This window comes from Ixodes scapularis, unplaced genomic scaffold (assembly GCF_016920785.2).
Source record: "Ixodes scapularis isolate PalLabHiFi unplaced genomic scaffold, ASM1692078v2 PGA_scaffold4__175_contigs__length_147842914, whole genome shotgun sequence".
Taxonomy (NCBI): domain Eukaryota; kingdom Metazoa; phylum Arthropoda; class Arachnida; order Ixodida; family Ixodidae; genus Ixodes; species Ixodes scapularis.
Genome location: NW_024609879.1, coordinates 37048475 through 37192653, shown reverse-complemented (window position 1 = coordinate 37192653; position 144179 = coordinate 37048475). Strand labels below are relative to the sequence as shown.

The following is a 144179-nucleotide window of genomic DNA, read 5'->3' as shown; positions in this document are numbered from 1 at the left end:
TAGCGCGGCCATTGAATCTGCTGCTCCGGAAAGGCTCAAGGTGGGTCTGGGGTCCAGAGCAGGGTGCTGACTTCTCTTCTCTCGCGAGGGTAATAGCAAGCACCGCTAGCCTTCGGTTACCAGATCTTAATCGGCATTTTGTTGTGCAGACAGATGCGAGAAACTACGGTGTCGGAGCACTATTGCTACAGGAGCACGATGGACAGTTGCGCCCTGTGGCATTCGCTAGTCGAACGCTCGCACCGTCGGAACGCAACTACAGCATGACGGAAAAGGAGGGGTTGGCCGTCATGTTTGCTGTGAAGAAGTTCGACCTCTATTTAGACGGTACAACTTTCGTTATTCAGACTGATCACGCAGCACTTACCTGGATTCAGAGGCTAAAAGAGCCCGCGAGAAGTCTGGCCCGCTAGGTACTAACCTTGCAGCGCTACTCGTACGCGGTTGAGTACCTAAAGGGATCGACCAACAAGGTCGCGGATGCGCTCTCTCGGGCGCCCCAGGATGGTGGTTGGAAGGAGGTGACGCAACCAGAGTGTAACGAGAAGCGGGGTAAGAATTGGAGAATGTCTCCTAATGCAGGGGTGAGGTCCCTCACGGACGGTTGGGAGGAGGCGAAGCAGCCGGCACTCGTAGCAGCCTTAGCGCGCGGCACGAAGGAGCAAAGGATCGTCGCTTGGGGTGAAGTGGTCAGCAAGGAAGAGCTTGTCGAGGCCCAGAAAGCAGATGGTTTTCGCCAGCGGGTGTTGGGCAAGCTGGCTGAAATTGCGTTTGACACCGGGAAGGCTGGCGGTCGAGTTAATGATCAATTTGATTCATATCTACTGGGCGAAGACGGCTTATTGCTTCGCTACATCCCAACGATCGATGAAGGGGAGGGTAATGAGTCTCCCTTCAGGTGGTGATTCCCAGGAAGCTACGAAAGAGGTTTATCGGGTACCCCCACGACTCGGCTCTGGCAGGTCATGGCAGCGGCAGCAAGACATTTCATAAGTTATGCCGCGCCGCGACTTGGCCCGGGGATGAGGCAAGACGCACTCCGATACGCCCGCAGGTGTCCAGCCTGCCAGAAAGCGAAGCCCAGAGGGGGAAGCCTCAGGGCTTGATGCAGTCGGTGGAGAGTCACTACCCGTGGGAGATCGTCGCTTGCGACATCATCGGCCCACTGCCGAAAAGTCCGCTGGGAAACCAGTACCTCTTGGTTTTACCGACCATTTCTCAAAGCGGGCAGAGCTGTACTCACTGAGGAAGCTGGTGTCAGAGCGGATCTGGGAAAAGTTACTAGATACTTTCCTGCGCTTCGGCACACCCAGGTGTCTCATTAGTGATAACGCTAGTTATTTTACGAGTAAAGTGTTCGTGGACTCCTGCTTGGCGCTGAACACAAAGCACAAGAGGACAACACCGTACTATCCCCAAGCCAATATCACTGAGCGTGTGAATCGGGATATCAAAAGCATGCTGATCGCGCTAATGGGGAGACACCGAGACTGGGATGAGCGCATCGCTGAGATGGGTTTTGCCATTCAGAATACCGTGAACAAATCAACTGGTTTCACGCCAGCGTTTCTGAACCTGGGTAAAGAAATCCCGTCTCCACTGGAGAACGAGTTACGGAGCAAGCAAGGAACACCAGGACACCCACTCTCTATGTACGCGGAACAGCTAACGAACCGCTTGTCTGGGGCGCTGCACATTGCTAGAGATAATCTTGATGCCGCAAGGATCGAGCAAGCGGCGCAGTATGACAGGAGCCATAGCCACTTGGAATTCAAGGTTGGTGTCTTGGTCCTGAGAAGAACCCACCCTCTAAGTAACGCAGCTAGCGGTTTCGCCGCATCCCTTGCTCATAGATGGGAAGTGCCCTATGAGGTAAAGACGCGAATGTCACGACTTACTTATAAACTCACTCGGTGTTATAGAAATGAGGAGTCGGGTCCAGTGCACATCGCGGACTTGAAGGGGTATTACCATCGCTATGGGGAACATAGTGAATGAAAAATACCGCCACCACAACCTACGCCGCTTTCGGACGCTGCAAAGTGGCCACTCCGGCAACAGCAACAGCAGCCGCCCATGAAACCCAGCGGCTCCATGAGGCCCAGGAAGTTCCCCGAAGTCTGGGCCTTGAGGGGGGGGGGGGGGGAGGGGGGGGGGAGCCGAGGGTGAAGGACAAGGCAGAGGGCACGTGACAGGCGGTCAGCCGAGAAGACACGAGCTGGCGCGAGACAGTGCGTGCTGAGCGGGGCTGGTAGCTGGAAAAGGAACGTTGAAGCCAAGCTGGCCTGGCCTGGCCCATGACCAACCCCAAAGCGGTCCAACAGCGAGGTCTGGAGCAAGACCGGTGGAAACGGCGAGCCCTGGCCATCTGGCCTAGGCCACGACGATCCCGGGGTGGTTCCGCAGCGAGACACACAACTGGCCCTACGTTGGGCGCCAGTTCTGTGGGTCGCTCTACTAAACTGCTGCCCAATCGGTCCCTGCCTGGTCCGAATGAATTCAGAACGTTTTACTGTTTCGGCTGGTCGCTGTGGCCTTGCCGTTGCAGTCCTCGTCCGGGTGTCTTGCCCGTGCCTGGCGGAATCCCTCGTGCACTCTTGCACGCGCACCGGGCCGCCGGCCACCGCTCCTGCCCCCTCGCGTGCCGTTGTCCTCCTCGGCTCCCCACAAGCTTAACTTGCAGATACACGGAACGCGTATACCTTGGATTCTGCTACAAAACTTAAAGGAGAATCCCTGTGTGGATCCATAGAGCATCCGTTAGCATGACTCTTGTGACACACCGCACACATCTCTTTCTGGGTAAAGCAGCACTGACACCGTAGCGAAGCCAAAATGAAGCGGCACAAAATCGGGAGAGCAAAAGAGAAAGCCTAAAGAGAAAAGGGAAAGGGCCAGTGTTAACGTTTTCCAAAGGGGGATGTGTGCGGCGTTTTCCAATGATCATGCTGACGGATACCCTAACGGATCCTCAAAGAGGTCCTCTTTCAATTTTTTTTCAGAATCTAGTTCTTTTTCTTCATCCCGCTCAGCTAGGTTTTCGCAAATCATATTCATGTGAAACACACTTGTTTTATTCAACCCTAATTTGCATACAATGCTTGATGATAGAAAATTATCACTCCATATTGTTTAGATTTTGCAAAGGTGTTCGTTAAAGTCTCGCATCCTGTCCTACATTTTATAGTAAAATATATGTATTAAAAACAGCTTACTATCGTGGATTGAAGGCATCTTAACTAATCGTCAGCCATCTGCTCCCGCTAACAACGTAGACACTTGGGACTCGGTCATCTGGTACGTAACCCAAGGAACAGTCTTGGGCTTCTGCCACCTCTTGTTTATATTAACGATTTACCTAACCCTGAATTATCTTCGATCCATTTGTTCGCCGATGATTGCTCTCGTTTTTGTTGAATAAGCACTGATAATGACTTGCGTGCGAACCAGTCAGATAATAATGCTATATCTGCTTTAGTGTAACACGTCTGGGATGACCCTAAATGTTCGCTCGCGTAAATTTGCATGTTACTGCCGTAATTCGACTGACTAGCCTTTTTATTCGCTCAATGGTGTTCCCCTAAAATCTTCCTTATTATGCATGTCTCTAGGCGTACATCCTACATTTGATTGTAGCCGGATATTTCATACTGTCTTTATTACTAGCAAAGCTAATTGCGTGCTCGGCTACTTAAAGCAAATTTTATTCAGCCTCTACTTCCTCTAAATTATTTTTTTTTGCGAATATATCGTTTGTTCAAAACTAGTTTTCTTCGTCAATATGTGATCTTAACATCAACATTTGTGAAGATCAATTATATATGATACGAAAGAACTCGGCTTCTTTTGTTTATTCCAAAAATCAACGTACCGCGAATACACATTCAATGAAAGCCAGCATGGGTCTGTGAGTATTGACATCACGGGGTGGAATTGAATGAATTTAGCGTTTTCACAAAATATTGCATGAGGCATTTTTGGGCAGTACGCTACTCACCTCTCCTGCGTATATGTCGTCGGGGTTAGATTACCATTATAAAGTAGGCGGTACGTCATGCAACGCTTGTCCTTTTTGAAAATTTCATTCGACAAACCTCTAATGACTGGAATCACACTTCATGTGAAGTTGCAACAAATCCATATTTCGATTTATTTCAGACCGCCGTTCGTAATATCATTGACTACCCAGGCAGCACCGAGTTCTGGGCCAAAACTTGGCTTGCGTCTGGCAGTTTAGGCCATTAAAAAGCCCGAAGAAGCCAAAGTAGTGCCAAACCTGACCTCCCTTGGCAACAGTCTGGGTATCTTGGCCCTAATTAGCCAAACAAGTGCCAAACTTAGGCTTCGCTGCCGGGTAGTTCGGCTGTCGTCTGGCATCTTCGGGCCTAAATCGCCTAAAAAATGCCAGATTTAGGTTTACTGCCCGGTAGTTCGGCAGATCTTTGGCATTTTTAGGCCAAAATCGCCAAACTAATGCCAAAGTTAGGCTTCACTTTTTGATAGTTCGGCTATCACCTGGCACATTCGGGGCAAAATCGCCACAGATGTGCCAGAGTTAGGCTTACTACCTTGTAGTTCGGCAGAGCTTTGGCATTTTTGGGCCAAAATCGCCGAACTAATGCCAAAGTTAGGCCTCACTTTTTGACAGTTCGGCTGTCACCTGGCACATTCGGGCCAAAATCGCCAGAGATGTGCCAGAGTTAGGCTTACTACCTTGTAGTTCGGCAGAGCTTTGGCATTTTCGGGCCAAAATCGCCAAACTTATGCCAAAGTTAGGCTTCACTTTTTGACAGCTCGGCTCTCACCTGGCACATTCGGGCCAAAATCGCCACAAATGTGCCGGAGTTAGGCTTACTACCTTGTAGTTCGGTCGAGATCTGGCATCTTTGGGCCCAAGTCGCCAAACGAGAGCCCAAGTTAGGCTTCGCTTTCCGATAGTTTGGCTGTGATCTGGCAGCTGCGTGCCAAAGTTGCCAAACAAGTGCCAGAACTAGGCTTACTGCCTTGGAGTTCGGCTGATGAAATATTTGATGTACGCGGGTGGTCTTCATCTTAATTAAATAGAAATCAAGCTTTATTCGGCTGGCAACTTTATCCTATTTTGGGTGTCTCCTCTTGATTTCTGCAGTTCAAAGGTTGGCTGAATGTTTTGACGCGGCTGGAGCAGGCTTTGCAAACGCAAATAAATTGTGCCAGAGGTTGCACTCGCGCGTAGGTACACAAGCCAATATCGGGGCGCGCCGTGAGACTGGTTCGACATTATGGCGCGTTCACACCGGCGATGCGATCTAGTCGCGCCATAACTTCCATCGCAAAAGTGACCATCGCGGGCAAAAAGTGACGGGTTTTGAGCAGTCGCTTGCTGACCCGACTTTTTACGATGCACTCTAGTCGCGGAAAGGCCGAGCCAACCAAGGCGTTCGGAGCGAGAGTTTTTGAGAAGCGACTCGCCAACGAAGGCGTTGGACTCGCTCATCGCGCACGCAAAATTGACCAACCAATTAATTTTATTTGTTTTTATTTTTTTTTTGCAATGCGATTTAGTTGGATTGCGCGACTGCTTACATCCCCGGTGTGAATTTGCCTTTACAGAAAGTGCTGCCATTGAGCTAACACTGCGCAAGACGGATGTATGCACGTTTCCACAAGAGATATCATTATTAGGCGGCGCATTGCAAAAGCGAGCGTGGCTCTGTGCGTGTCTTGCATTGTGATTGAGCACTGTCAAATCCTAGCGATAACAAAGAGCGGAAACGACCGGGGCTCCGTGGCGCGGCTCCCGCATCACACTTGGGGAATGAAAATGAAATCCCGGAAATTGTACTATTTTAGCGTGTTGATACTTTTTCAACATTAAAAAATGGAGACACAAAAGGGACGATACAGACAGGACAATCTGAACTTTAAAGGCCGCTGTACAAACGGGACGTTCTACAGAGAAGAACCTTCTCTCCCGAAGCTAGGGGACGGGGAGGGAAAGGGCCATCGTTGGGTGGAAAGAGCTTCTAGAGAATGGGATTAGCCTCGGGGCGAGCCATCCTCTCGAGAAGGAGTGGGGACGGAACAAAGCTGCCGTGGGGATTCCGGCTAAAAGGTGGAAGAAAGTTAAGCTTGTCAAACGGCGACCTCAGATCCGAGGACGGGCACGTTAGAGAATTTGAAAAAAGCTGCTTGATTAGCCGGACGACCCAGTGCGGTCTACTGGTTCTAGAAGGTGACTCGGATGAAGAAAACTCGTTTTGCTCGAAAACTCTAAAAGCATTCTGGACGTGAACTCTTGCCACAAATACAAAATAACACATGCATGAAAAACTGCGAAGGCAACTAAGCTTTCTCCTATGATGGGAGAATGCGTGAGCATTACAGGCAGAGTTAAGTTGGCGCAACTTGCAATAAAGAAAGAAAAAAAAAAAGTTATGTTGGCGCAACGGACAGCGCGCTAGTTTCACGATCAAGCGGGCCTAGCTTCGAAACCGGGATGGCTTTTTGCTCGTGTTCTTTTTTTTATTTCGTTTACTATTTTTTTTTTTTTTGTTTGGTCACGTAACAAGAAAAATCACGAGAACAGAATTTTTTTTGGCCACGTCACCAGATTTTTTTCTTATTTCTCCTTTGCTTCAGTCTTTCTTTTTTTTTCCTTTTTTTCGGTTCACGCTTCCTATCGCAAAACTCTTTGCACCTATTTCGCGTTGAATTGGCGTTAGCCAAATCATTTTATTTATGGCAGGGAATTCTGCCGTACGTACCTTATGTTACTATTACCAACCCTGGCTTGCAATTTCTGCTATCCAAAGGACTGGACTATGCCCTTGCTCCACGGTACGTTCCAAAACCTGACTTCATAATTGAAATTGAAGAGAAACTCAGACATGTGCACGATGTCAGAGGGGTAAATTTCGCGAGAAGCCGCGTTGTCAGTGTTTCGAACAATGTGAAACCGGCCGGGTCAAATTTAGATCAACAAGAACGCATTGCTCTTAATGAGTTGAAGTCAGACAGCTCCATCATGATTTTAAAGGCCGACAAAGGAAAAGGAACCGTTGTGCTTGGTAGGGATGACTACATGAAGAAGATGTATGAAGTTATAAATGACAGTCGCTATTTCGTGAGGCTATCAAGAGATCCCGCTGCTAAGTCCGGAAGAGAGTTAGCTGACCACCTTCGGGAGCTGAAAAAGAAAGGACGCATCAGTGACGACCTATACCGTCGTCTCTTCTCCTTTAACGCCGCGACACCCAAGATGTATGGACTCCCCAAAATTCACAAACCGGGTTGCCCCCTACGCCCGATTGTATATGTTTTTGGTTCATCCACTTACAGCCTTTCCAAATATCTGGTTATGATTCTGAGCCCTCTTACGGGAAACAATGAGTTTAGCGTCCGGTATTCCCATGACTTTGCTGAACTTATACCCGCTCAGACCCTGCTACCGCACGAGGCTATGGTATCCCTTGATGTGATTTCATTATTTACGAATGTCCCCAACGCCCTGGCGGTTGATGTGGCCCGTGACCGGTTGTTGGCAGACCAGTCGTTGTCCACTCGCACAACCCTCCTTGTTGATGACGTTATACTCCTTTTGCGTTTTTGTCTCAACCAGTGTAATTTTAGTTTTAATGGGGACATATATCATCAGGTCAGCGGATGCCCTATGGGGAGTCCAGTTTCCGTAACCGTCTCGAATCTCGTCATGGAATATGTTGAGGAAAAGGTAATGTCTGGCATTGATTTCCCCGTGAATTTCTACCGTCGCTATGTCGATGACACTTTTGTAATAGTTAACAGAGAGAACGTAACCGATTTTCGCCGCAATTTAAATAGTGTCCACCCCTCAATTCAGTTCACCTGCGAACATGAAACCGATAGTACCTTGCCGTTTTTATATGTACGTGTCCATAGAACTAGTGAATCTTTCTTTAAGATGGAGACATCCGTATATGGTAAACCATGTGACAGACAAAACTTTCTTGACCACCACTCTCATCACCCTACTCAACACAAAAGCTCAGTTGTAGGATCGTTGCCTTCATCGTTCAGAAACAGTCCCATCTAACTCAACACTTAGCGATCAAGAACTTAGCCATGTGCGGGAGGCTTTGAAGAAACGTAACTACCCCGACCGGTTTATCAATCGCGTTAAGAAACAAATGTCCCGTCGGCGCCCGGATCGAGCCGAACGAACACGTGACGTCGTGTGCATCCCGTACGCTAAGGGGGTTTCGGAGGCATTGGGACGCGCCCTTAGGCCGTTGGGGGTACGAACTGTATACAAACCCTACAGAACAATTGCCAATGTTATCTCCAAGCCAAAAGACCCGACCCCGCCAGACGCAGAAAGGGTCGTCATCTACCAGGTGCAGTGCAAGGAATGTGACGCTTCCTACATTGGAGAGACGGAACGAAAAAGAAAAACAAGACTAAAAGAACACGCACAGGATGTCGCCAATTCCACGAACGCCACCCGCTTCAAGTCCGAACTCGTCGACCATGCATGGACGTCGGGACACCAATTTGACTTTGAAAAGGCGAGGGATAAAAGGTTAGGACCGAGGAAGCTGCTGGAATCTTGGTTCATCCAGAACGACAAACGCGGAAGTGATTCATCGCTGGTAAACAAGAACCGTGGCCCCCTGTCGGACGTGTACACAAACTTTATGCCTAAATAGCCGAACTTTTTTGTGCGACTCTCGCTCTGCGCTCTACTGAAGATGCCTCCCGCATGGGAGGCGAAGCGTTTAATTAAATTGTTATTTTTGTGATGTCAAGCCGTTTTTGGTATTATATTTATCATGTCTTCGCCCGGCTTCTCGAGTATTTTTGCGCTCCTAATTTCACCGGTACGACAGCCATGGGAGGCCACTGCGAGCGAGTGGGGACAGAAATCAGACTTGGACGTAGTTCAACTACTCTACTCAAACTACATTAGTTTAACTACCTTTTCGAGTAACTTGGTAACTTTCAATTACAACTTGATTTGGGTAATTAGTAGTTTAATTTAACTACTTTTTTCAGGTAACTTCTACTCAAATTACTAACTACTTTCGAAATTATATAATGCTAATTTTGCCCATCACGAAAGTTTGAGCGCAGAAATGAATAAGACGCCGGCAGATGAAGTGGCATTCTCGAACAAGGGGCCCCCTTGTTCGGGAAGGCGTCCTTGGGCCAAGGTGGCGACGAGCAGCCAAAACATAACACCGGCACGCACGAACGCAGGAAGAGATGCTTGCTGAACAAGCCTTGGTCGGGTATTCCTAATCCGGTAATGCACGCAAGCGCTGCGTTTCCAGCTGCAACCGTGAAAGACGGGGACACTCTGAGAGTTGTTGTTTTCGTGCTGTCTGTCTTTAGTGAGTTCTGACTCAAGCGGTAGGTTCCACGGGAGGCGCCACTGGAATAACCTCGCAGCTGGGCGCCTTGTCGTCAGCGCATACGCCTTTGCAAAGCCGGACTCTCCCGCGCACAAACCCTGGTACGGATAATCCGTTCATGGGAGCACGTTCCCGCTTACAGCTGCAACTGTATACGAGCGACGATGCTTGTTCACGTAATCCTTCGCGTCCTTCCGACCACCCATGCCTGGGAGACCTCCTCTTTGTTAAAAATGATTCAGGCGAGTCAGAATGTTGTAGTCGCCGGCGAGGATTGCGAGTTACCCTTGGGAGATCCTTTTGTTGGACCCAATTTTTTTTCAGTAGCGTAGCACTAGCACTACGACGTGACGCGCAGTCGTCCGGATGATCTCATCGTCGTGGCGCGAGACTTGAACCCTTGACGGTCTGGTGCACTCGCCCAGCGTACTTTCAGAACGACGTCGGAATGAAGAGGGGCCAGTCATAACAATCTCAACTTGACGAAGAAAAAAAAAAAAAAGAGGAAAGTTTGTTACTAAAGACCCTCTACCCGAGGCAAACCTCACAAGTTTCGTCATAGACTCCTAAGATGCCGACACTCGCTTACCCGACCCCGCACGGCCTGTTTCACAAATTCAACGCTGCCGTTTCATCCAGCCCGTCGGTGGAACGTCTATTTAGCTGGGCTTGGGACGTCTTGAGAAGGAAAAGGGGAAAACTCTCCTATCAAGAACTTTGAAAGTCAATTGCTTCTGCGAGCGAGTAAACTATTTTGGCGAAAACGCAAGCCATAAATAGACTGCATTTATTTTAGGCTCGCAGGGTTTTTCATTGATCAAAACTGCTGTTCATTTTGCTACCACAAATTTATAAAAAAGTAACTTCGAAAGTTACCTTAAAAACTCGCTACGTTTTACAATAGTTAGTAGTTTACTCAATTACTATTACGAATGCGTAATTTCTACTCTACTCCAATTACTTTTGGCGCCGATACTCACTAACTTAACTTAACTACCTTTTTTGAGTAATTTGTACATGTCTGACAGAAATGATGAGGCTTATCGGATGGCGACAAGCCCGAAAAACATAACCACCTCGTCCATTTCGCTCTCAAGAAAGGAGATTGTCTTTCTGAGGCCCTCAATGGAAGTCGAACGCTGACAGACTAGGCAAGGCGACAAGGTCACCGGCAGAAGCGGCCTTTCCTTTTATGCGTTGTTGATTCCCCTTCGACCTCGCCTTTTGCAAATCCTCCCCACCTCCTTTTGTGTCTTCGTGTGGCTGTCAGCGAGCGCGACAGCCGCTTTAAGCAAATCAAAAGGGGGAAGCGAAACGCGTGACCCAGCGTGACCTCTCTACGTAGGACGCGTAGGACAAAAACGTTTGGACGAAAATTTTTCACGTGACTTTCTCTGTCACGCTGATGGGATCTCTGGGGCTGTCGTTTTCGCCGTTTGCCTAGTTATAGAAATAAGCGGGCCACGTAGGTCCGGTTTTCGAACTGCTCCTCAGTGTTCTGTTGCTTTCGTGCGCTGAAGACGCGACTGTGTTGTTTCGTCGTAAACGGTCGGAATACGTCCATGCCAATTTTTCGGTAACAGCCATTTTTTGCACCGGAGTTCGTGGAATACTTGTGATGTGTTTGTTGGACACGGTTCGACAAAAACTGCACTTCGCCGACGACGAGACGTCAGTCCTCGAATCTTCGAATGTGTTTGTGGGGTGGCTGAGTTGGATTATGCATCTATCAAGGATTACATGATATTGCTCTTTTATTAGTAAGTGCACTGCAAGCATGATTCTGATAATCGTCCTGCTTTCCTCTCAATCTCCGCGGTTTTTGTGTGATGAGTTTTGCTTGGCATGAGGACAGTGTTAATTGTATTTTATAATTTGCTTTTCGTTTTACAGAGAAGTGTGACCTTTGTAAATATGTTGAGAATACACTGTGTGCAATGATAGTTGTTTAATAAACTTCTGGGAGCGATCGAAAAAAATTTGTTTGTCCGTATAAGTGATTCGGATATGCAACAAATGACATGCAACGTACATAAACTTGCACGACGTTCGGCCAATACGAAGCAGACGCATCGTAGAGTTTTCGCACAATATTTCGTGAACACTAGGTCGGGGCGAAACAGCTGTACGGCAACACCCGCCGGGTATCAAACGGTGGTACAAAACTGGACAGTTGAGCGATATTGGAACCGACTTTTGGCCGGCACTGGCACGATACTGCAAAATATTGCCGTGCTGCTTGGGAACGGAGGTGATGACATCTTACCATCGTGTTTCCAACGCTTGTTTAATTTATTTCTCTTCTGGGACGCGTGAAAGAGCACTTCTGTGACACACAAGAGATATTCGAAACTTGGGCTGGCCTCTCGGCTTTCTTTGCCAGGCACTTATTTGGCACTTCAGTGGGTAGCCAGAGAAAAGCCAAACTTCGGCATGCCCCGAATCGACAAATTAAGATTTACTGCGGCAGTTATGGCTCAAGTCTGGCACTTACTTTGGCGCTCCTCTGGCGGACCAGAGAAACGCCAAACCTTGGCACGTCCCAAATAGCGAAATTAGGCGTTGCTCTGGCAGCTATGGCTGAAGTATGGCACCAACTTTGGCGCTCCTCTGGCGGACCCGAGAAAAGCCAAACTTTGGCACGTCCCAAATACCTAAATTAGGCGTTACCCTGGCAGCTATGGCTGAAGTATGGCACCAACTTTGGCGCTCCTCTGGCGGACCAGAGAAACGCCAAACCTTGGCACGTCCCAAATACCAAAGTTAGGCGTTGCTCTGACAGTTATGGCTCAAGTCTGGCACCAACTTTGGCGCTCCTCTGGTGGACTCGAGAAAAGCCAAACTTTGGCACGTCCCAAATACCGAAATTAGGCGTTACTCTGGCAGCTATGGCTGAAGTATGGCACCAACTTTGGCGCTCCTCTGGCGGACTAGAGAAACGCCAAACCTTGTCACGTCCCAAATACCGAAATTAGGCGTTGCTCTGGCAGTTATGGCTGAAGTATGGCACCAACTTTGGCGCTCCTCTGGTGGACCAGAGAAACGTCAAACCTTGGCATGCCTCGCATTACCAGTATAGGATTTACTATGGCAGTTATGGCTCAAGTATGGCACCAACTTTGGCACTCCTCTGGCGTACCAGAGAAGAGCCAAACTTTGGCATGCCCTAGGATCGCCCAACTTAGGCTATAGTTAGGCACCGTACTTTGGCACTGATGAGTGCCATGGTGCAAAAACCTAACTGCGCCAAAGTTGGGCCCTTATGTTTGCCAGACCTTTGCCCAAGTTGGGCATTCCTCTGGCGTGCTACCTGGGTAAGCACTTGATAGGAGCTCTGCCTTACTGTGTAATATTTTGGGTCATCGTTTTCCTTTCGAGTTTTTGCGTTATTTTGTTGTGTACTGCTGTCCTCTCCAATTGCCTAAAGGCGCTGAAGGTAAGTATAATTAATAGTATTCATTTATTTACAATGGCTACCGACAATTCCTTTGTGGGACTAGGATTATGAATGTATTTTTTATTGAAATCACAATATTGCATTAAGACTGATTTCTTTATTTGCTTTAATGACCTAGCTACAATAAAAAAATTCTTTGCTGCACTTCAATGCGTAATGCTTAAAAATAAGCAAGAAAGATTTAAGATACAACTAAAACAGATAGCAAAAAGCATATTGTTGCGTCTGTGTTTATACAGCCGTAAGTTAGTCTACCTCAGTGGGCGTCTGCTGTCTCAGCTGTAGATGAGCAATTTATTCAGTGCAGTATAACCTGCAGTACAACTGCTAACCTGGGGTCTTTAACGTGCACCACGCAGTAGTGATACATAAGAGATACCTTATGATTCGAATTTGCAGCTTTTACTGAAACCAGGTTTTCAAATGACTATCATATTGTTCACATCGCGGGATACAAATGTATATTAGTATTCCGAAATAATATTACATGTAAATGTGTAGCGCTCTACGATACAGAACACTAACATGTCAACGTTAAATGAGCAGATATCATGATTAGTCCGCCTTACAAATCTCTCACGATGAAATTCGCAGGTACCATGCTTGCCGTTGTATACTAGTCTGCTTTCGGTAAGTAACAATTTATCATTTTTTTTAAGATGCTGGAATGGGTCGTTCAAATAGGTGTACATGCTATTAGGTGTGGGGACGTTAATATAAACTTTTTTTTCAACAGATTCAACACAAAATGTTTTTTTGGTATTTCCAATTATGGTGTCCATAAAAATATAATTAACGTTCCGAGCAGAGTAACTGATATGTCTTAAACGTTAAAAGTAAGCATGCTCGACAGAAGTTCTGTTTGGTTTGGACACGATTATGAGAAAGAAACAATACTTACCCAGCTATCCCTAAATGTTAAGGGGCCCTAAGTGTGGAAACGAACTTGGATCGTTCATCAGGGGTGACTGCGTTCGTTGAGATGTAGCTTATTCGTCTAAAAGTGGGTATGAACGTTGACTCGCAGCAGTTCCTTCCCCTTCAAAGATATTGTGTATTTTTTTATTTTTTATTTGTAACGTGGCGCAGTCTGTTGGTGTATACCGCAGGAAAGCTTCGAAGGCAGCTGTTGATATTCCTTGGTAGGTTCTGAATATTCCGTGATTCTACAAGAAGCCTGTGCCGAGGGTTAGTCTCAATTACGAAGATGGATATTTTGTCGAAGGCAATACTGTGATCTTTGCCATCGTAGGACTCAAACCGTGCAGGGATTGTGCTTTACAATCTATCGAATGAATGAGTAGGAATCGACTGTACTAATATCGAATCTTAACGGCCACTCACCAATATTCTTTTCACACATTATTTTACACGTAATTAACGACCCTCAATATATACACCAATTATGTATAGGATCATTCATTGAAAAAATATTAGGTTGTTTTAGAGTTTAGTCACTGAAAGCAACTGGAGTTATGTCTCAATTGGATGATCCAATTGAAGCATATGACCTCCTTTCATGAGCTCTTCACCCTACTTTTATTAAAAGGAAGTAGACAGATTACTTGGCTTAATTTAAGAATAAAATTATTAAATAAGAGGTTCATGTGAAGCGAGCATGGTATGCTTAATATAAAACCAGGTTTCCAAAAGCATACATTAACACAAGGAAAGTCTAAAAATGTGTAAACAATATCCCGTAAAAAAAGAAAAAAAACAGAAGAGATATATTTCTAACATGTAATTGAAGGCTTGAATTGTATTGCGGCAATGCTTCCTGATAAATTTAATGCAAACGTGTTGATGTATCGTGCTTCCAATAATAATGTAATCGTCAGTTATGATTGCGGACACCGGACATTGATGTATTTTTTTTTTCTTTCCTGCTACATAATCAGAAATAGACAGCATAATAAAAAAAATGAAAGCCGTTTACAACTCCCTGTAACGCCGAATTAGAGCGCAGCTCTTGAGGAGGAGGAGGGAAGGGTACTGGGGGGTGGGTCAAGTGACCTCGGGGGGGCGGGGGGTCACGTGACCTTGGGGGTCACGTGACCTTGTGGGTCACGTGACCTTGTGGGAGTCACGTGACCTTGGGGTGTCACGTGACGTCGGGGGGTCACGTGACCTGGGGCCACGTGACGATACCGATGACGTCATCAGTAGCGTCACTGATGACGCCATCAGTGATGATGATGACGATGCGGATGCCGGTGACGTCATCAGTGACGTCACTAATGACGTCATCAGTGATGATGACGATGACGATGCGGATGCCGGTGACGTCATCAGTGACGTCACTGACGACGTCATCAGTGCCTATGACGTCAACGGGGGGGTCAGGTGACCTGGGGGGGTATCCCCAGGTCACGTGACCCCAGGGGGGGTCACGACCTGGGTAACCATCGTGACCCTCGTGAGGGTAACCCTAGTAACCCTTGTGAGGGCAACTCTCGTGACCCTCGTGAGGGTAACTCTCGTGACCCTCGTAAGGGTAACTCTCATAACCCTCGTGACCCTCGTGAGGGTAACTAACCCTCGTAACCCTCGTGAGGGTTACGAGGGTGAGTAACCCTCGTGAGGGTAACTCTCATAACCCTCGTGACCCTCGTGAGGGTTATGAGAGTTACCCTCACGAGGGTTACTCACCCTCGTAACCCTCACGAGGGTTACGAGGGTTAGTTACCCTCACGAGGGTCACGAGGGTTATCAGAGTTACCCTTACGAGGGTTATGAGAGTTACCCTCACGAGGGTTACTCACCCTCGTTACCCTCGTGAGGGTTACAAGGGTAAGTAACCCTCGTGAGGGTAACCCTCGTGAAGGTAACCCTTTTGAGGGTAACTAACCCTCGTAACCCTCGTGAGGGTTACGAGGGTAAGTAACCCTCGTGGCCCTCGTGATCCTCGTGAGGGTAACCCTCATGAGATTAACCCTCGTAACCCTCACGAGGGTTACAAGGGTTACTAGCCCTCGTAACCCTCGTGAGGGTTACAAGGGTAAGTAACCCTCGTGAGGGTAACCCTCGTGAAGGTAACCCTTTTGAGGGTAACTAACCCTCGTAACCCTCGTGAGGGTTACGAGGGTAAGTAACCCTCGTGGCCCTCGTGAGGGTAACCCTCATGAGATTAACCCTCGTAACCCTCGTAACCCTCACGAGGGTTACGAGGGTTGCGGTTACGCCGACGCCGACGGCGACGCCGACGGCGACGGCGACGGCGACGCCGCTCAAGCCGGGAACGGGCCCCTAAGAGCTGCGCTCTAAAAAGTTAGGAATAGTAGTGCTTCCGTTGAAGCTATAGTATAAAATGCCGCCTGGAAATTAACTTTTCAACGTCATACGTAAGACACACATCTATGTAAGCTGAATTTCAGTACCGGAATATTTCCTAATAACTTCTAGATTGCAAGGGTGTCGGTGATTCACAAATGATGTGAGAAAATCCGCGTAAACAATTGCAGGACTATCTAGATTATAATAAATTTTTTCAACTCTTATAAGTTATTAACTCTCGACTCTTACATTTTTTCCAGCAAAATATTCTAATAGTGGAGCAACAGTACGACATTCACAAGCACTGATCGTCTGAATTGGCGTTATTAAACATCATAAATCAAATAATTGCCCATTTCGAGGAGACACTGTTTACAATAGGAGTGTTTGTTGACTTAAAGGAAAAGAACACTTTGGATTCAATCAAACAAAATGTTCTTTACGGAAAAATCTGCAAACATCAAATATAAGAAAATCAACCAGTTTAATAAAAAGCTATTTACAAAATGCATACTATAGACAGAGTAATCACGGAAAGTCAAATATGGGTTAAAAAAGTTGATGTCTCGCAGGGGTTTACTTTCGAATCACTTTCATATCTAATTTACGTAGAAGACAATATGAAGATACCTCGAACACAAGATATAATTTTGTGCGAATTAAAAAAAAAAATCTGGATTAAACTTTAAACGCACTATTACGCCAAACCAATACGTAATTTGAAAATTATTGTTCTTGCTCAGAGCGGACAAACCTAACATAAACGCATAAAACCAAGTATATTATCTTTCGACCCAAAAATAAATGTATTCAACGGGAAATTCAAAGTCAATTTGAAAGCGAAATCATCGAACGAGTAATATTTTATAAGTTTTTGGCATTGTGTTTCATGAACATTTACGTTGGTCCTTCTACGTAGTGTGGGTCGCTCTATAGAACTGCTGCCCAATCGGTCCCTGCCTGGTCCACCCTCCCATGAAGTCACACGTTACAGGAGATGTTTGCAAACGTTTTACCGTTCTCTGGCGGTGAATTGTCTGTGGGCCTCGCAGTCGTCAGTCGTTCTCGCCCGTGCCTTGCTCGAACTGCTCGTGGCCGCGTCGCGGGCGCCGGTCTGCCGGCCACGTCACGTCACGTCACGAGCGCCGGTCTGCCGGCCACCGCTTCTGCCCCCTCACGCGCCGTTTTCCTCCTTGGCTTCCCACAGTAGACAATGTGAGAGAGGATATTTCGCGATGGGTCTTTGTGTTATCTTTAGATTGATATTTATTTGCCTATTGGTTAAACAAAAAGTGTTCTATGATACATTCGTTTTTTTCAGGCGTTCACTACAGTTTTACTCGTATTGGGAACAACTACAAACTCATATACAAAATCGCTTCTCATACTCAAAGAAGGGTAGTGCGATTAGTAAAAAATGAACCGCACCATAGTCACTCTTTTTCACTTTTTAGATAGAACCGTGTACCAGAAAGTCCAAAATGTTCGTAGAAATAAATCAGCGTTAGTCGTTTCTATTTAAATCGAATTCGAACCGACTGCTTTTTCCAATGGCTCTCTTTGGAAATGTCACGCATACAATTTTCGGCTCACGAGCTACACAAAGGAGAAATACAGTAAGTATTCCTTTGTGAAGATGATTTTCCGAAAATCGTATCGCGTAATTTGTAAGTAAAGTCTTCTGAAAAATATATTTTATATTCGGGACCTTTTTAATAACCTACCTTATGTCATGTATATTAAATACATATATAAATGCGCACCTGTTGTCGGTTCAAGAGTAACAAATTAGGTTCTTTTGTGCGTGTGCACTGGTGCCCTGTTGTTTTTTACTGATGGTATAGAGATGTTTGTGTAAATGGCGTGTGCTGGAGTCATTCTTGTGCGAATGCATTGCCTAGTGCCGCCTTCTATTGTGCGATCACGCAGTTTCATAAGGATGTATGTTTTTCTTCGGTTCATGGGTAACTGTCTAGATTTTATTCTCTTAGTTTCGTGCTTTTTATGCAGGGTTTTTGTTTAGTGTTTGCGTGTATCTTTTGCGGTCGGTCTTTCTCCGTCTTGTATATTTTTTTTTCTCTTTTAAACCTTCTCAATGCCCGGGATTGCTGAATGATGTCACCGGAGAGGGGAGAGGAGGATGGGGTTATCGCCTCCTCAGGCATGCACATGCCACCTCTGACACCCCCCCCCCTCCCCCTCTCCTTCCACCAGACAAACTGTACTACCTGTCCATTGTCAGAAAAAAAATCGATTCTTATATTAAATTTTAAGTAAGGATAAACGTTGGCTTTTTCGGACTTTCATGTGCCTCAAATGTTTATACGGGAAACCCTTTTTTTCGGCAAAAATTGTGATGATTTGTCATGGTGCTGGACGTTAAGCAAGCTATATTGTGCGTTAAAAATACCTTCACAAGGCTTCTAAATATTGAAGACCCAGAAAGCGTGGCCAGTCGTGCTAATAATTTATTGACATTCATAACTAATCATTACAAGAAAAGAAGTACCTGCCTAATTTTATTCATTTGATGTCTACCGACTTTATCTTATAGATTGCGATATATATATATATATATATATATGTATATATATATATATATATATAGAGAGAGAGAGAGAGAGAGAGAGTGACTAGCAGTTATTGATTAATCTTGAGTATTGAAAATCACAAATTTGGCATTTGTTATTCGATTCTACATTCGATTTTTGTGAACTATTCGTCAGACAAGCAAACGCGCAGCCCTTTTTACTCGTAAACAAGAATCCAACATCTGGCCATCGCAGAGTACAGCGACATGGCGCGCAGCTGGTTTACGATCGGAGTATCCGGAGACAAAGGGTGCTCATGCGTACCGCTTGCCGGCTGCCGGTGATGCGAAGGCTCTCTCTAGAGACTCGTGTGATGTCGGGTCAAAAGCCGCCCGCAATTCCACAATGCAACAATGCAATAGATGCATTGCAGTTGCGGATGAAAACGAATGACGAGGTGTAACTTTTGGAGGGTCAATTTGCCACTAGATACATGGGCCCTCGTCGTGGCATCTGATGTCTCCAAGAAAGATACATAAAACGAAATTTTAAGAGAGTCGAACAACCTCGCTTCCAAAACGCCATGGCGAGTTCGGCAAACCAAGTCGATAGAAGCATCTAAAGGAAGATCAAATACCAGAAAATGAGTCGCCTTTAAATTGCTATTATTGCTCTTTCTCTGACACTTAGTAAAATGAATTAAACTTCATTGCTCCATAAGTGCTAGGAAGTCGAAGGCAAACAGCTTAGTTAACCTCTTTCTAATTGTTAGAAAACTTGACAAAACATACACTAAGAGCATAGCGAAAAATGAACGCGCGCCCCCTGCACTTGATAAGATGAGGAGGTGGATGAGCACGCAGAGAGAAACGGCGAGCGCAGTGACGTTTCGCGTTTTAATGTAACTCGTGTGACTTCAGCGCCCCTTAGCTTGGACTGCGGACGGATGTAAGGTGAAGCAAAGTATAACCCTGTTATCTCAATACGACGACGTCCAATAAATAGCGATAGATTGCGCGACGTCGTGATGGATCCGCGGAGTCGTTCCTAAGCATTCTGCTGGGGCCTCTACGCCATTTTCGTTTTGTGACCTAACACATGCGCCCTGACAAATCTGAGAACATAAAATAAAAATCTCGAGAAGCCATTTTCAAATTTCAAGTGATGAGGTTCTGAGTAAAGGATGTATCAGTTGTCGTCAAAAGATAGCCAGGCTGTCTTAATGAGGCCGCAGTCTTTCCCTGACATGTGCCGGATGCCCTTTGTTTGTCTGGTACCTAAATCAACAAAATGTAGATTACAAAAAAAAAAAAAAACTGCTGCTTCTGTGCATCCTAAATTGGCTAGGTAACTTTAAAGCAGAAGCATGCTAAGGATAACACACAGGCGGTTATTTTACACTATTTGAGTAGCCAATTTTCGTTTAAGTTTGGAATAACGTATGTGAACATGGAACGATTGATGACTTAGTACTGGCTTAGTACTATGTGGTATTCTATATTTTTTGATTCAACGAAAGTCCTGATACTTCACGGTCTGTAAATATCTATGAACCAGTCAGTACACTGCGAACGCATCTTATCATACGCTACACCGGGGCGGTGAAATGTTCCACTTTGGCCTAACATGTTTAATCATGCGCAACCTGTGACCGACCCCCCCCCCCCCCCCCCCCAATGTCATACTTTTAAATTTCTTTAGTGCAGATGGCTGAAGCGCAAAGAGCATTTGCTCCGAACGAAGTGTTATAAGGCTGTCGGAAAACCGTACCAATTTGTATTCTTGGTATAAAATGCCCGTATTGCCTTGTTTCTACAAAGTCCCAAAAAATTCTTTCGAAGTATGTAAAAAAAAAAAAAAAAGTTTCCAAAAACAAGCCTAATGAGAATTCAATTTGTCCTTTTTAATCTGGCTATTGATAAAAAGTTATATTCAACAACTATGACGTCGTACTGCCGTGGTTGTGGTCCTGACAGCAGTGCTCATGCGCAGAAGCTTTCTCCTAATACGGTTTCTGCGGGTGCGCAGGGCGGGCAAACGTGGGCGTCTTTGTGAAAAGCATCTTGGTGTACATGTAATCGCTTCAGCTCGGTCTCTCGAAGAAGTTGGCTCCGTCGCTCCTTTGGAAGGGCGGATTCGGTGGTACAATGCAATGACCCAAGGAGTGGGCATGGAGGAGCGGCAGCCATGCGGATGCGCCAAATTCCTTTCTGCTTTCTGGTGCAGGTTAGTGGAAGCATTTTACATTTTAAATGCACAAAGTTTGTCAATTTCCTGCTATTTCTACGCTCAAACGCTCTTGTTCACATTTCCTCAGAGTGTTTCTGTATCTTGAAACTGCTACTTCCGCGAGGGAATACAGGGCTAAGTCCTGCCTCCACCCCCACAAAGGAAGACTCCACTAAGGGTTCTAACGATGCAGCTGCTCTGCAAAAATCGTTGAACCAAAATTGACAAAAATCATGCCGAGGTTCTTTCTCAGCTGAACGAACTCAGGAAATTTCAGGTGAACCTAGACCAGCGAATGACCGACGTTAATGACAGTCTTACAGCAGTATAGAGAAAGATGGCTGAGGTTTAAATTTCAACAAAGCTTATCATTGCAAACAGTTTCTGACGCTGTGCGCAGTGAAGCTTCTGCTCTCACCCGTCGCTTAGGTGAATTCGAGGAGAGTTCGCGCCGAGAAAAATGTACTGTTCCACGGTTTCTTTAGGTAAGCCCTCCGAGTCATACAAGATTTTGAAGAAAAGCCTACGTGATGTTGTTTGGTACGAGTTAAACATGCGGCTACCTGAAGAAGCTATTGCTCGTGCGTATAAATTGGGAAAATGCATGCAAAATAGGTGTCGTCCATTTATCGTCAATTCCTCTCATTTTAAAGTTTAAGATGTCATTTTTTCTTAACAACCGAGAGCGAAAGCTGCGCAAATCAGTGTTGGAAAGGAGGTCTGCATTTCTACTCGAACTTCACACAAGAAATTAGCTGAAAATGAAAAGGATAATGGACACTAGTTCAATATTCGGTATAACAAACTGTTTATCAATAGAGCATAGTATATCTACTGCCCTTGAAGTAACAGTGTGTGTGAAATCGATTCCCATAGCAACTCTTCTGCAAGCTCAAGCCAAGGACTGAATAAGGCTGTGCGGGCCACACTTCCTATTTTGTGGTCTAAGAATGCTCATATCTTGTTCCGGATGTTGGTTTTTTTTTAAAGAACGTTCGCAGTGTCATAAATAAACGTCACTAATTGGCCTGTCTTTGAAACGTGTAATGCCGATGCGAATATACTAACTTAAATCTAGTTATCCGCTAAGACTTCTAACAATAAAATTCTTCTGTGTGCAAAGAACGTTCAGTACCAACCGATGTGATCATAGTACTAGATCGGTACAAGGTGTCTTATTCACCATTTCAGAGCACCTTAACTGTTTCACAATGAAGTCGTTTCTTGCCTGGAAAGTGTTCCCGGAGCGGCAGGCGTCAACCACCGTGACGTTATATTATGTGCGTCTTATCGGCCCCCTAATGCTTCTTCAACGTTTTTCACTAACATTTATGACTCAATAAACCATATTGTATTAAGGTATCTGCATTCGCTAATTAGTTTATTGGAAGATTATAATTACCTCAAAAATATGGACTGCAAACAGCCCGCTTAACTCCAGTTTATTTAGTGTAGGCGCATTGTTCGTAATCATTTGCACCGATTTTAATTTCTTTCAACTTATAACTCAGCCCACTCGAACTGCAGCATCATGCGCCAGTATACTTGATCTTATCCTGACTACGTCTCCTGATCTAGCCCACTCGTTAACCTTATTACAGAGTTTAAGTGGTCATTCACCCATTCATTTCGAACTCAAAGGTTCCGTTAACTGTTGAATAAAACCTATATATATTAGGGTCTACAACAAAGCCAACTTTGATTGCATCAATAGAGAGCTCGAAATATTTGTAGATGAGTACGTGCCCGACTTTTTTAATCGCATCGTAAAAAGAACTGGTCTATTTTTAAAGATGGGTTAACTATTTAGTTAATAAATACATGCCATTATGCATCAATCTGCCAAAGCATCGATCCGCTTGGTTCACTGTATCGGTAAATTGCCTCTTAAATAGAAAAAGCGGCTATTCCGGAGAGCCAAACTGTGATAAGCAAGGACACTGAACTGCTTGTCATCATTAAAAGGTGCTGTTTTTTATGTTCTCAAAAATGCAATGCACATATTTTTTATATCACGCTTCCTTCCTTACTGATCAAAATACCAAAAAATTCTGGAATGCAATTGGTTGTTCAAAGCAGAGCTGAATATCTCTAAATGATTCAACGGTTATAACCTTTCCTTTAGCTGAATGTTGCTCAGGATTGAATCAACTACTCTACAAGTACTCCTTGCAAGTTTTCTCTGTTTGTCTTCCTGAGGTTGCTGTTATAATTTTCCTGCCTGTGGAACATGCCTCTGTCAAATGGGTTTGTGGAATGCATCTAATCAAATATTTAAAGCTTTCTTCATCATCAAGATCTCATGGTATTAACTCAAAATTCTTGAAAAAAGTCTGAAGTGTAGTAATTCATTCAATTGTCAAATCTTTTTCCCAAGTCACTAGTGTCTTGCTTGGCTCCGAATGATTGAAAGGTGGGCAAGGTGGTTGCTTTATTTAAATCCGGTGACGTATACTAAAAACTTAACTACAGGCCCATCTCATTTACTAGCGATCCCTGAGAAATTTCGGAACATATAATTTATCCCAGAATGGTTAAATTTCGTGGAACTAATTAATTTTTATGTCATGCCAGCACGGGTTCTGTAAGCCTTTTATGTAACTAATATAATATAAAAAATACGTATTTAGTGCTCTAGACAGTTTATTTTATGTTGACTGCGGATTCCTAAATTTTCCTCAGGCTTTTGATTTTATTTCTCACCAACTTGTTTTTTTTTTAAGTAAAGCAAGCTAAACATTGATGGGAACATTATTGGTTGGATCCAACAGTTTTTATCTAACAGAACCCAGTTCGTAACCGCTAACGGTTTGGTTCTTCCTTTTCCTAGGTGGGCTCTGGTGTGCTTCAATGCTCGCCTTCGGCCCCTGCATTTCCTTTTGTACATAAATGATTTAACTAAGCCTATCACCTCATTCATTATTTGTTTCCTGACGACGCAGTAACTTATCGAGTTATATCCTCTAGTGCCGAAGAATTCATACTTCAAGTGACCTTAACAAAATTTCTACTTGGCGCGACACGTGGAAAATGAGTCTAAGTTCTTACATAATAAACGCAAAGTAATGCAAATCTTCGGCCATGCTAAAAGTCAAAACTATTTCAACTATAGCATTGTAGCGTCTGTGCTGCGACACGTCCTACAAGTACCTAAGTGTCCATATCACCCTTAACCTTTCCTGGCAGGCGCAAATCGACTATATTGTAAAAATGCTACTCAAATACTCAGGTTTTTACGCCAAAAAGTGTCCAAGGTGCTTTTATATTTAAAGGTTTTACTCGAAAAAACATTAGACCGTTCAAAACGAGTACGCTCCTGCGGTATGGAGTCCAAGCGTAAATGTTCTTAGTAATAACCTAGAATTAGCTAAAAAATGCCGTCCACGTTTTTTTTTTGTCTAACTACTATTGTGGATCAAGTGTTTCGTTAATGAGAGCGACTTTAAATCTTTCTCTTCTCGCTCTGCGAACAAAAGTGTCTAAAGTAGCCCTTTTTGTGAGATGCATCATAAAAATCATTCACTGTAGGCGAGTTGCTTTTGAACAGTCATATTTGTCTTCCCGTGCCGACCATAGTCATAAAGTGGCTGTAACTCATAGTCCCACTAACATCAACTCTTAATAAAAAAACAGGGCGCAGGCAAGCTGGTGTAAGTTTACCATTTTTAAGACCGCCTGAGACTGGGTGGAGAAACATGAGGACGTATCAGACACAGCTAACCACTTTATTGAGTGCTCTTTTTTTAATAAACACTCCAAAGAATGGCACCAAGGCGACACGCCTTGACTTCGCAGCCACGCTAATCATAAAAAATAAAAAATAAACGAATCACTTTGAACTAACAAAACGTACGCACTAATCAAAACATCGTCCGAAGAAACACTCTTTGACCTCGCAGCCAGTCTTATTTTTGCAAAAAACGAACAAGCGAACCCCACGGAACCGACTGCTATGCGCAGTCGGTTCATGGCAACATGGGGACTTACTGGGCTGGAACGACATCAGGAGGGCCCACTTCAACCGGACCTGGTGCGTAAAGCGAAAACATGTTTTGGAAAGTGTTAAGATATTAAGTGCGTGCGGGAGAATGGATGCAAGACTAGTGGAAAGAAATCTTGCTAGACAGATGTATCAAGGAGTTTCCCATGAAAACAGCTATTTTGATGTACAGCACATGTCCCTTGTAAACCCATGTAGAGAAGCGGTATCCCGGAAGACTGAGGAATTTTTAAGTAGAGGGTCGAAGTTTTGTTTAAATTTAGAACCGTCGAGATTGGACGTGTTCTCGTCGATACAGACAGTCGCGAAAGCTGTCACTCAGGATGAGAAGGCAGCTTTTGTTGATCAAGCAATTGGCCGAATGGAAAATGTTATGGGCAGGAATTACCCAACAGAAAGACGCAACTTTAGTGAAGTAAAAGCGGTAAAAGACGAGTTAGAATATAAATCGCTAGAGGTGTTGCAGACGGACAAAACTGCGAAGTTTACAATATTACCCAAGTCGGTTTTCCAGAAGAAGGCAAATGAGGCGTTGGATTTCCTGTTTGTGGAATGGACCGGGAATATTGGAACGATGAGAAAATGGATCTGTGGGGCTCTTAGAAAAAGAGAAATTTGAAGGGACGGCAAAGGGGATATTGAGCTCAAGACACTCAACATTGAGCCTGAAGTTTTTTTCTAAAAGATCATAAACCTGAGGTTCCTTTCTGCACAGCCATAAATGAGAACAGGACTTGGCAGAAGGTGGTGTCTAAATTCCTGCAGCAAGGATTAGAGTATGTAAGGTTTGAAGATTCGCTCTCACTGAGAAACTCAAACGAAGGGATTGACATTCTGGAGGTCCATCATGGCAGGAAGTACTCGATATTTTCTATGGAAATAAAAAAAAAAAAAACTTTATTATTCGTTGGAGAAGAGCAGACTGATGAAGCGAGTAAAAGGGGCCCTGGAGCTTCATCTCGTAAAATTTCAGCCAGGTTCGGGCATTTCGGTAGATTGTTTCCTGACCGTGTTGGATTTGTATCTTCGTTCAACGGTGAATGAATACGATGGGCGAAAAATTGTGCAGAAAGATGGAGTGTGTATAGGTTCATCGGTCGCACCAGCTATGGCGGAGATATACCTGAACTCTTTTGATTCTGTCGTGGTGGAAGGGCTAGGGAAAATGCCGTCGGGTAGCTATATAGACCTTTGCAGAAATCGCCCCCTGCGCGCTGCCATCTTTTCTGCTGGGCTGTGGAACGCCTTCCAAGCATGCGCTGTTGATCTGCTGTGCGGTATACCGGACGCTGCGCATGCGTCCACAGCTCAGTGACTCAGCATTTTTCGCCCGCTCACTTCGTTCGAGACTGCCGCTGGAAAGGTCCATAGTTAGGAGATATGCCGACGACATTGTAGTATGCACCTTTTAGGGTGGAATTGCGGAGAAGCTAGAGTCACTAATAGTGTCATCAGCTCCTGAACTGAAGTTCACTGTGGAAAAACCAAATAATGATGTGTTACAGTTTTTGGACCTAAAACTTCATGTGGGTGAAACCCTATGCTGGGAGTACGGAAAAGATGCCCCGAAACCAGGACTCCCAAAGAAGAGCTGCCACTCTGAGACGGTAAAGGCGAGTGTCGTTAGATCGCTGTTCACCGATGCCCTGAACAGGTCATGTGTTCATTTCATGGCTAAGGCAATGAGGGGGCAGTGGCAACGATTGATTAATGCAGGCTACGAGGGAGATTTTATCGGGAGGCAAATGACCTGAATGAACCGGGAAAAGGAAAAGGCACAGGAAAAGTCGAGGAACAGGATCGCAGTGAGGCCGTATTTTCACACCGTGTCACACAATGTAAAAGCGTACGCAAAAAAAGTTGGCGTTAATGTGGTTTTCAGCTTAGTCTTTAAGTCGGGCATCCTGACCCCCTTCGAAAGAGAGAAAAAAGGGTGCCCAAAGGGCCACCGGGAAAACTCTGTGCTTTATGAAACTGCTGTCGTTTACGACATACCGATGACTTGCTGTTTTATGTATATAGGGCAGACCTCAAGATGCTTGAACGATCGTCTGACTGAGCAGAAAAGAAACGTAAAGATAAAAGCGACTAATTCCGAAATTGCGACACATCTACAAGAATGCAAAAACTTCTCAGCCGAGTGGTTTGGTACAACCGTAGTATGCAAAGAGGTCAATGACGTCAAAAGGGTTGTAAAAGAGACAGTAAAAATTAAGTCGATCGGCAATTGCATGCGCCAGGCCTCTATGCTTCTTAGTGACAGGGCGAAAGCTTTTCTGTGAGTATGAATTGAAGAGGTCTTGTGTTTTTCGCGAGAGGTAAATAATTTGTCATGATCTTGTTCCGTCTGTATGCGTACGTTAAAAAAAAAAGGTGGAACAGGTTGATGGGTTCGAACTGCAGTCGGGTCCGTGTGGTTCGCTTGTTTGTTGTTTTGCAAATATAAGGGTGGCTGCGAGGTAAAAGAATGTTTCTTCGGCCGATGTTTTGATGCGTGTGTACGTTTTGCTAGTTCAAAGCAATTCGTTACTTTTTTTAAGATTAGCGTGGCTGCGAAGTGAAAGCCTGTCCTCTTGGAGCCATTGTTTGGAGTGTTTTTTTATGGTGAAGATTTTGGGTTGAGGATGTATAAAAGGAGGAAGAACTGAATAAAAAGGTTGGCTGTGTTTGAGACGTCGTCGTGTTTCTTCCATCCAGTCTCAGGTGGTCTGAAAATGCACTCTTTTCATTTATTCCTAAAACAATGAACGAATGGAACCACCTGACCACATCGATCGCCACCATAACAGATCTACTCTAGCTTAAATCTGCTATTCAAACACAGTTTTAACATATGAATCCGCCTTCTTTTTTGTATTGCCTCTGTGTCGATTTCATATTTTTTTATTACCACTCCCTTCTGTAACGTCTTCGGGTCTTGAAGATATTCAAATAAAATTGAATAAATGAATAAATGTAGCGTAAAGGTTTGTTGTCAAGATATGAAATAAACCAAACTTCATGCAATCAATGTTGTAGATCGAGCGGAAGGGGTATATATATATATATATAAATATAAAAAAACAGGCAAGTTGAATTTTTTTTATCAAAGACGGAATAAATTACAGCTGCAGTGAAAGCATTCCGTCCCTTGCACCCTGCGCTATGTATCGTGTCATAGGTTCACGTGACACGCGCATGCCTCGTTTTTGAGCACTATATATCCCGGCATTGTAGATGAATCAGACCTCTCCTTGCTTGTAAAGCTTGCAGTCAAGATGCTCTCGATTCGCGCTAGGGCCGTGGTCAATCCTCTACGCTGTACGACCAGAATAACCAGCAAGAAACATAATTGTGAACGGTAAGTCCGACAACTTGTGAAAATTGATGCAACAAAGTTTCAATTTCAGTCTCAGAAAAAACAAAAATTTCGATTTTTTTTTTGTGACCTGATTTTTTGCAATTTCTCTAAACGCTCAATGTAATAAACAAACCGCTGCATTGTTTGAGAAGCGCCTGTGAATATAATCTTTGGAAATATATTGATTAAAGTAGACAATGTCACAATTTCAATTTAATATTTAAAAAAATGCTTAGATATTGATGAAGCAAACGAATGTTGAGTGGCTCATGTTCGCAGCATGAAAGGGTCGTTGGATTAAAATTACATGGATTAGGGGATATCAGTGCGGTACAATAATGCTGATAAGGTTCTTTGCTGCAGTTACACGGAAGCCCGTAACCGCACTTAAGTGCGACTTCGGTTGGACTCCACTGTGGCGATGGTGGCCAGATATCTAGTGTATACTTGCATTGAACTGCTAACAATGCTTTCGCATACCCGTGGTTAAAGGGTAACCGTTGAGGTAGGGTAATAGTCTACTAATTTTTATTGTCTATTATTTTTTAGCTGCGAGGACATTTATCGTCCATTCCAGCTACTACCAGGTCGCATTGTAGCAGACTACTAATACGCTCCAAGTAGTGGAATTAGATGTAATCCTATATATTCATAAGTAATTGTGCACGCAAACAACTACATACGTTATTAGGTAACTTTGTAGTCAGTCATATATTAATATCTTGAGAAATGCTCCACCCCACAGGCGTTATGCTACCGTTCCAAGCGCTGCACTGTCGAAAAGTAACGCATCGTCGGCTCCGCCACGTAGCGACATCGGCATCGTCGGTTTTAGGCACGAGCGGAGAGAACGAAGCAACCTTTTGATCAAGCGACACGAAATCGTCGTGAGGTGGCAGATCTACCATCCTGAGCAGTTGAAAAGAGAACCCGGGAGACGCGTGGAACATAGCCTCGAACCGCGCTTGATGCGATACACGTTGTGGGCTTTTTGAAAACAAGATGGCAGAAGTGGTGTGGAGCCGCCTGCTGCCGGCAACTCCCACCACGGGTGGGGGCCTTCAAACGCAGCACCTGAGAGTGTCGTGGGCATTTGCGGCCTCGCAGAGTCCCAAATGACGTTTGATGGATGCGCGCGGAAACAAATATAAAAAATAAAAGGTGCGCACAGTAGGTCTTACGCTGTAGAACCAGCCTGAAAAATCGGCTCTTGCTTATAGAAAGTTCCACCATTAACCGAGCGTGCATTTATATAGTGAATTTTAACTTGTAAAAAGGCCAAGCCACATTCGATTCCCCAAAAAAGTGAGACCGACAAACTTCTCGAAATAAAAGGCGCATGTCCTGGACCGAACTAGCGAAATGTAACTTCTGACACAATCTCCCGATAGCTGTAGCAGCAAGCAGTCAACCCAGTGCGTCCTCTGCTCGCTGCTTATATCGGGAAACAACGGCACCAGTTTCATCGATCGCTTCTTTGGTCATCTGACAACACGTCCTCTGTTGGCTTCGGCAAGTTTGGTGATCTCGTTTTTTGAAAGAAGGGAAGTAGGTAGTAAAATGTTCTTATGTATTTTGTGGGCCCGAATATAAAGTAAATTACTTCCCTGAATTTGTTGACGAGAAATATAATGGACCTCTTCAGCGAAAACAGAGATATAATAGCGTTTTGAGTACCTGCAGTAAAAAAAAAGAAAAAGCAAAACAAAAGTTGAAAGTATTGATTTTAAAACTGATTGTATGTTCTTTGCTTTGCGTGCACTTCTGTCATTAAATTTTTTTTCTTCGTCTGGGCACAGGGATCTCTCCAAGCTCAGCTACTTTCACAATCCCGGAAAAGAGCCGCTGCTAACCTGGACTGTGGGAGATCTGATTGACAGAGCGGCAGACGCCTTCGGGGACACCACAGCCATCGTGTACCCTCATCAGAACATCAGCAAAACATACGCGGTGTACAAAAAAGACGTGAGTGAATACTCAGAATATCTATTCATTTTCAGGCACATCTATGGGGTTTCAATATTTAGTACGGATCCCTTGACAGGGACACCGAAGATTCCTAATAGTATTTTTAAGTACAGCAAACTTTATGCAAGATAAGCCGATTGAGAGCCACCATTACTAGCCTTCTCTAGCCTCGCCACCAAAATGCCGACTCATCATAGTTGGCAACAAATCTGTGCCGAGCCTTCATTGGTGCACGCTGTGACGTCCCATTACGACACGAGGTCATATGACACCACAAATTTACGCAACACCATGACGTCACGTGGCATTGACTTAAAAGGTAACTCGGGTAATCTTTTTTTAGGGTTACGTCGGTTTTTAGTGAATGTAGTTTCTCTGAAGTACGAGGTGCCATTTTTTTTCTCGACGCAGTCTTTATTTCTGTAGATATGCTATCCCACAATTTTGTTTCGGGCGAATGCGGCGAGACCGAAACTACCGGCTCGAGCGTGATGCCAACCCTTGTGACCAGCTACACGGATATCGTGTGACTCAAAGTTCGTATTGCGGTACCGCCAAGCGCACGTTTGGCTTTGTCTTGACAGCGGTTGCAATCAGTTAGGGAAGATGCTACTTGTGGTTTACAGCTTTGCTTTGTAGATATAAATTATCTTCAGATAATAATAACCCACATTTATAAAGTTTCGGGCCGAAAAGAGAGTGTGCCATGACGAAGGCTGGCTCAAAATGAGCTCCCATTTGTCTTCTGAGAAGGACAACAATGTTTGACGTGTGAAATGCCCGTTACAAGAGCGTTGGGTAAGCTAATCTTAAGCTCGCGCTGATGGGGAACGTGGGAAACTATGGCCGCCAGTGAATGCCACCTTCGGCACCCACGGCGCGCTTCAGGGAGCGGGGACTCAATCATCTTCGTGCACGATCGCCAAAGAACACTTAAGAGCTAGGGCCTCTAAATCAAAACTGAGCAAGCAGAAATCGTCCGCTTGGATGGCAAAAAAGAAAACAAAAAATCACGGTGAACGATGTAGTCTTATGCACGAAAAACCGCCTTGGAAACAAAAAAGACATTAGTTTGCTTGACAAAAAGCCAACCCTCTAAATGCCTGCTGAGAAAGTGGCGGTAATCGTTTTTAAATATCGTTTTTCGGTTGGATCGGGGTTTCTCATTAGTGTGATATTTTTGTGAGTGCTCTTACGTAGTCCCGCAACTTGATATTATTGATTTACTTGGTTGGACGTTTGACCGGAGTCACCCTTTATTGTGACACCATTTTGTGGCAGAGTGACTTCACGTTACCTAACGTTTGATGACACAGTGACGTTAGGTGACACCATGGCGTGACATCGTACCGTCACGTTACATGGCGCAAGAGCGGGACGTTACACTGTGACGTCATGGCAGCCTGACTACACCCGACCTGAGTTCACGTCAGGAGGTCGGATGCTTTCCCGCTGCTACGTCTCGTTGCATCATAAGGACACGTGCAATCTGAAATCGTGGTATCACAGAAACATCAGATCACGGCATGATGTCACCGAGGACTGATAAATGATATTCATATACCAAAGAGACTGCCCTCTTGTTAAAACGCCTGAGACTGGCTGAGAAAAAACCTTGAAAAAACCAAAAGTAGAAGAAACAGGGAAACAAGACAGCCTGACGACGTCTGGCTGACTTCTTTTCAACCAAACGTAGAATTGATAGACAGTCTTTTTCTATCATTTTGGCCAACTACTGAACTAAAATTGCCTTGCTTGATAGTGTTGAGGAATACAAGTACTGAGAACTATAGTTCTCGTGCCAATAAAAATTAAAGAACAAAAAGTGTAAGACTACGTCAAGTTTAGTAACATGTTGCAAGCTTTGTACTTTATTCCGACGAATCATTAAATACTTTGTGCGGCATTAATAAACACTGTAATTTTCGGTTGTGAAACCGAATTTAGAGCATTTGCTTTCTATGCGACCCGCCTGATAGCTTTTTGCAAATAGGTCCGAGACGATTAAACATTTGACACTAAAGTTTCAAGCAAACAACTACACTGAGCTTAACAAAAATTATGAAAAGAAATTTGGTTGACTCATTTAAACACCAAATAAAGTGCTTGAGGTTTCGCGTTACGAATCCCGGACGCGCATGAACTGAAACAAGCGTGTTTATAGTGGAATCACGAAGGAGAGTCTTGTGATTATATGCTTACTGTTTTTTTATTTCTGTTGACACCGATCCCGAGTGTAATTTACTTTTGAAAAATCCAAACCCTGTCACTGATTGTCGTTTCTTTCGGCTTTAGGCTGCAATGTCCTATTGTATCATGAAATTTAGGGAGTGCCTGTTGGAATCGAATTGCACTGCGCCATTCTTAACTTTCACGGTGGAACGGAAAGCTACGACAACCAGCTTTCTCAACAGCGTTAAAGCTACGTATGACACTTCGTTATTCGATTCATCCCGGTATTACAACACCTCTAATGAAATATATTTGTGACGTTTTTTGTTTTTTTTTTTGTCAGAATTTGTTTTGAAGTGTTTCTTTTACGCAATGTTTCATGCACGCCTGGCCTATTGGTTCCAAAGTAATTCGCCTACTTAAATAGTGAAGATTGTATATTACATTGCTAGGAAATTGCGTTGAATACAAGAAACGTTCTAGGAACACATGACATGTCACGTGACGTCAATTTCCTCGCTAAATTTAGCGAAAAAAGGGACTGGTGTGGAAGTAACGCAACGTTTATATTCCTACTAAATCTAGAAGATAAATTAAATTGCCGTATGGGTCACGTGACATCAGATCACGTAACGTAACTTTGCCCAATAAAATTCGCCAGAAAGTTGAATTGGAGTATAGCTCAGGGTACGTTAATTTTGTCGGTAAATTTAGCGTGGAAATTCTCGTCACGTGACCTGATGTCATGCAACAAATTTTTTCGTGAAATGTACCGGAGAAACGAAATTGGTGTGTAGGTCTGTGACGTCCCATAATGCAACACTGCTCGCGTCGCTATATAGCACATCACTGGTGACAGCTTCGCAAAATATGGTTCCACGAAATTCGGCTCCACAAAACGCAGCCTCATGAAATCCGGAGCAGCTAGCCAAAGGACTTTTCAGGTTATGAAAACATAACCAGGGTACGTTTAATTGAAGCCCGTTCCTTTTAATTTTAAGGCGAGTTCTCGTTAAACTATTCTCTTCGTACATTTTTGCGAACGCGTAACAGCTGACATCAAAAATACGTTATAATTCTAGACCTCGACATGGCTTTTGATAAGACGCCACAGCAAAAGGTTATTGCCGACTTTGTTCACTACTAGCACGCGATAAAATATTACCATGGCTTCAAGATTACTTTTCTAACCGAAGAAAATATGTTTAAACAACCTGGTGTAAATCATTTCAGATTAATATGCCCTAAGAGTTTCTTCAACAATTTGTCCTCAGTTGGCTGTGTTTTTAATCTCAGGTAATTGATAGAGCGCGGGATATTACACGTAAATTAGGTCTTTTTTTGGATAATAATATTAAATACTCTGCAGTAGCAGCCACCTTCAGACCGGCAATGAATATTCTCCTGACCTAAAACAAATGTTGCTGTATTTAATCCTTACTTTTATTCTGTTTTCGCTAACTGTGACGAGTTTAATATCAGTGAAAACATGGAAACCTTCTTACATAAAAACTTAATATTTTTATGGTCTAGAGGTTAAAGCTTCATATGGTCCCGTTAGCATTCCCAATCAGTTCGTGCATCGGTATGCATAACTGTCGGCAACTATTGTAACAATACTTTGATGGTAATTCCCAATCCTCAGTAACCTTGCCTATGACTGAATTATGGCGCGATGGCTGTGCCTGTCATTAAATAATGTCATCAACAGCATTGGACACCTTTCAGTCCAACTCCTACACACGAACTTTGTGTAAGGAGATGGAACTTAATATTGCCAACCACATTACCGTATTCACCAACGCGAACAATGGACCCACAACATCTTAGCACCCCGCTGGAGAATGGCCTTCTACAGTTCAAAGATTTGGATATGTACTTGACAAAGCGATGTAATTTCTCTAAAATTTAATAAGGCATCTTATTGGTACCCTGTGGAAAATTTACAGGTATATAAGCATATATCCGTCTTCATCACCTTATCGTTATATGACTATTTTACTATTTCGTGTTGGGTGCTCAGCAATATTGAATGTCTCGTCTGGCGTACCAAATGGAAGTGTTCCAGGGTCGTTGCTGTTTGTAATTTAAATTAACGACATTGTCGCACGTATTACCCAATTTCGAAATGCTAGTGTCTTTGCAGACGATTGTGTTTTATTTCAAAGGTATCCGCTCGTGACGAATAACACTTGAAAACTCGCTTAGTTACCTAAACCTTTGGTGTGATACCTTGGACATTGAAGGCATTGTTGAAAACAATAATTTATATTTAATGAACCAACAAAACCCTTTGTTTTAGCACTAATAAATAATCTGTCTTACCACAAGTAAATACTGTATCTTAGCACAAAAATATATTAATAAATATTGAATTGGCTCAGCCATATACGCAAGGAATCCTTGCCGGGCTTCAGAAAGAGGTATTTCGTAGGAAGTAAATTGAAGCCTTCTCCTACATGGGAACACTACTAGTATATAATTACTTTATTGGACAAAACTAGATAATGATAGTTGATTCTGAAACCCGGATACACAAACAATTCTGAAGAATACAGAAATAAGGACACCTACAGCAAGAAAGTAAATCAGGCTCTCCCTCTTTAATAGTGGATGTGAGCAAACTACCGGCTCTGGAGCGCCGCCGTGAAATAAATAAACGTTTAAATTATATTGTAACCAAAGGTTACTTATCGATACAAAAAAGGCATTTGCTACCTCGTTTCTCAAGTGGGGTACTGCAAGTTATCACAAGCATTTTTGAAAAGCTTTTCTGCAGTGATTAGTTACTAGTCCTTTTTCTTTTGCACAATTAAAAACAAATATTTTTCCTGTGAATGTATTTAACCTTCTGATGTTTCCTCATTACAGGATAACGTAGTCAAACTACTTTACGGTAATCCTTTTTTTGCTGAGCCATTCCTTGGGCTTGCCCAAATATTTGCCTATCATTGTAAATGCTTGCCTATCATAATCACATTACTGCACATTTTTCGACTTTTTTTCTATTTTTTTACTATCTTTTTTGTGTTTTTCTTGTTTATTAGCCTAGTGCTTCATTTACGTGCTTTTTGTTCTCTGTTTTTGCCCAGTGTTCGTGTCTCCATAAGTTCGTTCGGATTTGCTTTTTGTGCTAATTTGTCCAGTGAGGGTGTGCATTCATACAGAATTTCGTGACTTCCTAACAATGATCTATTATTTTTTATAATGCTTTCATATTAATAGCAATATTATATTATTCAGAAATATACATCAAGGTAAAACATCCACTTCACAAAACGTCTCGACCACATGTGCACATGAATTGCCTGCTCGTTATCTGAACTTCCCTATGGAAAATAACACTTCAGGCCTGATATGTTACGCGACCGTCTCAGCTTTTAATCTCCTTCAGCCCATCAGTCCCCTTAGCACTTCAAATCCATTCAGTCCGTGAAGCCCCTTTAGCCTGACAAACCCTTCAGCCCTTCGGATCCTTCAGCGCTTCAACTCTTAGACATCCAAATGACTGTGAACTCTAGAACGAAATTGCTGTTTACAACGTTATTGTATGTCTATTTCGTACATTGATTTGTTCATCCATTCTGTGACACAAAAAGACGATAAAAAGCAACCTGTGTTGCAGCTAAGATACGTGGACGCACCACTCCTAACGTGATATCTCCCTCCTCCTTCTCCGCCCCGCGCATTATAGCTACAATTACTTTTAATAGCGAAGTGCGCTTCATCAGATGCGCGCTCGCTGTCCTGACCTCGGCGCATAGGAGAACGGCATTGCGGCAAGCGCGCATCTTACGCGCGCTCTTTCATGCACGTGACAGACGAGGAGGGAAATACCGCGCGCTGGGGGTGTGTCCACGAGTCTGAGCACCGACGCTGCCGCTCCGCCGCTTGGCTCGCTGCCCTTTAGACTGCGCGGGCTACACTGCTTGGTGGTTGCTCGCGAATACCAAAAAATATCGCTATCCACTGTACTTGAACCCTGGGGCAAGCAGCTGAAGACCAAAGGGATCACGTCAAATGGGGAGAAGAGAGTCCTTTGTCGCAGAAAAATATCTTTCGAAATTCTCGCAATGTCACGGGCTGAACTCCTCATATGTACAGTAGTTCATTAACAAAACCAAGCAGGTGCACGAAAAGCAGAAATGCAGTTTGTCTGTAGCACGTTTAGCGAATACCACGAACGCGAAACCATCTTCCGCCGCCCTTGAGATATTTTGGGCACTGTCACGGTGTCGTGCCTGCCGCCGTCGCTGTAGCGTCTCCGGTGTTTTTTCCGCTAGCTGCGTGCGCATCTGAAGAGGGACGCGCAAAGAGGTGCAACAGACGGCACTGAGAGTTCTTCTTGTTTATACGTACACTGAGCTCCTCTAGAAGATAAGTCCCACGCAAGGGGACGGGAAGCAGGCACTGAGCGTCCTCTCATCGCGGCTGTCCGATACAAAATTAGCAAGCTGCTTTTCCGACGCATATATCCTGAAGGGTTACGTGCTATCTCACACAGATCCGTTAAAAGGGTCCTTATGAGTGCCGTACTTTTACAGAAAAAAAAGAAACAGAATGCACAGGCACAACAAATAACTATGACGGATATCTTAAGCCCTTTAGAAATAATTGAAGTGTACGCAGACTTTTTAGAAAACTTCTAAGAAGATCTAAAACCTTTTCAAGCGTTTTAAAGGATACGTCAAAGCGGTTTAGAAATCGTGGTGTGCCCCATTGACGGTTTTCAAAAGATGCTCTGTTTAATCTACGTTGTGAGTACCATGCCGTCGTTGATCTAGGAAATCGCCTCCTTTGTCGCACAGTATCTACCACACTCCACATTGATACCTGACTCGAGCCACCCGCTAATCAGGAACCTTACCGCGCATCCCCGTCCGAAATCTGGGTTATAGAACAAGAAGTAAAGAACATGCTTTCAGAAGGCATTGTGCAACACTCATCTAGCCCCTGGTCATTGCCTGTTGCATTAGTGCGGAAGAAGGATGTGAAATAGAGGATTTGCGTCGACTATTGACGCCTAAACAAATTCACAAACGGGCGCCTACTTATTTTCATGCATTGATGCAATCCCAGACTGTTTGCATGGAGACGAATATTTTTCTACCATTGACCTTTGCCCAGTGTAGTGGCAAATTAATGTCGCCGAATCAGTCAGGGAAAAAAGCTTTCTTTAACTCTAGATGGCCTCTACGAATTCAAAGTTATGCCGTTTGGTCTTAACAACGCCCCCGTTATCTTCAAAATAATGACGGACTGTATTTTGAAAGGCTTAAAATGATCCACCTGTCTTGGTTATCTCGACTACGCAATTAGGTTTTCAAGCACATTTTTATCCCGTCTGACCCGCTTGGCAGAAGAACTGGGTAACTTTCTCTAATGCTGGTCTGATATTCGAACCCTTCAAATTGCCGCTTCGGCAGTTGTCACATAAAAATTTTGGGTCATCTAATAGATAAAAATGGTTTCCAACCACACCCCGATAAGGTTAAAGCTGTCTACGAATTCCCAAAACCACGCTCATCTAAAGACCTTCGAAGCTTTAAAGCACTGTGTTAGTATTTCGAGCCTATTATATAAAATTTTGCATACATTTCACGGTTAATTTAAAGGGCTACTAAAAATATGTGCGACTTTTATTTAGCAGCCGCGCCAAGCTGACGCGTTCAAACACATGAAAATCGCTCTAACGTCCAGCCCCATTTTAGGCCATTGTGATGACTTTACCACCGCCAAGTTACGGTCTTACGGACTGATGCCAGTGGCCACAGAATAGGCGCTATTCTGTCTCAAAATCACGCAAAACACAACCAAATGATTGCTTACGCTAGTCGCGCGCTTTACTCAGCTGAAAAATATTACAGAATCACTGACCGAGAGTGTCTGGCTGTCGTCTGGGCAGTCACAAAATGTCGCTCTTACCTGTTCGGTCGCCCGTCCTCCGTCATTACTAACCAACATGCCTTGTTGGTCGACTTGGAGGTTTGGCCCTTAGACTCCAAGGGTACAATTTCATCGTCACTTACAAATCCGGACAGCTCCACCAGGACGCAGAGTGCCTCTACCGTCACCCTGTGGACCCGGTTGACCCCATCAACTCTGACCATGACATTCATGTTCTTTCTGTATCAACCGTCCTCAACATTGGCCACGAACAGCGCAAAGATAGAGGTCTGTGGGTCATTTTTGAAGATGTGACCACGGGCAAAACTAAATCCTCTTGTGGCCTGTACTTCATCATACACGGCGTTCTCCGCAGACAAAAATTCCCAATCGGCCAAGCTTCCTTCGCTTCTAGGAATACTTAAACACAAACAAATTATCTTTCTCGCTGACTTCCATGATGCTTCACCATCCGCCTACTTAGGTGTTAGAACATAAGCTTGAGTTAAGCGACGATTTTACTAGCCGGACCTGTACAGATTTGAGAAGCGCTATGTCTCTTCATGTGGTTCCTGCCAGCGCCGAAAGACGCCATCTTCACGTCCCAATGGACTTCTCCAACCACCAGAACACCCGTTCCACTGCGTAGGAGTTGATCTTCTTGGGCCATTCCTCACTTCCTGAGATGGTCACCCCTGGATCGCAGTCGCTGCCGATTACACCACACACTCCGCGACCACAAAGCCTCTTCTGACCGGTAGAGCTGTTGATTTTGCCAAGTTTTTTTCTAGAAGACATCATTCTTAAGAACAGAGCGCCTGGAGAACTTCCTTCTGACCGGGGACGGCCCTTTGTATCTCGCGTTTTGAGCGAAATTTTGCGCTTCTACTGTTTAAAAGGAAACTACTGCTTACCACCAGCAAAAAAAAGGGGGCGGTAGAACACCTTATAGGAGTGCAAGGAGGGAAAGTACACAGGCGAGCTGGTTAGGAACATCACTAAAAGGTAACCTGAGACTGGGACACACACACAAAAAAAAAACGAACAGCACGACCCAGAATCTCAAACGCAGCTGAGTTTAATCACAGGACAGTACCATTAAATATCCGTCCACACGAAAGAAGGAAAAAAAGGATATAGGAAAGAGACAACCCCCACGGAGCTAGAGACAACCTCCAAGGAGCCCCCGATTGAAAGATATTTTTTTACCGAAAGGTAGTTCCAGTAAAAATCTATTTTACTGGATTATGGGACGCCTTTCACTTCCAGTAAAGCCAGAATTTACCAGAAGATCGCCAGATTGACCGGAATTTACCGTGTTTTTTCTTTCTTTTTTTGGACGCTACCGGAAGTCACTTTGGAGGAAGCCTGTGAAACGTGGTTGGTTATGTTTACCAGATGCTGGACGATTCGGTAACAATTAAAGTGGTTAGTTCATATAGACCTGAAGGTTCTATGTATTTATTTAACAGGGTCGATACCAGAGAAACGATTTGCACAGCTGTAGACAAAAGCAATCAGACCAAATAGGAACAACCAAGTTCTTTGCCGCAAAAGATATCTTTCAAGGTACTCGCAATGCCGCTGGGTAAATTCCTAGACGCACGGTAGTTCTAATAAAACTGCGCAGGTGCACCACACGGACACACACAGGTATACTGTCAGCAGCATGTTTAGCTAAAACCACGGACGCGCGGAGCGAACATCCGCCACCGTTGAGAAATCCCGGGTACACTCACGATGTCGTCCCTAATGCCGTCGCCGCGGGTGCACCAGGCGTCAGTAGCACGCTTAGCGAAAGCCACGAACGCGCGAAACGAACATCCGTCGACGTTGAGAAATCTTGGCCACAGTCTTTTTCGCTTGCCGGATGCTTCTGAAGACGGACGGACAAAGAGGCGTAAGAAACAGGTCACTGAAAAATATATTATTTTCATCTGCACACCCAGCTGCTTCGGAAGATACAGGTCGCACACATGGAACGAGAAGCCGAGGCTGAGCGTTCGCTCCTGGCCGGCCGCTGCTCGTTGACGGACAAAGAAACCGGTTTTCTTAAAAACAAATAAGTCAACAAGACGACCCTCTAGTATTTTCCCTACGAACCGAATGCGAGGGAGAGAGGGTGCGTGGGGACTCGTTTTTGGTGCCAGGCACCATAATTACACGCCCAGTCCCCGGCACGTCTCGGCTTCCCCCTCCCCTCGCGTCGGCTTCGAGTGAAGGTCGGTAAACAGGGAAGCGAGTCACCCGTTTCGGGTAAGATTTCTACGAAAACCGGGTCGTCTGCGTGGTATACGAAAGGGGCTGCCGGAGACATTCCAGTGAAATCTGTTTGCCGGCAAACAATCTACTAACGACATGGTAAACTGGTTTGGGATGAAAACGGGTGAAAGTGCCCTCCTTTTTGGATCGTCAAAGCAGTTCGCTGCACGCACTTCTTGAAGAATCGCAACGTCGTTTCGAGCTTAAACACCCACTCACGAGAATGCCGCTGCATTGGCGGCCACCATTACAAACACAATCCCCCCGCTCGTCTTGGCTTCCTTGACTTTAGCCGTTCGCCCTGCGTCGGCTTCCAGTGATGTTCGGTGTTCGGCAAACGAGAGTGGTTTCCGGTAGCATTCTAGCGGCGGGTAATCGAAAGTGGCTCTGGTATAACTTCCAGCGAAAGTGGCTACGCTGGTTTCTGGTTAAAACGAGTGGAAATTAACCCATTTTCACCGAGTCTAACTGGAAGTTTTTCCCGGAATTTAACCGTAAGTGGCTCCGGTAAAAGGTCCAGCGAAATCTGGTTACTGGAGGTGGCGGCCGGTAATATTTCCACCAAAGAACTGGTAAACTACGCTGGTTTCTGGTGAAAATGAGTGGAAATTAACCCGTCTCCACCAAATGTCACTGGAAGTTTTCACCGGATTTTTCAATAGGGCCCCCTATCCTTCCAGCCCAGCGAGCCCGCGAGCCGGCCCACACATAAACTATGTGTGGGCTGGCTCGGCGGGCAGGGCGGCGGAGCTTATTTTATGTGTGGGCTAGCTCTCATGGCCTCGAGGAAGCTTATCGCTCAGGTCCTTGCGAACCGGTCTTGTTTCAGGGCGGTGTTTCTGTCTATGTGGGGATGGTGTCTCTCTGTCTACGTCCCTGGGGTTGTCTCTTTTCCTCTTTCTTTCTTTGTTCGTGTTTTCGTGAGGAGGGGTATCTATTGACGTTCTCGTGTGGATAAATTAAGCTGCGTTCGAGATTCTGTGTCGAGCTCTTGGTTTGTTTTTTTTTGTCCCAGTCCCAGGGTTTCTTTCAATGATGTTATTCGGACACTAGCCGACATGCTTGCTATGTTCATCTGCTGTGACCACTGAAAATAGGACTGAGCACTAGCTTACGTAACTTTCGCTTATAATTCGTCACGCCATGACACCACCAGCGACTCTAACTTCTATCTTATTTTGGCCGTGAGCCCACCCTCATGTTCGACACTTTTTCCACTACAGCCCCAAAGCTACGCTTACAGAGCACGCATCGGACACAATACGACGTTCTGAAGAGGCCAGACAATTGTTACGGCTCCCTGCTCTGGACTCCCAAGAACAGCAATGTTCCCATTACGACAGCACGCACGGCAAAGTGTTATATTCCCCATGTGACATATTTTTTATCTTGACACCAGAACGTCGAGCTGAACGTGCTGAGATATCCCTACCCCGCTGTTGTGGTTCTTATCGCTTTTTCACTCGAACATGTGACGTCAATTACGTCGTGGAATCTGTCCTGCATTCTAAGGATAGGTGGCACGCGCGAGCACACGCTGTGCACGTCCTCCGACTGAAACCTTACTTAGCCTATCAAACTGCGAGTCTCCGTTTTGTCCCGGGGGGCGTAATGTTAGTAAGAAGCTCCTTTCTTTACGGACGACGGGCAACAGAAGAGGAAGCGGCAGAGCCTGGATCAACACAACTGCCATTATTTAGTGTCTTCTCACCTAGTGTAAAGTAAATCATTGTAAATATATCATTGTAACAGAAGAGTCTCGACCTTCAAGCATTTTCAAAGTGTAGTTACGCGCCTTAACCCCAATCTCGCCTTTCTCTCCCGTCCCGACCCTCACCGTTCTGCTACGGCCCGCAGGTGACCCCTTGTTCTCGCGTCGTTCGTCTGCTTCTGCGACCACGTGCTAGGTCATGTGCGAGAACCGTTAAGACGGTAACTCGTAGGGAATATCTTTAGTTCACATTTTAAATGTCTGTCATGACACTAAGGAATGCTGTAGCGGACGCTACGCAAGAAAGCATTTTGAACAGGGTGGCCAGTTCCGCTTATTATACGCGCATTTGGGCTTCTTTTTTCAATGAGTCGCTGGTAGATTTTTCCAGCCGCTTGTCGAGTTTTTTGGGCTTATTCCCGTTTATCCTGCAAATATTGTTATTTTAGTGCTCGTCGTGCTCGCTGACAGCGCGTTTGTCGTCAAAAACGCCAAAAACTGCATGACCGTTTGGCGCAGCGGTTAGGTGGCGCAAGCTACAGTCTGTCACAAAGTACAAAAATATTACTATCCATTCACAAATATTTTGGCAACTTGTCCATCTTGCCAGTCGGCAGTAGCGGTCATGGTGTCTAGTTGCCATTGTATTTTGCGCAAAATGGCTTCGAAGTGGTCGAAGTATGGCAAAAGATATTGTAAAGAGTGGGAAAAGGAAACACAGCTTCAGGTGAAAAGACGGTGAGTGTGCAGACGAGCTGGTGGTACCTAATCATGTCGTATTACACCTGAGACTGCCGTGGAAGAAATCGGAAGAACTTTCAGTGGAAGGAACAGACACAGAGAACGTCTCAAACACAGCTCTGTTTGCTGTGTGTGAGCTGTGTTTGAGACGTTCTTTGTGTCTGTTCCTTCCACTGAAAGTTCTTCCGATTTCTTCCACCGCAGTCTCAGGTGTAATGCGACATGGACAGCTTCAGGACTGGCTGTGACCAGACACCGGAGACGACAAAAAAGCACTGCGCAAGTGCGAGTTCCGCGCTCATCATGCCGACCTCGTTCAGCACATAGCAACAGAAAAACACCTGAGAAACTCTCGGCTACTTTCCAGTGCACGTTTGACTACCATGGGCTTCACCAAGTCGTTGCCTTCAAGAACGATACCAGAACTGGAGCTCAAGCTGGCATGCAACTCAGCGTGCCATGCCACTATCAGATCTGTGGATGGTGGCATGGCACGCTGAGTATTTGCCTTCGCACTTGAGCAAGTTCTCTTTCTCATTTCCTTATTAATAAACTATTTTTAAGAATATGTAAATTTATTGAACTTCCGATTGTTTGGGGATTTTTAACGAAGGTCACGCCGCTTTTTGGGGAGCTTGGTTGGGGTCGACTATCTGCTTGTTCCCTCGGCCGCATCTGGCCACCCTGATTTTGAACAAAAAAAAAAAAATAAAAGGTCTGCAGTATTATTTTTTTAAAATAACTCTTTGTCTCTTCGTACCATTTTAGTGGACGTCGACAGGCGCCGAAAGACGCTCGTAGTGAATTGCAGCTTGGCACGATGGATAGATAGAAAGCCACTTTCATGGTCTCGTCTTGATGGCGTTGCAGACGGTGGTGCAATAGCACAAGATGCAGGAAGCTGCCGTGCGTCTGCTCGCACGACTATCCAGACGACAGACTAGATGCACCGGATGCAGTGACAGGGAGAGAATAGGCTCCTGTACACGAGGCCTCTGATCCGTGAGTGGGTCATAGAGCGGGCCGTGAACTTCGAATTAATTGTGCCTTCTGGCGTAAATATTGCGCACAAAATGGATGACCTTTTGTCAAATTATTTTTTGCAGTATACGTGCTTTATTTAGGCACATTATTTTTTTTTTCATTCAGTGTCTCTTCAAAAGGCTCTTTTTCACATCTGTTATCAAAATTGTGTTTAAAAAAGACTTGCACAAAAGTTTAAGCGCGAAATATCCATAAGAAATGTGTCATCTGGACGCTTAAGAAATTTCTGACTTGTCAGAGTACTAAAGAAGAGTACATATGGGAGAATTGTTAATGCAGAGCGAGATACAAGTGGTAAGAAGTGGAAGTCGTACAGCTGTACAGCGCTGTACAGTGCTCAAGCTTACTACAAACGGTAGGGCTGTTATTTTGGGTTGTACAATCTCACTTGACTGGGCCTCGCACTACATATGAGAACTACGCATTCCTCTTATCTTTCTTAGCAGTGCTGAAGGACGTAAAAACACATTTCGACGTCCTAAATTAGCTAGACTGAACGCGGAGAGACAATTCAAAGTGCAAAATTCATACAGCCCCTGCTAGGGTATGCGTATTTTATCTCTAAGTGGTGACGTCAAAACATCTGGCTTCCCGGCGTTTTTTTTTAAATATAATTTCAATTATAATGCAAATAAATGCAAATGTGCAAGCGAGCTGGACAAGAAATGATGAAAATAATCCCTGGTAGAGCGCTCCACCTGGTAGAGCGCTCCACCTGTAATGGAGAGGACCCGGACCAGGCGGATTTTTTCGGTCGCTCACCAGTCACCTAGCTGTGTTTGGAGATTTATGTTTGTCCTTTGTCCCTCTTGTTCCCCTTCTCCAGAGATTATTTTCATAATAATTTCAACCCTGGAAATCGCTGACAATCAGGACAGCACAACGAAAATCTGTGCTGTCCTCCTTGTCCCCAGTCACCACAGCAAAAATAATGCCTATACTCAACCAGCTCACCTACACCCTTGCTTTATATTTGTTTCCCTTCTTCTTTTGGAAACGCGTTAAGCGGCGTCTTTTGTCTCAAGCTCGTAGCTCTTTAGCTTTGACCTTAGCTTTGACCTGTGGTTCGACGGCATTCGCATTTTGATTGATTCTTTGTATTATTTTCTTGATCTTGCGTTCCGCACCAGACCTGGCAGGCTTCTTCACATATGACAGTTTGGTACGCTAACGTGTGTACTACCCGAAGCAAGTTCAAACGAGTCACGTTACGTAGCGTCCCTCGGGCTATGCAGGAGGCCTAGATCACTCAGTACAGGAGAAAGCTAATTCAGAGTGAATCAACCGAAATGTATGTGTCACATGGCTGCAAGCATTGTCAAAATCATATTTTTTATCTTTTAAAGTATACCGCGCAGCAAATTAGATATCTGCTATATTTTCGCCATCTAGGGGTGGCGTTCGAAGCCTACACGCGATTGCTAGGGCTGGAAACTAACGGCCGACAGTAATATATTCAGAAGGCCGCTGACGTGCATTTAGATTGCTTCGTTCAAGGCCACTCTTTACAGAAGAAGGTGTGAAATATAATAACGAATACAAGGTGATATTCCCTGTTTTGCGATTCTCTTCAAGACCTGCGATTCTATAAATTTGATTAGTAAGTGTATGCTCACGCGAAACTCACACCGTCGGGATATTAAATTTAGCTCTACGGCAGGAGCGAATGTTTCCGGAGCGTCTATGTTGTTGCTGTACATAACATAAAACCTGCTACGAACAGTGCAGCTTGCGTACACGTGTTAATGCAACAGATCTTTCGAAATCTGTTTGTGCCAACATGCTCCTAAATATAGCCATGAGGCCATGATGTTCCACGACAGCGATGGTGCGAGACAAATAAGTAATATTAATAGCAGAAAAAAACATTCGCACGAGCTTAATTCTCGTGAATTATTTTATGCTGCGTTATCTTTGCAGATATCCCTGTCTGGTACTTACGAGATACGTACGATTGTGAGCAAGGAAGTGATGAATGCCATAAAAAGTAACGAGGTCAAACCCTTTCGTCACAGAATGCACCAAAATATGCGTCAAGTTGCGCATGAAATGAAACAGCTAATGTAATTGGCTCCGAGCCATTAATTACGTAGGATAAGAAATTCGCCAGGATAAAAATACTGTCGCTTCAACTATTAGTGGTTGGAGGCAGCTGTCAGGGATGCATTTGCTTACCTCGCTCTTCTTTGCGGCCGGTCGTCTTCAGGGCATGGTCCTGTGAAATTTAGAAATTATCGATAATCTCCGTCAGCATTTATTTTTTCGATATGATAACTACGGAACTTTGCTTATTCGCACTCGTTAGGGCATAGGCATTATGGTAACGCCCGCCATAAACGTTTAGCATGTTGCACTTTCCAGCACAATATTTACCAAAAAAAAAATCGTAGAAAGTCTATATCTAGGTGTGTTTTTTTCCTTTAATGAATTACTATACATGTTTTTGATTAGATATGTATTCTTTTTAATCATTTTATTTTGATTTTACGCCGCTGCTATTCTGTTAGAATGCTATTGAAGGAGAGGGTTACAATTGGTGTAAATGAATACATTTCTACATAATGGTGCAATTCACTGGCTATGAGGTGGCCAGCCGGTGCAGGAAGTTTTCAACTGAACCTTAATTGGCTACGCTGGAGTGATGTTTATTTCAATCGGGTATGGTTCGGTGAAGAAACGCGTTTTCCAGCAATTATTGAAAGTCTGCATTTTTTGGGTAACTTGGGTGTGAAGCTACAACGTTAGTTTGGTGGTATCGGCGTAATGGGGAACGTAGTGATTATGCTAAGTAAATAACTTGATACGTAGTTGTATAATCTTGTAAACTTAAAATGCGTATATCAAAGAGGCGATCTGTGCACAAATCGATTAGGAACGTCGAAACCATTCCGGAGATGAGGGGGGAGGGGGGGACGTGATGATGGAGGATGAAGGGGAGGGAGAGTTGCGAGCGAAAGTTTCCACCCTCTCCTCCGTATTAATTACACAGATTTTTGAAATATCTGAGGCTGAGCGGTCGTCCCCCTATTGAAAACTAAATGCGAGTGAACGTATCTTCTAAAGTGTCCGTTGTAAACTGAGAGAAAAAAACAGTTGGGATAAAAGAAGCCTCCATGCACGAGATCATACGGACCTTTCTCTCCAGTGGCGTGTTATTCGTATGGAGGTTGGTATACATCTCGGAGTAACATTTCCAGGTACCTGTCGTGAAGAAGCGTACGGTCAAGATGAAATATTGGTATTTCTTCAGAATATCCACCATTCTGTGTGTACACATAACGATCAGCAGGTTATTAGGCGGAAACTTAAAAGGAGCGAAACTTTTAAGCTTTAATTAAATTTCGTTGACAACTACATACTTTAGGAGAGGCAGGGACACATTGGGATCGAATACGAGTCCAATAAAAATTGCTCTTTATAAAATTTAGCTTTCATCTTCATCAGCAATCATGTCGATATTTTCAAGAGAGTGTTGTAGAGAGGTACGTAGGTTAAAGATAGCATATTCATAAACAGTTTAGGCCAAGTCGAAAACAAGACCAACAAAGAACCACGTCCCTAATCGAATCAGATGGGAGGCATAAAGCGGTGAAGGGAAGGGGCTGTCACGCGCTCAACAAAGCTCTGCACAGGCAGACACCGTTCTCCTCGGAATGCAGAAACATGTCAGTAGTGAGTTATTCGACCGTTGTAGCTCGTCAACAAATAATTGTCAACATGCAATGGGTACGTCGTGACACTCCGTTTCACTTTAAATGGACAATTAAAACAGTTCGGGTGATCAAATAACCAGTGAGATGGACGAACTGCAAAACAGTATCCCTAAGTTGCGCTTGCGCGGCAAACAAATTAATTTGACAGATCCAGCAATATTACGCTGGGACCCACGACAGCGACGCGTAATTGTGATAAAAAAACAAACCCCACTTTTGATTGACGTAGAGGGTGACACCAAGTGAGGCTTATCAGATGATTGGTCCAAGTGAACGAAGTGCGCTCGTCTTCGAGCAGACCACAGTGTCGAGCAGTTCACAAATCACAGTGAGTGTCCTCTGCTTGATGCGCCGACCAGGAGATAATTCGATATGTTAATTACAACCATCTCTGACTCGGTCTGCTGCGTGGACGTCTTCGTGTGACTACAAATTTTAATCATCTGATTTTTCCGGGAAGGGAGTAAACTTGAAAATTTCACCGGGTGAAATGTACCGCCTAAATACATTCTTGGTGATAATTCAAGATTTCTATGTGGAGCCGCTAACGTTTCCGGCTTGTTTTACAACGCTAAGGTATAATGCAAGTACAGTGAGTTCCCGGAAATAGAAAACCGTGCTTTTCGGCTCGGGTAAATAATCTATGCATCGAAGAAAGCTTAAACTTTCTGAGAGTGAGGCGCACGTGATTGGGATAGAGCTCCAAAGTTTGAGAATATGACGTTGTTTGGATCAAAAGGTAAATAAAAAAAAACGAAAGGTCTTTATGAGAGGACGTCAGGGTAAACCTAATATCGTCAAAACAAGAAATGACGTTTCTGGCGCACGTGTCATCTATTTTAGTGAAACAATTGCCAGCAAAAAGAAAACAATATTATCCTTTATAGTGAGAAGTTTTTTTTTTTTAATTTTATAAATCGTACAAGCGTCCAGAGTGAGCTTGATCATAAGCTTGGGATCATACGAAGAAGAGATGAGGGGGATGGGGAGGAAGGGCACGGAGAGATTAGACGGGGATGAAGTTAGATGAAAGAGACGAGTGAGGGGAGGGGTCATGTGGGAAGATGGTCAAGTGTCAAAAGTCGAGGTCACGGTCACACGGACGCAGGAACACGCGGACACGTTCCCACGGTCCCACGATCCCACTCTTCCGAACAATCAAAATGACGGACCGAATATGACAACCGCCATATAATTGTCCTGGACAGTATGGTCCCAAGCAAAATGGTCGCTGAAAGGATGATCCGAAGTGCCAACTCGGAAAAATGCTCCATTCAAAGTTGCCGCATTGTTTGCATGTTCTTCGCAAGTTTTTTTTTTAAATTGTTTCCAGTTCTCTTGTATTGAACATATCTAATATAATATCTTAGTACGGTATGGCAAAATACATTTGAATTTTGAATTATCATACGTTTTACTGTAGTTATCAAATTTCAAACGGTGAAATCTTGTTGATTGACGAAGCTGGAGGAAACAAACATAAACCAATCTTGAGGAGCAGGTATAGCAGGCATACTGTAACTAATATCTAAGAAAGCATGGAAAGCAAATTTTCAACCACTCGTTTTGCTTTCTGTAGATTCATAGAGCATATAACTAATTTTATTGCATATAAATTTACACTGTAAAATATACACACTCTTTATTGGGTGATAGATATTGAAGCTGAGGTCGTTCCATTTAATGAGGTGACATTTGTGGGGATCGGTGCACACTGCTCACCCCCAAGAAGGACAAGATGGGCAGTACAAAGAAAACACACCTTTAAGCTCAGCATCCAGTCTTTGACTCACTCGCGTGCTAATCGGGCCCTTGCGCTCGTTCCAGCGGCGCGGCCCTGAATGTCACCGCCGGCGTAAGCGCGGAGGTTGTTGCCCGCTTGCTACACACTTCACCGAACGCCTTTTAATCAAATCGCTTTCCACCCTTTGGTAAAAAAAGTAGTGAACACTAGAATTTTTACGATGTTAAAATGTTATTTAGTAGACCTTAATTTCTAATCACCATAATGATATTACTGCGATGGTAAATAATTTGTCACAACTTGGGTGCAAACATACAAATGAAGTGGGCATGTCACACATTGAAAGCCATGCTAAAAAAAGACGTAACTTTACGCGTAAAAAGTTTGATAGAATATACGAACAGGTTTTATAGTAAAGTAAACGATGCGTTGCATATGTAACCTGTAATCTCAATTTCTAGGCGTTGAGTGAGTAGTGTATTCTGATATATGACAACGTTCTCCGGAGAGCGCGAGGGTAACAGCTCAAGCTGAAAAACTTGAAGCAAGAACGTTTGTACACAGGAACTGTGGGCACAGTGCATCCGTTGGAACATCTATGAATGGTGCGAAAATACATTTTATGGCTATATTTCTGTGCACTATAAGTACATTCTTACTATTCAATATTTTCGTGTATGCCCTCATTAGGCGCTTTTCACACTTGGATAGTAATTTAATTACAGTAATTTCATTACATTAATTGATTCACTGTAATCTAATTACGCTTGCGTAATTTTTAGTTGTAATTAATTGCTTTCGGTTAAAAGTAATTGTAATTTCATTACTTTCTCCCCTCAGTAATAGGAAAATATTGGGCACAATTACGATTACATTTGCGAGACCGCGGCGCCGGCGGAACCTCTCTGAAAGCCTCAGCGCTCACACAAGCTGCCTAGTTTTTGGTGACACACTCGCAGACATAGAAACGCACTCACAGATGCACGAGAACATTAGCGTCGCTTTTTTTTTTTACTTATATATTTCTGAACCATTATAATTTCAACTAAATGTAAATCATGAAAATAACACGATGTTTGTATGCGACTCTGGTCGTACTAGCGCGTGTGGATTTTAGTTTTATATTAACGCTAGTAAAACATTCATATATTACTAATTGTTGCATTTTTTTTTGGCCTGGTTAACAAAAGTGTCAACACAATTTGTTTTTTTTTTAGCGAGCTGGCGTCTTCGAGCATATGAAGTGACTTATAATTGTTTAATAAAAATATAAGAACCTAGTACCTCATTGCACGAAACTGCCAAGTTATATCATCGATTTGACAATATTCATAAAAGAAAAGCACAGTACGTTACATTTATGAAATGATGCTTAAGCCTCCTCAAACATTGGGGCAAGGTATGATCAAATGTTTAGCATTCTATGCAATTCCTTTAAAATTACAAGTTCAGTCGCTCTCAAAAATGAGTAATTTTAAAATGATGCAATATAATTTTTAAAAGTAATTTGCAATCGTAAGTAATCACTTTTTACGTAGTAATAATATTTATTCTACTTAAACTACTTTTGAAGAAAAATAATTGTAATTGTAATAAAATTAGATGTTGCAGGAAATTTACCCTTGTATTGTGCTTGTGAGGAACGGACGCAAAATAAATTTTATATATTGTGTATAAATCTTATAGTAACGAAAAATTCTGTTTTTTTAACTTAGGAAAATATAATGTTGTAGGCAAAGACTAATTATTTCTGATTGTTTCACATTATTTTTATTTAGAGCAATACTTTAAAATACCACAAATTGAAGCTTTAATTTTGCAGAAATAGTTGTTTTCACGAATTAATATTATATTGTCTTCCCAGGGACGCTGGTCGCTATAAAATACCAATATTAAATATAATACAGTGTTTATCTGGCCCCTTTCTGGCCAGATGGAGGTTTGTGAGCGCTTCGCTGTACATTTTCCAAGCTGGCATTTCTGATTGAGCTTAACTGTACAGTACTGGACCTAAATATTAAGTGAATTGGCTGAAGAGTTAATACGTTCACTTCAAATTAGTGTCGTTTATGAGTCCCCCATATCACTGTCATAAAAGATACTGACATGGAAAGGCTTGATCTCTACGTCTCTACATGTTTTTTCATGTGTAGACGCTTCTTCTGCGACAACTTGGCGATATCGAAACAAAACCCAGCATCGCCTGCAGCGCTATCAAAAGGCCCTACGTTTATTTATTTATTTATTTATGCACATACCTACATCGCCCAGGGGGCAATATTGTAGGGCGGTAACATGAAAGAAAATACATGACAAACAAGTGAAATAACAAGAAAGCCTAAAATAACATAAAAGATCCAGATACCTATTAGAAACAGAAGTTTTGTAAAACTGAGAACATGTTTTCAGGAGAATTGAAAATTGAGCTGTCCAGACGGTTCCACTCGGAAATAGTATGGGGGAAAAGGAGTGGGCAAAAACATCCGTTCGGCAGTTAATTCCTCGAACTTTCGTCTGGTGATTCGTTCTTCTTGATACGTAATTTGGAGCCTGCATATACATACTTTTATCGATTCCGGTTTGATCATTATAAATAGCGTAAAATAGCTTTAACCGTAAGAGGTTTCTTTGTTGGCAAAGGAGACTCCAATTAAGTGAGCTTTTTAAGTTAGTGATGCTCGAACGAAAATCATAGTTACTGGTTACAAGACGAGCTGCACGGTTCTGGATCCGTTCCACTTTATAAATTAAATTTTGAAAATGAGGGTCCCATATTGCGCATGCGTATTCCAAAATTGGTCGCACATTTGTTGTATAAAGCGCCTCCTTGAGGGACACTGGCACATTTTTGAAATTGCGTTTAATAAAGTTTAGAACACCACTTGATTTATTAGTCACGTAGTCTATGTGCTTATTTCAGGTCAGATCAGATGAAAAGTATATACCTAAGTACTTGAAATTGCTAACGCGATCAAGGAAGTGATGACCCAGATGATAGTTTGATAAATGAGGTTTACGCTTTCTGGTAAAACTAATAAAGCAACACTTTTTTGTGTTCAAACTCATTTTCCACTTGTCACACCACGCTAAGACAAGATCCAAGTCATACTGGAGGGCCGCAACATCTGATGCATTTTGAACACTACGATAAATGACACAGTCGTCCGCAGAAAGTTTTCTGCTAGACGTTATTTTGTTTGTGATATCGTTAATATAAACGAGAAAGAGCTATGGCCCCAAGTCCGAACCTTGAAGGACCCCTGAGGTTACGCTGACATAAGATGACATTACACCGTTAATAATGACACACTGTTTTCTGGCTGATAAGTAATTGTCTAGCCACTCAAGAACATACGTAGGTAACCCCAGAAACGACAATTTATGTAAAAGAAGAACATGAGAAATTGCATCAAACGCTTTCTGAAAATCTAAAAATACAGAATCAACCTGTAAACCTTTGTCGTAAGAAGCCAAAATGTCGTGGGTGAACTCGCTCAACTGGGTGACACAAGAAAGGCCAGATCTAAAACCATATCGGTGAGGTGTGAAAAATTTGTTAGCTTCAAGATGCTTCATAATGTTAAAATAAATAATATGTTCCAAGGTTTTACAGCACACACTGGTGAGTGAAATAGGCCTATAGTTCATGACACTGTCTTTAGCACCGGATTTGTGTATTGGAACAACATTGGCAGTCTTCCATTCACAAGGGCGTTCATGTGCTTGTAAGGACTTATTAAACACTATAATCAAAAAGGGGGTCAATGCACGGGCACAATTCTTCAGAACATGGTTAGAAATGCCGTCGGGTCCGGGTGCAGCCCCCGTATTCAGACCCTGAAGTAAAAAAACACTGTTTTCTGTTATAGCAATGTCGGGCATAACCTCAGAAAGATACTACGCCGCGGCTGGCATAGCCCCGTTAAATGGTTGTGAAAAGACCGAATGAAAATACGCGTTGAAACATGTCGCTTTTTCGAGATCGTCAGAGACAGTGCCTTGTCCGTCAGAGAGCGCGGGAATACCAACTTCGTCTTTTCTATTAGATTTTACATACTTCCACACTTCTTTTGGATTACTCACCAATTTTTCGTTAAGAGAAATAAGAAAACTTTATTTTGCTTCTTTCATTTGTATCTTTAAATAAGAGCCTATCCTCTCGAGCCGATCGCGTACGTCACCAAGCTGTGTTTTGCAGTAACGTTGATACAGCCGACGTTTCTTATTGATAAGTGCGCGCAGCTCTTTATTTACCGAAGGTTTATCCACTCTACGTTTTCCGGTGATAATTTTGGACGGTACATGACGACCAACCAATTCAGCAAGCTCGCTCTTGAAAAGATTCCACAGACTGTTAATATTCATATGTAAGGAGCATTCTTCAAACTCTGGGGGGATAGAAGATGCGTTATTCGAGAGGCCTTCAAAATTTCCTCTATCATAAAAGAATACTTTCCTCGAGGGCGGTTTCTTAATGTCAAGTGGTTCACAGCGAATGCTAGCAACAACTATCTCGTGATCATTAATCCCCGTAATTGCTGTAACAGAACATACAACCGTAGGGTGGTTGCTAAACACAAGATCTAGAGTAGAAGCTCTTGTCCCGCCAAATCTTGTAGGAACATTCACGAACTGATAAATACTGTTTTCGATAATTAGGGATTCTAAAGTCGCGTAAATGTTAGATTTTCACCGTGTAACAGGAAGTTTATCTTGCCAGTCAATCTCGGGAAGATTAAAATCACCATCTACGACGACGTAATCAGAGGTCAGCACTGACAAAGCATTGGATAACGCCTCGAGTGGCTTTACATCACTGCCCCCGGGAGACCTGTAAAAGGAACCAACGGCTAGCTGTTTTTCATTTGCCAGTTCTATTCTGCACCAGACAGCTTCACAGGAGGGGTCATTGAAATTTCACGCAATACTTTTGATATGACGGCTAACAAGTACAAAAACGCCACCTCCATGAGCGTTGCGATCCATCCGATAGGCATTGTAATTGGAGGGAAATACCTCCGCGTTGCAAACCAGTGCCATCCAACCACGACTGGGTAACTATAACTATGTCAGGATTAGTAACAGTAATGAGGTCGGCGAGCTCATCCGATTTATTTCTGATACTGCGACAGTTTACAACAATAAAATCAAGTTCTTGTGGTTTACTTTTGTGCTATTTGACGGGGGTGTTTGATCGCTATTGAATATTTTCGACGACACGATCCGTTGTTGCATCATAGGTAAACGTCTTTGTCCCCATGATAAGCCTATTAAAGCCTATTAAAGCCATGATAAGCCTATCAAGTGTACGTGCCATTGATATGCCCTACCCGCGAGAGCTACATGTTATGTGCTCAAACGTGGTAACGAAAAGTCATTCCGTGATAAATATATAAATTTTAAATGTGTTTCTTTTTATATGTGCTGCCTATCTATTGAGCCAGCTTGAAGAAAGTGACCCTTCTCGATACCCATATTGCGAGTATGAAAAAAAAGAGAGAGCAGAAAACTTTGATGATAAGGTTAACCTGAGAGGTTAGGCACGACTTCCTATTTTGTACAGGGGGGAAGAGGGACAAGCAATCAAGGTATTGATGAAAAGGACATTGTCATGAATCGCTTTCCACAAAACAACGTTCTTACTGTAGTTGTCGGCCTCTATAGCCAATTCAGCGAAGGCGATGAGCATGACTTTGGGGTTTCCAAAGAAATGAAAGAAATAAGATCTTTCTGAGATCGTAATTTTTTCTCGCCTGGCCACGGGAAAATCTGATTTCCGTAGTCGCCCTGGAAACTATTTTTGACATAGACGTCCTTAGAATTCATGTACAATCTGTTTTGCGCAAAAACTAAGTTCCGTTTGGCCGCATCATAAGATAAAATTGTTCTCTGGAAATCGTTTTCTTAAGTGCTAGCGTGCAGGTTGTTGTTCACCTTGCAGTAAAACACAATGAAACCGATTAAAATGGAAATAAATGTGTGTAGGGCGGAATGACACTCTACCTGAAGCGAGGTGAATTTTTTCGTCTTGAGGGGAGAGGAGGAATGGCAAAAACAAGTAGCGGAAGGAGGAGAAGAAAAAAAGAGACTGACGACTGTTCATGGCTTCATAGAAGGAGAAAATCCACGAGTCACACCCAGGGTCCTTCGTTCTCGGGTATAAAGCCCGGCATTCCGGAGTTTTCACCCCGAACGAGTTTATAAAATCCGAGATAAACATAATTTCTTCCCGTAAACGTGAATCTAACGTGAATCTAACGGTTGCATTCCATTTCTGGATGTTTCTGTGAAAAAATCAGGCAACATTTTATTATTTGAGGTATATAGAAAACCAACGCAAACCGGACAATACCAAAATTTTTTATCAGACCACCCCACATCTCAAGAATCTTCAGTAGTTTCGGCACTACTTCAACGTGCCATCACGGCTTTCTCCACAGATAAGGCACTTAAAGAGGAAGTTGACATTATAAAACGGGACCTTCGTAAAAACGCATACCCAACAAGATTCGTGAACAATATCTACAAGAAACTTCGCCCCCCATCTGCAGCCGAAAAAACCCATCTCTCCCGCCGCATGTGCGTCCCGTACCTCAGAGGCACGAGCGAAGTTCTCACCCGTGCTGTCAGACCTTACGGCATAGCAGTGACACACAAGCCCGTCTCGACCATTGGCCATCCTCTTCCTCTTCCAAAAGATCGTCATTCAAAGAAAAAACCCAAGGCCTTGTTTATCGCATTCCTTGCGCGGACTGCAACGCCTCATATGTAGGAAAAACCAAGAACTTCACCGAGCTTCTTCGCTGACATAATTATGATGTATAAAAGAAGGACGTGTAAGGAAGCGCTCTAGTGGAACATGCAGAAAAGAACAACCACGGCATCGACTTCGACAGCAGTTCCGTCCTGGACACCGAAAGAAACTGCAAAAAACAACTCTATTTAGAGTCCTGGCATATCCAGCATACCAAGAACAACCTGAACCGGTCGATCGGTACCCTCTCAAGCACCTATATTCACGGACTTCGAGGAGTCACAAAGAGAAGAAGACGAGTTTAACGGCAGCGACAAGGAGAAGAGAAAGACGAACACCCAGCCAAATAAGTCACCCGTGAACACGCGACCGAGCAGGCCGCGAAACTTCGGGAAATTTAAACCAGTTGGTTAGAGTACTTCCAGTTTCTTTTCTTAATACTCACCTAACCAAGCAGATTTTGCCGAAATGTTTTCTTTCTAAACCCCCTTTCGTTGGAGGCTATATCCAGCGAAAGTCGGGAAATTAGAAGACATTCTAGGATCAGTTTTACATGTCTCCCCAAGGTCGCTATTTCAAAGATCACTCATCTTTCTAACTTGCGTGACCGCCGACGCATATTCGCTTCGAAACGAGCTCCAATGGTACTCGGAGACTGAAAGCCAATCCATGAAAGCGAAGTACTGACACAATGATCTGTTGGCATGAAGATACTGCGCGATAACCTGGGTAATAAATATCGCGTCTACAATGTTTTAACTGATAAAAGAACCTGCGCTACCTTAAGAAGAAATTAAATTGTTTAGAGCGCAGCTACTAGGCGCCCATTTCCGGCTTGAGCGGCGTCGCCGTCGGCATATCCGTGAAGTCAGGTGACCCCCCCCCCTTCCCCCCCCCCGGGTCACGTGACCCCCTGACGCGACGTGAGGCCCCCTGAGGCGTGTCAACGCCCATCAAGAACCCACGTTATATTTTTAAAGGTTACCGGCGTCTGAAGATAGATGGCGCAAGTGGACCATGTTTGTGATTGTAGGAAATGGGAATAAATAAATATAGAAAATACTTTCGCAGCGGCAATAAAAAAATCGTTTGAGACAGAATGTCGCTTTTCTTTTCCTATAGGTAGATCAACTAGCTGCAAGCCTGGTGTCCCTCAAACTTCCTTTAGGATCTAGGGTGGCCATATTGTCTCCGAGAGTTTACGAAGGGGCACAGCTTCTTTATGCTGCGTCCAAGGCGGGACTTGTAATGGTAAATGCGATTCAGTTATTTGGCTGCAATGCTTTGTGCTGACTCCGTGTGCAGCAATCAATCCTGGTTCACGTTTTTTTTGCTCTGCAGGTTGGCCTCCACACATTCTGCGCGCCTTCTGAAGTTGAGTCTTGCTTGAATAAAGTAAGTCATCTCCAATTCACACACACGTTTTTAAGTGCATGCTCATCGACATTCTTGGTTGTCAAAAACGTGGTCCGGAGTAAATTACGTCTAAACGATAAAATAAATATTGTAATAAACATGTCGATGAACGCCATCGGAAACGTAAGGCAGAAGACGGCATCTAATTTCCTCATAATTTTAAAAATTATATATACAGGCCACGCTATTAAAATACGGTAATCAAAATTGTATTCAGAAACATGGGAGAAGGCATGCAGCGCTTCGGGCGTAGTTCCAGTTCTTCCAGTTCTTCCAGATATTTACGTTCCTTTTTTTTCATCTTGAACTACCGGGTCTCTTTTATAACTGCTCTCTAGTAACACCGTCACAAGGCGTTATGTGAACGACAATTTGGCTTGTTCAATTCATTGTGTTTTCGCAGCGTCGATAGAAAACTTAATTTAAGAAGGTACGCCAGAGTTTCCTTTTTGTTCCGTGAGGAGACCGGAAAATTGTAGCTTGAAGGTTTCAGATATACATTTGAAAACTTCATCTGGATTTTGTTGGCCGCAGGGCAAAACAACCAATTCAAAACCTGTTCTGCCCGTTCGTAGCTGCCTTAAAAATATAAAGGTGGCATTGTACGTTATCTTGTAAACATATGCTCTCAAGAAGGCATCCTTGAACTCTAGAGGGTCCTCGCAACAATGTCTTTTTACCGTTTTGGTGCTCCAGCTGGATATCTGGAGGATCATATTTTCCAACAGTTGCCGCAGCTTGTGTCCTTCAGTAATAAGAGACAGAACGTTCGCAATCCCCCCGAGCGCGTAGTTATCTCCTTTCCCACATGATCTCCCATAGTCTCAATTCAGTTGGCCAGAGTTACGGTATCGGCGCACTGTTCAAGAATGATTATAAACTAAATCACTCGACTCCGTTTGCTTCCGCGAAAACTGCATGTTCCGAAAAGCACAGAGGAAAAGATCTGAATTGTGCTTCGGGTAGCCGAACAAAAGCTCACAAGACAAAACCTCATCCTGCAGAGGGTACCGGAATGAAACTCACCAGCCGAAAGCTCACCTACTTTGCGGATCCCGTCAAAAGCTCAATCATACTACTTCGGCGGACCCGAAAAAAGCTCACCTTTCATTTTTTGCTTTTGTGTGTTCCAACGTAACTGACCTCGCTCAGTGAAGAATGTACTTAAAATTGTAATCTTTGAACTTTTTTAACTTAACACCACTGACAGACATTGGGAAATTGTGCGGGGGTTGTTTTTATTTTTCTTTGTGTTTAGGGCGAGGGTTATATAAAATGACTTCAGGACATTGCTAGTTGCACTTGCTTTTTCTACGAGCGAGGCAGTCATGAGCACCCAACAACGTCTGCGAAGGGTGGAAAAACCGGTTCTGCAAGCTTATGGTACAGGATCATCGAAGTGTCTGGAGGCTCATCGAATGCCTTTAACAGGATCAAGCGTTTGTCACGACCGCTCTGGTGTAAGCCTTCCAAGGTTAGCCCCCGTTGAAGGGGGTTCGGTAGGCAACAAAGGGTCTTCAAAACGTCCTGCTTGTGGGCGATCACCTTCAGACATATGAAAAGTGTTTGAGGCAGTGGGAGGATGTATTCGCTTTAAAGTTTTCATGAACATTATTTTATTAACAATAACATATTTTGCGCGAATCCTTAATATTTTATTTTTCTCAGAAGGCGCTGAATCACTTTTGATGTGATTTCAGCTTATGTATGAAAGCAAACATCTGTATTCCGGTGCGCATTCGTACGGGTTCCCGGGTAAGAGTATGGAGCATTTGTCCGTGTCTGTAAAAAATGTGATGAGGATTTTTACACTGCGCGTTGGTCCAGTTACCTTTTGTCCGGTGAGCTTCTGTCCGGGATTTTTATCGAAAGTATTCTTTAATTGCTGGCTATGTTACAGTGGCCAAACGAAACGTTGTCCAATAACTGATTAACTGAGCACAAACGTTGTAATTAAAATAAGGACCCCTATTTATAAGTGTAAAGATATTATGTCAAATGTACTAATTAAGTACTTTTCTGGCAGTTTACCTTAGATGTCTTAACCTATAGAGATGATAATAAAATGTTGATAAAGGAGTCCGCCATCAATTAGTATGAATACCTGAATTGCGGTATATTCACCTTCCCTAAATTTAGACGCGGAACTAAAACTATACCTACAAATCTTATTTTTTTGTTAGTCGGGAAATAACAATGCAATATCCTTAGTGTTGCGATATGCTGAGGTTGATCGTTGTCCATTCTATGTTTACCCTAACCGCATTTGTTTGTGTGTAAAACATTTTGGGGATGTCTGACCTCGGTTCTTTATGGTTTTTTTTGGGCGAGGCTGGTCCACAAGCTTCGCTTCTTTTCGTGTATCTTTGTCCGACTATAGGGTGGTGCTTGAACCCACTTTTCTCCGTTACTTCTATTTGTTTCGAAATAACACTGAAGTTATTTTTGTGTCATCTCCTTCATGTCCATATTATTCATGTATCTGTGAATTATTTTCTTCTTTTGCTTTGTTGGAAGAATTTAGACCATATACACAGCCGGCCACCGCAAGACGAACTTAGCAGAGCAAGATTCATGTATCGTTGTAAGTTGGCACAGGATGAACGCTACGCCCCACAATATGCTGCGAGGGCTTGGATCTGTGCTATGTATTCGAGCGCAACGAAAGCATATTGGAGCATGACGCAGCCAGAAGCCTCACGAAAATAAATAAAGTTGACGGTCTCTTTAAAAAAAAACTTTAACACGTCGCAGCAAAATGAAGACGCCTAACCAACCTGTTTCTCATCAGGCTTTATGTCGCACTTTCTCTCGTTCCTTTCTCTCAGTACACGCAACGAACCTTTCTATAGTAACGAGCGCCGTCTGGGGAGTTCTTTGCGAACTACAATAGAAGAACAGCCTAATTTGCCCTACACCCGCCAAAACACATTGGCATCGTGCCGTTGCGCATAGTACGATACTAACAAACAAAGTGTCAAAATGGAATAAATACGCGCGATTTTTGCATGGCACCGAGTCTTGGTGTCCTGCGAGAATGGCGACAGCGAGATTGTTCTCATGGGCAGAAGCTTACTGTTAACAGGTCCATTAAGCGTGTCTTGCTCCCGTCTTTAGCACTCAGGTTGAACCACATTTTTGCTTAGCTTCCCTTCCGAACGCAAGTAAAACTTTGAGCTTTCGACGCTGTATGTCTTTCTTCAAAAATACCTATTGCTTTCAGGCAGAGTGCGTGGCTCTCATCCTCGCGGATAAATATACCCCTACAAGCTTCTACGAGATGTTGCTTAAAATTGCCCCTGAACTGGAGAAGTCGGCGCCAACAGAGTTGAAAAGCAAACGGTAACGATTCGGGTGCTTCATTATTGCTTCGAAACTTGGCAGCTGGCTTTCATTCAAAATGTCGCATCTTTTGCTGCCTTCTTCCAGTCTACCATTCTTGAAACACGTCATCACCATCGGCGACAACCGGAAGCCGTGAGTACCTTAAAGCTCAGATGTGTGTGTCAGCTTTATAATGTCTTCCCGGAGTGATACGATCGGCTAATGTTTTTGGTTTATTGTGATTTAAAAATGTCCCTTAATTCCGTTAATCGCACCTTAGATGAACCTTCAGTAGCTGAGTATTTTATTAAAAAATACTGGAAGCTTCCAAGTTCCAACTAAAAACACACTCTTCCTAGTATTGGTTCGTTTTATTTTCCGTGGTCTTGTAATTGCCTACAATAAGATGATCAGCCTGAAATGATTTTCGACCTCTTTGTCTAATTAAGGCGCACATGACTTAGTGCGCGATTACTTTAAAAAAGAGGTATGCCAATGAATAGCGACATTCAGGTTTAGGAATGAAGTCACAAATAAAAAAGAAATAAAAAAATAAACATTACAATCTAAAGTAAAAAATATTGAGGCAAGCTTGTGCTTACGAAAGGAATTAGCAAGGTGCCAGAATGTTGTGTAGACAACAAGCACTACGACTGATGCGAAGAAGCTTGTTTAGGTTGCTATCACACAGGTGCTATAATCAGGATGATTATAATCCTTAACATGCAGTATTGCCGCGAACGCGCGGGAAAATGCAGATTTCCGCGCGTTCGCAGAAATCTGCATTTCCGCTAATTGCGCGTATCCTAAGTTCAATTATTAGAAGTGAGAAAGTACGCAATGCATTCTTGCGTGGGTAAAATCGTTTTGTATAGATTTACAGAAAGTTCGTACAAGAATGAACATTACCATATTATGGTACCAACTAAAACTACAAAAATGAAAGATGTTTACAACACCCTGTAATGCCGAATTACAGCGCAGCTCTTCAGGAGGAGAAGGGGAGGGAATATTAAGGGGAGGGTATGCCCCCCCTCCTCATCCGTACCCTCCTTTCCTCCCCTCCTCTTCCCGTGTTCCCCTTCGTCCTCTGCTCCTTCTCCCTTCCTTTCCTCCTCCTCTTGCTCCTCTCTTGAGGTATTTCGATTTTGCGATATATACTTTCAGATTTGTTTAAAAAGGTCATGAAATCTAGACTTATGCAGTTTGTGCAGGTGGGCTATACAGCCAGGCGCACATTATGTGGGAGGCTAATGTTTGCGATAAGTCTAATGAATAATTAAATTTGTTAATTGACTTTTTTATTAGTAAAATAGACATATGGTTCTAATTAGAAACTCGTAGAGCATCATCGAAAACCACTAGATCAATTACTAAAGGAATAACGCCGCGGCAACATTTTACGGCGTTCATTAAAAACGCTCCATTTGGACGCGTTTCCAGATTTCGGTTTCTCGTCGGAGCGCATCTTTGCGCCCGCGGTCCTGCTCCCCAGTGGCTGAGACGCGCAACACACATCTGCCCTACTTCCCTCCGTTCTACGAGCGAGGCGAGGGGGTGGGTTCGCGCCGCGACCACCGGGGAGCAGAACCGCGGGCGCAAAGATGCGCTCCGATAAGAAACCGAAATCCAGAAACGCGTCCAAATGGAGCGTTTTTACAGAACACCTTAAAATGCTGCCCGGCGTTATATCCTTCTACGAATAGTTGATTTGGTGGTTTTTGATGATGCTCTACAAGTTTTTAATTGGAAGCGTATGTCTATTCTCACTAATTAAAAGTTAGTTAACGAATTCTAATTAACTAGCCGACATATCGCAAAAATTAGCCACCCAGATAGTGTCCGCCTGGCCTGCACATAGTGTCCACATAGTCTCCACACAGTGTCAACCTGCACAAACCGCATAAGTGTAGCTTTCACGGCTTTTTTAGACAAATCTGAAAGAATAAATAAAACACCCTGTATATATATATATATATATATATATATATATATACCGGGTGAAACAAGGAGACGGTAGGCTCTTTAAATCGACCGGAAAATTCGGTTTCTTAACCTATCGCGCTACGACTTTGTGCAGCCTTGCCCACAGATGGTGCATTTTTTTTGTAAAATTTGCAAAGAGCGAACTTACCTGAGGAAAAAGTAAAGAAAGAAAAAGGCTTAGCTCCTATGGAAACGCAGCGACGCCTCCCGTCTGCAAACAAAACGGCGCCGCTTCGCACGGGAGACAAGAGATGGCGCAAGCGGTCGCGACGCCAACTGCCGCCAACGAACGAGCAGACGACGCCGAGAGTCGGCCCTTTTGCAGACAAGGAACTGCAGTTCCTTGCTGTTACTGCGCCTGTCTTTTTTTGTTTCTGCGACTGTCGCCGCCTACGGAACGCGCTCCGCTTTTGAGTCGAAAAGATCGTCTGCTAAAAAGGCCTGCTCTCGGCGCCGGATGCTCGTTCGTTGCGGCGTTCGTTGCGCCATCTCTTGTGTCCAGTGCGAAACGGCACCGTGTTGTTTGAAGACCGGTGGCGTCGCTGCGTTTCCATAGGAGCTAAGCCTTTTTCTTTCTTTACTTTTTCCTCAGGTAAGTTCGCTCTTTGCAAATTTTACGAAAAAAATGCACCATCTGTGGGCAACGCTACACAAAGTCGTAGCGCGATAGGTTAAGAAACCGAATTTTCCGGTCGATTTAAAGAGCCTACCGTCTCCTTGTTTCACCCGATATATATATATATATATATATAAAGGGTGTTTTTTTTTAAGCTTAACAGACGTTTTAAAAAAAAAGCCATGAAAGCTTGGTTAATGCGGTCTGCGCAGGTGAGTTATACGGCCAGAGCGACATAGTATACGGAGCTAATCGTAACGATCGGACGGCTAATTATTTAAAATTCGTTAAATAATTTTTTAATTAATGAAAATAGAGATATAGTTCCAATTATAAATTTGCTCAGCGTGACCGAAAACAACTAAATCAGTAATTTTCAGAAAGACTTTGAACACGTGAGAAGCGTAGTTGTGCACTAAATTTACCGCTTGTGGAGCAGGTACAAGGCTGGGGCTAGATAAGAGACGAAAAAATTGTGCGGGCGGCTTATCGAAACCCCTAGCTTTGTACGCGCTCCACGAGTGCTAACTTTAGTGCACTACTACGCTTCTCACGTGCTCAAAATCTTTCTGAAAATGACTGATTTAGGGGTTTTCAATGACGCCCAGGAAGTTTCTAATTGATACTATATGTCTATTTTCATTAATTAAAAAGTTCATTAACAAATTTTATCTAATTAGCCGACTGATCGTTACAATTAGCCTCCTATAATATGTCCCCCTGGCCGTATGACTCACCTGCGCAGACCGCATTAATCTAGATTTCATGGTTTTTGAACAAAAATTCTGTTAAGCTTAAAAAAAACACCCTATATATATATATATATATATATATATATATATATATATATATATATATATATATATATATATATAGTGTTCTCGCTTATCGCTTGTCCGGTGAAAAAATATGTAGTTCTCACATCTGGGCCCGTTTGCTCGAAGCGCTAACCGCGGCTAAAGTTAGCCGCACTACCTAGGAGAGGGAGTTTGAGATCACGTGACTGGCTCGGCAGGGATGCGGGGAAACATGGCGGTGCCCCAGTGAGTGAGCGCCGGTCGCTTTGGAACTAATATGTCGTTATAGCTGCAATATCGGGCGCGTTAGTCAGCAACGAATAATGCAGGAGGCTTTTGCTTTGCTTTACCTCACTTAAACCGCAAAGCATGGGCAATGACATCGCCGCATTTTTTAGGTAGTGTTTCGATTCGGGGCATTCCTAAGCCTACGTCTTTAGAAAGCGGATTGTTGATAGCACACAAAAGCAGACAGCGTCCCGACAGACTTTTTTCTAAATTATCCAAGCATCGCGAGGAGAACGCTGGAAGTGTAATTCTACGGTTCACGCGCGCTGGCCTCTCTCATAAAAGATTTGAAGTAAAAAAATCATAATAAGGCTTTAACGAACGCGCGTGCAAGGCAAAATTTGTTTTATACTTTTTGCTTTAGAACGGTTACTACTGCAGACGCCAGCACGTGCGACGCGTGAAACTACAGTCGTAGCATGCACCTCGGTGCTTGGGAAATTTAGAGAAAAGGTCTGATGGGACGCCGTCTGTTTTTGTGTGCTATCAACAATCCAGTTTTCAAAGACGTTGCTTTGCCGACAATTATAGAGTTCATTTAGGCTTAGGAGTGCCCAGAATGGAAACACTATCTAAGAAATGCGGCGATGTCATTGCCCATGCTTTGCGGTTCAAGTGAGATAAGGCAAAGCGAAAGCCTCCTGCACCATTCTTTGCTGACTAACGCGCCCGATATTGCAACCACGACGACATATTAGTTCCAAAGCGAGCGGCGATCACTCACTGGGGCACCGCCATGTTTCCCCGCATCCCTACCGAGCCAGTCACGTGATCTCAAAATCCCCCTCCTAGGTACTGCGGCTAACTTTAGCCGCGGTTAGTGCTTCGAGCAAACGGGCCCTGGACGCTCCACCCTGTCTAAGTTTCGCCGGTGCCAGGAAACAGGACGGAATGATCATGGCGGGAGGACGAGACAGCGTTAAAGTCAACACGTTGACGAAGCACGTAATACTCTCAATGTCATCGTACTTGCTGTCGGCTCTGTCGAAGACTGCTCGCCGTTTTTGATTTCCTCAGCATTAGTCTTGAGTGTGCTCCCCCGAAATGGCACAGCCAAACAGCGAGTGCAAGTCCCCCGGGGCCAATGGGATGTTTTCCTGCATAACTGCCATGAAGTTCTCCTTTGTCTCGCACAAAATATTCTGTGAGTGCCGTAGGCGAGAGATACATAGCTACCTCGGAGCAAGCCTTTGTCGACCTTAGTGGCACACAATTTACCAATTTCATCATACGTGCGACAGAGATCGATGGGTACAGCACGGACCCCTACCCATGTAAATGGCCACTTGGATAACGAATACTCCACGTTTTCATACGTGCCTCTTTGCGAATTATGAATGGTGATATCACTTGACTGCACAACGGGTAGCTTGCATCTCCCCTCCTCGTTCCTCCCTCCTCCTCCCTCCTACTGCTTCCCTTCTCCTCCTCCCTCCTCCCTCCCCCTCCCTCCTCCTCCTCCTTGCTTCATCTTCGCACGTTTTGTGGACAAATCGGTTCATATGCGAGACCCCCGGGTCCATCCCGTTCGAAAATTCCGTGATATTTGTTAGGATGGTTACGTTATTCGCCAAACGCGCGGCGTTCCCTTGCACGCACTCGCAGACTTGGCTCAAGCGTCGTGTCGAGCTTCAGCCTCCATGCTTCCATTCTGAGGTTTGAGCACGCTGTTTCGAGGCGCCGACGTCTACGGCATCGCTGGTTTCGTCGTCAGTCTTTGAATCTGATCGCAGCAGGAATGAGAGTGATGGTTACAAAGATATTTTGGAGGCTGGTCGTTTGACTTCGACCCGCTCGCGACCAGCTCCAACGACGTCGACGAGATTGTCACGGACGAACTCGCCGTCACCCGTGACGGTCTCGCGCGTGCATGTGGGGTTGAAGGTAACAGGGCAAGGGGGCGAGAGCAAAAGCATTCGCAGGAATAGACGAGAAGTGTGAGAGTGTGCGATCGTACATGGCGAGGCGAACTTGAAAGAGCGCGTGGGCACCTAGAATGAGAATGTGAATAACTAGATGTGATCATCACGTGGTTTACGGCCACTAGGGTGTCACTCACTTGAGCAGTGTTGCCTGATCGCCAGACGAAATTTATTTGCCTTCGTAATTGGATTATTGCATTTACTAGAGCTCTGCAAATCGTGAAACTTGGTGTATGTACTAAGTAGCCAATAGCATTTTATTTCGAGAATAAGCTACCCGTTCAATTTACGTGTCATAACCCACTTAAAGCGGCCTCCCTCATCGCACTTAGGACTCCACTGCGATGAACGTGTGCACATTTTATTGTTTCGCGCCACCGCAATTTTGAGAACCCATGAAAAAAACACAGGAACATGCATGATTTCTACTTAATCAAGACACAGGGTGCTCATAAATGTGTCAGCGAGCCTTTTTTGGCCATGATTGATAAGGAACCTTCAAGTATAATGCGAGAGTGGGCATTCTGGATATGACAGTAATATATTTTTTGTACATAGCATGTAACCGAATGTTTACCTCATAACATGTCAGTTCCCAGTGAGCCTTGCGTCATTATCGTCTTTACTGTGTACCTCTTTTTGGCGCTTTTAGTGTATGATGTGTGGAATAGCCCAACTCAAGATTTTGTTGCATATTATTGAGAGAACCATATTTAAAGTACGTTAGGCTATTTCGTATCTAACTTCATCTTCCGGAATGCACTAATGAATGAGTTGATTGTATTTCACAAAAAAGTTGTTTTTCAAGTTAACTTGTAATTATATTATGTCATTAGCCCTTTCGGTGTAAGCAGATAAAACATTTACTTATTTATACGATGAGAGGCTGGCATGGGGGCCCTTTTCGGCAGAGAGTGACGACGCATTCAAGGGCGCTGCTCGGGAGCGCTTTGAGGGCTGAGACAAGGCTTTTTTTTAAATTCTATCAGTTTTTAACAGAATGTGCGTTTAAAGGTGGGATCACTGGGCAAAGTGTGACAGGACAACACGTAGACCGTTACAAAATTTGTAGCAAACACTTTCGAGGGCAGTCTGTGCAAAAAACCAGATGACCGTTGAGGGTAATGTCACTAAAGATCGCTCATTAAAAAAAAAAAAAAAAAATAACCGGAGACGAACGAAGACGAAGATAAACTAAACTCAAAACATCTCAAACGAAAAGAGCTGCTTTTGGCGCGTTTTGTGTCTGCCCCTTTCTTCGTCCATCGTCCTAGGTTTTTCGTGTTTTTTTCTCAAAATTATGCAACATAAAAACAAATTGGCAGGTTTACTTTTTATTTTATTAAATGTCGGTTGCTATTTAAAAAAAAAAAAAGCTTTCTGTCATTGTTCTTACGTGATTGATTATCTCGCGTTTTTTTTTTAATTTGCACAAAATAACAAATAATTTATAAGAAATACTAACTGAAAAGAAAGAACCAAATACTAAGCTCTATTCAAAGGGGAATGGAACCGAAGACTCCACAAATATGAGTCCGACACTACTTCTACGCCAGATTGGAGTTTTGCAATGAGGAAACAACCCGTCTATTCACTGATCCGAAGCGATAGCCGAACGCAAGAATTCGGCGTTTGCGTTTGAACAGCGACTTGAGGCAAAGGAAGCTAGCGTTGGGTCTACCCCAAATAATTCTGAGCAGATTTTGGTGATCTAAAAACTCAGCCCGCGTGCTCGTCTCATTCTTCCCCTTAGTTTTTATACAAATACCCTAAAAAGACAAAAGGAAAAACAAAATAACTGCAACGTTTGTTACACGTTTTGCAGAAGTTCGCTGAAACACGTCTTGTGCATACGGTTCTTCTCCCCTTTTTGGCAACACTGCCGCACCACTGAAAGAAGTCTGTCACACCCGACGGGGATTACAAAGAAAGTCTTCAAATGCCATTCACCTGGGAGAATTTGTTCGCAGGGAGGCTCACTGCTCACACATTTCTCGTGTGGAGAACGTACAAGTAGTTATTGTTTTACTGTTTATTAACTAGGCCGAACCAGGCTATTTCAAGGTTATCTACTTTGCTGTGGGTCTTCATGGCAACATTGATGCCTTCTCCTATAGAGTTACTTTTGGCAGACTTCTCGCCACTTTAACGAAGGGCTCCCAGAGGCAGTTTTTGCCACCATGCAATTTGCAATTAATCGACAAATTCATCTTCCACAGGGGAACTATTACTTTCGATGACCTGATGAACTCTCCGACGGCCCATGACCACGCCACAATGAGCAGTGTGCGTTCCAAAGTACAGTTTGACCAAGACGCCTTCATCCAGTTTTCTTCAGTAAGCGTTTAAAGCCTGAATTTTTAACTTTAGATAATCAGCATCTCAGATCGAGCAATATTCTAAAAGTACAACAATGTTATGGATAGCAATGATGAAGCAGAACAGTATAGCGGAGGCCGCACCTGTATTGTCATATCAGTCCCTTCACCTGCTGCGACCGGCCTGTCGATCCCAAAGGTTGAGTAACGTTTTTACAGTTTTTACAAATTTACTCTTCTAGAAAATTTCCGAATATGTAATTATTATTCTTAATTCCACCGAATGGCACGAATAACTGTATAGTTTTTAGTTTTACGCTCAGGCCGACTCCGGTGACTTGCACATCAAGACGTGGGGCAATTTAAATTAAGATAAAAAAAAAATTCCGTATATCACACAAACAAAACCTCAATAAGAAATTAAACATTCGTGATTTTTTGTCTTTATCCATAAGCAGTGCAGATCGGATTGGCGTAATGCGTCGAGCAGACATAAAGGGGTGTCGCATAATTATAAACTAATAAATGAAAATCAATCAGATGACATATTCTAGAGAAAGATAACTTCGCGAAGGCCAAGTTTAAAACCGTTCGGTTCTTGGTTCTTGCCATCAAACAAGCGGCTGAGCGTCTAATTCCATCTTGATACCGCATAACCCTCCCTAAAAAGTCACATTTAGGGAGCCTCTTTGTCTGCTTCCCTTATCTGTGCGCCAAGTGTAGTTAGTCTATTGCTATGTCCTATGAGGTCATACAAAGTGATGTGGCCTTTTATTTTATCGGTTTGACGTGACCAATGCCGGACCCACATGAATTATACGAAGCCTTAAGTTTCAACAATATCGAACTATTTAATTAGACGTAGAACCGCATATGACGAAAGGATATGGTGGCTTGGCCGCCAGCCGCCGAGAATCTACACTGCCTCAGCTATGCGTTTGTCAGGCGGAATTTTTTTCAGTAGGCTATATAAATCTGGCTTTCTAGGCCAGGTATTGTGCAACCTGGAAAGAGAGGGATATGGGAGCAACCAGGGCTGCTACAATTTATGCGGGCACATGCAATTTAATTTAACAGTAACCACGGTTACCTTGTTTTCCCTTCAATTCAATTTTAAAATGCAAACGTTTGTTGAGGATACATTTATATATTTCCAAATAAAAGGAACACCATCCAATAATTAAAAACTATAGCTTCAACATTTAAAAAAACGTCTTGGTTCTTCTTTAGGAGCACCATCTGCTTCAAGCACAAATTCATGAGTATTGTTCTACCCCCCCCCCCCCCCCCTCAAAAAAAAAAAAAAAAGAGTGTACTTCTTTTTTTACTTTTCTTGAACTCCAGCGTCACATTTCAGACGTCTCCCAAATTCGAGCAGTCATTCACCGAGAGCTTGGCCTCTAATTCTGCGGAAAAACACCGAACATCACACAGAAGTAAGATTTCACAGATGACGGAAAACGTCGAGGCAAAGTACAACACAGACACCAACAGGCTCGCCACAAACCTTTCGTCCAAACAACTATCGTAATGCCAGATTGATGTCATAAAAAATGTCATGACTTCAACGTGGCGACCACGAGGACACCTCTGCGAAAAATTGTTTCAACTTTACAAGATGGCAATCTGCACCTCAACCAAAGCGCCCAGAAGGAGGGAATCAAAAGGTGACTTGCGTGCTATCCAATATTTCGCTAAATCACCAGCATAGCATACCAATGGAACAGGTAACAGCACTCAGAAAACATGGGAAAGATACGTCGATTGTGCTATTAACAGCGAACAAGGGCAACTAGACTGCCGTCCTGAATCGAGGGGCCTACGGGAACATAGCCCCCGATTTCCGTAACAGCTATGCAAAGGAAAAAATTAAAAAAGACCCGACATAACTATTTAAAACCAGAATGAACGCAATCCAAGCCGAAATCTGCAAGAAACATCAAGAATCGAGGAACCTTTATCTGTGGGTTATCTGCAGAAACGGGTTTGCGCCAGGTTTTTACGGAGTTCCGAAGATTGATAAGGCCGAACAATCCACTGAGGTCCATTGGAGGCTTCTTGACATTGCCACTTCGAAAACTATAATAACTACCTGTATCTTACCATTTCCCATCTCGCTGGACAAGCTGAAACCCATGTACGTAACGCCGGCCACTTTGTGGAAATTGTTTCGCAATTGAAGAGCAATGCTGAAGCTATTTGTGTGTTTCGTCGAGGTATATCTTTCCAGAAAACTTCCTGTTCATCTGGCAATCGCCGGGACCAGAACTGTCAATGAAAAAGACAATAAACTGAAAAAGGTGACAATACTAAGCGTGGATGTAGTGTGCCTACTCCTCTTATTATGTTTCAGCAAGCAGTACGCACTTCAGTCTTAAAGGAGTACACTTTAATCAGACAAGCGGCACCTCGGTGGGCGCATCTGTTTCCGTTACCATAGCAAACCTAACCATGGAAGACAGTGAACAACGTGCCCTCCAGTCATTTTTTTCAAGCCCTAGAGGGTTCCTCCACTACGAGGATTACTGCTTTTGTATCCTAAAAGAACCGTCACAACTATACAGCTTTCTCGCACACCTCAATTCCATCAAGCCCGCATTTCAGTTTGCCGTGAAATGCGATAATAACAACACACTGCCTTTTCTCAATCAAAAAAAAAAAATAATGAAGAAGTGGAGTTTTTTTGTATAGAGGAAGCCAACGCACAGAGGACTTTACCTTCAATTTGACTCACACCATCCGAAGAGTGACAAAGCATCGGTAATTTCGACCCTCCTCTTCAGAGCGAGGGCTATCTGCTCATCTGAGAGAGAAAGACAACGTAAAGAAAAAAACCGTCATTGCAGAGCTCAAGAATAATGGCTCCACCAGCAGCTTTATTTAACGAGTTTCATGCGGTCCAGTTCGAACTCACTGGCGCACGCAACAAAAAGAAGGAACTACGCGCATCAGCGTGCCTTATATGAAAGGTACACGTGAGTCATCGGCGGGCGTGCTGGCAAAAGATGCCATTCAGTCGACCATAAGTCCATGGTAACAGTGGGACGACTTACGCTATTGCCAAAAGATAGCCCTTTCAAAGTCAAGAAACAAGAAGACGACTACTGAAGTCCCTGCTCTGATTGCCCCGCCACAAACATCGGCTAAACAAAGAATTTCCACGAATGGCTTCCACCACGCAAAGGCTATGTGCGCTAATCGGCCACGAGCGCAGCACTGTTGCGCAACATTCGGACATCGAATACCATCGAATCGACTTCGAAAACACTTGCATCCTTGACGCCGAGGGTAACCCCCGGAAGGCGTTTTATTGAATCGTGGAACATTCAGAATACAAGAGGCAGCATTTATAGATTCTTGGACGCTTTTCAATCCGCGCACATAAACGCTTTACACCTCATGACGACGAAAAATAACATCACCCTAACTATAGAAGAAGTTGCTGCTCTTCAAAGAATTATTGCCGTCATGAAAAAGAACCAAGTGGGTCTTGAAATGTTGGGTCCCTAGTTTGTAGGGATTGCTTGGTGTCTTATTTCCGAGTTTTTACCCTACCAAAGAGATATCTGTCAAAGTACAGCTTTGTATTTATATGTGCACCTACTTTAAATACAACTGCACAATTTATCTCTTTTCTGCGTATGATAATTAAAATAAAAAAGCTGGTCACTCGAAACGGCACATTTCGGTACCGTGAAAGTTAGGCATGACGGAGTATAGATAGCTATCCCAAAGCAACCGCATGCAGTTTTCATACGTTACAATTATTTTAAGCTATGCGATTTGTTTTTGAACGTAGGGCACAACAGGGCAACCCAAACCGGCGCGACTGTCTCACTTCAACGTTGTAAACAACGCCAACAGTCTGGGCCGCCTCTTGGGATACCATGAACAGGTATTGTGCTGATTGCTTTCACCAGTACTTTAGAGGGACACCGATATTCCCAAATGTTTTCTGGTCATTTTATGCCAGGCTATCCAATGTGGTTGTCATCAGACTACCCAATAAATATTTTGCAGAGACGACGACGAATTGGCGCGCACCGTCTCATCGTTAGTTGGTCGTGGCTCACCATCGCGGTGTACAGCCCGCAGTACGTCGCCACATTGGTAACGTCGTGTACATGCACTTCCTGTGACCTGGGCAGTTCCGTTCAAATCAACGTATTTTGCAGTTTTCTAAAAATTCAAAAAATGAAGTTCATTTCTTTTTTTTTGTATTTTTAACGCTGAATGTACGCCTAAGATTACCCAAGACTTTGAATATTTGGGTACACGTAGTGTGAATGCCACGTATCCTTGGAAAAGAAAGTGAGCGCGACTGAGACTGACCCATTCTCGACCGACTGTTTTTGGGCTGACAGTAAAAGAATTTCGAGTCGCAAAATCTGTTCTGGGGCGGTTCAAATAAGTACATCGGCGAGACATGAACACTGCCTTAGTGTCCCCTCAACTAATTGAGGCACAATATTGACACTTTTACATTAAACCTAAAACGTCCCTCTACAAATTATTCCTTTCGGCAAAATCATAGACAGGGTGTTTCTCAGCAGCTTTGGATATTAGAACAAAAACAATTACAAATACTCAAAACAAATAGAATAAAACATGAAGGACGAGGCCAACTCTACAACACTCTTTCAGCAGTTGAAAGAGTGTGGTTGTCTCGTCCTCGTCTTACGTGTTTTTATTTCTTCAATTATAATTATCTACATTTCAACACGCTCACTTCAATTATTAAGAATATTGATTACTAATAACATTACTTACCGGGGCTGACGTGAAAGCATGAATAGAAATTGGCAATTAGCAATATAATTACCTAAAATTACTTAACTATAGTATTCAATATTCACGTTATTTGTCATGTTTCAGTTCTTGCTTTGTTGCCGGCCATCAAAATATCCCATTTAACTTGTTTCAATATGAATAACTAAATACTCCTTGGCGCTATTCACTTTTAAAGTTGCGCTCAGTGTATTCGAGGACACTTCTCTGTGTGGGAACACCGCAATAAACCAAGATATTTTCTTTTTGTATTGTGTGGATGATGATGATTGGAAAGCTGTTTATTGCCGCGGCAAATCGTGGCCTATATATAGGATTGGAAAGGTGGCGCGGCAAAACGCGGCATAACCAATACACAAGAAAGGAAAACTAATTTTCTTTCTTTCTTTTCAAAACAAACAAACCAACAAAATAAGATGATACTGATATTACTGCCTTGTTACAAAAAGTCAATTTTATAAATGAAGACATTGAAAATGTTGATGATCTTAACACTTCTTTAAATCTGTTTCCACAGGTTATGTTTCTAATCGCATTGTTCTTTTGTCTGTTCAGACGATAGAGACGGTTGTGTCGTATGAGACAATCGTAGTAGTTGGGGTAGTGCCTTCACTAAAATATAACAACTCGTCAAAAGCTTCTGGGTGAGATGGACTATCGCCGATATTATTGCACAATTTCAGACAAGAAATTGCTGAGTATATACGTATTATTTTGACAAGTAGCTAAAAACTGGTTGTGTCCCTCGTGACTAGAAAAAACAAATTTAACTCAGACTTTTATGTCCGTTATAAGAAACTCTGGAGAAAAGTATTGACCAGTGTTCCATACACGTATTGCCTATATGAGTTTTGAAGATATATTGTATAGCTTGAAATATAATTATGTAGCGTAGATGTCCGGTACATAAAACTATTTATTATACTTCACTTCACAAGGTGCAGCAATACATGACCGCGTTGGCCCCAGTGCGGGCGTGTCTCTCCGATCCCGAAAGTGTAACCCGAAACTGTTTACTTAGAGTTCCTGTACAGGCTCCCTACGGGAGCCAGAGTTGCGCATTTGTTTTCCCCGCGCCGCCACGCCGCTATTCGCCGAGATCCATCACGTGAGGAGCAAAGCATCCGGTGGCGTGCAAGAAAGCCTCCTTTACGGTCGCTCCGCCGACGTTTCTCTTGCCCCGGCGTATGTTCCCCTGCTTTCGCCCTCCTTCTCCTCCTCTCCTGTTTTCCATGCGCGGCGGCGCGCGCGGCGCCGTCATTCGCCAAATTTAGTCACGTGAGGAGCAAAGCATCCAGCTCGTGCGGGAAAGCCGGCACTACGGCCACGCGCCGAGGCTGAATGCGCAACTCTGCTACCGTAGGTAGCTATACAGGAACTCTATGTTTACTCAAACGCCAGCGCCCTCCGGCGGCATACCTCAGCAGACTCAGGTTGCCAGACGCCGGAAGCGAAACCGAAACTAAACGTGTGGCGAAACCGAAACTAGACGAGCGATGCCCATTCTACCCCCCCCCCCTCCCCCCCCCCCTCCCCCCCCCCCCCCCCCCCCCGTTCCAGAAAAGTTGAAAAATTAATATAATACCTGCACAAATTGTACGCGGTGACGAACCCTTCGTCCACCACGCGTCGTCGGAGAGTCTGCAGAATTTCTCGCCGGCGCTCTAGTTGGAGTGGTGATTGAATGCTCGAGGTGAGCCGGCTTTAATCGATTCACCGAAACCACGTCTGATCGTCCGCGCACTTCGATTGTGTAGTGCTTCGTGCCACGACGAAGGACTTTAAACGGGCCGTCGTACGGTGGCTGGAGAGGTTTTCTCACAGCATCGCGGCGCAGGAATATATGGGTACAAGTGTCAAGTTCCTTAAACAGGTACACGGTAGGACTCTGTTTAGCACGGGTTGGTGTCGGACGGAGGCTGTCCATGATTGTCCGTGAGCGTGACACTTACTGGAAGGGATCTGGAAGCTGCTCGTCTATGTTGGCTGCAACGAATTGGCCGGGAAGCCGCAGGGTAGTGCCGTAAGCAACTCAGCGCTGGTGCACTGCAGGTCACTTTTGAGTGTTGTGCGCAAGCCCAGGAGGACGAGTGGCAGCACTTCGGTCCAGCGTGAGGGCTCGCCGTAAGCAGAGCCTTTTATACTGGGAGAATTCGGCGGATGGGAGGGGCTTACGGCCTGCTAGGTTTAGCGGATTCAGCGGGTTCCACTCCCGCCATGAGGTGCCTCCGGGCAAGTGGGTCCCCATTGACGTGCGGTGTATACGCTGGTAGGTTTTGCCGTTCGCGCTTTTGTTGCCGCGAGTAGAAAGTCAGAAAACAATCATTTTGTGATTTCTGGCATTATTCATGTGAAAATTAGCAAACAAACCGCCCATTTACGAACGGCACTTATTTATAAATGGGGAATCGCTCAAAAACGCCCGACGTCCGACACAGCTCAGCGGCGTTGTGCGCGTTTTTCAGTGGGTAAGTTTGATTGTCTGGATCGCTCCCGACTCTTTACCACACCACAAGGTTTGTGCACCATTGTGCGGAATACGGCGGACCAATCGGGATTTTCCGTCGTGCTTCTTCACCTGCCGGTCGTTTGGGTTTTCTTTTTCTTTTTTTTCTGACATTGTTCGGTTTGCTGTGAAGAAGTAGCGACGGCATCGCGTTGTGCCTGGGCTTTTTGTGATCGACAACCGCTTTCAAATTCACTGTCTGCGAAGAATTCACTGTCTGCGAAGTGCACCAAAAAAAAAAGGCATGACAAGTAAGTATTTAGCACGCGTACTAAAAAAAAAAAAATAAAAAATAAAGGTATCGCTAGCAAAACAAAAGCGCTTGTGAGACGGCGAAGCGGAGCTACGAGGCCGCTTCTAAAACTCGAGCGTAGAGAAAGCTACGAGAGCGAGATGAATGCTTTGAACGTGCCGACGGAGCGCGTGCGCTCGTGGAGTGCACGCGTCGTTCAGCACGACGTGCACGCGCTTGCAGCGATCGGCTCCGTACAGTATACACAGTTCAAATTTGGCAAGCTAGGCCGCTCGCAAGTATCAGGACTAGTCAAAATAAAACGCGTTTAACTCACAAAATAAATGAATTATAATATTACCTCGCACCATCGAGAGCTTGAAGTCGGCTTCCACTTAGCTCTCCTTGTTTTGGCCTCCCGGATTTTGTGCCTTGCACGATTTCCTTTTCCTTGCGGAACCGGAACATCCTGAACCCTTTCTGCGGGTTGTTCGAGCACCCAACGGCACTACAGTACCCCATTACGTTTTCTTCTAACGTCTCGCGGAGCGCAGAACGATCATTTTCACCGTCGTCTCTCGCTCCAGCCTAGTCAGACGGCTGCCGGCTCGAGACGACAAGGCACATCATGGCGGACGACGAGACTCGGAATGCGATGCGCACAGTTGCCAGACTGTTCGATCATTGCTGCCAGACTGGCGGCTGGATCAGTAGACCGCCGAACTCTCCCAGTATAAAAGGCTCTGTCCGTAAGCGGTGATTGATGCCTTCAGGTGCCGGTGCATCCGCTCCACCAGGCCGTTAGCTGCGGGGTGATAGGCGGTGGTGCGAATCCGACGTGTTCCCAAGAGCGTTAGGAACTCCCTGAAGAGCGCAGATTCGAACTGGCGACCACGGTTTGTTGAGACCTTAAAAGGTGTACCAAAGCGCGCAATCCACGTCTGCAGAAAAGCCTTAGCGACGGTTTCCGCGGACAAGTCTCCCAGGGGGATAGCCTCCAGCCAGCGGGTGAAGCGATCCACACAAGTGAGTATGTAGGAGCAGTCTTGTAAGGGTGGCAGAGGTCCCACAATGTCAATGTGAACCTCGCTGAACCGGGCATCGGGCGGCAGGAACGGAGGCAGCGGAGAAACAGTGTGTCGCTGCACTTTAGAACGTTGACACTGGGTGCATCTGCGAGCCCAATCTCGAATGTCCGTGTTCATGCCCGGTCACATATATCGGGCTTTCACCAATGCTTGTGCGGCGCGGATTCCGGGATAGGAGAGGGTATGCAGAGAGTCGAACACTGGGCGTCGAAAGTAATTCGGCAGAAACGGGCGCGCGGTGCCAGTGGAAATGTGGCATGTGAGGAACTGGGTGCATGTTGGTAGGGGCACGTCTTGAAAAATTGGCGTGGCTGAAGAAGCACGTAGATCTCTGAGCTCTTCATCTTCTCTCTGAAGCGTTGCCATCTTGTCAAAATCAATGGGAGTAGCGGACGTAAGGTTGCCCCTGTTGGCGCATGAGTGTGTCAGATGCGGTGTTCTCAGTCCCCTTTACATGGCGGATGTCGGTGCAGAACTCTGATATGAACGCCAGATGCGGACGTCTCTTGGGGATAGCCCATCTGTTTTGGTGGTGAAGGCGTGGATCAGGGGCTTGTGATCTGTTATGATGTGAAATGACCGTTCCTCTAAGAAGTGGCGGAAGTACTTGACTGCCATGTAGACTGCCAACGCCTCACGTCCGTAGGTGCTGTAGCGAGTTTCTGCAGGTGACAGGGACTTTGAGAAAAATGCCAGAGGCTGCCAAGTCTCACCAACAAACTGCTGCAACACCGCGCCAACGCCGCCATCAGATGCGTCCACCATGAGGCGTGTAGCTGCATATGGTTGAGGGTGGGCGAGGAGCGCAGCTGCCGCAAGGTCTTCCTTGATCTGCACGAACGAGGCCTGGGCCTGGTCCGTCCACTCCAACGGAGCGGTGTTTGGTGCCGGGATGACAGGAGATTGTTCAGAGACTGCAGTGTGCGTGCACAACCTGGGAGGAATCTTCGGTGGAAGTCAATCAATCCCAGAAATTGCCGAAGTTTTCGTTTGTTACCTGGCTGAGGGTAATCCCGAATTGCTTGCACCTCATCGCCGAGCGGGCGAAGACCGTCGGAGTTGATGCGATGTCCCAGAAAATTAATTTCACTAGCACCAAACTGACACTTGTCTGGGTTGATGAATACACCATATTCTTCGAGGCGAGTGAAGAGTTGTCGCAGGTGTTTTGCATGTTCTTCGGCAGAAGTGCTGGCGACGAGAATGTCATCGACATACGCTTAGCCGAAATCCACGACTCGTGTTATCTCGCCGATAAAACTCTGGAAAGTCTGCGACCTGTTCCGAAGTCCGAAGGGCATCCGGGTGTACTCAAACAACCCAAACGGCGTAGTGATGGCCGATTTTGCGATGTCAGCTTCTTCTACTGGTATTTGTTGGTAGGCTTTGACAAGGTCCACCTTGGAGAACACCGTTGCTCCGTAAAGAGTGGCTACGAAGTTGTGGGAGGTGGGGCAAAGGGTAGCTGTCTGGTTGGGTCACTTGGTTGAGGGAGCGGTAGTCACGGCAAGGACGCCAATCTCCAGGGGTGGACTTGGGGACCATATGCAGTGGGGACGACCATGGGCTGGAGGAGGGTCGCACGATTCGGAGTTCAAGCATGTGCTCGAACTCTCGCCGAGCCACGTTCAGTCTCTCAGGAGGTAGTCGGCGAGGGCGTGCATGAACGGGTGGTCCCGACGTGATGATGTGGTGCGTGATGTTGTGCTTTATGGTGCGAGTTGTGGTCACTGGAGGCGTCAGGGAAGAAAACTCACGCAGCGAATCCTCGAAGTCTGACTTGACTTGCGGTCGAAGTAGTGTCGAAGTCACCGCCCCCGTGGCTTCCGCGATGCCGTGCACTGACAGGAGCGTTGTGGCATCTCGTAGCCGTGTGTTTCGCATGCTAATGAGAAGGCCGAAGTGGCGGAGAAAACCAGCTCCAAGGATGGCGTGACTGACGTCAGCAACCAAGAAAACCCAGCGAAAAGTTCGGAATAGACCGATGTTCATCGTCAAAGAGCGCTGGTCGTACGTTGCAATTTTTGCAGCATTCACAGCTTGCAAGTTGTAGCATGTGCGACTCCGACGATCGACACGGGAAGCTGGGATTGCACTGACCTCTGCACCTGTGTCCATCAGAAAGCGGGTCTTGCATACTTTGTCCACAACATAAAATAGGCGTGGTTGAGAAGGCATTCCCGATATGTGAGACAATCTTTCAGGATGAATTTGCGTTTGGGATGGAACCAAATGGTCTCTCTTCAAATTAATTTTGTTATTACGATAACTGTTCTGTGAAGGCTCCCCCCGCTGCTCATTTTGGCCAGTTGGACAGGTGGAACATAGAGAAAAGCGGCGCGCCGGGAGGCCAGGAGCACCAGCCGCTTTAGTGCTTGGCCCGGGTGTTTCCCTGTTGTGCGCAGAGCGGGACGCACTTGGTGGCGTTGTCGTCAAAGTGGTGGTGGTACCAGCAAACTGCAGTACCCTCAGGCGTGCGCGACGATCCACGAGGGCGAGAAAAGAAGCGAAGGCGTCTCGGCCGTGGTTTTCCCAGGGTTGCAAGTGACTGCGCGATACGCTGGACCTCGTCGCGCAGGGCTCTGAATTCCATGAAGGAAACCGGGTTCTTTACTTCGTTTGAGGCTAGAAGCGCTTGAACCGAGCTGTCGATGGCAGAGATGCTGGGTCACGCAACTTCCACTACCCTATCCGCCAGGGCAGCGAGGTCGTCAAACGTCATGTCTCCGGCACCCGCCAACACCATGCACACATTCGCTGGTAGGCGCTGCAAAAACAACTGCAGAAGGAGCGAGTCGTCAACCGTCGAAGCTTTCTCTTCGAGCAACTGGCGCATCCCGCGGAGTAACTGGGACGGTTTTCGGTCCCCCAGATCCTCCGCAGTCAGGAGCTGTTGCAGGCGCCTCTGCTCGGAGAGGGTGGTGCGGCGGACGAGCTCGAGTTTGAGCCGTGCGAATGGCTGCTCGGCCGGGGGAGAAAGTATGATGTCGCGCACCTCCGCTGCTTCCGTTCGGTTGAGGGCGGCGATTACGTGGTGAAATTTCGTTTGTTGGGAGGTTACACGTCTCGTCGCAAATTGGGCTTCAACTTTCGCGAACCAGAGGGCTAGGTTCGCCGGCCAGAAGCACGGAAGTTTGAGAGCGACGGTGGAGGCGGTGGGGGAAAGCGGTGCTGGGCGGCCGCGTCAGCCGCGGAACCGTTGGTGGAAGTCATGTTTGCTCACCGGAGGTTGCTTGGGGTCGTGTGACCGAGGTGTGCTGTCCGAAACTCCGGGTCACCAATTATGTAGTGGAGATGTGCGGTACAATAAAACTATTTATTATACTTGACTTCACAAGGTACAGCAATTCATGACCGCGTTGGCCCCAGTGCGGGCGTGTCTCTCCGATCCCAAAAGTGTAACCCGAAACTGTTTACTCAAACGACCGCGCCCTCCGGCGGCATACCTCAGCAGGCTCTAGTTGCCAGACGCCGGATGCGAAACTGATACTAAACGTGTGGCGAAACCGAAACTAGACATGCGATGCCCACAGTTCTTTGAATTATTATTGTTTACTTTCTCGGTCCTGCCTGAATATAGTCGCTTTTACTCGTGTGACACACATTTTATTTAGAAAGCTATTGAGAACAAACAACTTGTAAACTATATTTTTATACTTTGGTGAATCCTTCGATTTTGTGACTCATGTTTTAATAAAAAAGCTTATATTCCTTGGTACCAACACACAAGATCGTCAACTGGGTTACTCACTATTTGTCCGGTCGTGAACCAGCTGACGTACTGAAACGCCAGAAAAATTCGTCGATTCTAGTAACTTCAGGGATACCGCAGGAGGGTATGCTAGGGTTCGTCTTATCCCTTATATTTATCAATGAAATTTGCTAATGTATAAAATCGCACATTAAATTATTTGCGAACAATTATAAAATATTGCGAATAGTTGAAACTGGGCGGATGCTCGTGCTCTTCAGGACAATCTAGGAGTACTTCATGGTTGGCGTGACCGGTTGGAAATGAGCTTAAGTGTAAAACAAGTGCAAACATATGTGTTTTTACGTCTTGCTTCACTGCATATGAAGTGAAAAATGCCATACTTGAAGGTATAGACAGCTAAGACGCGCAACACACTTGCACGCAACTTCCGTTCATCCTATGAGGGAAACAAGAGGGTGGCTTCGCGCTGCGACCACGGGGGAGCAGGACCGCGTCCGCGAAGGTACGCTCTGATAAGACACCGAAACCTAGAAGCGCGTCCAAATCAAATTTGTTTCTTCAAAATGCTGCAATGAATTACATATAAATAAAAAGAGTTCATTTAGTGGAGTTTTCAATGATGCTTAGCAAGTTTCTAACTGGAACCATAGGCCTATTTTAAATATTTAAAACATTTTAATGACGAAATTGTACTTAATGAGCCAACTGAGCGTTAAGAAGAGCCCTAATATTATATTCTCCTGGCCGTATAACTCTTACGACTTTTGAAAGCGCATCTGTTAAGCTTGCAAATTACAACCTGTAGAACGTCTTGTAATATGTTAGGATTGGATGGTTTCGTCCGCGTCTGCATCGTTCGGGAGAGACTCGCGAAAATCTCTAACATCGTGCAGTGCAATGTCTGGTCTCACGGACATCTAGCGTTCCTTTGGAACGTTAACTGTCAGCGAATCACTGCATCTTCGAGTGGTTTTAAACAAGCAAGATGTTAGCGCACCAATAAGCTTTTGCCTGAGGTCCCCGTGGAGCCCTAACAGCAGTGGTACAATGTAGTTACTTAGTAAATTTGATAGCAGGTATTTATTTATAGAAGAAATGCACGCAATAAAGCTTAACTATGCTCCAGAGATGATAACTGTAAACTTATAATTGAACAAAGGTTCCCTTGAGCTGTCATATCAAACTCCCAGTCTTGCTACTCAGGAGCTTCTGGCTTGTGGGTGGAGTGTCAGCACGACCCCGGTGTGTCCTGCGAGCGCTCGTTCGATATAAAAAAAATGTATTAAACATTAAATGAAAAAAAATGTTGCTCACATGGAATGAAAACAAAATTACAGATGAGACAGAAAAAAAGAGAATTTAAGATACCGCTTTGCTACAATTCCTTTCCTGACATCTCAAATGTTTTGATTTGAAGGAATGGTTATCGAATTGCGGCTCAAATCGAGGACATACAGCAAACATATTAGATTTCTAGATTGTGTTTTTCTTGTAGTCGACTATAATATCTCAAATAATTAAAAAAAATATAAAAATGGACAAAAATGGTGTTTTGAGAAAATAGGCTTTAGATATTCAACGTTTGTTATTTCTCACAACGTTCAAGTGGAGGTGGCGGAGCGGCTACTCAGCAGGTTATAATTGTATTATTGTATATATAATGGACTTGAGTGGAGCTTTCTATAGAGCTAAAGAAAGAAAATGTACATTAAGTACAGACAAAATAAGAACCTGTCAAATTTGGCAGGTGTTGATTGCAGACCGGTGGCGTCGCTACGTTTCCATATAGCCGATTCACACGACGGACCAAATCGCGATTTTCGTCCGCGGACCGTGTACCACGTGACCGGCACGTCACCGATTCCTGCGATCCGCGCCTCCTCCGCGGAGGCGCGGACTGATAAAGTCGAGCGCCTTTTTCACTCGCGGACGTTTGGCGGCAGACTGACTTGGAAAGCGTTTAGTCTGGCAACGGTACATTGTTTTCTTGGTTTTTTTGCTTCTGGTCGTTCAAAACAAAAATGGCGCGTCGTTGCGTTTTGTGCGTTTGTTGGTTCATTTTGTCGTACGATTCTTGGTTCCACGCGTGAGAGAAACTCCAGAAACTTTGTCCGGCTGACGCGACGCAGGTTCCGGTGCTCCTCCGGGTCCGTGTCAAGAAGCTCCCGTCAAAACTCGTCTAGCACGCCGCGATAATTCTTGCACGTCCAATCAGGATTTCACCGAGCAAGCCCTCTCTTGTGAATGTGGTGTGCTTGAGTGTTGTGCACGAGCGCGGAGTGTGTGAAGCCATCTCCAAACGCCCCTCCGCGAGCCGAGAAGTTCGTCGCGTCTACGCCGAAGCTTTCTCGGGCAGGATCATGCCTGTGTCACTGTCATGCTTTGGGTTAGTAAAGTTAGTGGCGCTTCGCGCGAAGCCTGCCCCGGTGTTTTGTTCTCGATCTGTACGTAGCAGCGGCGTACGATTCTTTATCGCGGTAGCAACCGTCGATTTCTCTCTTGGACAACGGTGCTACTGTGCGATGTTGGAGTTTCGCGGCACTGTGGGGTGCGAACAGGTTCGGTCCGTCCTCACTGGCGTCTGCTCGTCGTCTCCCTCGTGTGGATGCGCTTGGGAGACGGACGAACCGCGGATATGTCGTCACGTGATCAATCCGTCCGCGGATCAGTCCGTCGTGTGAATCGGCTAATAAGAGCTAAGCCTTTTTCTTTCTTTACTTTTTCCTCATGTAAGTTCGCTCTTTGCGAATTTTACAAAAAAAAATGCACCATATGTGGGCAACGCTGCACAAAGTCGTAGCGCGATAGGTTAAGAAACCGAATTTTCCGGTCGATTTAAAGAGCCTACCGTCTCCTTGTTTCACCCGGTATATACCTTTTGTAACGAAAATTTATCTAGACAAATGCACGTGGGTTACAGTTTTTTTCGCGTCTATTCGTGTACTTGACCAATTTTGAGGCAAATCAGCGATAATGAGAAGAAAACGCCCGAGTACCATTAAGGAACATACAGAAAAGATGCATAGTTACAACAAAACAATTTGGAAGTAAGGTACCACCACGGGCAGGGAACAGTGGTGATGCTTGCGAATTGCCACCCTGCCATGGCCTTGCACTGATCGAAGAACAAGACCCAGTCGGGGCTTGCGGTCATAAGGTGCTTCATACCATGAAGTTCTAGAAGCAGCTGCAAGTGGATGTAAAGGGAACTCCATTCCTCTGCAGACGGAGAGTCCAATAGCTAGTTTGCATTCATTAGGTGGTAATGTCATGAATGCGCTGACACTTGAATGCAGCACTATATCACCAAATTTTTAACCTTTTCCGGCAACACTAAAAACCGGAAGGATTTTTCAAGACTCTATCAGCTTAAATTTGATCCGGGCAGATGCTTAGAGCCATTGTTGCAAATTCAATGCAGAAAGCCAGTCATCTGACCATGTAGGGTGACTTCACGGTAAGTCGAGTTTATAATCACGTGACGCGCTGTTTTCGCAGCAATGGCTTGTAGCGCAAAAAGTCGTGCAGCTCAAAGAAAGACAAAGTGTAAACGTTTGTGAGTGGGCACGTGGCCTAGTCTGGCGCTACATGCCGAGGGAGCTACTCAGACCCTAAGACCGGGATGTTTCTTGCCTCTAAACACTTGGCCAGCTTCTGCCCAGCGATTGTGCTAGATCAGTACCTGACCTCGATATTGCCATTACTTAGAAGCAATTAATGAAAATTAAAATAACTCTGACTTGCACAGAGACAGCGTGTCAGGGGCAGGTGACTTGGGATACTTAACTGGATAATGATATACGAAATACATGCAAAGCAGTTATATGGTAAGCATCTTATTTTTCAACAGGGTGGGTCGACCCCCCATTTAATCGAAGGAGTCGATGCGTAATAGGACAATACAAACAAAAATGCGTCTGAGAATTTTTTTCGCACCACCAAAAAGTGTCTTCTTGAAGGCTTGATACCCAAGCTACTTGATTTGGAAAGTGCCTCAGGTGCACAAATGCATATGCAGTAAGGGCACTTGCAAAAACGTCCTCAGCTCTGTCGACGTTGAGCTGAGGTTGAGTACAGAAGTTACACGCTCAATGACAGAATGAGAGGTGAAGGGAAATGTCTCAGTTGTTCCGCCCCTAGCACGCCTACTAGCTTCGATGACGTATCGGAGTCTTTTGGGCCTGGAGCCTGCACATGCAGCCAAAGCAGGGTGAAAGGCAACCTGCGCGTGATAAAGGGCGGGCGTACGAAACAGACACCCGGCCACTCTCTTTTTGTCACTAACTATGCTACATATTTGCCTTACGAAATAGTTTTAAAATGCAGAGAAAGGTATTGCAAATGTGCAGTCCACATTTGATAATAATAGATAATTTTGATAGAGATAACAACAGGGTAGGTGTATTGCCATCCACCATTTTGCAAGTACGTTCTCCCTCCTATCTGAACCTCCGCAGATAAAGATGCGTGAGTGGGTTCAAGACTGAGTCTAGAAAACAAAGCGCTCACGACGCTTGTCTGGCCCCTTTGACCGTTCGGGTACATTCGTCGAGGTTCCAAGCTTTCTAGGCAAAATTTTCCAGAGTAAGCAAATCTCGTTCACGCCCAAGGCTGACCACTGAGTCGTGTGTACCACAGATTGTGCGAACCACTCCAAAAACTGCCGTACAACCTACAAACAAATTCTGCTGTGCTGCTGCACGAGTCCGTTCTGCCCGCTTGAGAGGAAAAACAATTTCAAGGTAGAAGACGTCAGCCCCCGCCGTACAGGCGAAAACGTTTTTTAAACTAAACTAATATTCATAGCGTTCATTACACACAAATAGGCTCAGGAAGGGACGACGTCAGCCTTGTTGTGGTTGGTGTTACTCTTGCATGCGAAGAATTTACCTTATCTTCTTTTCTCCGACTTACGGTTATGCCCATCATTTTTGTGGCTCCTTGATTTTGCGAATCGGACGCACAAGACATAATCTCACCTACTAAATTTTGCGAAGTTAGTTGCCCCACTGGAACTCTTCAGGACTAAAATTTTCGCGAGCCCTTCTATTGTATGAAATCTTCAATTCGCTAAGCTCGCGAAAAGTAACGGCTCGCAAACATTAAGGGGTTTACAGTATTTCCCTGTGTCCCCTGATGTTAACACTTCAAGGACGCTTAACGTACTAGTTTAAGAAAAAAATGGGCCTGTGGAAGAAAACGTGCTTCCCCAAGTTAGGGAAGTGTGGCTCTCGTGCACTACGCATAAAATGGCACATATGTTTTGGTATAGCTTCTGGTAACACGGAGTCTCAAACCTAACTATACTCAGCGTCAACTATTTTGCTGGAGTAGCTTCCACAGTGATTCAGTCCCACACTGTTTTGAGAGCATGCGGTTTAGTTTTGCATCTCGTTTGCATGGTCTAGAGGAACTAGCATGAACAGACTTGGAACACTGCAGAAGCTACCCTAAGCTTGGCAGCGCAGCTCAATATACTTAACGCCAACTACAGAAGGATCGAGAGATGCGCGCATGCAAATTGTTCATTTCCAAAAAGTGGATTGGAGCAAATGTTAGGACAAGATGTTTACTTACGGCGGTCATCCTTGCCATTCTGGAGCGTGAGCTCCTTTCTCTCGATTCCGCCGCTTGTCGAGTAGCCTCAGCAAGACGCCTGTGACACATGCCTTATCCATGGATTGTACGACCAAACCCCCCCCCCCCAAACAAAAAAAAAAAAAAAATACACTGCATTATGCCAGATATTTTATCTGGCGAGGCAGGGGCAAAAAGGAAATTAACAAAAATAATCAGAAGAAATATACTTTTATAGTAGAACCTCGAGGATAGCATGAGTTTTAAAGTCAATTATGTGTCTTAAATAAACACAGGAATGGTTGGTTTATATAATGAACCGTTTTAGTTTAGCAAGTGGCAGCCCCTATTTCGCAGAAATGTGATCAACAGGGTTAAAACAAATACCATTATCAGTAGGCCGAGATAACGCTCAGGTAGTACCAAAGCTTCGTTTGATTTACCTGCACTTCCTGCACCGGTGCAGAAAAGTATAGGGCACTGTGCCGCATGTAAGCAATTAGGCAAGCGACGAGACGAGCGATGGCGACGACGACCCGCTGTCGCTCGGTGAGTCACGCGACGAGGCAAACCGCATGAGAGCGACGGGGGCAAGAGACCAAGGCGATCAGCAACGTTCTTTAAGTCCAAAAATCGATCGACGCAACGAGCGAAAGTGAAGAATCTCTGTCCCTCGTCACTGGCTTCAGCAGCCTGCCGCCGTCGCTCCTCCTGTTGTTCGCTGAATTGCTTAGAAGCGGTTCAGAGAGGCTCCCTAACTGCTTACCACTGCATTGCAGCGAGCTTTTCATTCTGCCATACCCACGGTTTCCTTTTCTAAAGACGCTCATGTAGAAGTTAGCAGTATACATCGTTTTCTAGCATAGATCCTTTTTCATCGGTTTGCTCTACACATTCGTTAAACTAAAAAACGTGACTAAGCACAATTTTTCTATCTAAAAATTGTCACGAGCACTTCGCGCACACGTTTAGATTGAAGCGCTCTTAACGTAGCTTGAAAGTAAAACGAAAAGGTGACGAGATTCGATTACCGCTTCACACACTGACCCCTTCAGTTCCGTGACGATTCTAGGGCTAACTGCCAATCCTTTGGGCGGTCGGGTGCGGTCCGCTGGCCACGCCGCACTGACATAGGCTGATCACGCCTGGTTGAAGTATTAGAGGCGCCGTCGAGTTGAGATCCAGAGTCGAAGAAAAACCGGACCGCCAAACAGCTGTCCCGTAATCCGTAGAAAGAGCCGCCCACCCGCTAGCTTTTCCTCCACGCCGCCGCGTCTTTGAAGCTGCGGAAGCTGAACCCACTGTGGCGAAGATGGGGGAGCTTCATGCTTCGCTCATCTTTGTCGACGCTGGTGGCGGTTGCGTCTGGTTGTAGCAACTAGAGGCCGTCTTTGGTGTCGCTGGCTCGGTGACGTAGAAAAAGAGCCGCCCTTTTCTTCTTCGACTCTGAACTTCAACGCGACCGGGTCTTTGCTGACAGCTGCGGTTGAGGTGGCTGAAGTAGGTTTACTGTCGATGGCGGGTCGTGGAGGTGGCGGATATTGAACAGTCCACAACGCAAAAATTTGCAAAGCTGACCTGTGTTCCTCGGTGGAAGGATGTCACCGGGAACGTTTGACGCAGGAATACAACAATAAAAGCCGGCCACAACATTCCTGCGCTTCTTTACCTTGCAGATATAGCGATCGGTTGTTTGGGGTGGTCAACTGATAGTAGAACGTTGGTACAAACATAATGACTGGAGGCATAGCAATTTAATTTATGATGGCGCCTTAGTGGAATCTACAGGTTTTCCCGCTCATTTTAATCCAAGCGACGTCCAATTTAATCCCGGGTCACTCAATTCAATTCAAGCGCCATACAATTTAATCCCAGCGCCACACAATTTAATTCCGGGTTCAGTCAATTTAATCCACAATACATATATATATTGTGAGCCAGACGGCAAAACCCGCAATTCGGTCTGGCAATCATCGTGCCCACGCGCTCAAGGACTGGCGCGTGCAGTTTTTCTTGGTCGCCTCGGCGCGTTATGCCGCCATCAAACCCAGTTCTCTCTTAGTTAAACCTTTTTATATTCTTATCTGCCTACCGGTCCTCACATTTGGCGCAGTCGACAGCCAACAATGCCAGGGACCCCGACCGCCGCTCGCCCGACCGCACCGCCTGCTCGCCTTGCCTGAATTTACAGTCCGAAGTACGTAACCCGCCCTGCCTCCCTTCGTACTTCACCCGCCCGCAAACGCAAGCCCGCCTTGCGCCCGCCAGCCACAACGCCACTTATAAATTGGGCCGAAGCTACGGCCGACGACCTCGCCGGATTTACAGTGGATTTTCTCCGAAATAAGCTACTTCGTCGGAACCTCGAAGTTACCGGAGACAAGGAGGACATCATCCACCGCCTCCTCGCTGACATCGCCCAAAACAGACCGCCAACGCCACCAGCATTGCTCCTTCCCGACCCTGCGACTTCCGCGCATTGCTCGCAAGAGTCATTGCCTCTTCAGACTCTTGACCCAGCGCAAAGTACGCAGCTGCTGACAAGTTTGCTGCAACAATTACTCAACATGTCTGAACGCCCAATGGCCCCCGTTCAAGTAACGACTCTCCCAGATTTGTCCGCGTCGCTGCCGACCTTTAGCGGCGACGGAGGCATCTCCGCCCGACACTTAATTGAGGAATTGGAACGAACACAAGGACTGGCGTCCTGGGAACCTTCGACGCTGCTCGCAGTCGCCCTCGGGAAGCTTCGTGGCCCGGCAGCCGACTGGAAAGTCGTCACTGGCCGTCAGTGCCCAACATGGGATTGTTTCAAGATCGCGTTCAAAGCGCAGTTCGACGACAGGTTATCCCTCTTGCAGTGGCAGCAGAAGGTTACCTCTCGAGTACAGTCACGTGAAGAGAGCCTGGTGGACTACTCTCTAGCAAAATTAAAGCTCATCTCCAGGTGCCCAGTCGTTCTGACCGACGTCCAACGTATTGAGTATGCTATTCAAGGGGTTCAGGACGGACACTTGGCGACATCCATTGCTGCGCAACGCCCTCCAACAGTCGCTACGTACATGGACATTGTCACAGAACTTGACCGGACATTAAGCTACTCCAATCTTCCACCGAGCCGCGCAGAGAACTCAAACGCCAAGCCTCCAGTTGCCAAGCCGTATCCGGCATCTACGCACAGTTCACTCGGAGCAAGCATTTCAGACAGAGCTGACCACATGCCCGCATCGCCGTCACGCATTTTATTTCTCCCACCAGATGAACAGGATGCTCGCTACCGTATGATCACTTCCAGACATGGAGCCCCTGCCTACTGTACCGGCCAAGACTTGAGCAACGCCGTATGCCACAACTGCCGACAGGAGGATCATCTCTCTGCCAAGTGTACTGAAGCAAGGACTTCACGTAACCGTCAGCCAGCTAACTCCAAGGCCAATATCCCTTCCATGTCGTGCCTTCAAGACCCTAATTCGTTTGAGGGCTCACTGGTCCAGTGTGCAGTGATCCAAGCCGACATTCCTGCCATCGGCAAGATTGACGCTTTCCCGGACATTGGGTCCAAGCTGACCATACTGTCGCACGATGTCGTCAAGTCCTCAACCTTGCTACCGTGGACAAAGCCACCCACTGCTGTCGTTGGTGGTGGTACGGTCGTCCCATCGGGTACACTGTGCACCCGCATCTCTGTAGGACCCATCTCTGCAATCGTTGAGGTGATGGTCCTTGCACGCAATCCCCTGCCATTGATCCTCGGCGAGGACTGGTTTGAAGCAGCCCACGCAGAAGTTCTCGTGAGACCACCTAACCCGACTGAGATTCGTCATCCCAGCACATGCGTTGCCTTGTTGTGCCAAGAGAAGGTGTTGCCGAGGATGTCCAATGCTGTTCTTCTCTACACCACGACACTACCATCAGCTACACCGACAGTCCCAGCGACAGGAGGTCTCCAGCTTGAACCTCTTCCAGATGCCAACCAGCCATCGTGGTTAGCTTTGGCGTGCCATGAAAGATTGCTTCAGCAAGGAAGGAACCATCAAAAGACGTCTGACACAAGTAGCCTTCAAACCAACAAGACGAGTTCCATTCTGTGTGATGCCCAGATTGGAACACAGCTACAGCCAGAAGAGTCCGCCGCAGTTCAATATGTCCTGCATCAACACATTGCCCTTTTCGCCACCGATGATAACGATCTGGGCCTGTACGAAGGAACCGAGCATGTCATTGACCTTATCCCAGACGCTGTTCCTTACAGTCGTCAACCATATCGGTACGCGGCAGATGACCGACCATTCATAGAACAACAGTGTGAAGAGCTCCTGAAGAAGGCCATCATAGTGCCCTCTTCCAGCCCTTGGGCTTTTCCGGTAGTGGTTGTTTCTCGTGGAAGCAAGAAACGGCTGTGTGTCAACTACATTCCACTGAACATACAAACGATCAGCGTGGTACAGCCCCTGCCCCGAGCCGATGACATCATGGATGACATTGCAGGTTGTTCGCTCTTCGCCTGCCTAGACTTAAAGTTTGCCTATTGGCAAATTCGAATGCGCCAAGAAGACCAACCCAAGACATCCTTTATTACACATCGTGCCACGTTCCAGTGGACGAGGATGCCATTCGGACTCAAAAATGCTCCTGCCACCTTCCAGAAAGCCATGCAGACTATCTTTGAGCAGCTCCAGGCCCGACACCCAAAGTGCGGAGTCCGGGTATACCTGGACGATGTCCTGCTCTTCGCCACATGCTTCAGTGAGTTCATCGATTTGCTCGAAGAAGTTCTCAAGCTGCTGCAGTCGAGTGGGTTTAAAGTCTCTCTTGCAAAGTGCCGGTTTGCAGTGCCGTCCCTTACATTCCTGGGATATCTTCTCTCCAAGGAGGGGAAACAGCCAAACCCGGCAAACGCAGAGGCCATTTTGAAGATGTCCCCCCCGACAACTGCGAAGTCTGTACTGTCCTGGTTACAGACAGCTAGTTTCTACCGACGTTTCATCCCCGAGTTCTCCCAAATATCGGCGCCCCTCCAGAACATTGTTAGGAGTGGAACCTACAACTGGACACCTGCTTGCGAATCTTCATTTCAAGCTCTTCGTCAAGCGCTCACTTCAGCCCCAGTCATTTGCCATTTTGACCCTTCAGCTCCGACCACAGTGACCACGGATGCATCAGCTGTAGCACTAGGTGCTGTTCTTTCGCAGTGTCAAGACGGCCGTGAAGTCGTCATTGAGTATGCTAGCAAAACACTCTCCGCCAACAAAAAAAACTTAAACAGCAATGTCTGGGAATGCTTGGCTGTCCATTGGGCGATCTGCCAAAAGTTCCGCCACTACCTCCTGAACCGGAAGTTTTGCCTGCTAACAGACAATTGGACCGTAGCCTGCCTCACCAGCAACATGAAGCCGTCCTGCCGGTTTACTGGAATGCTCATGGACCTCATTGAATTTGACTTTACGAACGTTGTTGCAGATATGTTATCCCGTCTAGCCTGTGCTATCGTAGAGCCCCTGACCTCACTGCGCCAACTTCAGCAATAGGACGAGGAATGTTTGGCCATACACCAGAGCCTCCTGACTGACAGCAAAGTTTGCAGAGACTTCTTTGTCATAGATGACATACTTTATCGTCGAAAGCCTCCAAGTCTGAACACAATTGTTGTGCCCCGTAAGTTGCGCCAGTCTGTGCTCGAGCTAACGCATGACAACAGCGGCCATATGGATGCAAGACACACATTACAGAAGCTGCGAGACCGCTACTGGTGGCCGCAGATGAGCGCCACAGTGACGCGGTATGTCAGCGGATGCCAAACATGCCAGATAAGCAACCGCCCTGCAACAAGAGGTGTTGGGAAGATGGACTTCATGCCAACAACTGAGGTCCCGTTTAGCACCGTTGCGCTAAACCACGTCTCAATGCCCGCTAGCGACAATAAGAAATACATCCTTAACGTCATCGATTTTGCCACTCACTTCAGAGTGCCTGGTGCAGTCTCAACAACTAGCACAAAGGAAGTGATCCAGCACTTGCACTCAATATTTTATCTCTACGGGGTTCCCGACGACTGTCTTTCGGATCATGGCCGTGCCTTTGAGTCCAAGGAATTTATGCGATTTCTGGCCCTTCACGGCATTCAGCAACAGTTTTCGGTTGCGTACCGTGCAGCCAGTATTGGACTCGTGGAGCGAAGCAACGCGACACTTGTATCGGTGCTTAGAAAACTGTGCAGCGACGAGCCATTCCTGGGGGAAGACAAACTCAGTGCTGCGGCCTTCGATGTAAACACGACCATGAACACCAGCCTGCAGGTTTCGCCTTTTGAACTGCTACACGGATATGTCCCCAAACTTCCCATGGAGAAGTTTCGGCGCCCAGAAGCTACCACCCTTGGAACAAGGCTACTAGATCTCGCAGGACGTCGAAGCGAAGCGCAGCAAAACTCTGCTCAAGCCAGACAGCAGCGGAAGCGTCGCTACGAAAAAAACTCGCCGTGATGGCACCTTTCAAGTAGGCCAGTTTGTATGGCTTCAGCGCCAAGAGCCCATCACCAACGGGACGACAAAAATGGCCCCAACATTCAAGGGTCTCTATAGAATTACGGAACAAAGGACCCCGGTCACTTTTGTGGTCCGCCGCGTTGCTGCTCATGCGACCAGCACTTCATCCAGGAATGAGAAGGTTGTGCACTCGAGCCAACTTAAGCTGTTCTGTCCGCCATACATGGACCCTGCGCTCTTCCCCCTCGAAAGATCCATCCCCGTTACTTCGCAACCTGGTGGAACGAGTGATAAAGAAGCCATCGTTGAAACTGTTGTGAGCCCTACCTGCCACATCCCTTCAGGCGAAGAGCCACCGTCAACTTCTAGTAGTGTGCGGGGCCACATTCAGCAGCCTAGATGGATTGATGACCATGAGGAATGAACAGTTGAAGAGAACCAGGATTGGTTAAAAGAGGGGTGGGATGTGAGCCAGACGGCAAAACCCGCAATTCGGTCTGGCAATCATCGTGCCCACGCGCTCAAGGACTGGCGCGTGCAGTTGTTCTTGGTCGCCTCGGCGCGTTATGCCGCCATCTAACCCAGTTCTCTCTTAATTAAACCTTTTTATATTCTTATCTGCCTACCGGGCCTCACAAGATATATATATATATACATTTATATATACGCACTTATTGTGTTCAGTGGCCGTGTTTCGTGTACACATTTGGTAACTTAGAACAATTGTTTATACAATTAGAATTTTTTGCGGGCAATTGATAATTTGATTACTAATGTGATTACCTTGAGTTAGAAGTCCCACTATGAATGAGGCTTAATTGATATGTTGGTTACTCTTCTTAGAGCGCAGCTCTTAGCTTAGGCACCTGTTTCCGGCTTAAGCGGCGTCGGCGTAACCACGCGGTGCATGATGGGTAAATTTCCCGCTAAATTTAGCGGAAACGTTTCCCCGCTAAATCTAGTGGAACATTTTTCCCGCTGTATTTAGCCGAAAAATTTTCCCGCTAAATCTAGCGGAGAATTTTCTTAGCTAGATTTAGCGGAAACTTTGCCCCGCTAGGTCTGGCGGAAAAGTTTTTCCCCGGCAAATCTAGCGGAAAATTTTCCCCTCTAAATTTAGCGGAAAATTTTTCCCGCTATATTTAGCAGAAAATTTCCACGCTAAATATATTGGGGAAAATTTTCCGCAAAATTTAGCGGGAAAAGTTTTCCGCTAGATTTAACGGGGAAAATGTTCCGCTAGATTTACCGGGGAAAAATTTTCGCTAAAGTTAGCGGGGAACTTTTCCGCTAGATATAGCGGGAAAGTTTTTCACTAGATTTAGTGGTGAAATTTTTCCTCTAAACGTGGCGAGAAAATATTCCCGCTAAATTTAGCGGGGAAAAGTTTCCGCTAAATTTAGCAGGGGAATTTAGCCATCACGCACCGCGTGGTTACGGCAACGGCGACGGCGACGCCGAGGCCGCTCAAGCCGGAAAGGGGTGCCTAAGAGCTGTGCTCTAAAAAGAGTTACCAACATATCAATTAAGTCAATAGTCAATAGTGGGACTAGTAACTCAAAGTAATTACAATAGTGATCAAATTATCAATTGCCCGGCAAAATTTCTGATTGCATAAACAACTGTTCTAAGTTACCAAATGTGTAAGCGAAACATGACCACTGAACACAGTAAGTGCGTATACTGTGGATTAAATTGACTGACCCCGGGATTGAATTGTGTGGCGCTTCGAATAAATTCTATGGCGCTTGGATTAAATTGTGTGAGCCCGGGATTAAATTGGTCGTCGCTTGGATTAAAATGTGCGGGAAAACCTGTAAATGGCTGCATGTTATAAGCCTGACGAAAAGCACAGTGATCATTGCGGCTGCAGCCATAGCAATTAAGAGCATAACGGCAAGATACAGGCACCGCGTTGGTAGCATGTATGACCATTATATTATATGTTGAGTCTTGATGGAACTATATGAGCCGCTTGATTGTTTCTGTTTTTTGTATTTTTCAAATAAGAAAATACGGCTCTTGTCTAACTCTCACCACCTTTTGTTTAAAAATAGAATCCCACGAATTAAAGTGACACACCCCTTATTCGTAACTTTCACCCGGTGTGTCCTTGTGCTTCTCTACATCTCCGTTGACCAAGGCGAAATCAACCTTGCCATCGTCCAATCTGAGGCGACCCCAGAACAAGAACATTTTCGTCAACAACAAAGAACTAAAACAAAATTAAACTATCTTTCAACGCCGTCTTTAAAAAAAAAGAAAATCGACTTCGTCTTTTTTATGATGTCACAAAAATGATATTCAAAATGACACCTTTCAGTGATAGCATAACTAAAGAGCAGGTAATTTCAGACATCTAGGACTTTATCCACTTTCGCGTGGAAATCAACGAGATCCTTGCCTTCCTTTTGAAATTTAAGCTGGTCTAATAGACTAGTATTACACATCTTCAAGCGTTACTATGATTATCCACATTCGACAGGCTTTTTTACCATCTCAATTTGCAGCAATTGTTTGATACAAGGACTGACTTTAATAGTGGGCCACTGTGTTTTATCGGCGAGGCTCAGGCAAATGAGAAGCTGTACAAAACTCAAGTGGATACTCCTTGGGTTTTTGCTTGCAGCGTGAATTCATGTGCGTAAACGGAGACTTGATCTATGGATTCGGCAGAACACTGGGCGTGTTTGCTGCGACGATGTTCGGCTCCGCTGTTCTATTGCCGGGACCTAAGTTTACGGCAAAGGACACCCTGGAAGCCATCACAAAGCACAGGTAACGCGAGCCTTTTAGAAAATTTAGAATATTACCTTGTATAACCTATTTGGTATGGAAACGAATGGCCCTACGGTGGCAGTGAGGTCTTAGTTGGGCTAATGAGCCATGCTCTTAATATTCAACCTACGGTTAGCTCTAATAATCTGGCGCACACGTTTCTTCTGTACTGACTACCATATCTTATGGTCACCTAAGTGTTAGAGGCACATTTCAAACTGAGGTCGTCTTTCAGTACAAGCAGGAGATCTCACTGTTTCGTGTTTAAGGACGCCATCGACTTTACAAGATTTGCGACCGATGCGGTCTGACTAGATGATTGGGCTAATGTGCCATTTGACGTCGAGAAGAACGGCGTCTTCTTCAGTTTTGGTTGTCATGCGCAAGCGCGGAGAATAAGTTATAGTTTGAAAAGTGCGTACAAAAACTCACACATGAACCCAAAACTTCTTGATCGTTCATGGATCGCTGGCTTACCACTAAAAGAAATACTCTCGACATTCCAGATGCACCATCGCCACCGGTTCACCGAGCATGTTCTTTGATATGTTGCGTGAGCTTGAAGAAGGATCGTACGACGTTTCGTCCCTTAGAAAAGGTATGAAAGTTTGATCTAATAATTGTACAGGGTTGCACTTTCTGAGACCACCTATACTTCAGCCCACCTAAACAGTGACTACTGTGCAGATCATAAGCGCGAGGTTCGTGTTTTAATAGCGCTATGGTTGGAGTCATCCTCGTGCAGCTCGTTCAGTGGAAGCTGAAGTAATAGTTGCGCAATCTCTTTTGTAACCTTCTTGGTAATTATTACAGAATAAAAGCTCGGGCAGATGCACTAAATCGAGCGAAAATTTGAACAAGCAAGAATTATTTGAGGCACTGCAAGAAGACTGCACAGGCGGTCTCGTTAAATGAGCGTAACGATATTCGTAATGGAAAGACACTGGAGCGGTTCCTTTAATAAAAACAATGTGTGAAACTGTCTGTTCAACTTTTTTTTTTTAATTTTCGTACGTTTCCGGCGGTATTTTGCACATGCTTTCCAGTTTATTTTAGCCTCAGGTGCGAAAACAAGCAAGAATAAATTAGTAAAAATGGAAACGAGGCTGGGGTTTAGTTATGCTTTTCTTCAACTTAAGCGTGTTTTGTATGATTACCATAGTCTGATGAATAAGTTGAGACGGACCTCCTCGTGGCAACGCAAGCCCGCATTGCTTCTCTCTCCCAAGTACAACACTATTCTCTTTTCTGAGCGTATCATTGACATGACGAACGCGCTGATCATTGGTGCGCCACCGGTTCTGTTGAGTAATATCCGGTTTAATCCACTCCTTTCTCTTGCGAGGCTGTGCCGCTGTGTTAAGACAACCGCAAAACATACAGTGAGCGCCTGACATCTATCATAGAGTGGAGCCAAATGCGACATGCGCGTATCCACCGAGAAAACTGTATATCACACCACCCGTAGTTCAATGACGCAGAAGCGAAAAAATCCATGACCCGTGCATGCGCATAAATAGGAGAGGAGGACGCGCACTGCCGAAGAGGAGGAGGCCAAATCGTTTCTAGTTATAAATGAGAACTTTCCGTGGGGGCCAGCGATATAAATGCTACCGGAAAGCATGGCCGAGGAAACGTAGTGTGCAAGTCTGAACCGCCGTATGTCAGACAATCACTGCTTCACAAGAGCGAACTTCACTATGTGGCATACGGCCATCTTTCTAACGCGTCACATGGCGAACGGGCCGGTTGTCGAGTATGTGAGCTGGTGTTTAAGTGCGGAACCTTGGACAACGAAATGCCCTAAAGGCAGCAGAACGTGTCAGACTGGCATGTTTCTTTACAATATTGAACAAAAAGGGGGGAGCTGATTTTTATGAGACAGCTACAAAGACGCTCTTTCGGTATAAAAAAGTGGCGTCGCTGCTGCAAGCATCACCAGCCTGGGCTACGTGATGCTGCGCGGCCATGCTTCTGTCCCTAAGACATACAGCCTCGAATAACAAAGAATAGTGAAACTAACAATATAACTTTAATGGGGCAAGCTTTTATAATGGCGCAAAGCATAAAAAACTTATGGGAATAGCGGAGACAAAAGGCCTCAGTTCCTGTCCGACATCGGCTTTTCCTTAGCTGTCCGTAGTCTGGCATCTTCTAGGGCAAGACCGCTTTTATTGTTTAGTGATGAAACCAGAACTTTATAGGGTCACACGGGTATTGGCGGTCGGCCGGAATCCGGGGCACTGTATTGAGGCTTTGACTAAAACACCCTACAGCCTCGCTGGAGATGTACCGCCATGTTCCGCCAGATGGTGTTTCACGCTCATGACTAATGCGCAATAAAAATTAAAATAAAGATTAAAAAAGAAAATGAAAAATTGTGTTTTTTTTCATATGACAGGCGAGGTCAAAAATATCAGTCATTGCCAGGTTTCATGCATGCTGATGACATAGTGCTAATGGCCGATAGCTGTATAAAGCTTCAATGGTTATTGAATATATGGGGCTCAGATGGCCACAAATTAGGCTTGAAATTCGGTGGTGACAAATCATTGGTCATATTGTTCATTGATGACAGAATTGCAAATCAAGATATTCGAGGGTTAGAGGTTGAGCGAGTCGATTAATACAAGTAGCTAGGAACATGGATTAACGAGAACAGAATGCCTCAATGAACATGCGAAATGCGTAGCTGAAAAGGGCAACAGAAATGCAGCTGCAACAAAAAATATAGCGCTTTGGAGCTATAACAGGTATTAGGTAATGAGGGAGATCTGGACAGGAGTTATTGTTCCGAGCCTGGCTTTTGCGTATGCAGTTCTTGTGCATAAAATCGGACGTCCAGGCAAGGCTGAAAATAAGGCAACGTGCAGTAGGCAGATTGACTCTGGTAGCACATAGTAAAGCATCGAACCAAGTTGTGCAGGGCAATATAGGAAGGCCCTCATCGGGGGCACGGAGGCTAGCAGTAAGATAGAACATTATGATAAACTAAACGAAATAGATGCAGAATGATGGACACGAAGATTTCTTAGGTATTTACACATGACAAGCGTCGATACAAAAAGGACAAGCGGGCATAACAACTTAGATTTATATATGTGGGTAGTAGCAGCGAGGCAGTTCTAAAAATAGCGGTTCAAAATAGTTTTGAGGGAACTGAGAGGGATATATTGGAAGCAGGCGTGTAGAATAAACCGGCCTTCGAAATGTAGAGATCGTTTACTAAGAGCATCAATAAGGAGCCAATGTTTGACAATTCTTGGGAAAGCTCTTTCTTGCTCGAGGAGAGGACGGGAATGTTACGGACTTAGTCATATAGAGCTAGATATCAGGAAGTAGATACGGCGCGTGTAGCTTGTGGAGAGGACGAGCAGACGGCTGAGCACTTCATACTTTACAGCAAGGAGCTTCGGGCCGAAGTCGCTGAGGGGAGGACTAATTTACCAAAAGCTCTGGGATATTGAATAGTGAGGGAAACAGAGAAATGGGATAGGTGGAGATAACCAAGAAGAAATAATCTGACTGCTGGCCTAGGTCAAGGCAGCAATGAATATTTTTATATTTCACTTCCGGTTACCCGTAGGACGGAAGGAGTGGGCACCCGGTTGGAGAGGGGCGCCAACCCCTCTCCAACTTGTGCCTACTCCTTCCGCTTTACGGATTGTATGGATTGTAATAGCTTTTAAGAATAAATCTCTAGATATATAATTTTATGTTAAATAAATGTTAAAAAAAAATGGTTAGGTGGTGCAATCCGCCTCTCAATTTAAAAGATTCGCCTGCATCCCTGCATTCATCCATCCGGCAGGCGCTCCTATGTTTGTATTTGTTTTGACCACGACTGAAAAGTGTGGTGGAGCGGGAATGCTCCCTGAGGCTTTTCCCGAGGGCTCGTCTAATGAATGTCTAATCTCAATTTGATTCAAAATAGTACAGAAGACGATTGGTCGTGTTTCAAAAATTTTTGAAACATAAACGTATAACGGCAAAATTATCCACTACGACAAAACTGAAAACCGTGTTTGCATCATGTTTTTCGTTTTCGAGTTTTTGAGTTATAAATGACCAGAGGCGAATTTTGGAATTTGGGCGTAAGTCACGGGACGAGTATTTAATACCATCTATAGGCTCTAACGCCTTCGAAAAAAAAACGGTTTTACATAGATTTATAAAATACATTTAAAGTACAACATGCTGATTGTTGTTTTTATTTATTTCTAATCAAAATTAAGAACTCAGCATTTTTGGCGATAAGTAACCAGGTCTTGGTACTAGTAAATGTTGTAACATTAAACATTATTTCCTATATTATATATCAAACGAAAACTCAAAGAAATGCCTATTCATCAAGCACAGTATCATTATGCTCAAATAATGTTATATTGTCGAAAAACGATTTGGATAGAAGAGGAAACTCTGAGTCTAAAAGTAAAAGTTTTGACATAAATTTTGGAGAGACACATTTAATGGGGCCATGCAAACATGCTTGGACTCGGTCAACTAATTGTGGCAGTTGTACGCTGTCACGCCTGGAATAAAGAACTGAATAAATGCTTGCAAACATCAGTCCTCCAGAAAAAGAAAGGTAAAACACTTCACGTTTCAGAAGCTTCCAACCGCTCTCAACTCTCTCGCCGTCTTCTGAGGCGCGTGCGCAGTGAAGCGCAATGGAGACACGTACAATCCAATTGGGTTCTCTTTCAGAGCCTCCAGCGCGCTCGGCGTCTACTTACGTTTTACATGGACACCTTGAGGGTTGGTCTGAGTGAAGTCAAGATTGCGAGGGGGGAAAGAGTGAGCGAAGAACTTGCCTGTCCCTAAGGAAGTTCACACTGAAATAGTGGCAACGGGGTCGTGTTCAAGGGAGGAATAGTTTTTTTTTCACCTCGTGCAGTTTATTTATTTATTTATTTATTTATTTATTATACCCTCAGGGCCGAAGCATTACAGAGGGGGTGGGCAACGGAAGTACAAAAACGCTGAATATGGTTAGTCCGGCACAGATCATGAATAGTAACTTGTTAGTGCTCTTTAAAGAGAACAAAATCGCCAATAATTGCAATGGATGAGGGAAGGCCGTTCCATTCACGAGATGTTTTTGGGATGAAAGATTTGAAAAAAGAATTTGATATGGAAGTGGGTATACTAACTTAGCAGCAGTGATTGAGGCGAGATGATACGTAGATGGGGTCACTGATTAGTTACTCTTTCAAGAGTGAATTGGCATAGAAAATTTTATGAAATAAACAGAGACGGGAGATAGTGCGACGAGTGGAAAGAAGGGGCAGAGAGAGACTAGCTTTCATGGATGTGACGCTTGATGTACGATGGTAGTTTGATAATATAAAACGTGCTGACCGGTTTTGGATGGCTTCAAGAGCTGATCTTCAAGTGGCACCACTCAGACAAAATATAATACAACTTTGTCTATGATGTGGAGTTTCTGACGCTTTTATTCATTGTGAAACATCAATATTTACAAAATATAGCATTAGATTGAGTATATAATTTTTGTCTTTGCTTTAAGACAACGGAACCGCGATATTTCACAATAATGAGGCAGTTTCTCCATCCATTTTGGTAAGATAAACAATGTAAAAATTAAAAACTGCAAATTCGTGCGAGGGTGAAATTGTGTAACGTCCGTTTACGTATTTTTTTTCTTGTAAAACGAGCCGTCGGTATAGTCTAAAACATTCACTGAAAATCGAATCTGGTATATAGATTGAAAACATAAATTCATGAGTTTAAAAACTAAGAAATGTTTGAAGTTCTGATGCGTAGATGGGATGTTATGTGTAATATATTAAGGTTGGCCTACAAATGGCCAATTTATTACCTTAACAAAATTGAAATCACCAATAGATGCATTCCTTTCAAAGGTTTATAAGAAATAAAAGATTGATTGATTGAAACCAAACTCATTCTATGTGCCGACAGCCCTAGCATAACAATGATGCCTTTTTTTAACTCTCACTTCTCCAGGCAAAATAGGCCTTGCAAGAACGTAGGCTGGTCTATACCTACTGGCACACGTTTTTTTGTTGGTTTTTTTTTTTAGAAAAAGGAAAGCGTGCACAGGACCTGGGTACATACAATTTCATCAAATATCTGGTAACTCAAGTTCACAGAGGGTTTAATGTCACAGGAAAGCTTCGTTTGCGCGGGGTACGTACAACATTACTCCCAATACTTAGGTATTTGTTTAGCATACAATTGGAGAACCCCGTTAATGATCTGAGCTTTCTTCCTTAAGCGGCAATGAGCCATACGTGCTGTGACGTCATGCTAGGGGCGTCAGGTGTGTGTCGCGGCGTGTGGAGACCACTCAAGCATCAAGCCTTGTGGAAAAGCCGCAGATGGACGGAACTAAAAAAAAAAGTGAACGTGCTGATGACTTAGTTCAGATAGTCGCCCCTGAAGACTAAAAAACACCTTTTTTACGGAAAGTAATGCAGAGCATGGGCCCACAGCTGCGACGTAAGAGAGCAGCAGAAATCTTTTATGCATGTCAATAATATTCGGTACATGTCTTGTGAAAGAAAACTGGAAATAAAAAATATTCCCCTTCATTTTATGTAAAAATATTTGTTAAGACTTAACAGCCAACCTTTAAACCATTTTAAAGTCGTTGTGTGGTCACAAAACAGTTCTCCGGAACCTGCGTTATTTGTTATTTATGTCATTCCTTGCAACGTGCTCTTCAAAAATTACGCCACCGCTAAGTTACCCAAATATTGATCCATTGCCGGCTACTCAAAGGTAAAATTGTTCCTGCAGTAGCTGGAATAACTTCGCCATGCTAAGTTACGATCTGGAATCACAACGACACCATGTAGTTTGAACGGCAGGTCCTAAAATAACACGAAAATGGCCAAAACAACCAATGCGAGCATTTTTTAGGGAACAAAAGTGAGGATGGTTAAGCAAGCCAGGCTTCTCGTTAGTCTTAGCTTACGTGAAGAAGCGGCAGTTGAAAAAGAGCGAAGTTTCGCGCAAGGCCTTTCGGCCCTTGAGTAATAGCTGTCCCTAATGCCACAGTATTCCGAATAAGACTTTCAGTTAGTGATATCTATAAACTCTTAACTTTTTTTACTCAATTAAGACGTGTTTTTCCTGCCAAATCTTTTATTTTTTAACTAAACAAGATGAACGTATATATTGAAACCATCATACATTATACATAATATGCTTAGTCATTTGTTAAATTGAAGCCAGCCAGCGCTTCGAGTAAGTGCCAAGAAATAGTTAACGACGAGAAACAAATGGCTCATGAACTATCTTTTGATCTTAAAATATAACTTCATATACATAGTCTTTACGTATCAGCGAATTCATAAATTCGAACTATATATTACATCTGTTTTATTGGATGTTTTCTTTCCGCGGCTTCTTCGTGCAAATAACACGAAAATACTTGAATAAGGTCTTGAAAAAATAATGATGTCGAATTTTTAACTTTTTTTTTTACATTATTTTTGTATTCAAGAGCATTTTCGTCCAAGATAACATCTTTGTCTCTAACAATCTTGTACTTGCAAATAGGTGCATGATCACGCTTTAATTCTACATATCTTTCATAAAATTGAACCTTACAAAATGTATCATTGACACCTAGTAAATTTTCGTCAAAGAGGCAAGGTTCTGGTTTTTTTCGTAAACATAAATACATCTTTTTATCCATTTGCGTTAAATGTTGTTTAAAAAGTCGTGCGAAAAGGATCTTCGTAATGCGCACGCTATCTGAGTCTGACGAATCTCCATAATACTCGACCTGTGACGATCGCATAAACACCAAAATGCGTCTTTCATAATTCAAAGTGAAAGAAAAGCTGCAAATAAAAATAGGACATAAAGTGCGGTTTCTGTTTTCGTCCAATATATTAATTTTCCCAGCATAGCCTTTTTATGAAAAGTCTATAAAACTTAACTTTGTTCCTGCACTCTTTTCTATAAAATCGCCCCTGAAAGAACTGTTTCAGTCTAGTTCATTTAATTTCATTTCTTGTACCCTCAGGGCCCGAAGGCATTACAGAGGGGGAGAGCAACAAGAAGGTTAATGCAAATAACATAATACATATTTAGACACACTCAGTAATAAAGTAATTAGTTATTGTACTTTTAAAGAGCTCAGAGTCCGTGATAATGGTGATCGACCGGGGAAGGTGGTTCCACTCGTGGGATGTACGGGGAACGAAAGATGAATAAAAAGTGGTTGTGATAGAGTTAGGAATGCCTACCTTATGTTGATGATCAAGACGGGAGGAAACATAGACAGGCCGAGCAATTATTTTGTCGCGCAGGAAAGAATTATGGTGGTACATTTTATGGAATAGGGAAAGACGAGAAATTTTACGACGTAGGGATAAAGGTGGTAATGAGAAAGTTGTTTTCATAGAGGTGACGCTAGCGGTGCGGTGATAGTTTGTGAGGATGAAACGAGCGGATCTGTTCTGAACGGCTTCCAATGTAGATACGAGAGTGGCTAGTCCGGGATCCCAGACAGAAGCTGCATATTCTAACTTGGGACGAATTAAAACTTTGTAAAGAGTTAATTTCAGTGAGACAGGGGCTAATGAAAAATTTCGTTTGATGTAACCTAACATGTGGTTAGCGTTAGCTGAAATATGCTGAATATGTGTTTTCCATGAAAGGTTAGAAGCTATATGTACGCCTAAATATTTTTACGAAGATACCGGTTCTAGATGAGCATTATTAAGGAAATAGTTAGGACAGTCCTGAGACTGGCGAGACACACGCATGATCTTGCATTTGTTAGTGTTAAGCTTCATAGACCACGAGTCAGACCAACGGTAAATAGCATTAATGTCTGATTGGAGTATACAGGTGTCATTATGATTGAGAATCTCACGGTAAAGTACACAGTCGTCAGCGAACAGAGACGCGGACGAAGAGACACTAGTGGGTAGGTCGTTAATATAAATTAAGAATAGCAACGGCCCTAAGACTGTCCCTTGCGGAACCCATGACGCAACTTTGACAAAAGAGGAGTTATTGTTATTCACAGTGACAAATTGAGACCGTTGAGTTAAAAAAGACTGTATCCATGCGAGAACGTTATTGTCTATGTTAAGTTTGGAAAGTTTTAGAAGCAGAAGATTGTGAGAAACTTTGTCAAATGCTTTAGCGAAATCCAGGAAAATGCAGTCCGCCTGGGATCCTCGGTCCAGAATGTGATGTAGGTCATTCGTGAAAGATAGTAGTTGGGTCTCACATGAAAATGCTTTTCGAAAACCGTGCTGGGCATTGTTGAAGAAGTTGTTGGATTCTAAGAAGCTGACGAGGTGAGAAAAAATGATATGTTCAAGAAGTTTGCAAGGAATTGTGGTTATTGAGATCGGACGATAATTAAGAGGGGAATGTTTATCTCCAGCCTTGTGAATGGGTACCACCTTCCCTACCTTCCAGTCTGATGGGAGAACAGCGTCTTGTACAGATTGTTCAAATAATTTTGTTAAAATAATTGAGGAGTATTGTTTAGTGTTTTGTAAAAACTTGGAATTAATGCCGTCCACTCCTGCTGAAGATGACAGTTTGAGTTTATCTATGATACGACCGACACCAACGTAATCAAGAAAAAGAGGATCCATGGGCAAGTAATCGGCACTCTCTAGCCAAGGGAAATCATGCATGTTATCAGTAGAGAATGAATTTGCAAAAGTACTGTTTAATGAATTTAAACACTCATCGCTGGCTATACAATCACCATTTGCGGTTTTTAGTGTGATAGATGACTGCGTATTTTTGTTTATTGTGTTCCAGAATTGTCTAGGATTGTTGATCAACATTGCGGGTAGGCTATGAGTCATGAACTCTAGTTTGGCATTTTCAATTGCTTTTTTGTACACTTCAGCAGCAATACGATAACGCAACCAACGGTGCTCGCACGTGGAAAATTTTGCGGCGCGAAATAGACGCTTTTTTTGTTTGATAAGCGTTTTAAGGCTCTGGTGAACCAGGGTGACTGAGAGTTTTCGATAACTCTCCTTAAGGGAATGTACTGATTTGTTAGTTTATTAACTTCGGTTTTGAAAAAGTTCCAGTTTTCTTCTACTGAGCGAGTTGAGAAGAGTGATAAATATTCATCGAGGAAAGTTGCAAGGTCAAGATTAATTTGATCAAAGTTAGCTTTGCCGTAATCTCGAATTTGCTTTACATTAGTTGATGGTTTTGGTACTGCTGCTTTTACATTAAAATGCAATATGGAATGATCACTAAGCCCTGGAAGATAGGAGATGGGTGAAACGAGTTCAGGATGAGTAGCGAGAACAAGGTCTAATACGTTCGCCGTCAATGGGGTCACTCTGGTTGGTTGAGTAGCTAATAGCGTGAAACAAAAATCTAAACAGAGGCTAACAAGATTATTGCATTCAGATGAGGCAGATGAGGGTGTGCCTGTTGGTGGGTTATTACCTGTCCACACAATATCAGGATAATTAAAATCTCCCAACAGAAAAATTGGCGAACTGGGAAAGCGAATGACGACCAGATTTATGGAGTCCTGCAAAGCTGTGATGAAAGATGATGAGCACGAGGGCGGCGTATAGCAAACTCCCATGATCCACTTGATGTGATTAGTACCAAGACATACCCAAACGGTTTCTAAATCACTAGCTATGTTTAACCAAAAACAATCAATATGACTTGCAATGGCAACTAAAACGCCCCCCGCACCTATCTTGCCGATCGTTCCTGTAAATATTGTACCTTTTGGGTCCATAAAAATGTTCGCAATCACGCACCCTCCCAGTGAGCCAAGTTTCCGTTAAAACAACAACATCAGCAGCTGTTGAATCCACAATATAACACAAGTCGTCTCGTTTTTTAATGAGGCTTCTAATATTTGTAAAAAGTACCGATAGATAAGAGATAGGTGAAAGAGACACTCTACCCCTTGTGGCCTGTTATTGCGATGTTGATGGCTGAGATGAGTCATTAGCAGGCAGGGAATTCTGTGTGACAGTAACAACCGGCGTAGTAGAGGGACCAACCTCGTGCACATTTTCGGTGGTGAGATCAAAAGCATAGCATTTATTGTTAATGTGAATTCTGTTATGTCGAAGCTTAAAAGTGCCGCCTTTTTCTTTCGCGAAATCGATTAGTTTTTTTCGCGCGATACGTGTCCCAATTGAGTAGTCTTTGCTTACTGTTATGCGTTTTGCTTTCAGAGGGGCCCTTGAGAGAAGAACGTTGTCTTTCAATTTGTAGGACGCGAATTTTACGATGACTGGGCGGCATTTGTTCTGACAAAACGTGCCGATTCTAGGGGCACGAACAATAGCTTCGTCCGATACTTGTAGATTAAGCGACTGTCGAAATATGTTCAGAATTGTTTGTTCTGTCTGCGCCCATGTTTCTGATATTGTGTCGGCCATCCCGAAAAAAACCAAATTATCACGGCGTGAATGATCTTCAGCATCATCTAGGCGTGTTCTTAGGACTATGTTCTCTTTCTGCACTTCTTCCGCCAAGCTTCGCGCTATGGTTACTTCAATCTGAAGATTAGGGACTGCAGCAGTTTTATTTTCAACCCCGTTCAGTTTCGTTTTTATTTCCGTTATAGCCCCCTTGATAGATTCTTGACTTTGTTTAACTTCGTTAAGTGTAGCAATTATACCCGATTGAGCCTGATCCATCCTAAGGGAGCGCTCGTTAACGGCTGTCAGCATTGAGTGCATCTCGTTAAACAGTTTAAGTTGGGCCTCGTTCATCGGTCCGGGATTAGATTCCACGTCTCCGGAAGTTTTTAGTAGAAGGTACACCACATCAACTGAGTCACAAACAGTTTTTTGAAGCACTTGTGAGCACGGAAAGAGCAATAACCATATATCGCTAGTTTTTTTAGCGTATAACGAGGGAGGTGGACCAACCTGTACGAGCAAGATGGCAAAATGAGTGGCCCGCATGGTTCGGCTGATATCGTGCTCACTCAAGGGCTGAAGACGTTCCAAGCTGCTTATATGGGCATTTGTAGGCGGCGTAGATGACAGTGTCGCTGACGATGCTCGCTTGATGTCGAGGGAACAAGGAGAGATTGCTTGCAGATTATCCCACGGATAGGTGGCAGCCTGCCGATGTCGAGGCGATCCAGCACGATGATCCGAGGAACCGCTCATGAGAACGGCGGCGTCACGGCTGGGCAGAGACTCAGGCACCGGAAACTGGAGGGCCGAAATCTGTACGAGCAAGATGACAAAATGAGTGGTCAGCATGGTTCGGCTGAACCCGTGCTCACTCAAGGGCTGAAGACGTTCCAAGCTGCTTAGATGAGCGTTTGTAGGCGGCGTAGATGACAGTGTCGCTGACGATGCTCGGTTGATGTCGAGGGAACAAGCAGAGATTGCTTGCAGATTATCCCACAGATTGGTGGCAGCCTGCTGATGTCGAGGCGATCCAGCACGATGATCCGAGGAACCGCTCATGAGAACGGCGGCGTCACGGCTGGGCAGAGACTCAAGCACCGGAAACTGGAGGGCCGAAATCTGTACGAGCAAGGGGACAAAATGAGTGGTCCGCATGGTTCGGCTGAACCCGTGCTTACTCAAGGGCTGAAGACGTTCCAAGCTGCTTAGATGAGCGTTTGTAGGCGGCGTAGATGACAGTGTCGCTGACGATGCTCGGTTGATGTTGAGGGAACAAGCAGAGATTGCTTGCAGATTATCCCACAGATAGGTGGCAGCCTGCTGATGTCGAGGCGATCCAGCACGATGATCCGAGGAACCGTTCATGAGAACGGCGGCGTCACGGCTGGGCAGAGACTCAGGTACCGGAAACTGGAGGGCCGAAATCTGTACGAGCAAGATGACAAAATGAGTGGTCCGCATGGTTCGGCTGAACCCGTGCTCACTCAAGGGCTGAAGACGTTCCAAGCTGCTTAGATGAGCGTTTGTAGGTGGCGTAGATGACAGTGTCGCTGACGATGCTCGGTTGATGTCGAGGGAACAAGCAGAGATTGCTTGCAGATTATCCCACAGATTGGTGGCAGCCTGCCGATGTCGAGGCGATCCAGCACGATGATCCGAGGAACCGCTCATGAGAACGGCGGCGTCACGGCTGGGCAGAGACTCAGGCACCGGAAACTGGAGGGCCGAAATCTGTACGAGCAAGATGACAAAATGAGTGGTCCGCATGGTTCGGCTGAACCCGTGCTTACTCAAGGGCTGAAGACGTTCCAAGCTGCTTATATGGGCATTTGTAGGCGGCGTAGATGACAGTGTCGCTGACGATGCTCGCTTGATGTCGAGGGAACAAGGAGAGATTGCTTGCAGATTATCCCACGGATAGGTGGCAGCCTGCTGATGTCGAGGCGATCCAGCACGATGATCCGAGGAACCGCTCATGAGAACGGCGGCGTCACGGCTGGGCAGAGACTCAGGCACCGGAAACTGGAGGGCCGAAATCTGTACGAGCAAGATGACAAAATGAGTGGTCCGCATGGTTCGGCTGAACCCGTGCTCACTCAAGGGCTGAAGACGTTCCAAGCTGCTTAGATGAGCGTTTGTAGGCGGCGTAGATGACAGTGTCGCTGACGATGCTCGGTTGATGTCGAGGGAACAAGCAGAGATTGCTTGCAGATTATCCCACAGATTGGTGGCAGCCTGCTGATGTCGAGGCGACCCAGCACGATGATCCGAGGAACCGCTCATGAGAACGGCGGCGTCACGGCTGGGCAGAGACTCAAGCACCGGAAACTGGAGGGCCGAAATCTGTACGAGCAAGGTGACAAAATGAGTGGTCCGCATGGTTCGGCTGAACCCGTGCTTACTCAAGGGCTGAAGACGTTCCAAGCTGCTTAGATGAGCGTTTGTAGGCGGCGTAGATGACAGTGTCGCTGACGATGCTCGGTTGATGTCGAGGGAACAAGCAGAGATTGCTTGCAGATTATCCCACAGATAGGTGGCAGCCTGCTGATGTCGAGGCGATCCAGCACGATGATCCGAGGAACCGTTCATGAGAACGGCGGCATCACGGCTGGGCAGAGACTCAGGCACCGGAAACTGGAGGGCCGAAATCTGTACGAGCAAGATGACAAAATGAGTGGTCCGCATGGTTCGGCTGATCCCGTGTTCACTCAAGGGCTGAAGACGTTCCAAGCTGCTTATATGGGCGTTTGTAGGCGGCGTAGATGACAGTGTCGCTGACGATGCTCGGTTGATGTCGAGGGAACAAGGAGAGATTGCTTGCAGATTATCCCACAGATAGGTGGCAGCCTGCCGATGTCGAGGCGATCCTGCCGATGTCGAGGCGATCCAGCACGATGGTCCGAGGAACCGCTCATGAGAACGGCGGCGTCACGGCTGGGCAGGGACTCAGGCACCGGAAACTGGAGGGCCGAAATCTGTACGAGCAAGATGGCAAAATGAGTGGTCCGCATGGTTCGGCTGATCCCGTGCTCACTGCACGGGATCAGCCCATGTTCAACACACAAAATGCCCATGTTCAACACAAGTTGAACATGGGCATTTTCTGTATAACATACGATAAATTAGCGTGCTGCCGAACGCTGTCACAGCATTGAGGTAATAGGTAGCGCATGCATAACGACGGCAGCACCGCCGGTTTTCGTCACACGGTTCCCTTTCTAGCGTTTGATAGCAATCTGGGATTGGCGTGAACATTCTAATGAGACTGCGATGCATATTTCACCGCCACTCTGCTGTACTCCACACATAAAGTGTTTACGTATGGTGACGGCTTCGCTGGAGTTGCCGTATCCTCATTCGGTCTTTGTCTAAACTTTACCTCTATCCAAACCTGCCCTTGTCTCACCTGTAATTACCTGTATTCACTTATGTCTTAAATACTTTTTGTCGTTTCTTATTTATTTCGCAGCGGTTATGGCTGGGTCCGTGTGTAAACCTGCCATTGTGGAAAAGATAAGAACACGGATGAACGCAAAAGGTTTATACGTATGTAAACACCTTTTTCAACCGTCTCTTCACTAGGACATGCTTTACAGTTTTATTGGATTGCTACCTGATGCCTCGCAATGATGCGACCTTTTAGATCGTGTTCGGTGCCACCGAAACTAGTCCAGTCTTCAGCAGCACGAATCCTGATGAGCCAATGGATCTCTGGATTCGGACCGTTGGGACACCGCTAGACCATGTTGAGGTTGGTAAACAGGGGTCGCTGCCCACTTTTGACAAGGGACACCCCAGGAATAGTCAGTGCCATCCATATTTACTCGAATGTTTTGCTGGAGTTATCCACATTTCCATAAATTGTCGCGCGGTAGCATGCCTAAAAGAGGAGTTACTTTAGGTACTAAATTTCGGAAAGGCGTAGAAAAACCACGGTTTCACTTGAAGTTTTTTTGCACATGTGTCTCAGGCGTTATGAGCAACAGCACAAGTGTGTAGTGACTCTGCATGTAGCGAAATATTTTTTTTTGCAACCATGGTAATTTGATAACCAAGTGATGAAGTTTCTGCTTCACCAAGCTGATCATAAGGAAAGCGATGAAACTTTTACCGGAGAGATTTGTAACCACCACTTTTTGATTCGATTTTTGTGAGCTGTAATTGTGCACATGCCCATATAATGACATTTTCGCTCATAAACATGATTTCACAGTTTTCATGTAGCTGGCGTTTTTCGACATCGTACTAAGCATATTTATCTTCTTTGATTATGTTTCCCGGTAAAATAGCGAACCTTCTGATTCCTAATTTTGAAAATATAGGCATGGTGATTTTGTCATTTCGAAAGCTTTCTTTTCGTTAATCTAACTGTGATCTTTACAAGTTCCCTTTTGAACGGCTGATAATTCTATTCCACAAGGCATGTCCCTGCCTTCATGACTCGCATAATATATTTATGTTTTATTCTAAGTTGTGTGTGTTTTAGTTTACAGGCAGAGATATACATGAATGAATAAAAACAAAAAAGAGGTAAGGTAAACAAAATACAGTCATAGCTTGACGTAGTCTGCTTCTAAGCGAGACTCACACATAAGCAATAGACAAATTGCGTACTTTTCCGAGAAGCTATTCAAAGAGCGTATCTTGTTTACGTAATAGGATTACCTGTATCCCGATGGGGTACTGCTTTGTCGGAGCTAAGCGTGTGTGCCTGTTTGCATCTGTGTATATGAGTGTTTTTTTTTTTTGTTTGTCACTGTGTTACGGTGCCTGGAAACTTTGACGTGCATATTTTGCATCCTATTCCGCGACGAAGTGCTCAAAAACGCGTCTTTGACGGATTATAACGGGATGAGACGCATGCCCTCCAGATGGAAACATCAAGAACGCGTAAGAAACGAGCGATGAGGAAAAAAAAAAAGCTCTTGCCATTATTGGGTGAGGTCGGGGGGAAACAAAAGAAGGGGGTACATCTGGTGAGTGAACGGGCACACTAGGTGCGTCAAGAACAGACGAACTTGTACCCCGTTTGCTTCCCGTGCCTCGAAAGTGGTTTCGAAAGGGTAAGCAATCGCATTACGGGAACCGATGCGTCATAGTCACAGCTATCCTAATTCAGGCGATAATTTGTTTTAACATATTGGCAGCGAAATTTAAGTTCAGCGCTATGATGCATGGTATGTAGCAGTTTGTATTACTTTTTACTGTGTTTCTAGAAGACATGAAACAGTAGTATCGGCAGGTGGGGTTGATGAAGAGCCTAAAATTCCACAATTTAGCGGTGAAAGCGACCTGCTGAATACGTCATGTCATATCAATTTTCCCTCCATATTTAGCTGGAAAAATTAATGGGTGCGTACGTCCATCATTCCAGGCAACGTGACGTTTATACATACACTATATTAAAAGGGGAAACTTACTCGGTGCGTAGGTCACATGATATCGATTTCCCGCCAAATGTAGCCGAGAAAGCGATTGGTGTAAAGGTGACGTAACGTCTTATCACGTGGTAAAGGTTCTAGCCGGTTTAGTGAGAAAATTATTTGGTGTTTATATCACTCGACTAGGGGTCACGTGGCCTTACTGTTTTTATCGAAGTCTGCGGGAAAACTGTACAAGTGCATACGTCACTTAGAGTCAAGTCACGCGACATTAATTTTACCTTCAAGTTTAGACGGGAAATTGAATTGGTGTGTTAGAATTGTGAAGTTAGGTCACGTGACGCGAATTATTCTTCTAAATTTATTGTGGAATCTGAAATTGTGTACAGGGCTCATGACAGGTCACAGAACATCAATTTTCCTGCTGAATGTAGCTGGAAATTAAGCGACGGAGGAACGGGTTGACGCATATAACTTGGGACTTTTGGGTTGGTGTGGGCTGAAAGCTGCATTGCATATATTGCGGTGAACGTTGTAAGATCCGTTAAGTATGACTCGCATATGTGATTGGATGTACTCTTCCCGTGAATTGTTTGCTTTTTGCTTTAAGCTTGCATACTGAAGTTAGCTTGGTGACAGTGAGGTTTCAACATATTCATTTCAGATACAAGGCTTGTTAATTTTTCTCACGAGGCACGTTATTTCTAACGAAATACGAGTTGTTAACTCCATGGGAATTTTTTGTCGTATTCTTAGGTGTTTGATGAAGTGGCCCGCTTCTAGACAAGCGGTAAATGTGCTCCCGGTTTCATAGCGGTCGACAAAGACACACGATCACTGCGGAATACTTCCACATATGGCACAAAGAGTTGATATCTGGAACAGCTAAAGAAACGTTTGCTTCCATTTGCAATGCCTGTTTTTACGTAGCATCCCCGACAGAATAAAACATATTCAGACAGTGTTTTGACGTACATTATTTTTATCGCATCATCGTCTGCTCTGAAAGCTATGGACTACGCTTTTACATTTTACATTCGTGGCTACGATGCCACAAATTTTGCATTCATGGCTACGATGCCATACGCAGCTGTAGACCAAACATGTAAAGGCTGTTAAAAAAACAACTAACTTAAGTTACTTTTTATCCTCGTTTTTACGTAAATAAACCTATTAAAAAAGGTCCGGCTCCTCGTGGAGAATTACTAATTTCCCAATTTATGAAATATATAAGACATATGTAGTCACATTTTAGATTAGATTTATCTTACAATATCAAGACGTACCTGTTTCAAACGCTAAAAGCATCGCTTCTTCTTCCGAAAATCAAGTCTTGTAAGAACTACTTCGCGTGGCGTATGAACAATGCTCGAAACTTCCTATTTGCTTGAGGTTAAAACGTGTACGGAATCAGCGTTTAACGTAATTTTGAGTCGAGTAAAATGTAAAGAATAGCAATAGTCAAAAACCAAATTACTAACAACCGTAATAATGTGGCGACATACTTACAATTTATATTTATTTTACTTATTATGGCAGCGAAAATAACCTGAGTATTCATTTGGCAACAAAATCCCGTTAGCCTAACAAATTGCTTCATATTAGCGCACAGAGTCAATTCACTCAAAACTCTTGTCTCACAATGAGCCCAATTTTCTCCCGAAGACATATCCTGCTAGCTTAAGATAGCCTTCTAACGAGGCAATAAATTGGATGAAACAATGAACATAAAAACACATTTTGCATGGTTGACTATTTGAATTGGCGTACATTGGAGATGTGCCGTTCTTCATTTGAGGTTTCGCTATGCTTGAGTTCGGGACTCCAGCCACTTTGTTCGCTTGTTTGTGTTAATTTATTATGGAGGAGTTTTGCGGAATTTTTAATGTCTCTCGAATATTTTTCAATATTTAAAAACTTCTGGTTTGTGGAAAGAAAAGGCAACGCAAAGGAATAACAGGGCTCCTCCGCGAAGGTGCAGGCTTGTTCTCTCCGATTTTTCCTCTTTCTTTGCTACTGCCCGAATATTTGTGAGTTTTGATTTGGAACTTCGAACTTTGAAGACAAAGTGCTAAAAAAGAAGTTCCTCCTTATTTGTGTTGTTCACAAAGCAACACAAGAACCTCAAACTCAACTAAAAAAATATATATATATATGACCAGCGTCAGAACGCGAGTTTGATTTTGTCATCTGGTGTGGGTGGTATGCCTGTGTTTAATGTGAGCGAATTCCTACGACAGAAAGGCCTTCATTCAAATAACCCGAGTTTTTGTCTCCATCCGGGATCTAAGCGCCACAGGAACTCCATACTGAGGCGCAAACGCCCAGCTCACGAACACTAAAATCGGTGGCGTTTTAATTCTTCAGGGAAACCTCTTTCCTACTTATTTCCACTTTAGCAGAGCGAGCGCTGGAGAGGATGTCGCCTATTTTCCGATGTTTGCTTTGACAAGGTGCAAATGGGTGAGAGGTGCTTCCCCTGAACTCTCAGCCTGTTACTGACTGTTCTTTCCTGGCTACCTGTTTCCTGCAATTTTGAGCTGCATTTATAGCGCCGTCAAGCTTCTTTCAGCGATTAGTCAGCACCACTTGCGAGCCTCCGGGACACCTTCACTTTCACGTCGCGTTTGGACAGACATTGAGAGAATTTCCGCCAGGTGGCAACAATACGCAGGCAAAGTACCGCTTAGAATGTATAGCTTGTCTGAATAGTCTTTATTTTGTGGCTTCCTCACTCTAGGGACCTTGATGCTCAAGTGTTTTCTGATGAGAAATTTTCTAGTTAGATTTTGAACGAATACTGTGATTTAAGTGGAAGCTACTCTGAAAAAGAGTCTAAAGTAAACTACTACTTACGAAAATAGGATAGTGATTAAAATTAATTAAATTATAAGATACTGCCGTTACTTCTATAGAGTAGTTTATGTACGCAAAACTCCTGCGCAGTAAGTCCTTCAAGATAAAATTCACTAAATAGATGACGCCTTCTATCGATGCAGGTGAAAGTTGTGGACGCCGAAGGCAGGATTGTTCCCGTGAACTCGGAGGGAGAGCTGTGCACCCGAGGTCCCCACGTCTTCAAGGGCTATCTTAACGATGAGGCCATGACAAATGAAGCCATTCGAGACACCTGGTACCACACGGGGTAAGGAAGGCAGCAACGTCAATTTTAGTGTCCGCAGCTGTGACGAACGCTTCCACACTGCAATAGAAGAAAATACACATAGTTAGCATGGTGTAGCTTTTTTATGCTTTCTGCTGAAAAATAATGCGCGAATCAACAGAGCCAGGTAACGTACTGAATATAAGACATATCTTTGTTCTCGAAGAAGATTCGCGAATGCCCTGACGGACGCGGAAAATCTCTGCAACATTTCGGTTTAGCAACATCAATTTTTTATATCTAAGATGTGGCCAAATTAATCAAAAGTAAAGAAACCGTAATAATCCTCAGGGAAATGAACGGTTCAGTAAAGCCACATATATCGTAAGCGATTGTGTATTATGATTGTGGAACTTTACATTTTGCCGCAGTCGACAGGATACCATTATGTAGATTACCCTCACGGCACGAGACAAAGTCCAAGGTGTGCTGATATTCTTGTCTGGCAAGCCGAAAGACGAAGAGGCGTTCCCGCTACTGGGTCGGGTCATTGCTCCAGACTTCAATCAACTCGTTTGTGAAAATTCAGGAATGTATATTAATGCTATCTTCCGGAAGAAGACGTTAAAGATCAACGTAAGGGTCGCAGATTCCGACGCCTCGATTAGGGACCCTATAGAGGCGGGCCGAAATCTTCCATGAGGATATCTTTTAAACCCACCCAAGAAAATATCCTAGTCAGTTCACAATACAATTTACAAGCCAGTACGCAAGGTGACTTCCCAGTCGGTGTTTAAAGCGAGTTATCAAGCGCTCCCCAAGCCGGCTTTACGGCTGGTCCTCAAGGCAAATTTCACGCCGACTTCACTCTTTGAAATCTTCAGAGTGCACCAAAGGAAATCTTCTCAAGCAGTCCCGACAGCGGTTTTCCCACTGGTCCTAAGGCAACTTCCAAGACGGCTCTGCTCTTAAAAGAACTCAGAGCGCAGGTGGTGCCAGCCCCGTAGACCTTAACTACTTGGTCTTCCAGATCCTCCATGCGCAACAACAACTCATAACACACACAAAAAAAAGAAGAAAAAAAAACTTCTTCAGGCTATTGTGGGACTTTCAAGAAACCAGGAATATTCACGCTTTCGAATTGGGAAGCCTGAACTATTTTATGGCAGGTCAACGAACTCTGACGCGTGGCTGTCTTTCTGTGAGTATATCTGCTCGAAAGCGGCTGGCACTCTAATGACGACAGAGTTAAAACACATGCGACGTTTCTCACTTAGATGGCGATAAAGTGGTGTGAACTGTACTTAACTGACCATCTCAATGACTCTTGGGAGAAGGGCAAAAAGGGTTTCCCAACTGTGTTTTTAAAAAATACCGTGGAGAAGTGGGATATGCGATATTCTGCAGATGCCGGATAGGAAACGTCATGTAATACTTCTATGAAAATAATGTTGCTCTAGCTAGCAGACTACTCCCTACCGAATTCATCTGTAGCACCTCTAGTCATTCACAGACTTCCCAATGACCTACAAAAACAGGTCCACGTGAAAGCGCCCAAGACTACTAAATGTCATCTGTATTACTTTTAACATCTGCGCTTAGATGTACGGCCCCGGGTACTACAGAAGCCTGTGGAAGGAACAGGCCAATCCCAGAGATAGGAAAACTTTTGCCAAGTCTCCCCAAAAGCAATCTCCGACAAACTTAGTAAAGTTTGAAGAGGGTGGATCACCTGATGCACATGCACCCGAAAAAAAAAACACAAAAACGCATAGACGAGGGCGTACGGTCCCGCCCAGTGATAACAAAAGGGACTGCCTGCTTCTCACAGTCATCACTTTTGCACATAGATGTAAATGAAATAGTTTTAAAAGCTCTTGTCGACAGCGGCGAGTCTTTGAGAATAGTCAGCCAAGAGGCCGTTGAGTATTAAAAGGCTTTTGAGGATCGTACAATCAATTAGCAAAGCAACGTTGGTAAAAAAGACTATACTAGACATTGATTCAATTCAACATTATATATAAGTGCCAACAAATACATAAAGAAGCTCTAGTGGTTAATGGACTGAAGTATAATTTACCACTTTCTCAGCAGATATGAAGAGAGTGCATATCAACATATATTGGCATGATATCATTAAGGTACCTTATGCGAACAGTGCCGGTGCGGTCGATGATATACTCATCTTCCGCACCGGTAGATGATATACATATCAACTTCCCAGAGGTAGTATATGTTGGCAAATGCCCACCCGCCACTACTTTATTGAAGTACCCTTCGTGCTGGCGAGCGACAATTCAATGGGTTGGCGGAAACCATGCATCATGATATTATAAAGGAACGGTGGCTGAAGAAAGAGTTCCAAGACATGTTGGATGCAGGCATAATTCGACCCCCAGTCTCCTCTTTGGCTTCGCCAATAACCACGGTACCAAAGTAAGACGGATCAGAACGGCTATGGACAGATTATCGCGTGATCAATTATGAAACATAACTTTTCTCCTTCCTGATGCCGAGAATTGACAACATCATCGATGAGACAGGCGGATGTACAGTATTTTTTTAGTATTGACCTGTGCAAAGGAATCTTACAAGTTCCTTAAGTGATGAGTATTAGACATTTACTGCATTCATAAGACCATTTGATGTATATGAGCGCATCAAATGATTCCCCATCGGCTGGTAAATTTCACTATCATGGTTCCAAAAGATGATGAATGGAGTACCTAATCGGTTTGGGGGAAAGTTAAGTAACGTCTATATGGTCACAAATGGCAATTGATGCGGCGACGGAGACTGAATCAAACTAAACGTTCAACGGGGCGAACTTTTGCTCAGAACAATATAGAAAAGACTAGCGTCGCACGCGTCAATGGCGGCGAAAGAGCAAGATCGAACGCTGGGCAAGACCGATCCTGCTCGCCACGCAAAGGTTTTTTTTGTACATTCGTGGGCTTCTTGAACAATCGGGGCAGAAGATTCGGCGTGTCAAACATTCTGACCTCAGAGAAGCAACAGAGTTATCGAATTTATCAGAACGCAACAATTAGGAAAAAAAAGACGCCTCCGCTTCTGGGCATCAAACCACGGCTATTTGCGAGTGAGCCACATGCGGAAACCATGCGGCTACGACTGCGCTGCTTACTTGGCCAGCTGCGCACGGAGCACTACTGCCCCCCCCCCCCTTCCTTAAAAAGTGCATCGGCGCGATGCAGCACGAAACAAAACAAAGCAAATAAAAGAACGGTAAACTTTAGAGACATTTGGTACGCTAAAGTCCGCAGTCCTACCGAGCGTAGAGCCGCTTGAGTCGAAAGACGTGAACCACCTCGGGTCGCGGTCAGCTTTGCGGTGATGTGTGCGTTCCGTAGAGCACCACTTCGTAATTAAGATAGCCGAGGCATCGAAAGACCTCGTATAGTCCAAAGTAGCGCTTCAAATAGCGTCTCGCTCACACCGGGGCGTCATATCGGTATCCACACTCACACCCTTCCTTTGAGTTGGAAGTGAACGTCCGGACGACAAATTTTGTAGCGGCCAGCGTCAACACGTTGCTGGTCTTGAATCCGGACTCGGGCGAGCTGTCGGACTTTTTCTGCACATTGCGCGACCACCTGGGCTTCATCACTTCCGTCGCCATTTGGCTCGTGAAGTAGCATGGCGTTAAAGGTGCTGTGCAACAATATCAGGGCTTTGCTTAAATTATTGTGGAAGTTGATGCCTGACACTTCTGAAGTGAACTACAGAAAACAGATTTTGCCTGGATACCCTAGATTTTGTTTTAAAAATGAAAAAGTTCAGGTTTTTGCCGCCACTCAACTCGTACATCATCTTCCGGGTCACGTGCGCAGTGACGTCGATGGGGTAGGCGCGGGGTTCCGGAAAAGTTCTTTCTTTAGATCCATCAGTGAGCAGCGAGAACTCATCCGCTCGCGACCGCGTGACCACGTGCTGGCGGGCGGCGCGCAAACAATATATGGTGAAAGGAGGAAAGTCTCATCCGGGTCCGGCCATACTCGTCCGGCAATGTCCCCCTCCCCCTTTTACTTCTGGTGGCTGATCGCGGTAGCACAGAGCTGACGGTTTCGTGAACCTAGGATAGATGGCGCCACTAAAACTCCGTATAGTAAAAGTTTTGTCGATGATACCAGGATTTTGACGCATTTATGTATATGTTGGAACGACAAGATTTATAAAAAAGTTACCTTTTATCGAGCAGGTATTCGCAGAACATGCTATCTTTCTACAATATGCCCTATTGACGTCACGCCGCGTGTTTCTCATAGCCGCCGCTTGCGGCTGCAGGTTGGGGAATATTCTAAGTTTTGCCTCGCTATTACGCGGCGGAATCGCAACATTTCGATGAAAGGAGGTGTGATTTCTGTCATTTGTGACAAGGTGAACAATATCAAAAACAGAAGATGCTAATTCTTTCAACGTTAAAATCGTTGTACAGTTCTTTTGAACATCGTGGTCACCTTGCCACCATGCACCAGCTGGACTGGTGTAGCACGAGTGGTCTCTTGAACCGCTGTGTTGAAGGCGAACGTGACATGCGGCAGGACCTCGTCCCTCGCCTTGTGTTCCACGTCGGCGCACATCGACATGACGTCGGCGATGGTCTTGTTTAGGCGTTGCGTTAGCAGATTAGTCTGAGGATGGTAAGCTGTGGTTTGCCGGCTGTTGGTATGACTGAGACGGAGGATCTCTTGCCTCAGCTGTGCCATGTACGATGACCCGCGATTTGTAATCAGAACTTCGGTAGTGCCATGCCGGAGGACGATGGAGTTGACGAAAAACTTGGCGAATTCCACAGCAATCTCTGAAGGAAGCGCTCTTGCTTCGGCGTACCGCGTGAAATGATCTGTGGTGACGATCATACAGGCCGTTTCCCGACGTTGACGGTGGGAAAGGGCCAAGTAAATCCATTCGATTTGCTGAAACGGCGTGGACGAGGGAGCAATCAGATGCAGCAGTCCTGACGGCTTCGTTAGTGGTTTCTTGTGTCGCTGACACTCATTGCATGATCAATTGTAGAGGTGAACAGTCTTCGGTAACCTCGGCCAGTAGCACTTTTCCTAAATCCCAGTGAGCGTCTTGCTGTAGCCAAGGTGCTTAGCCGTCGTGTCGTCATGGCAGGATTGGAAGATTTCTGCCCGAAGACTGTAGGTATTACCAGTAGCCATTCTGGGTTGCTGGGCCCGAAGTTATTTTAAAAGAGAACACCCCGTCGAAGGGCAAAGCTTGACAAGTCTCGGGAGAGAATGCGGGGACGACACTTCCTTGACATTGCAGGTGATCGATTGCGGCACGGAGTATGCAGTCGTCCCGTTGAAGTCCTGCCATGACGGCTACCTTGACTGCGCCGAGAATACCTTCGTCCTCGTCATCGGTTCTGGCCGGTGGTGACTCGACGGGAGCGCTCAACAAAATGTCGGCGTCAGTGTGTTTGCAACCAGATTTTTATGTAATGGTCATATCGAATTATTGCAGTCGGAGACTCCAGTGGACGAGGCATCCAGAGGGATACTTTACGATCGCGAGCCAGAACAGCGAGTGGTGATCTGTGACTACGCGGAATAGAATATCATAAAAGTTCGGGCGAAACTGCGTTATCGCCCAGACAACAGCAAGGCACACTTCTTTTATCATTTAGTAGTTGAACTCCGCCTTAGGCAGCGTCCGACTTGCGTAAGCAATCATTCGCTCTGTACCCTCCTGCCGCTAAACCAGTACCCCGCCAAGTCCCGTATTACTTTTGTCGGTGTGGACTTCCTTTTCTTCGAACTGGTCAAAATGGCCGAAGATCGGTGGTGTCTGGAGTCTCCGCTTGAGCACGCCGAATTCCCGCCGTCGTATTTCTTTCCATTGAAACTTCACTGCGTCCTTTGTTAGATGCGTGACTGACGCAATAAGCTTAGGGAAATCTTGAACGAAGCGCCTATAAATGGCAAAGAGACCCGGAATCTTCTAACGGCCTTCTTGTCCAACGGTGGCGAAAATGCGGATGCAGTGCGCGGCTTCTCGGAGTCTGGGCGAACACCTTCGTTGTTCACGACGTTGTCTAAAAGCTTGAGTTCGTTCATAGGCGAAACCACATTGCGCAGGCTTGAGGGCGAGTCCAGCAATCTTGATTGCTTGTAGTTCAGCTCGAAGGCGTTGCAGGTGCTCGTCGAAATCTCGTCAAAACACAGCGACATCGTCTAGGTAGACAAGGCAGCTGTGCTATTTCAGACCTTCTAACACGGTGTCTGTTCGTGGCACGCTGAAAGATTCCGGGCGCCGTACAAAGTGCAAAATACATTAATTTTAAACTCGTACAATTTGTCGGGCGTGAAGAAGGCTATTTTTTTACGGTCTCCGCTCATCGACTTTTATTTTCCAATACCTATATTCAGGTCCATTGACGAAAAATATTGGGTGTGGCGCAGCCGGTCTAGGGTGTCGTTCACAGGAGGCAGTGGGTAGACGTCCTTTTCCGTCAGGGCGTTTAGTCGACAAAAGTCTACGCAGAACCTTAGAGTCCCATCCTCCTTCTTTACCAGGACGACTGGAGACGCCCATAGACTAATTGAAGGCTGGATGTCGTTATTAAGCATCTCTTGTAGTTGTTCTTGGATTAACTATCTTTATTTTACGAATACTCGGTACGGTGACTGGTGCACAGGGAGCACGTCATCGTCGGTAGCAGTGCGATCCTTGGTTACCGTCGTTTGTTGCACCCTTTAGGAGGTGGCAAATCATTCGGCGAACTCGCCGAGGAGGTCAAGCAGGCGTCGCCGTTTTCTAGCAGGAAGCTTCGTATTGATGTCCAGTTTGGTTGTGACGTTCTCTGTGGCTGCAGTGAAGACAATTTTTCCAAAAGTGCAGAGATGGCGGCTGAGTCCTGAAGTTATTTCATATAGCCCACGGCTGTCCCTTTAATAAGGTGTCGTGGCTCTTGTCGTAAGTTTGTAACGAGTACCATAGTGCGTCCATCCTGCAGCTTTCTTGCGCCCCTTGCGACTCCGAGTTCTCTTCTTAGAATCAACTGGGTGCTGCCCTCGAGCAGAACGTCGACGCCCGAAGCTTCAGTGGTCCTGACAGGTACAAAAACCCTTGACCGCGGCGGCAGGTTTACATGGTGGGCAACGGCAAGGACCATGGATGACGTCGTTTTGTTTCCTCTGGTGATGGGAGCGGTTTTCGTATGGTCAACCTGTAAACTCCTCGGGTGCTGCTAGGCTGACAGAAGCCTCCAATTATATTCCCCGGTGAACTTCCTCTCGGACAAATTAGGCTATTGACAGCGAAGCCGGCTGGTTGGCAGCAGGCAGCAGCTTTCTGAGTTCTTCCGACGGTGTTGCCAACGATATCGCGAATGCCTGGGATGTTCGAGCCAAGGTTGCAGCTATACGGCACAAGGGTACCAAGGACGGGTAGTTGCTGGTAGTCACACGCCCGGGCCTGCAGAGCGCACTCGATGTTTGTCGCGTCGGTGACAAAATCTTCGACTGTTGTCACACGGCTGCGGACAAGGCCTCCGAAGATGTTGTCACTTACGCCCTGCATGACGATTCGCAGCTTCTTCTCTTTTGTAGTCTGAGGGTTGGCGCGGGTGCTCAAGCGCAGAACGCCCTCCACGAAGCCGGTGGTAATTGATGATGAGACGAAAGGAGAAGCAAGCTAGACGTTTGATAGGGCGAACTAGTGCCCAAAACAAAAAAAAAAGAGAAGACTAACATCGCAGGCGTCAATGGCGGTGAAACAGCAGGACCGAACGCTGGGCGAAACTGACGTCGGCTCGCCGCGCGAAGCTCCATTTGCACACGCATGGGCTTCAGCAGCAATCGGCGTAGAAGTTTCGGCGCGTAGAATATTCTGACATCGAACAAGCAACAGTGTTAGCGAATTTATCAAAACACGGCAACTAGAAAAAAAAAAAAAACAACAACTAGAAGGTGCCTCGCTACTTAACATCGAACCTCAGCTCTTTTGCGTGGGAGCCAACTAACCACGATAACCGTTCGGTCACGGGCGCGCTCCCCACTTTGCCGTCTGCGCGTGCGGCAATATCGACGCTATAATTGTATATTCAAAGACCCCCGAAGATCACGGTGACCATGTGACATGCGTGTTTAAGACTTTGGAAGAGGCGCGTGTAAAGAACAGAATACAAAATATAGATTTTTTCGAAGTAAAGGTGGTATTTCTTGGACGGAAAGTTTACGGACAGTTTAAACCAACAAAGCAAGAACCTGTCGCTCAGATTCACCCTCTGCAACAACCGTTTGACATCCCTTCGCTTACTGTGTTGCTTGGTGTAGTCGGACATTTTAAAACTTTCATTCGAAATTTTGCAAAAAAAAAAACAAAACAAAAAAAAAACAGGGTGCTCTACGCAGTTATCTTATCAAGGTGTGCCCTCTGTACCGTCCAACGAGTGTGAAGAGTTATACCTGTGTCTAGAACACGCGATTTAGTTTTCATCCGGTGCCAATTATTCCTCACGTCGATGTTACGTTTGAACTGAACACGAATATATCACAATACGGCACCAGTGTTGTCCTTTACCAACGTAATTCGACGAAGTCCACGCCTGCGCAACTCTCTTTAATGCTGTGACTTGCATACCTTTTTGAAGTTTGAAGTGAATTACAGAACGACGGAAAAGGAAGGCCTTCCTGTAAACATGGCAGTGCAATACTTTTGTTTGTACCTCGATGGCCACAAGTCTAACCTTTTCACAGATCCCCAAGTGTTACCATACCCCATCAGCATGAATGGACCCCCCCTCCCAAAAAAAGACACCAAGTTAAAATAACTAATTCAAAATGTTTTGTTTGAGGCATTTCATCGCCTAGGGTTTGGCCTTACAGACGCAGACGTATTGTCGCGTCTATCTATTTCCAAGATACGGCAAGAGACGCAAGAACTCTTCTACATGCAACTGTGAAAAGGCACTGAAGATTGAATTTTCAGCAATGGAAAGTTTGAAGTCACAGTAATAGCAATTAGTTCATTCCTCAGGCTTGGTTATGATAGGCTCGGTTCAGGCGGCCATGATGATTTCTTTAGGACATATGTAAACTGGCCCATGGACACTTTTGGCGTGGGATGAAAAAATACATCTATCAACCAGCGATTCTATGGAATGCCTTTGGCGGTACACTCTGATATATCATTTGAAGTAGTTTATCTCGATTTCGCTGCACTAAAGAAGAAAGGTGAGCGAGTGGCTAGAACCCAAGCATTCTTGAGAGCCTTCGACGAGTGCACGCGCATTGCCGCCTCAAGAGCATGAAAAAGTGCAAACAGCTTCATTGCCAAGCTAGATCGGGACACGTTTTTAAACAAAGTTATCTTGTCCAACAATGGTCCTGCCTTCCAGAGCAAGGCTCCAACAATGTGCGAGATCAAAATAAATAAGGCTTCGCTTCGCCGCACCCTATTGCCCGGAAGCAAACGGCCAACAGAAAGATTAACATGAGATGTTAAACAGTGCTTCCCTATGTATCTTAACTTTTGCGGCGGATGAAGTGTGCCAATGAGTCCGCGGTTGCAAATCATAACAGCTCACATACGACTACCCTGTAGTCCCAAATTCGCTGCCTTGGAGCAACCACCTTACTTGCCCGTGGATCTAAAACATGGCATCAAACGCGATTTATTGCAGACGGAAGAAAACGAGAGCCCTCAACAAGAGATCTGTGAATATAAAGTTTGACAAACGATTTGGTTCTACATCGAAGAATAAAATGTGCGATTTTGCGATTGTTCGGAAAGGCATTCATAAACGAAACAAAAAGTTTTTTGTTCGTTACGGAGTCACGAAAACAGCTACCACACAAGGCACACTGAACACCATTTGGTGCACCACTGCAAAGAGAGTCACTGAATGCGACGCCATCGAAAATGCGTTTCTGTATCATTCAAAGTGGTATGATACCACGGACACGAGCATCACGGAAAATTGACAACGGCGGAAATGTGTTCTCCTAACAATCTAAAAGGGATGATTTTCAAAATGCTAGAATAATATGTCAATTAGTTAACTGTAGTGCTAACGAACTTTTCTGAAGAGGACGAAGTAGGAGGGGGACGAAGAGGAAGAGGAAAACGGAGGGAGGGAATTATATGAACGGTTTAGTAAAGACTCATATATCGTAACTGATTCCGCATTCTGTATTATGGAACGTTACAAGGTTCAGTAATTTCTTTAAATATTTTATTATACAATTGTGGATGTGATATTTTTAATTAGAATATATTAAACACAGCTTTCGCGATTATATTTTGGATCACGCAAAGGTGCCAATATCGGAATGAAATGCTTTTGTGCACCATTGCGTCCTCATTCAAAGGAACGTATTCATTAAGAATTCGAAAGGAACGTACATACACGACGTATCGGTGTAACTGTGAAATCTCACCTGAATACTTCGTGTTACATACAGTCCGCTAGGTTGCTTAATAACTGGTGTCTAAGAATAGCTTCGTTTTTATGTCTTTCTAGCAACCTCAGTTATGTTTTAAATAAGCTGGTGATGATTGTACAAAATCTTATTTTTCAATTACCTTTCTATAGATTAAGGCAAGGACTTACAATTAATTTGTTTGCAGCAGCTGGTTGTCACTTACAGGCCGACGCATAAGTCCAACTTTTCTACTGGCTCCCCTGTAGCCAAATGTCCTGGCACAACTGTGTGGCCGCCTCTTCATATCCTGCTTCAACCACATTTCTGAAGTTCCTCAAACCAACGCCTGGCGATCTGCTTCCAGAGTAGTAATCACCGAAAAATGGCGTTTACGGAGTTTTTAAGGCAAACGTCGTACTTGTTCCATTGAGCAAAAAAGCTTTGTATAAGCGAATAGAAATACGATTGTGTTACACGCCCGCTCAATGAACGGCCCTTCTTGTCCCATTTTTCATTCCGTCGTCCGTAAGGTGGTATTAGAAGCCGCCCCAGACAACTAGGACGATCTCACTTAATACACTAAGTGAAAAACAAGCGCCTTCGTCGTTGTGCCCGAAATATGGCCATAAAAATACGCCATCAAGCGCCATCAACGTGATGTCATCAAGAGTCATCATACGTCTTCAGCGTGATGTCACTATTGGAGTGCCGTGTACAGAAAGGTGCGCTTTGGACTTCATCTAGTGGTCGTTGTGCAGGGGGATTGGTGGCCGAGTGGGGCTAGCGCACACCTGCTGGGAGCACGGGGAGCGAGAGCTCGCGCTGCAGAACCCAGGGATCCTTGGTGTAATCCCCACCCCTGCTTGTTTTGACCTGTATGAGCCTTGTATCGGCGTGCGATCGTGTATCACTACTGCCTGATGCACCTTAAAGAACCCAGGCTAGCATTGTACTGCACTGTCTAAATTTCTTATCTACACCGACGACATAAGTCGCCCTTTGAGGCAGACTAAGTTCTCGGCTGCATAAGCATACCTCTCCCCCTCGCATTTTTTTGTAATCATTTTGTGCTTCGTGAGATTGGCTGTGAAGCGACCGTGTCCACATCTACGGCTACGACATCGGCAGCAGCGTCTACATCTACTGCGCCTTCTGCAGTCAAGCATGGCCGCCCACGCAAACACACCACAGCCTCCTTAATTGTCCTCCTGCTGTCGTTCTCGACGTCGCCCTAGATTTCGTCCTTTAGGCGTCATTCTCGACGTGCTCCTAGACGTCTTCTTTAAGGTCGTCCTATAGGTTGAGTTAGGAATCGTCCTAGACGTCGTTCTCGACGTCGTCCTAGACCTGGTCCCCGAGGTCGTCCTAGACTCCGTTCTTGACGTTGTCCTAGACCTGGTCCCCGAGGTCGTCCTAGACTCCGTTCTTGACGTTGTCCTAGACGTCATGAACAGAGGTCGTCTTAGACGCCGCATTTGGCGTCGATCTCTAGGAAGTCGTCCTCCACGTCGTACTATACGTAGTCCTAGATATTTATGCGTGCAGAAACATTACTCCAAAACATTTCCCCCGCGGGACTATAATGATTTTGACCTCCTACACGTAAGCAGTCTTAAGTGTACTCGTGTAATTTTATATGACGGCCACCATGCCATAACCACTAGGAGCTCAGCCGCGCCATACCCAAGTGCGACCTAATATCTGACTGCTTGTACGACGTTCCAAAAAGACGCCGTTACCCGGTCAGACACCGGGTGTCACGGCCTCACGTGAATACACACGACGTAGTGATTTAGCGGAACCTCATGGGGTTGGGCTGTCGTTTTGGTGCGTAGTAGAAGCAGTGGGAAGTTTAGTCGGGCCTAAGTATGGGCGGACCGCTCTCCCAGTGGTTATCATCTGTTAGGTGGTATTAAAAAATACCCGCGTGCACGCAATTTTGGGGCTATTCAAAAGATGGATGCAGCTGTCCAGGCGTGTGTTTGAGACACTTAAAAAAAAAGTGGTTCCAGCAGCACATAAAGAGACTTTGAATCAGATTGTTCAAGAGCATTCGGCTCCTGGGGTGTTCTGTCGAGAATATGAACAAATGTGGCCAACCTCGGAGAGGCCTGTTTTCGTTGTAAACAAAGTATTTGTAAATCAAGATGGTACCTCCCTTTATATCCTTCATGAAATTTAAAATATTTTGCCCACCGAATGATTCTGTTTTTGAATTTTAGAATTGTACTCTTTCTCATTGCTATATTATTTTTCAATATTTTTTTTTCTATTTCTCAAGGTTTCGACCTTGTTGTTACTCTAGAAACGCTTCCTTAAAAACTTATTTGAAATTCAACTCATAAATGATACCGGGTTCTACAGTCTACTATCTTGTGTATTCCTGCACAGCTGTTCGCTACATGGAAAGTTTTTTTGTAACTTTTTTTCGGCAGAGTTATACCGCGTTAATAAGATGGTAATATATTTATGTGAAACAATTCACTGGGGCAGAAAAAACCGAAGATTAGAGATTATAGCACCTCTTCTTGTTTTTTTTTTATTTTATACCTTTTGAGGCTCTTGATTTGAACTGCCTTCCGCACATGGAGTCGGAGGACTTGACGATGCCTGGAACTTGCAGTTACTAATTTCTTTTCTTTTTTGTGAAATATTTGTTTTGATTCTTCACTTAAAATGAATGATTTGGCAAGTTCAGTGTTTTTGAAGAGATATTTAAGAGTGACATCGCAATTCTGTATTTCTCATTTATGTTGTATATGCGATTTAAGTCGAACAAAACCAATATTCTTTTTTATGCCTTCAATACGTGATTGAGTTTCAAATAAAATAAAATGGGAGGGCTTTTTAAAATACGTTTTCCGCTCTGAACATGCATTCGCAGTGACGAGGGATCAATGAGCGAGGACGGTCGGCTCACATACCTGGGCCGCATCAAAGAGATGATCAACTACAGGGGCTTGAAAGTGCCGCCGCAGGAGATTGAGAATGTCCTCAGCACTCACCCGGACCTGGAGGAGGCGCAGGTATGGTTCTGATAGTACGGCAGACAGTGCCACATGTGTATGCATAGGTTCGTTAGTTACAAAAGCTTGGTTTTCGACTGCGCGGCCTTGACTTGTTTCTCTCTGTTCAATAAATCACCACACCATTCATCATAATGCAATTGAACCCTAGTGAAAAATACACCAGGCCGAGGGCTGGTGTGACTTGATATGACACCAGGCTTTTTCACAGATGTGGTTTGGGACATTTTCGCACCAGCAATCTGGTGTTCTGATGTTCTGGTGTGACACCAGCAATCTCGTCTTCTGGTGTGACTTTATTTTTGTTGACCAGAGCACCTGTTGACTAGGTGTTGCTTTACTCACAAAAAATGTACAATGATAAGTTGAACTTAAGTATGCTGCTGCCATAATTACTTAATTGAAGAAAGCAAAAAAGCACAACAATAAACTTCGGAAGTTTTACTGTAGCAAAGAACTTGGGCGTGATCAACTGTAGCTTATCCAGAGCCACTGCCCTGCGGCGAAGAACCGGAAGCTTTGTCGTTGCGTAATTCTTGACCTTTCAGCTTGCGGTTGACTCGTGGGTTAGTTAGGTTGATCTGTTCCGTGTACCCCTCCGCGCCAGTTATCTCCTCTTCCAAGGCATCATATTCGACAGATGGCCCGATTTTCTTGTCCAGCTCTTTCAGGGAAGCCTCTTTAAGTAGAAGAATATCAAATCTTTCTTCGAGCTCACCGATGTCGGTTGGATCCGTGGCCAGCATAACGCCAATCTCGTTGATGATCTTTGTGTGGCGGCTCGCACGTAGTCCGGTTTTGCTTCAGGCAGTCGACGCCCTCCTGGCTCGTAGGCATGATCTGGCCGTTAATTTCCGGGTTTCGGCACCAAAAACTGATAATTACTAGATTTTTTTGTTGTTTTGGTACCAGACCATGTCTTAATATTTTTAGCTCGTCGAAAGTCAGGAAAGCGCACCAACACATATCTTTTCAGCTTCGACTCACAGAGAAGACTCCTTTATTTCCTAAAACTTTAACAAGAATACTGGCGGGAAGGGGGAGGGAAACCACAGAAGACGCGAGCGCCCGAGGACTCAAGGCCGCCCAGGAAAGTGCTGGGGCCGAGGGCAACGATTCTTGAGCACAAAGGAGCCCGCCACGGGGTCTCCGGCAACAACCAAGACGAGAGGAAACGAGGCGCCACGTCGGGGGGAGGAGCGTCACAGAAACTAAACAAAAACACCCTCGCGGACGGTGAAAAAGTCAACAAAAATACAACACTGGTGTCAAATCAAACTGCGTGGTGTGCACAATAGGCCGCATGGTGGGCACATGAGCCCGTGTGGTGTGACATCAGACTCTCTAGGTGTGCCCACCAGGCTGGTGTGCGGGAACATCAGCATTTCTGGTGGACACACCAGGCTAATGTGCTCAATACACCAGCCTTGCTGGGAAGCACACCAGATCTTCTGCTGGCACACCAGGATTCTCTGATGCAAAGTGCAAGCGAGCTGGAGAAGCATGACAATAATTATCTCTGGAAAAGGCGTATAGGGCGACAAGGGACAGATTTGCGTTTTTCCCTTGTCCCTCTGGTTCTCCTTATTAACGGATCCTTATCATCGCCCCACACCATCGTCGGGTAAATTTAGTGCCATTTTTTTGGCAAAATTTGGCGCTGAAATCAAAGCAAAGTTACCTAGGTTTTGTTCGGTGTAAACCTGGGAAAGTAAACGGTGCTTCGTCTTCTTTTCTACACAAAAAAACGTGTGTTTAGAAAAAAAAAAACATTCGATTGCGTTTTTTTTTGCTTAGGTAAAAACCTCGTTCCATCTGCACCCGAAAGTATCAATCATTCATTGGTGAACGCTGATATTTTAAGGTACGTGGCACGATGACCAGATCCCACCTGGTAGATAGTGGCGAAGTTTTAGGAAAATGTTATGAGGTTGTTGGTTTCCCGACACCAGTGCCACTCCTTGTACGCACGGTTCACTCATTGAAGCGGTGAGGGCTTCAACGCAGTTGCAAGGATTTGATGTACAAAGCCAATGTAGAGTTGTCCACGTTAAAATGTCTCCATGCCCTTTTATATAGTGTGATAACATCCTTTGTAGCACACGATGCCGACAGAACGCACTAAAGAAACGACAAAGAAATCGCCGTAAACAAAATGTCACAATAGCACTGTCAACAATAACAACGTGCAGGGAGACACCTTTTCTCGCGCTTCAGAACATAACCAAAGAATAAGAGTCCGGAACTGAATGATCAGATGCATCACCCTAAGCAAAGCGCACATTAAACCACCCTAGGCCATGTTGAATCTCTTGCTTCTTGGGACGACAAAGCAGACCAATCACACAAGTCGTGTTTAATTCCGAGCCGCTTGTCGGTCGTCTACGATGCGTTTCATCCCGCGGTGTCTTCGTCATGGCAGATTTCTTGCTGGTCATTTGCATGCTCTCAATCGGCGTCGCTCTCGTGGTGATTCGTCATTGCACAAGCAAATACGAATAATCCTATCCGCGATCACAAGTGATCGTCGAGGCCCACGCGCCGAGGCTGCCTAAATGACTGACTCTACGGCGGTTAAAGAGCCGAGGTTGCAACGCGTCGATGCCACCATGTGGGGAAGCTGATAGCCAAGCAAATTTTGACCGTGGAAAAACCGGCAACGTAATGAATGCGGCAGATACAACAAGAAACGTTGAGCTCCTCGCTGTCGGATTTCGAAGCGCTCTCCGGAATCGAGCATTTGCCACGGAAAATATAGCCATCCGCTCATATATAGGCGTTCGAATGTCGTTTACGAATATCGCCACGCGCGTTGCCGAGGGATCGCGTGCGTGGCCGAAGGGTTTACGCGATTGGCTGTCGCGCGAGAGGTCTGGGTTCGATTCCAGCGAATTAGTTTTAGAGCGCAGCTCTTAGGGGCCCGTTTCCGGCTTGAGCGGCGTCGGCGTCGCCGTCGCCGTCGCCGTCGCCGTCGCCGTCGGCGTAACCGCGCGGTGCATCATGGGAAATATCCCATAATGCACCGCGCGAGCCCCCACCGGGGTCACGTGACTTCGTGGGGAGGCACGTGACCCCCCCGAGGTCACGTGACCCCCCCGATGACGTCATCGACACTGATGACGTCACCGGCATCCACATCGTCATCGTCATCATCACGGATGACGTCATCATCAGTGATGACGATGACGATGCGGATGCCGGTGACGTCATCAGTGATGATGACGATGACGATGTGGATGCCGGTGACGTCATCAGTGATGATGACGATGACGATGTGGATGCCGGTGACGTCATCAGTGATGATGACATCAATGATGATGACGTCATCAGTGACGATGACGATGTGGATGCCGGTGACGTCATCAGTGATGACGATGAAGATGTGGATGCCGGTGACGTCATCAGTGATGATGACGTCATCAGTGATGATGACGATGACGATGCGGATGCCGGTGACGTCATCAGTGATGATGACGATGACGATGTGGATGCCGGTGACGTCATCAGTGATGATGACGATGACGATGTGGACGCCGGTGACGTCATCAGTGATGATGACGGCGCCCTTCCCTCCTCCTCCTCAAGAGCTGCGCTCCAATTCGGCGTTACAGGGAGTTGTAAGCGGCTTTCACTTTTTTTATTTGTTCTTTCAACTTGGTGTTCTGGTAAGTACAAAAACATTCTCAATTTATCGAGTTTCGAATTTTCTACTTGCTGAACATTATAGGCCGAATGTTCCAAAAACCCACGCGGCTACAAAAGGCGTTTCGCGTGGCAAGCCGAAGTCAGTCTCACCCCAGCGTTCGACTCTGCTGTTACGCCAACTTCGACGTCCGGGATGCTCTGCTGTCGCCTTCTCTTTCCTTTTTTTTATTTTTGGGCACAAGTTGGTCCCCTTATACATTTCAGTTTCTTCAGTTATTCTTTGTTTCCTCGCCTGATCATTTATGGCATTTTGGTGGAGGTGCGGGGTAACGCATGTCCTTGCAGCTTACCCCTCTGGGCGCCCGCAGTGCAAGTCCGACTCCAATCCCAGGAAGACCCAACGAAGACACCATCTCAACCCGAGTAAGTCGCCGCATCCAGGGCCTACACCCGAAATACGGACTGCTGCCAAACGAGACCAAGCAGCCAACGAGGTCGACGATGGACCACCAGTCGTCGCAGACCCCGACCGCCGCCGCTGTCGTCTACCTGTCCGTCTCCCAGCGAACCCCGACCACCTTCCATATCGGGATCCACGGGGGCGTAGAGGACTGGGTTCTGCACTATGAACATGTAGCCAGCCGAAATAGATGGACCACTGACCAGAGCCTGCAGAACGTGTTCTTTGCTTTGGAAGGCTCGGCCCGCACCTGGTACGAGAACCACGAAGCGTCGATTTCGTCGTGGAAAGAATTCCGAGCCGAGCTGCGACGCCCCTTTGCCAACCAGCGGCGACGACAGTGTGCCGAAGAACGTCTGCAAACGAGAACCGAAGGGCCAACAGAGAAAGTCACAAGCTTCGTCGACGACCTTCTCCACCTGACGAATCGCGCCGACCAAAAAGCTCCCGGAGAGAAAAAGCTGCGGGTTTTTATGTGCGACGTGAAGGAAAACATCTTCAAAAGCCTTGTTCGAAACCCGCCTACCACCGTCTAAGATTTCATCACGGAGGCCAGCAACATCGAACGTGCCCTTCAAGCACGAGCCGCCCACTATCACCGAGTTCCTGGCGTCGCTGCACCCACGCCGTCCAGCTGCGCCCTCAACCCCAATGTCCCAGAGGTCAGCGAAATCGACTGGAACATTGTCCGTGAAGACACGCGCCTGCATCCATCTGTCTTTAGTGGCGACGGATGCAATCTTCACGTGAATAGAAGGGTTTATTGTTCGCTTTTTCTGTAGCCTGTAAATGGAGACCACGTCGGATGGTTGGTGCCCTTCAATTCCAAGCATGTATGCCAGCCCCACTAAGACGGAGGGCAAAAACTCACCAGGTGTGACACTTAATTCATAAATGTCTATATCTTGGAGGCGACTCCGTTGTTCAGCGTCGTTCATCTCCGTTCGCAGGCTTTCAGCAGTCTGTGGCTTCTCTTAAACCGTGCTCTTCTGTGCCCCCACCTCCGACCGAAGGTCATGCATGTGCTTCGCGTGGGTAGACACCTTGGCTGGAAGGTTATTGTACTTGCAGGACACGTTTTCCACAGATAGTAGTCCTTCGCGCAAACCAAGCACGTCATGTGACGGCCGTCCTTTCAAATGTATTTTATGCAGGCGTCAAAAAAAGCAGAAATGGTTATAGGCTGATGTGGATATAGAAAGATATGCCAAGGAAACGTAAGCACACGTAAAAAAAAGCAACACCGACTAAAATTGTGCACAGCATGAACGGTCACCGAGAAAATAGGTATTCGCAGTCGGTTACTGCAAGGAAGGGATGATCGCTGAAAAGCCCATGGTTGGTCTTGCGCCAGGTTGCAGAAGACTGCAATACTTCACAAGGGGGATAAAGACCGCTGACATCGAACGAGTTTTTCTGGAAGACCTTGCTCAGGTAGGAGACTCGGTGGTGTGATGAGATGATCAGCGTTCATCAGGACCACAATTGGGGCATTTAGGGGGCGAACTAGAAGGCACGAAGGGGATCCTCTCCTAATACCGGTAGAGAAACGAGGTCTAGTGTCTCCCCACAAAATGCTGCGGGAAATATTTGGGCCCTCAGAGCAGGGTTTTAGGATAAAATATAGCACAATAGAGAGGAACGCCTGAACCCAACCACTTCTTCTTCTCCTTAATAATAATAATAATAATCATAATAATATATTAAGGAATTCAGATCTGGCAGGGTCGATGTCGGACTGGTCAAAGCCAGCTAGGGCTTGTAAGACCAGGTCCAGAACTTACACAAAGAAAAAATCAAACAAAAGTAAGAAATACAGCTCAATAAACGAAATTAGAAAAATTCGCGAGCATCGAAATATTACAGTTCCGTTGGAAAAAACAGTGCAGTTCTTTGAAAGGTAGAAAAGGTAAAATATAAAAACAAATTAAGTAATACAAAATGCACACATGCACGCACGTTTTCATTTGCGCGTCACCACAAAAATAGGAAAGTGCTTCTCGAAGTTGTGGCTGAGAAGAGTTAGCAATCGTATTTGTACAAGCAAGAAAAAAAAAACACGCACGCACTTTTGACGTTTTTCTACGACACAGCTTTCGAGGTTCGAAGACGTCTTTAGGGAACATTTACATTACGGGAAAAGAGCAAAATATGAAAGCCTGTGTTGATATAAAACAAATTAAAAAAATAGCACAAAGGCAAAAACAAATATGCCTCAAATTTTCAAAACGTTGGAGCCAAGCGATAAGGTTGTGTGTAGAAATGAAAATAAAAAAAGAATATAGTTGCCCAGGTAGGCTTCCCATTGCTACCATCAGGGATGGGCGAAATACACGCAAATATGTATCAAAATACAAATACAAAATACTTCGTCAAAAATGTATTTAATTACAAATCTAACTACATTTCCAAAAAAACATTTAAGTACAAGATACAAATACAACCAAATGTATTGGGTCTCCTCCAAATACTTTTCCAAATACATTCCTCAAAATTTGCGTCAGCGACTTCAGGGCACCTGCAACGGGTTTCTATCTCATCTTAAATTTGCATCGCACACTCGGGAGTTAGTGCGCGAGGCTCTAGTAACGTAATAGAAATATTATCACAAAAAAATGAAATCAGCTTGGACGTAATAAGTGAAAAAAGTACAGAGCTTGAAGCAGCTTTTTTTTCGATTACATTTCGGTATAGACCAACAAAGAACCGAGACGACCAAGACGCGCAGCACTAGCTGGAGAATTTTTTATGGTTGCAACTCGCACCAGTTACGAAAATCTGGACGACCCGCGCATTTAGAATGTTCCAGGCAAAAATATGGATGGAAATCAGGCTGGAAAGCATCACAAGTTGTCACAGCCACTTATTTAGCCAGTCTGCCTGTGAACGTCGATTTCATCACTATTCTTGACCTGGACTAACACCGTAATCACAAAGTCACTAAACGCTTGTGCTTGATTGGGAGACACTGCATTCGGTGCAGAACGTAGTTTTCTTCTTGCCCTGGACAGTGACAATAAATATGAGGGATGTATTTTCGCCCACAAAATTGTATTTAATTACAATTGTATTTGAAATACCCACGTTTTAGTATTTAAATACACACGTCAAATGCATTACCCAATTTGTAATTAAACACAAATGCAAAATACACAAAGTATTTGAAATACGTATTTCACTTACTTGTATTTGAAATACTGCCAATCCCTGGCTATCATGATGGCTGTCGCAACACGTAATAAAACAAAGATCTAAGATTTTTCTTAAATGTTTTGTTGGAAGTCAGGGAAAGTAATATGTCTGGAATCGTATTGAAAACGTTCGGGACATACTATTTGCGCATACTTTCACCATAGCGAGTTCTCACTCATAGGGTATGGAAAAGTGGAGCTGCTCCAAGCTCACGGATCGGTGTCGAAATGATTTTAAACTCGCTCCCCCAGAAGTGTTTCCAGATGACCGTTTGTAGAAATGAAGAGAAGAACGATGGTAGTTCAAGCGAGGCGAAGGAAGTTATCACTCGATGAGTATCCCGTGTGGTAAGCAACGCTTTTTGGAAGACCAGGCAAGATGAGGTCGATTCTTGTGTGCCATACAATATAACAACTGAATAAGACTGAAATGCCCTGCCTCAGTAAACTGTACGCCAGCGCATGCATAATTCTATATTTGTATAGATAAAGGTACAAAACACTTTAAACTATACATTAAACAAGAAATCGTTCGCAACCGTTGGCAGAAGTAAGACATGTTTTTTCCATGATAAATCACAATCAAAGTAGATACCTAGGTACTTAATCATAATAATAAAAATAAGAATAATTGATTATTATTAATTATATTAATAACAATATTAATACATAATAAAAAATCATAATTAATGTGACCAAAAACAACTACCAGGTCCTCACGATTGGTGCACTTCTGGCACTTTTCCAAGAACACCATTAAGCAAGAAACAAAAATATGCATGATCACATTCAAGACACACTAATCAAAGAATGGTCTCAAAAAAACGTACAAATTAAAAATAGTAAAAAGCGAGTATTTCAACAGGCGGCTGAAGTGACTGAATGAACAGACTTAAATTTTAGATGCACCTGATATATTTTAAAAATACGGAACCAGTATCGTTGACCTTTAAACAGTATTCCCTTCCTTTACTGCATACAGATAAAAGCAAGTTTGGAGCTTACATAAAACATCAGAAACTAAAATAAATTCCTTCTAATTTTTTTTTGACAGGTGATTGGAGTACCGGACGAGCAGACAATTGAACGAGTCTGTGTCTGGATCAAACTGAAACCAAATAAAACCTTATCCCCAGAGGACATCAAGGCATTTTGCAAGGAAAAGGAGGTATCAGACAAGTTCATACCTGTTGAGAGACTCCTTCAGTCTTCATCAGTATTCTGAATGCTTGAAGAGTGACCCTATATTCTACCCCAAACACGGCTGTAAAGAAACGCACCTGTTCTAAAGACACAGACAGTCAAGCGTTGCCTCTAAGAGTAGGAACATATTACTCAACTTTCATTTCGATCTATGCATCCCGGAGCGCGTAGTGACACTCCTCCGACGTTCAAGGGCACGCCCTACAATGTCATCTAGGCGAATATAGTTTCGCAAGGCCCTATATCTTGAAAGATATTTCGAAGCCCACAGTCAAGGGGAATAAACTTGTGAAAGCTTTCTACCACCACGAGCTGGGATATAGTTAAGGTTGGTAATCGCTTGAGGATAACAAAAATATTAATTCGATATTACAAATTATATAAACAAAATATTCTGAGTTCTTCTTTTTCTTTTTGTTCAATGCACTTGCATAATTAAAACAAAGCAACTTTATAATTTCAGTTGCCCTGGTACAAGATACCGGAATACGTGCTGTTTGTGGACTCCTTCCCGAGGACTCAGACCGGAAAAGTCCAGAAGCACAAAATGCGGGAGGACAGTGTGCGACTCCTTAACCTGTGAAGAAAGATCAATGTGAATCAAAGAAACAAACGGAAAAAATGCTCTATTCTAAACAATTTTGTGTATTCACTGGCGTGGAAGCATTGTCTCACTGAAAGGAATACGCCATCGACCGCGAGCGCTGCTTCGTAAAACATTTAATAGCGCAGGAGGTTACCGGAGTGTTGCCGAGTATTTAACAAAACACAATAAAGAGGCATGATTCTTTTCTTTCTGTGTGTTTTTATAGTACTATTTTTAATAATTTTTATATCAACCCTAACTCTCTTCAGAAGTCAGTTGGCAACAGTAAAACGTCACTTTGAGGCATGGAATTTCAAGTTTAGCACTTTTTTTCTTCTGCTAATTCCACCTTTTCTTTTCTAAAGCCTACCCTCTACATTTTTTATATTAGTCACAGCGTTGCGAATTGCGTGTTTCGGGGCGAACAACCTCAGTCAGATTATCGTGTACTTAAATTACAAACTAACAGATTGTTTCTATCACAGAAGGTGCGCGTGGTGAAGTACCAAATAAATAAATAATATCAAACAAAACCAAGTGTATAAAGACAATTACTAAAACAATGGTTATACGAATATTCTTTTTACAGGTTTGTCGCCTTCTGCCGTGATCTTGTTTGTCGTGTTTGTTTATTCATCTAATCAGTCCCTTGCTTACCGTTCATTTTTGCCCAGTTTGTAAGCTTTTTTCGACGTAAATAATTATGCTGAGCGTATAGGTAACACTTCTGATCTTTATTATCTCTATCCCAATCGCTCCCAATCGCCACAAGCAAAAAAAAATCTGGAAAGATCCCTTCCCTGACAGCAAGCTACAACACATAAACTTTCTTATTTGCGAAAAAAAAGAAAGTTGCAATTTTTTAGAAAAAAAAAAGTTAGCAGTGGGGAGAAACGAAAAAACGCCGGAGCCAAGACGCTTTGCAACCGGCACTTTGAGCGGTTACAATTTTTGTACCAAGCAAATGATGCAACATGTTTTTTGCACTTTCTTTCTCTCTGTTCTAAGGAGAGTTGTGCCCCAGTGTTTTAATGAAATCGAGACCGAGTTTCTTTTGTTCTTAAATATCATCATCGTCATCATCATTTATTTTCCTTGAGGGCCCCAGGGGGCATTATACAAGGGAGTGAACACAATAAAAACATCAACAAAAATAGTTAATAAAAAACACGCTGTAACCTATACTTGTATTTCAGAAAGAAAGAGGTTAACGACTGCAGCAAACTTGTTAGTGTCTGTCATGTTTACAATGAGGTCAGGTAATGAGTTCCAATCGTCAATAGCAGATGGTAAAATCGACATTTTATAAGAGACAGATGACGAAGTAATTGAGCGCAGTTTACATGAGTGGACAAAACGAGGGAAAATACGGTAGGGAGGTGATAGTAGAGAATCTTTTAGATCGTTGTTGTGGTAAAAGATTTTGTGAAGAAGAGTGAGACGTGACACCCTTCGACGTAAAGAAATTAAGTCAAGGTTAGCTGATTTGCGTAATCCTGATATGCTAGTGTATGGGGAGTAGTCAGAGTAAATAAAACGAAGACCTCTGTTTTGAACGGATTCAAGGTTGTTAGTTAGATATGATTGCCATGGTGATTATATGGATGAAGCAAATTCAAGTTTAGATCTGACCAAGGTCGTATAAGCTTGTAGTTTTACTGAAGGTGTAGCTAGTCTGAGGTTACGGCGAAGAAATCCGAGAGTACGGTTAGCATCGGCAGTGACAGCATTTATGTGAGTAGTCCATGACAGATCAGAGGTCAGGTGAACGCCTAGGTATTTATATGAGGAACAGGTAGCTACTGGGATAGTGGAAAGGTGATAAGAAAAGGATGAAACATGTGAACTGCGGGTGAGTGATAGAGATTTACATTTATTAAAGTTTAAAGTCATTTGCCATTTGTGGCACCACTGAGTTATAAGTGCGAGGTCATTCTGCAAAATTTGATTATCGTGGTTTGAATTAATAGGTCTATAAATTACACACTCGTCGGCGAACAGACGTATTGAAGAGGAGATGCTGAGGTAGAGATCATTAATGTATACTAAAAATAGAAGGGGGCCAAGAACGGTTCCCTGGGGGACGCCGGAGGTTACAGTGCAGGTGGTAGATTTGGTGTTGTTAATAGATGAACACTGGGTGCGATTTGTGAGGAATTCGGAGATCCATTTGACGACTGAGGGATGGATATTAATATTTCCAAGTTTCAGTAAGAGACGTTGACGAGGGACCCTGTCAAATGCCTTGGAGAAATCAATAAATATGGCGTCAGTTTGCTTATTAGAATCAAAGTTTGAGTAAACGTCAGTAAGAAAAGCTGTTAGTTGCGTTTCGCATGAGTATGACTTGCGAAAGCAAGTAAGTAAGTAATATTTATTTTCAGCAATATTGTGCTGAGGGCACCAGACAAAAAGCTTCCATGAGGTAGCTTGACTGGGCCTGGTGCCCCTGCACTTACAGGGCATTGTAAAAAAAACAAGTACTACAGAATACACTTTGACTAAACAAAACAAACACGTACATCTTTTTTTGTTAAACAGTGAATATCATTGTGGTCTATAAGGAACTTGTTAAGTAATGAAGGCAGGTTATGCGCAATAGATTGGAGTGCATAATTTGTACGAAAATGAGGCACGTTCCAGAACTCTCTGCGTCTGACAAGGATGAAGGATTCACGTTTTGTCAGATGGGATACATTAGACAAAAAAGAAGCAAACTCAGCGGTCGAAAATAAATAAGAACATAGCAAACGGTACTCGTATACACTGGCAATCCTCATGATGTTGAATTTAAGAAATAATGGCTCAGTATGAGTGTCGTAAGGCACGTTTGCAATAAAACGCAGCATTTTCTTTTGTAGGATCGTGAGTTTGTTAATATTAGATTTGGTTGTTGTGCCCCAAACCAAATGACAATAGTTAATTTGTGAGCTAAACAGAGCATGATAAATTTGCATTTTAATATTTACAGGCAACAAGGAGCGACAGTGGCATATTATTCCAACAACTTTTGACAGTTTCGTAACTAAGTATTCGATGTGATTATCCCATTGCATATGTTCTGAAAAAATGACACCTAGCGTTTTGTGCTGTTTAACTATTTCAATCTGGTCAGTTCCAATCTCTAGAGTATAATTACTAATAACGTGCTTATTTACAGGTCTAAACAAAATTGCTTTGGACTTTACAGTGTTTATTTTAAGACCATTTATTTTTGACCACGAAAGAAACTTTTCCAAAACTAAGTTTCCCATGGGTATAAGTTCGTCCATATTCGATGCAGACAGAAATATACTCGTGTCGTCTGCATACATTACAAAACGTGCTTGATGGCAAATATTGACTAGATCATTTATATATACATTGAACAACAGAGGGCCGAGTATGCTGCCTTGGGGCACACCAAACTTCAAGATTTGCAAAGAGGAAACATGATCACTCACGGAGACACATTGCTTACGGTGTTCTAAATATGAATGAATAAGTATCAAAGGCGTGCCACGTATGCCATAACATGAAAGTTTATCAAGGAGCGTCGAATGGTTAAGACAGTCAAACGCTTTGCTAAGGTCAATAAATATTCCCAGTGTCAGCAGTTTGCATTCTATATTGTGTAATATTATTTCTTTCTGTGATATCAGAGCGCTTTCCGTGGATTTTCCCTTGCGAAATCCGAACTGGGAGTCAGTTAGCACTGAGGTCTTCGTAAAAAAATTGTCTAAACGATATAATATAATTTTTTCCAGCCCTTTAGAAAATATTGGAAGAACAGAGATGGGTCTATAATTTGTAACTAAATTTTTGTCTCCACCTTTATGCAAAACTGAAACTTTTGCGAGTTTCATGTTATTCGGAAATTGACCACTCGACAATGCTAAGTTAAATATATATACCAAGAGTGGGGCCACCACATCGATTACGAATTTAACGGGCTTTATTTGTATATCGTCTATGTCATGGCTTTTACTGTTATTCAATCCCATAAATACACGGATCACTTCCAATTCGTCTGTAGGTTGTAGGAAAATTGTGTCTGTTACACGGTGCGAGATAAACGAGGAAGCATGCTCATTGTGCGCGCTAGAAGGCAAGTTAGTAAAATGTCTGTTAAAGAGCTCAGATAGTTGTACTCCTGACACGCTCTCACCAGAAAGTGAAAGTTCATCTATTGAATTCTTCTGCTTGCTGCGTTTAAGCACTTCATTTATCGACTGCCAAACAATCGCAGGACGCTTCTTGTGGGCGTCATGAAAAAGACGTTTGTGATATTCTGTTTTTGATTTTTTAAGTGCAGATGTCAGTTGATTGCGATACCTCTTAAAAACTGCATGGTCACCGTCATCCTTTGAACAGAGGTACTCCTGATATAAGCGATTCTTTTTTCTTATCATTGTTAGAATAGGTGGCGTGACCCATGGTTTTCTTATTCGTTTTTTAGCAATAACCGTCTTATATGGAAACGATGCGATGTATAGCGTCTTAAAAATATTTATGAAATCATCATATGCTTCGTTCACGCATTGCTTTGAAAAGACAGAAGTCCAGTCTGTTTGCATGACTGTGCTTCGAAAGGACCGCAGTTGGCAGTCGGTTATCGCTTGGAAAGTTACGAGTCTACCGACGCTCCGTGATAAATCACGGGTTTGAAAACAAAAAAATATTGGTAAATGATCGCTTATATCACTACTAATAGTACCTGCACTGCGAACTATAGTATTTATATTGGTAATAAAAACGTCGATACAACTTGCCGTAGAATGAGTAATTCTGGTGGGGGACACAATCACATTGCAAAAACCACTACTACTGAGTGTACTACTCAGTCGTGAAGAAAGAGAAGAGTTTTCCGAACTATTTACATTTAAGTCACCGCCCAGAACAAGTGAGTAGTTATTCAAGGATATGAAATCAAGATACCTCTCAAGAAAAGACAAAAAGTTATTAAAGCTACCAGCTGGCGGTCGATACATAACAGAAAGCAGCTGACGTCCGTGCTTCACAGTTACGATTTCATAGTCGTCTGTAATTTCGGTAAAGGCATCGAGTATTTCGCATCTAATATCCTGTCTAACATAGATACAAACACCTCCCCCTCGTTTTCCGCTTCGATTCAAAAAGAAGTGATTGTAACCCGGCACGATAAAAGCATCGTCATCTGTTGCGTACCATGTTTCGGAAAGCATCACCGCTTCAAACGAAACACAGAGTTGATCTAAAAGAGTAATAAAATTGTCACTTTTACATTTCAAAGAGCGTATATTTAAATGTAAGATCGTGGTCGAGTCTTTGGTTCCTGCATATCGCTTTAGTTGAACAGGCAATAGAAGTTCATGGTATTCGGCCATGAAGCTAGAGGTTAAAAGGAAAAAAAAAAAAACAACGGACAAACAAGTGCAAAGAAAACCGTGAATTACGCTGCAGTCGCACCAGCCTCAACGTTGCTTTCTGCACTATCGAAGTGGCGCGACACAGGAAGTGGTCCAAAAAATTGCCTGAAGATGCAGCCTTCTGGCCAGACAGACACGCTGTTTATCGCTTCAAATACTTCTTTGTCAACGAGAATGTGGAAAGACGCGTAGTAAGGAAGTTTGGTTTTCAATTTCGTGCATACGAAAGTTTTACCTTGCAAAACAGCAGCGACCAAATCCTCAACGTCCTTCGTACTTGTTTCCGGGGACAGTCTTGACACAAACAGGGCTCTTTCTTGTGGGGCACGTTGAATCACGGCTATCTTTGACGCTTTCGAAGTTCCGACAGAGGGCTTTACG

The 144179-nt window shown here is 44.6% G+C and overlaps 1 protein-coding gene across 1 annotated transcript; it reads left to right on the top strand.

Annotated features, from left to right (window-relative positions):
- Window positions 1–28118: 28118 nt before the first annotated feature.
- LOC115310795 (putative acyl-CoA synthetase YngI) lies at window positions 28119–138464 on the top strand. The gene is made up of 16 exons (XM_040220269.3): window positions 28119–28201; window positions 30001–30166; window positions 57319–57447; window positions 57538–57591; window positions 60836–60954; window positions 61042–61089; window positions 68765–68882; window positions 72663–72758; window positions 95884–96032; window positions 96539–96630; window positions 110889–110965; window positions 111063–111170; window positions 115800–115945; window positions 129185–129326; window positions 137677–137790; window positions 138289–138464. Exons 1-16 carry the CDS (start codon window positions 28119–28121, stop codon window positions 138406–138408), a joined length of 1761 nt encoding a protein of 586 aa, XP_040076203.1. The 3' UTR covers window positions 138409–138464.
- Window positions 138465–144179: the final 5715 nt, after the last annotated feature.

Bases quoted from the DNA above. Each gene is read 5' to 3' on its own strand.
- LOC115310795 (XM_040220269.3), top strand. From the start codon at position 28,119: ATGCTCTCGATTCGCGCTAGGGCCGTGGTCAATCCTCTACGCTGTACG. The intron at 57,448-57,537 runs GTAAATGCGATT...TTTGCTCTGCAG, and splicing joins CCAAGGCGGGACTTGTAATG to GTTGGCCTCCACACATTCTG. The intron at 68,883-72,662 runs GTAAGCGTTTAA...TTTTGAACGTAG, and splicing joins CCTTCATCCAGTTTTCTTCA to GGCACAACAGGGCAACCCAA.